We start from the raw sequence: 125181 nt of genomic DNA on the forward strand, positions 1-125181 counted from the left end.
ACAAAATTGGCACCCATAGAAGAATAGATCAGACAGACAATTGATATTGTCCCTCATACTTCTAATGATGATAATTGGGTAGGAGCATTGCTTTCTAAAAAATATGGAGAAAAATCAAAATTTTAGGTGCTTTGATTGTGGTAGACAAGGTCATCTGAAAAAGGAGTGTAGAGAAATTGCTCCTAGAAATAATGTTATAGAAATAATTCAAACAGAAGGCCCCAGTCTTTTGGAGTGTGCAGAAGATGTGGCAAAGGCTGGCATTGGACTAAAGAATGTAGATCAATAAGGGAAAGGCAAGAAAACCCTTTGCCATTGGGAAGGACCCACTGGGGCCTCTTGCAGGCCCTGATGTCGAAGGTAGTTCAAACATTCCCTGCTGACCATGGGGAAAACCCTCTACAAAATGATTAAATGATATAATGCCTCTTGTTAAAAACCATATGGCTCTGGATGCTAGAACTTTAGAAAATAAAACAAAATTTTCAAGAGAAACCATAAAGCAAATATTTTGGCAAACTTCTTTTTTTTTTTTTTTTTTTTGGTTTTTCGAGACAGGGTTTCTCTGTGGTTTTGGAGCCTGTCCTGGAACTAGCTCTTGTAGACCAGGCTGGTCTCGAACTCACAGAGATCCGCCTGCCTCTGCCTCCTGAGTGCTGGGATTAAAGGCGTGCGCCACCACCGCCCGGCTGGCAAACTTCTATAAATGCTCAAAAGCCAAAGTTAAAAATATGAATGAACAGCATAGCACTTGAAGGTTTGGTAGACACATGTGCAGATGTCATAATAATTGCACCAAAATCATGGCATCCAGGTTGGCCTCTTCAGGAAGCAAATGTTCAACTTTTAAGGATGGGCAGGTTGTCTCAAGTAAAACAAAGTGCAAGGTGGGTTGGATGTAGAGGTCCAGAAGAACAGGTAGGAAAATTAAAAGCATATGTTGCTAACATAATGATGAATTTATGGAAATGTGATTTATTACAGCAATGGAAAACACAGATTAACATTTCCCCAATCTCAGAAACAAACTGTAAATTAAGGAATGCTTATGAGCGAAATATCAAAAGATACTATCAAGAACAGGCACAGATTATTCAAGCTGTGCATAAGCAGGACACAAAAGCTGCTGTTATTTCTAAGGTACCAATAGCCCTACCTTTAAAATGCTCAACTGACGAACCTGCTTGGATGGAACAATGGCCTCTGAGAACAGTAAAATTCAGGCCTTAGAACAGCTAGTAAAGGAGCAGTTAAATACTCAACATATTGAAGAATCAACCAGTCCTTGGAATTCTCCTGTATTTGTTATTAAAAATAAATCTGGAAAATAGAAGATGGTAACAGATCAAAGAGCAGTAAGTAAGATGATTCAACTGATGGACTCTTTACAGTCTGGAATTCCCTGTCTTCTTTATTACCTAAGGGATGGCATATTATAGTGATTGATTTAAATGACTGCTTTTTTTTTATTACACCATTACAACAACAAAATAGAGAAAAATTTGCCTCCACAGTGTCTACTTACAATAATTCTCAGCCTGTTAAGAGATATCAATAAAGATTCTTCCACAAGGAATATTGAACAGCTCCACTATGTGCCAATATTTTGTATGACAGCAGCTGGAAATAATTCATGTACAGTTTCTTCAACCCATAATTTATCATTTTATGAATGATATATTGCCTAATTCAAATATAGATACATTGGAAAAATGTTTGAAGAAGTAAAGAAAATTTTGCCTTGCTGGGAATTACAAATTGCTCCTGAAAAAAAATACAAAGGAGAGATTCTGTTGATTACTTAGGATATAAAATATGTTTACAAAAAAATTCAATCTCAAACGGTACAAATCAAAAGAGATCAATTGCAAACTTTCAAAAATTGTCAGGAGACATTTTCTATCTGCAGCTCACTATTGGAGCAACAACTCAAGAACTGAGTAACTTGTTTCAAACTTTAGAAGGTAACAAGGACTTAAATAGTCCAAGAGAACTATCAGCTGAAACTGAGAGAGAATTGGCTTTGGTGGAAAAGAAATTACAGGGTGTCCATTTGTATCATTTGTATCTGGAGCTTGGTTGCATTCTGGTTTTTTACCCTCTAAGCATTCCCCTACAGGAATTTCAATGCAGAGGGAAGATATTATCTTAGAGTGTATATTTTTACCACACAAGCAAAGTAAAAAAAAAATTGCAGGCATACATGAAAAACATTTCTGAGTTGTTTCTAAAAGGAAACTTAATACTTCATCAGTTGACAGGAATGGATTCAGCAGAAACTGTAGTACCTTTTGCTAATGCTGAAATTGCTTCATTATGGACAGTAAATGAAAATTGACAAAGAGCTTGAAATAAATTTTGGGGAAAGACAAGTAACAAATATCCAAAAAAGCAAGAGATTTCAGTTTATAAAAACGACTATTGGATTTTATCTCATCTAGTAAAAGGTATTCCAATTTCTGGAACCCCTATATTCTCTACTGATGTAAATAAATCAGAAAAGGTAGGTTATAAGTCATAAAAAAATAAGTGGCTCAAAGCCCTTATGATTCAGTTCAGAAATCAGAATTATATGCTATTCTCAAGGTATTATTAATTTTTTTCAGAATTTCTTAATATAATTACTTATTCTCAATATACAGAAAGAGTTGTCTTACATATTGAAACTGCTGAACTTATTCCTGATAAGTGAGAATTAACTTCATTATTTATGCAATTACAGGAAATAGTCAGGAATAGGAATCATTCCATATATATGTATATACATAAAGGGTCTGCCAGGTCCTGTAGCACAGCTAATGATGAAATTGATCAGTTATTAATAGGAAATGTGCTGAATGCCTCAGAGTTTCATAAAAACACCATGACAATAGCAAGGGTTTATAAAAGTATTTTTCCATCACTTGACAATGAGCAAAAGAAATTATAAGAAAATTGCTCCTTGTATAACCAAACTCTACTACCTGCAGGGAGTGATCCAAGAGCTTAATCAAATAAATACAATTTGGTGAATGTCTGTGTATCATTTTTCAGGATTTGGAAAATTAAAATACGTACACCATACCATAGATACATACTCAGGATTTCAAAGGGTGACTGCTTTGAATTCTGAAAATGCTGATTCTATAATTACACATCTATTAGAAGCTATGGCCATTATAGAGATATGTGTAGAAATTAAGATTTACAATGATCCAGCATATGTATCTATTAAAATGACACAGCTTTTTGCATGTTATAAAGCATATTAAAAATATACCACACGACCCTACAGGACAAGCAGTTATAGAAAGATCTTGTCAAACTTTAAAGGAAATGCTTAATAAACAGAAGGGAGCAACAGAGACCCCCAGAGATAGACTGCATAATGATTTATTAACTTTACTTTTTCTAAATGCTAATGAGAAAGGAATGACTGCTGCACCGAGACACTGGAAAGTAGGAAAAAAACTACTGAATTAAATCAGCCCATGTACTTTAAAGATGTGTTGACCTCAGAATGGAAACCAGGATATGTACTACATTGGGGAAAGAGTTTTGCTTTTATTTCAACAGGAGAAGAAAAAGCTATGGATACCATCAACATTAATAAAGATTCAATTCAAACAGGAGAGACCTCTTGCTCAGGAGAAGTGATAGTTCATCAACTGCAACTGAGGTGGTGATTTAACATGTCAAAAAGAAAAACTCAACAAAATAGGGTAGGGGCACGGTTTTGTCTCCTGGCAATACCAACTTACTTCAGAGAAGATGATGGGCATTGAAGAAACTCCTTATGGAGTTTCTTTCATTGTGCAAGGTTAGCCACTGAGCAAAGAAATAGTTTTTGCCTTTTACTGATGACAATGTGCTGTGCAAACTGGACATGCAGGACACACAGGGGAAAAAAAACTGATGAATTTTGCCAAAAACAAGGCAGGGAAGTCTTTCAAAATTCCTGCTGTACAGAAGAGTCTGTCAGATAGTCTAAGTTCACAGAGAAAAGTGACTAATAAACTTTGGCAATACAAGGTTGGACAGTCCTTCAAATTTCCTGCTTCACTGGGAAGTCTGCTTGATACTCTAGGTCTGTAGGTTGAAGATGGATGCCCCAAGGTTGCAGAAAGACCTTTGGGTGACTGTCCAGGCAGTCAGATGTCTCTGTCATTTCTAGACTTTTGGAAGTTGTTTGCAATGCATTTTTTGTTTATTCAAATAATATTATCCTTCTGGGGTCTTTGATGGAGTTAAAGACTAGATATAATTGCAGTTTTCCTTAGTTATGATAGAGAGTAAAATAGGTATATGACTTTAGATTCAATAAGATAGGATAGATAACGGAGTATTTTCTTTTAATTTGCCAGACACAAATGAACTGGAATTCATTATATTGTGACTGCAATCTTTACTTGATAATTGTTCTTATTGTATTATGTATGTTAAACATAATAAGACTGTACACAATAAGATTTTTTTGTTTAGATGAAAAGGGGTAAATGTTTTAGAATATTATTTTAAGGTGGATTACATTTGTTTATGCTGTGGGACATTTGTTTAATGATGCAAAGATGTGTTTGATTAAATAAAATTCGCCTGTGGAATTTTATTTCGCCTGTCTCAGGAGACTGAGACAGCAAGTAGTTGACAGGCAGTGGTCGGGAGGAGCTAGGAGCAGAACTAGGGTCTTTGGAGAGATGAAAGAAGAGGTGAACTACTTGCTATTCAGTCTCTCTGGGGAGCAGAATTCCACCTCAATCCTTGAATCTTGAGTTCTTTAGAGGGACAGGATTTAGTTAAGTTCCCTTCTTAGCTTTGAAAGAATTGGTGCCCTAGGGAACAGAATTCCCCAGTCACTGCTGATAGTGGGGAGTTGCAGTTGCGGATTCGGACAGCCGTGGATTAAAGGCAGCAACAATTTTAAAAAGAGGACAACAGATTTATTGTTCCTATGTTACAGAATTATTTGACAAGAGAAATTGCAAGGTGGTTTTATGAGGTGCATTGTTAAGATAGAGGGATGAGAGGGAAGTGCTGAGAGCTAACAGTTAACAGCTACCTGGAGACCTTTGCCTGCCTCCCTTCTGATCCCAGCGACTTGATAGTTGGGTAAGCTCTGAGAGCCTTAGGGATGCAGCTGTAGAAACAGCACCTCTCATGCTGCATAGGAGGTGCGATTCATACTCCAAACAGCCGCCAGCAACGCTGCACATGCGGGTCTGAATCTTGCAACCATAACACTGTTATCCTGTTACACCATTGTTTCTTCTGGTCCCAAGGTCCTAAACACGCGCCACAACTCAGCAGAATGTGAGCTTGCTGCAATTACAGTTTCTCGAAGTCTTAGGAGACTTAGCGCCCTCTGTTCCACCGCCTTTGGTGACTGATCCTAGACGTGACTTGGCCGGGAGCGAGCGCGGCTCCTCTTACCGAATGAGTTCAGTTCCCCGGCTGTCAGTAACCCCGCCAGCTTTCCGGGCTGGCACGTTCACCGACCCCGGCCTACAGCCAAGCCCACAGTGGATGGGAAAGTGACGCGAAGCTCGTGGGGGCGCGCGACTGTGAAGCAGGGAGCAGGAGTGCCCTGAGAGCCAGGATCACAGGATAGGCTTAAGATGATCACGGTCAGGGGTGGCCACCTGCCTCTGGGGCGCTAGGACCTCGCACTAGAGCAAGGCTGCGTAAACCAGCCCCGGGCCTTTCAGCCCAACACCTCTCCGCCCCAGGGAGGGATCAAGGGAGGGCAGACGGCGGGACCCGCCCCCGGCCCTAGCTCCAACTTGGTCCCCAAGCCGCGCGCGGCCAGGGCCGCTGCTAGGGGGAGGCGAGAAGCTCCTCCCTGGAGCAGAGAAACCAGTTTGTCCGGTCCGACAGAGCGGAGGGAAAAGGGCGGCCGCCGAGGAAGGGCGCACTGACGCGGGGCGGGGGAAGGCGGGGAGCCCTTGGCGAGCCACGAGAGCCGGAGGAGTCGCGGCCAACTGGACAGGCTTCCCGGGGCCCCCGGCCAGCCCCTGTGTGCCATGCAGCACTAGCGCAGCCGCAGCGCTGGGGTCGGGCGGGAGGCGGCCAGGTGCGCACAAGCCTTGGAGCGGCGCGCACCCCGCGGATGCCCCAGCTGGGGCCCAGTGAGCACTAGGTAAGAGGGGCAAAGCGCCGGTGTTCCCCGACCTCTGGGATTCAATCAGCCCGGCAGGGTCCCCTGACTCCTTCGGTGATTCACGGGTTAGTGGATTTCACGCATCCGCGATGCGGTGGCAGCAGCTGTCCGAGCCCCCAGGCTCCCGAGCCCGGACAAGTGGTATTTGGGGGGGCTAGGGTGGTGGTACCGGAAGTTTCAGCCCCCGCCGCGGTCCACGGTTGGCAAAGGACAAGCTGAGCGACATTCCCAGTTCTTTAGGGTTTTCACCTGTTCGGGGGAGGAATCTCCCGGGAGCTGTTTGGGTATTTTGTTATACTTTTCATTGGTTTGCTACACACATGTCGGGAGTTAAGATCCCAGAGTTAAGCCAAGAAAGGATTGGGGGTCTTTGAAAAGTGTCGCTGTCTGTCATGAGAGGACCCCCGCCCTTCTGGGAATCTTCCGCTGATCGACTTTGGGGCAAAAACGATCCAGTGCGCCCGAAAATGACCTTAGGGAGGAGTGTTTCTGGCCGCGGCGCACCTGCTGGGAAGAATGAAGGGGGTGAGACTCATTGCCTCCCAAGCTCCTTCAGTGCGCATCAGTGAAAGAGTGGGGGAGTAATAGCGAAAACAAATAGTTTTCCGGGTGACTGTGGGATCGTGCCCATTAACTCCGACGCATCTCCGCCGGCTGGCTGTCCTTAATCCCCGGGTTGATGCCTGGAGCTGTCACTTCTCGGCGCCTGTTGAAGGAAAACGCGTCAGGCGGCGGGAGATGAGGCATGGAACAGGGCCGGGGCTTTAAATCATTTCTTGGCTAACTCTCTGAGCCCGAAGAGAAAGAAATGTCTGGCCAGCTCCTCCAAAAGAGTTGTAGGCGTGTACGTCTCTGCCCCGGGAGGCTTTGAATGTAGATCTCTAGACCGCGGTGGGAAAGAGCACCAGCGGCGAGGAATTGGAACAAGAAGACGAAAGGCCGGCAAGTTCCCTGGTCCCCTTGGCCTGCCCTCAGTGCTTTAGGCATTCTTCTAGCTCTTCTCTGGTGGTTATTAGCTCTGTGGAGTTCCCCATGCTCCGCGAATCGTCCACTCTGTTAGAGCGAAGGAAAGATTCTCTCCCCCACCCCTTTTAAAAAGACGTGTTGCTTTAGAAATTCTTCCCCTTAACCCCTAGAACATTAAACCAGATAACACCAGAGAAGTACGTGAAGAAACCAGGCACTCCTTGGCCACAGGGGAAGGCTAACTGCCTTGGGGAAGAAAAGCTATAAAGACTGTATATATTTATTACCCATGGATAGTAAATAGAGGTCCGTTTCCAAAGAGGAAAACCAATCACATGAGGTCAAAGCTCTGGTTTTCATCGTCTAAGCAGTACCCTTGTGTTAGGAGGTTAAAGTGCCGTTCCTTCCTCCATCTTTTGTTAAGACCTTATTAAACACGATTATAAATGCAGAGACTGTGTGAAGGATGATGAATGGTTATTAGCTGATTAATTTCTGGGGAGCAGTCACACCTGCCTCCAATTACTCCTCTGAAGATGCTAATGGTTTTCTTTATGTAGAGATTTCCTTGTTCTTTTCAGTGAGAGTCCGTAAGCGCCGTGTTCGTTTATTGTCTTCTAAGGACCGCACTTGGATAATTTTCACCGGTTCTTTGTGTTGGGCACCAAAGAGAGGCCAAAGGACCCGTGTGGCTTACTTGATACCAACCAACACATCCAGCACGCGTGCCAGCTCCACGTTGGTCACCTTCAAACTCTCCTTGTTATTTAAAGGCAATTCACACCCAAGTTTACAGGTTATCTCTTCCTAGTAGGGGACTTCAGGGGATTTTCTTTTTCTGTTTAAGATGATGATTTAAAACAGTGATTTCCGGGAGCAAGTGGTTTAGTAAAAACAAGTCTTAACTGGGAAGTAAACCAAGTTCAGGGCCAGCTCCATGTTCAGCCTCACTTTAGGTGTTGGGATCTTGGAGCTGAGGGAAAGCATCACCTGGGTTGCTGAGTGCTTCCTCTGTCCCACCCCCCATTCCCATCCTCCCATCCCCCTAACACTCCCCACCCCCCCCAACACCCACACACACACTTTAAAGCAAGGAGTAGTAGGAAATGCATAGTTTTAGAGTCCAGCAGGTATCTCACTAATAACAACGCCAGTTTGCTCGTTTATTAAGGGTGAAAAAGATAAACATTCTTTGGGGTGTGGAGGGTTGGCAAGAAGGAAGAGGGGGTGTGTGTCCTTTACAAAGGGTAGAAGGGTAGATGTTTGAATGCTGCTTTATTTTCTTTCTTGGAAGAATGTTCTTATTTTTCATTATCTATCTTGATTATCACGGTTATCTCCAGACAGGGTCTCCTCTGTTGACCTCAAGCTTGCTAAGGAGCTGACAATGACCTTGAATTCCTGGTGCTTGCCTTCCCTAGCGCTGATACTGCGACCACACCTGGCTTATTTTATTATGTAAATCCTAATTTTTGTTGCACTAAGTATAAACGAGCCACAGAGTTACCATTGAACTTTTCTCCCAGCTTTTGACATGGCTGTAAAAAGCCAGCCTGAGTATTTGGTACTTACCCATTATTACTACTTGGTACTGGAGTCTGAACATTTTAACAGGCACATTGGTATGTTAACATTTTATTATCTTACTACTAAATTCTGTGCTAGTTTTTCAGAAGCCATATTCATGGTTCACAGGCGATCTTTATAACTCTAGAGAGCTTTTAATTCTACTGTTGGCTTTGCTCTTTCGTTTTAGTTTGTAAAAGAAACCTTTGGACCTTTGGATACAGAGGAACTGACTCTTTAGGGGCAAGTACAAGTTTTGCTGGGTCCATTCCTAATACGGGCTCCTGCCAAGAGGGCCTTTAAGGTTTAAGAACTTACTTTTAGTTCTATGTCTGCTTCTAGGTTGATCTCCCAGAGGAATTTTTCTTTGCAGGGGGTGGGGTGTCTTTGGGTATATCGTGTGAGGGTTTTTTGAGGGTTTTTTTTTTTTTGCCATTTTTATGTTATTCTATCAGATCCAGCATTTGTTGATAGTTTTTTTTTTTTTTAGTGTAACAATTAACTTGCGTCCAAAGAGGCTGAATTAACACACACACACACTCACACACATGGCTCATCTTTTTCATCCTCCCGCTTGTGTTATTCCTAAATCCCATCCCAGTACCCATGCAAAAGCAATGCCAAATCTAAGAGTTTCTGTAGCTCTCCATGTCAATAAGGACCTAGTTTCATGGAGGATGGTTATAGAAAAAAATGCATATGTGAATATATGTGATTGTGGCATAATGTGTATATATGTGATTGTGGCATATATACTTTCTTTCTCACTTTTATTCTTATAAACCAGGAGACTTATCAGTTCACACGTAGGCACAGAGCAGTAAGCCTCCCGATACTTATGAGTGAATTGCCCCTTTTAAATAAAATTATCACCCAATCTGCCCACAGTGGGGCCTGTTTTGATAACTGGTCCCAGTGAACAGAGTCCAGAAGGAGTGGCAAAGCAGAGATGCTGGCTTCTACCTCCTCTGCCCCAGATTGGTGCCTACACCTGCTCCATTGTTGTCCAGCTGTATAACCTAGGGAGCGTACAGCCACCTGGCCTCTCCACCTGGAAATGGTGTGATGGAATGAGTTTTCAAATGAAGCACTTGGGAAAGGAGGGTACGCAGAGCTTACTAAAGGGTGGTCATTTGTGCGGCTGTGTTGGTGCTGGTGCTCCGTGTACAGTGCCTTTCCCCTGGGCTGTGGGGAACGTGGGATTCATCTTATATGTTAGCATTTGTTTAGCAAACACAGGTGCACATTTGCACCTGGACATGGGAAGAAAGTTTCTAAGCTTCAAATCCTTGTCATTGTTCTGAAGTGCTTCGGTGACTAGGGAGCTAATTTGACCTCTAACCTTTCAGGAGGATGAGTTCAGTCTGTCACAGCCCCAGGGACTCAGGATGCCCTCAACTGGGTGCTACCTGCCTCCTGCCCAACAGAGGCTCATGGGACACTCAACACTACAGTGCCTTCTTTAACCCCTTGTGTTTCCTCTTGTCATTCATCTCTTTCCTCCTCTTTCCTCCCAGGTTCATACTGAGTAGTATGTGAGCCTCATGGTTTGTGGAGCCTGGGTACATACCCGTGAAACTTGAAGCAACCTCATTCATTCATTCTCTTCAATTAGGCCAATAGTTGACCTCCCTGTTTTAAGGAAGGTTGTCAAGTTTATTAAGGGTCTGAGTTGGTTTTCTTCTTTGATAAGATTTCTGTCTAGGAGCTGGAGAGATGGATTGACAGCTAAGAGCACTTGCTGTACTTGCAGAGGACCCAAGTGTGGTTCACAGCATGAGCTTGGTGGTTCACAACCCTCTTTAACCTCACTCAGGTGGTCTGATGCTCTCTTCTGGCCGCCAAGGGTGCTGCATGCACACAGTGCACAAACAGGCAGACGTACACATACACAAATAAAAGCAATGAGTTCTAGGACAGCCGGCTCTGCACAACCAAGCCCTGTCTCAAAAAACAAATTAAAAACAAACAAACAAATCATAAAATGCAAAAAAAGAGTTGACCAGCTTCTCTCTCCTGCTCTGGATGATGTCTCTACATGGGGCGATCTTGGGTTTGAGGTCTGGATGGCTGAGTTGGGGACTCTTCCATCTCTGTGGGCATGGCTTATCATCAGTCTCCAAGTCTAGCCTTTCAGGTGTGAGAGATGGGGCTGGCCATGATATCAGAGGTGTCACGCTGGACAAAGGACTGGACTCCTTGGGGATGATTGCGTCGAATACCTTTCAGGGGTATTTGCTGTTTGTTCCCTCCCTACTCACAGGGTTGAGAAGTTAGCTTCTACTGTGCGTGTGTGGAGCCTGACCTTTGCCTGGTAGCCTGGCTCTCTATTTACACGGCTGTTGTTTTATGGCTTTGTTTCTTTGCTGAGTGGCTTTTGTTCCACCAGAGTTGAGGTTTGTTTGATTTAGGGTAGGCTGTGTTTGAAATCAGTTTTCTAATCTTCACCCAAACTGGGTTGAGCTAGAAAATCCCAAACAGATTCTTTGACACCAAATATTGTCCTCACACACTGCCTGGTAGTCTATCTTGTTCATAGGACATGTGCCCATGAGAGGAATACATGATTAATTTTATAAAATGTGGTGTGATATACATATATTCTTATTTTACCTGCCTGGGACACAGTGAGCTAAGGTCTCTGTGCTCCATGAGAAAGTAGATATAAAGCCTGCCCATGTGACTTGGCACAGGCAAGTGAGATGGCATGGGTGTTCTTCACTTCCGGTTAAGAAACACTGGTCTTGTCTTTGCATTGAGCGTATGAGTCTTCCAAGGCTTGAACTAGCAGCTGACAACAAACTTCTAGAACTTGTGACTCTACATGGACATTATATGTGTGGCGGGGCAGCGGGGCAGGCTGCGGAGATGTGATTATGTGAAATCCTGCCCTGCTTTGGGTAGCAGGATGACTCTGGGATGACAGTGATCTTCATAGTACAAAATCTGATTCCATAAACAATTTAGCAAATGGTTAAATGTACAAAATATCAAATCTGGCCATGTTAGTCACATTCAGAGTGTAGTTCAGTGGCATTAAATACATCTTATTATTGTGTAACAAGCATCGAAGTCGTTCAGTGTCTCACACAGCTCTTTCCATGTCTCCGTATCCCCGAGCCTGTCTCTAGTCCTCTTTCTGTCACCATGAACCCTACTACTCTATGGCATCTGATGTTGATCATAATCATACTTATTCTTTTGTCCCTGGCTTATTTTTCTCAGCATGGTGGCTCCAGGGTTCATCCTTGGCAGGGCATGTGTCTGAATTTTCTTCTTCCTTCCATTATCCATCTCTACATTTTGCTTACCCAGCTAGTCACTTGACAAAGCCATTGTATTTGGCTTGTCTCTTCCTCTAGCTTGTGAATAATGTTGCTGGGGACTGGTTAGTTTATGTTCTTATTTGTTCACGTGGGGTGTGGCGTACTTGCTTGGTAAAACTTTTTCTTCATAAGTAAGGCTGAGGACATGTAGTATCTAGTGTCACGCTTTCCACCAGGAAAGTCCTGGGGTGCCAGGAGTAATATCAAAGATGCATGATAGCAGCCATCTCCCCGAAATCTTCTGCTGCTGCTTTCTCAGTGAAGGTCATTTGCTATTGTCACCCAGCTGGCCTGCTGTGGAGATGTGGTTGATTGTACTCTATACCGTCCTGGGTGTCCAAGCTCAGGATTTGTGGCCCCATGACAATGTTGTCTCTACAGACCACAAATGCCTTTTGGAGATGACATTTTGAGTGGAGAAAAGAATCCTAGCTTTCTTCACCAATTGAAACAAATTTTTTTAAGAATCACTCATTTTTTTTTTTAAAAAAAAATCTTTTATTTGAATATTTAAGTGTCAGATTGTTTTCTACCTTTGGGTAGAATGGACAGCCTTTAATAAAACTTGTAGGGCAAAGGATCATTTATGTAGTGAAGTATGACAGGATCACCAAACTGTTATCTCCTTAAGAAGATGTTCAGATGGATCAGGCATGGTCTAGAGCACCCATTATCCCAGCACTGGAGAAGCTGAGGGAGGAGGAGAATCACAAGTTTAAGGCCAACCTGAACTATATAGCAAGAATCTTTCTTTAAAAAAAAAAAAAGGGTGGGGTGGGGTATGTGTATGTTGTTCAGTGGTAGAATGATTGCCTAGCACACACAAGACTCTGGTGGTGGCGCATGCCTTTAATCCCAGCACTCAGGAGGCAGAGGTAGGTGGATCTCTGTGACTTCAAAGCCAGCCTGGTCTACAGAGCTTGCTCCAGGACAGCTAGGGCTGAGGCAAGAGGATTACTGTGAGTTTGAGATCAGCCTGACCGTATTTAATAAGTACCAGATTAGCTAGGGTTACATAGTGAGACCCTATCTCAATGAAATAAAACAAAAGCCCCCAATCAAACAGCACTGGCAAAACCCCATAAAACTTATGTAAGTTAAGACTTAGAGTGAATAATTTAAAGAAATTAGGCTGCTCACATTGACACACATTATAGCCATATCTCTCCTGCTACTCACCTGCTCAAGGAGACAGAAGGAAGGGATTTTAACAAATGTGTTCTTGCTGTATTTGGATGTGATCTCCGAGTCCTGCTCATCCAAAACCTTCAGGCCAGTGATTGTGGCTTAACTGACATAAGGCAGCAAAATATTTGCTTATTAAAATGTCTTTAGTAGTGGATGGGAACACAGCTCAGCAGCTGGTGTAGTGTTCCTCCAGAGGACCCCGAGTTCAGTTTTTAGCACCCACATTAGTTGGCCCAGAACAGCCTGTAACTCCAGTTGCTGTGCTTTGCAAATGCCACAACTTGGCAGCATCCCCCTTTCTTTCTCTCTTTTCTAAAGTTAGCTCCTATTCAGGAAAATTGGATTCTTTGGACATCTTGGTCTGGCTTATAGATCACTTTACAAATAGTATTTGGAAATCCTTAGGTCATTCTGTAGTTCTGAACTATGAAACATTTGCAAGCAGGGGCGAAACTGGAATATTCTTTATCTTGACTGTTGCCTTCTCCTCCCCATACCGTTGAGTGTCTTACTGTCAGAAGACAAAGGACAGAGAGCTTGAAGGTCATACAGTTATCTTGGGGCCAGTCTAACTCGAATGGGATGGGGGCAAAGTGAAGCTCCGTGCTTGATTTGATTTGAGTCAATCAATTTCATAGGCTTGTCCATAGGAACGTTGGAGTGATTTGTGTAACTTATCATTGTTTTGCTGTGAATTCGGTTTAGATTGAGGTTTATCAAGGATTATTGGTATCACGTCCCCAACCTAAGCTGAGTCAGTTTGCCCTCAAGGAATACTTCAGGACATCACAACTCAGGGAATGTGACTAGACTCTATTGGTAGAGACCAGAGATCCTGAAAAACATGGCATAGTGTGTGGACTCCTCCTGCCACATCCCTAACACTGAAGTATCCTATTCAAAGTGACAGTGGTGTTGGGTTGAGAATTCTTTCTTATTCTGACCCACAGATAGAAATTCTCCTGTAGTTTTGGGGTCCCTATGGTGCAGTCCCAGACACCTCTTGCACCTGTCCCTGGCCCCTTTGAATCTGTCAAGGGGCAACTTAAAAAGGAAGGGAGCATTTTGTTCATAATTTTACCATCTTGCCAGGGAAGCTTGGCACAGTACTGTGAGGTAGCTATAACATTAGATCTCTAGTCAGGTAGCAGAGAGAGATAGAGAGATGCTGGTACTCACTTGCTTTTGTACTTGAACCCCCACCCATGAAATGGTATATCCCATATTCAGGGCAGATCTTCCTTTCACAGTGAAATCTTCTGGAAACAGCAGAACATTCATGCCATGGTCCTTCTAAACCTCATCAAGATGATGCTGATGATGAACCACCACACCCCCTGACCTTCCAAGTCTGAGCTATGGAGAATTGAACTCTGACAGTTGTTGGAAGATAATGACTCTTTAGCTGATGCTTAAGCCAGAAACCTGGGCTTGGTCTTGACTTGAATTGTTCTAAACTATCCCTAATTCCCTTTGCAGCTCAGTGGCCTCTGCAGCTTCTCTGTCCAAATGGCCTTGACGCCAGTCAGTTACCACTGTCCACTGTCACCTGCTCCATTCAAGCCAGCCTCCCCCCTCCTTGGGATTGTTGCCATAGCATCCTAACTGAAGCACACATTTCACCCCACTCCCTCCAACCCAACTACTTAGATCCCGGGACTTTCCTACACCTAGATGAAAACCTTTCAGTATTTAGGACGGGGTAGCCCCCTCCTCTCCTGGGCTTGCCCAGTCCGCTCCCATCCCTTCCCATTTCCTAGTTGCATCTTTATCCTCTGAAACTTCAGTTTTCTGAGCGTGACAGATCATTTCCTGTACCAAAACTTTCTCATTGTTGCTTTATCTCCCACCCCCCCAGCCCTCTTCCTCAGCATGGCTTCTTCTCCCAGGCTTTTGGCCCAAGTGTCATTTCCTTATATTCTTTACTGAGTCCGTCAGTGAAAGGAGCTCCCTCCCAAGCTGTGTTCTCTCCTCTTTTGCTCTGCCACTGTTCTATGTTCTTAACTATATTGTAGTATCGACCAAATCGACCAAAACTCTCCAGGTGGACGCAATCCAGTCTGAGGGATGAACACAGAGTTCCCACCTGTTGGCAAGACCAAAACTTCACATCACACCGAGGCCAAGCAAGCCAGGAACCCAGTCCTGTCCATTGTCCCTTGATGTCACCCTGGGAGCTTTTAAAATGAAATTGGGCTAGTGAGATGATTCAGTGGCTAAAAGTTCTTGCTGAAGACCTGAGTTCTGTCCCCAGGATGTACATGGTAGAAGGAAGGAACCAACTGCTTCAAGTTGTCCTCATGTGTCCATTGCCACAGGTACACCCCCCCCCCCACACACACACGGAGGGACACACATGCACACAGCAAATAAATAGACATTTTTTTTTCAATAGGTCAAATAAAATTGAAGTTGCTGGGCAAGGTCATGTCACATGTGTATATTCTGAGTACTTGGGAGGTAGAGAGAGGCAGAGGAGGACTAGGAGTTCAAAGCCAGCTTCAGTCACATAGTGAGTTTGAAGCCAGCTTGGGCTATATGAAAAATTTTGTCTCACAAAACTAAAAACAAACTAATAGGTAGGTAGATAGATGATAGGTAGATATATTATAGACAGATAGACATATAGACAGACAAGTAGATGATAGAAGTCAGCAGAAGTTCCCAGGCTCTATGTCTTCTCTTCCTGAGGTTTCTCAGGTGACTTCAAGCAGGTGGCTGTGCTCAGAGGGCCTGCCTTCTGATGCTCTTAGAGATTATTCATATCTAACCAGCTGTGATTGCATGAATAGTCTTCAGCCCTGATTTTATGACCAGTAAATAGCTGTCTGACCCCAAATCATCCTTTAGGCAGCCAGCAGCTGCCAGGCCACAGCCCTGCGGGTCAGAAACATTGCCGAGAGAAGGAAGTTGTCATCAGTATGAATCATGTAAAATCTGTGATGTGGCTGTTGAGACTGGACTCTTGGCCACTTGGAAGTCATTTCCTAGTCCCTTAGAGTGCAAAGCAGGCTGGGTAGCTGGGAAATGAAATAGAGAAAGAAATCTGGACCCACTATTTCTCTCTGTTTAGATGAATCCATCCGTAAGATAAAAATTTCTCATGTTATGTACAATATTATTTCTACTGGATAATCCCTCCTGGCTAATGACAATTAAGAGAGGCTGAGAGCTGTGGATGGTAAAGACCACGCAGTCCTATTTCTCAGAGTTGCAACAGACTCCCTCCAGCCTTGAGTAGACCTGGCCAATTCCAGAATCCCCCTTTGCCAAGTCATTGTGATTTCCCCTCCCTGCATCTTCCCAGAAGCTGCAGTCTTTCTTCTCCCACCGGCTCTGCAGCGGAAGCCAGCCCATCACGGCTTTTAATTGTTCAATTCCCGGAGCATGGATGTATGTAAACAGACGACAGGATATTCTTCACAGCTGTGCCGAGGGAGCTGGGAGCCAGCCGCACGGCCTCTTTGCCAAACCCAGCCAGTCTTATAAAAACCTTTGGCTGCGTTTGCAGTCACTGTAAAGTTGGGCATTTTCTAATGTTTTTTTAAAAGAACGTTGAAGCTATTTTAGCCTTTCCAAGGGCTTACGCTAGTGCACAATAGAATTAAAATTATCTTTGTTCTGGCCTTTCCAACTTCATTAAAAAAATTTCTCTTTGCTTATTGATATCTACCAAAACAAATTTATATTTACAAACAAACTTGTGAAATCTTTTAATTGTATTTACCTATTTGCCATGTGTGCATGGCGGATGGATGGGGTGTAAGCAAATATTCATGTGTGTGGAAGCCAAAGGACACCTAGGATTGCTTTCTCCTTTCATGTGGATCCCAGGGATGGGACTCAGGTTTACTGGGCTTCTTGGCAAGTGCCTTTAACCCACTGAACCATCTCTCCAGCCATAACTTTAAGATTTATAATGATCATTATGTTATGAGAACCATAAGCATGGGTTTTATTTAGTTGCTTTATTTGGCTTCTCTTGCCCATATTTATAATAGATTCGGCAGGAAAAGTTTAACATTGCATATAAATATTTCCTTTTGTTATACAAATTGAGGTTTATTATCAATTTGCCACAACAGGAAATAGTGACACCATGTTTAACATTGCTGAGATTTAAAAAGTCAGCACGGGGCCCTAGCTGCTGCTAACTTCAGATTTCACAATCGAGCCTAGATTTCACTTTGCCACTCAGCAATCTCACGGTCCATGAGTCTCTGCCCCTCCCTCCGGAAACCAGTTTGGGTGACGTGATTTCTCTGTGGTTTTTTTTTTTTTCTCTGCTAGACTTCTTCGAGTTGTTCCAGAAAAGCCTTCTCAGACTTCTTTTGACCATATTTGGGCCCCACTAAAGCATCTGAGAATCCTTCTGTAATTTCTCTGGGTTTTGTTTTACAACTAGACCTCTCTCAGGCTTGTTCCCTGAAGCCTCCTTGACCAAATTTAGATTCCGATGAAGAATCTTCTGGCTCATGCTTCTGTGGCTTCTTGTGTTTCTGGGTAATCTTGAAGTGAATAGAAGTTAGACCTAATGAGCCAGTCTCACGGAGAGACTCTGGCCAGTGTGGAGGGGTCACACTGTAACCCAATACAATCGATTTATAGCCGGATGAGTACAAAGTCACAATAAGCACAGCTTGGCATCAAAGAGAAGAGAAATAGCTATATCCTGGAGTAGTCAAGAGAGTACAGGGGTATTTCCAAAGCAATGCTTCCCTTAGTAGGGAAAGCAAGGAATTTTACTCAGGCACTCTACACACGTTCGTATAGGGCTTGGCCCTTTCCCCAGATGCCCAGTTAAGGGATATGGTAGAGAACACTTTCAGTTCACAGTCATGGAGCACATGTACATGTATGTTATGTATGTGTGATATGGCCACGCTCAGCTTGCACAATAGCCTTTTAGCCAAAAATAAGGAAAGGGACACTGACATAGGAGTTTGCCCCCGAGAGGTCTCTCAGGGGTCAGCCATTCCTCTGAAGCTAGGTTATAGAAAGAGAGTTATTCCCCTTTCTCGAATTCTATGGCATTCTTTGTCTGAGAGAAGCCAGTTGCCATATTGGATCTGCCAGATGGGAGAGATGACGTGGCAAAGACCTGGAGTGGCCTCTAGCCAGGTGTCCACGAGGAACTGAATCCTGCCGGCAGCCCAGAGAGCAAGCTGGTCATTGGATCCTCTCGGATTGAAACTTCACATGACTGCCACCCAGCCAGCACGTTAACTATACCCTGGGCTAGGCCCAGCCTCCTGTGTCCCTGAAACTGACATACGAATTTCTCATTTAGGGGAATCTTGTTAGGTAGCAATCAATAACTAACATCAGGTCAAAGATTGACAGTGGAACTAAAGGCTTCTTTACCTTTGGAGAGTTCGCTGTCTGGGTAGAAGGCCTTCGGATGTCCATTATCACTCTCAGCTGCCATAGAAAACTGGCTCTTGCTATTTTCTGATCAAGCGTTCCAACAAAAACAGTTTCAGACCTTCAGTTTTTAATCTTGTGTTATTTGTTTTGTTTGCATAGGTTTTATCTATGACCTGTCTGTCTGACTCTATCTATCTATCTATCTATCTATCTATCTATCTATCTATCTATCTATCTATCTATCTTCTCTTACTGTCCAGCCAGGGCTAGCCTCAATTTATTTTTCTATTTCAGCCTTCTGTGCACTAGAATTATAGGTTTGTGGCACCTCATCTAGCCTACTGTTTAGTACAAGCAATGCATTCAGTGGTCCACCCTTCGAAGGCACAAGCTCGTGGGCCGTGAAATTATGTCTTTTGATCATCCCTCCCACCCTGCCTACCCAGTTCCTTTCCCCCAAGGCTTGCAGCCTTCCCACGTCTACTGGTTAAACTTCTAAAGGCAGACTTTGCATCTATAAATGTGTCTATATGCTCCCCAAGGAAATGAGAGTGGATTATGGTGGTTGCTTGTCCTTCTCTGGAGTCTGGCAGCTACAGAACAGACTGAAATCTGGGTAGCTTCTCGTATTGGAGTCTGCTTTCAGATTACTACATGAGATGAATGGAGGGAACAGTTGAAAAACCTTCCACAGGGGGAAAAAAGCAGGCAGCACATAGCATAACAGGGCTGGAGTGGAGTCAGGAAAGCCAGCTGTTTTCCCACTGCTTTTAGCCAGAAACATCCAGGTGCCCTACTTTTGAGCAACTTCTGTTAAAGGATCAGGAGTTCAAGGCCATCCTTAGCTTTATAGAGAGTTTGAGGCCAACATAGGCTACATGAAAGACCCTACCTCAAAAAAACCAAAAGGTAGAGGGTCCTTTGTTGTGGCGCATGATGCCCGTCTGCGCTCTATGAGCCACCATACAGTTTGTGAACTGGGCAAGGGGCTGGAGATTGAAACACACAGAGACACAAAGACAGAGACACAAGTCATCCTTGATGGCAGAATGCCCCCTTTATTGTGTTCAGGGGCAGCTTATATAGGGATAGCCACGCCCCAGCCAAACCCACCAGAAACCACTCCCCTGCCATCAGAAACTCCCGAGGGTCTCGTGCTCAGAGCAGCTGCAGGCTGTCTCAGAGTAGAGGAAAACAAGTTGTTTACAAGAAATTCAGGATCTGGGGGTTCACAGCTCCCAACACTTTGTATTATGAAAAATTGCTTGTTTTTTGAGTTACAGGGATGGTGTCTCAGGGCCTTGCTCATGCAAGGCCAGTATTCTAGCCCGCCAAAACAGGAGGCAGCCTCTCTCTGACCCAGAGACACATGCCGCACGTTCTGCTTTCTCCTGGCTTGCTTTACCTTCTACAGGGGGAAGATAATTAAGGCAGATTAATAAAACAGCTCAAGAATGGCAGAGCTTCGCCCCGTGGTATGTGAGAACTAATTAAGGCCCCAGGAGAAAGTTACTGGCGAATTGAGGTGGGATCTCTATGGAAATAAACCATCACCTTATGATGATTGTAGGTGGCATGCCACACACGTCACCCTGGAGGAAAAGGGTACCTGGGTAGCCCTTGGGGGTTACAAACTGCGGTTTTGTTTCCCGATGTTCAGTATCCTCTCTCGACTGAACTGAACCTTAGCGTACCCTCGCCTGGTTTAGTATGTAGGAAAGTAAGCTCAGCCAATCCCTTTTACTTATTGTTCAGAAATCTCTAGAAGAAAGCGATGTGCAAATAATAACTGGTTTTCAGTGACTCACGCTTCCTCTGATGGCATTCCAGCACCCGTCTACTCCTTCGGTTTGGTGACAGCAACATAGGAGGGGGCAGGGCTGAAATGATTACTCAATTGCTCCGTGCCTGACAGACTCTTACTATAGACAGAACCAGATAATGGTGTGTATTTCTCTTTTGGGGACACTCAGTTATAATCCTGTTACTATACAGTAGGAATTTTTCCCTCCCTTTTTTTCTTCTTTCTCTCTTTCCTTTCTCCTTCTCTTTCTACTCCCTTCCTTCCCCTTTCCCCCACTTTCCCAATATTTGAGGACCTACCCTTTAGTCATTCCTAGTCATTCTGGATGCAGCAGCTAATGCTCAATTTCATGTGGACAGACAGCAGAATCACACTATGGGAAATATAGCTCAGGGGTAGAGCACTTGCCTAGGGTCCAATCCCAATACCAGAGGAGGTAAATTACCCAAATATTAACGATAGATGATGTGGGGGAAATAACGTAAGGGCTGGAAAAGAGGCCAGGACTGGTGACTTTACACAGGACATTAGGGGAGCCCTTAATAAGGTGACCTTCCAGCCAGTGGACAAATGTTCTGAGGTTGTTGTGTATGTAGACTGTCCTTGGCCTGGGTATGCATCTGAAGGACAGACGGAAGCAACGTCTTAACCTCCAGAAGTGTATGCTCTGCTGGGGAGCGACAGATCACCAAGGCGTTTCAAGTTTGGTAGAGGATGGGAAGTGATGGTGTGTAGTAAATTGCTTTAACCATGGGCGCCTCAGCTAGAGCCCCAGAAGCCATGGCATCGAACCCCTGTAACGCCAGTGCTATGGCGACAGAGACAGGAGGATTCCTGGGACATACTGGCCAATCAGTCTAGCTGAATCAGTGAACCCCAGGTTCAATGAGAAGCCTTGCCTCAAGAAATAAATTGGAAAAGAAGTCACTTGGGGACCTCAGGCTTCAACATCCACACACCAACTCCCCTGAAATATACACAGGGATGGGGGTGGGAAAAATAACTTCAAAAAAAAAAAAAAAGATGAGTGTATAGAGGGATAAGCAAGATAGGGTTCCTTAAAAGTGTTATTTATAGTAAGGTTACGGGACTGGGAGGGGCTGAGCCCCCTGTGATCACTGGGGAAAGTGGGTTCAGGGACTGATGCCATACAGCCCCCCAAGAAACCAGCATGCCAGAGGCTTCTCAAACCAAGCAGGACCTTGGTGGTGGCATCAGAGCAAGTAGGGGTGGAGGAGGTGAGTGGGGACGAGCTGGTAGATCTGAAGCTGTCCTCGAGAGGAGTGGAACTATGGCAGGGCTTTGGGCAGGGGCGGATCCCATCCACATTACATCCAGGAAGCATCCTGTGCCTTCCGTGTTGAAGCTGGACTGTGGATGATGAGGAGAGAGGGAAGAGAGTAAGGGGCTACCTTGATGTCATATGAGAGACACCTGCGCTTTCCCCAGAGTTAGACTTACATTCTGGAACCTTGGGAAGGCAGAGCTAGTGGGTAGAGGGGCAGGAGGAAGGAACACTCACACAACTGAGTGGGTTTTTTTATTTGTTTGTTTGTTTTGTTTTGTTTTTGGAGCATGCAGAAGGATAGTGTTGCCTTCAACTGAGTGGAGGAAGTAGTTGTAAAGTTAGCTTCCTTGGGGAATGTGGACACAGCAGGAGCCACCCTCCTAACAGAATGTCTTGTGTACATAGAACAGGGACACCAGAGGCTAACTCAGTGAGAGGATGAATCTCAGGACTCAGAGTTCAGCTGGAAAATGCTCCCTCAACTGCAGAAGCAGGGACCTCTATGCCCTACTCCTGCCCCATGGAATGATCAGGAAAAGACGTTCCTTGGTGGACTGTCTGCCTGTCGTGACTTGTTGCCCCCTAGCCATATCCTTCCTGCAGAAGGTGAGGGACTTTCCTCAGACCTGCTTTAGCCACTGCCTCTGGAGTAGCCGGTCAGGGTGATTATTTTCAATTTCCTGCCTGATGAGGACTGTGCCAATTTGGATGGCCTCAGACTCTTTGCATCGAGAATTCCTAATTGTCCCCGTGCCCTGCCTCTCTCACCTCCATGAAGGCTTTGGACATCCACATGTGACTTGCTTGTCCCAGGAAATCTTCAAAGATTCTTTCCTCATGCTTCGGGTCCTCGTTCTCCTGTTACTTCTCCATCACAGTGTAAATCAATATTTCCGTGGGGTTGGAGAGATAGATGGCTTAGTAGTTAAGGGTGTATACCACTCTCGCAGAAGATCGGAGTCCATTTTTGTTACCTAGAACCTCTATTGGAAGGCTCACAACTGCCTGTAACTCCAGTTCAGGGAGTATCCAACACCTTCTTCTGGACTCTGAGGGCACACACACACACACACACACACATACATGCAAGCACCCATGCACTCACTCATGTGAACATACACACATGCAAATACACATAATAAAAATAAACTAAATATCCTTGAGCTAGGTGCGTGTCTCCCCTCAGTCTTGAGGATATAAGACCCATAAAGGCAGGAGCCATGTTGCTCACTGGCAGCTGATTATCTCATAGGCAGAAAGCGCTTTTCCTAATCAGGGGACGCCTCTCATAGCCTCCAATTTCTTCAACCCCCAAGTTACAAGTGCTTCTAGCCTTGGCTGGCCCTCCTTCCAGTCCCTTCTCCCCACTGTCAACATCGTTTTTTACCCACAATTAATTACACCTCAGTCACTCTGAGAGCAAGCCCATGTTGCCCAGCCTGTGCCCCCAGGCTCTCTTCCGCATTCTTTCTAAGCATGGTGTGTTTTGGCTACTCTTCCCCAGGAGTATGAGGATGGGGCTCGAGGTCCACTTGTCTTTATATACTTAACTATAGAGACTTTGTAAATTATTTAATCCAGGTACTTTAAATGTATACTTTATATCTTTTATAAATTTATCTTTGCTTCAGACATGCTTTACTTTATATAATTTACCTTTCATATGTGTATCTTTATCTGCATATAATTTGTATACTACTTATAGCTTATCCTTTATAGATTTATCTTTACATAGCTAGCTCTAGACATCTTTTATAATTACATATGATTTATATACCCTATAGTCTTTATCCTTTCTATGTCTCTATAAACTTTAGGCGTGATGACTTATCACATTGATTTGGGGTAGCGGAAGAACACTGGAGGTGGGAGGCTTGCTCCTGAGAGGTCTCTTGTCGAGTACAGCTGTAAGGAGTTTGAGCTTAGGCTTGGGAAGGCTTAGTCCTTGGGCTTGTGTTCGGTTTTTCATCACTTTAGGGGAGCTTAAGCACCCAGTAGGTAGGTTCAGGTGAATCAATGTCACACTGTACACTTGCCAAATGTCCTGTGGTACCGATGGTTGGATTTTTGTTTGTTTGTCTTTTGAGACAGGGCTTCCCCATGTAGCCCAGGCTGACCTCTAACTTGTGATCCTCTTGCCTCAGTTCCTCACGTGCTGGGATAATAGGCATGCGCTACAGGGCTTGGCTTCCATTATTACTGTCATCTTGGCCTTTGCAATGAGAACCGACTCTTAGGTCAGGCTGTTTGGCTGCTGTGCTGGAATAGAACTCTCCAGTTTCCTCCTAGACGTCTCTCCTGTGGCTCTTTGCTTCAAGATGTGATGCCTGCCCTTAGGAATATGGATACTATGTATTTGTCTTCTCCTTGTTCCAAACACACGCCCATCTACTTAACTAGAGCTCTTTTATCTTGTTTGTTAGTATTCATTTGTTGTTACTGTTTTATTCATGAGACTTAGCTGTCCCAGAACTCACTATGTAGACTAGGCTAGCCTCAAATTTACAGAGATCCACCTACTTCTGCCTCCTGAGTGCTGGGATTAAAGGCGTGAGCCACCCACGTACCCTGCTATTTTTACTACTATTCTTACCCTGAAAATTAAGTGCATTCTGAGCAGTTCATCAGTTTGGAAGATCAGGGGTCCTGGTAAGATTTGGACCTGAGGCTTCACCGGGAGCACATGGCCTCCTGATGTGGACTGAATGGTCTCCTTATATGGACTGAGTGTATCTTAGCCCTGATAAACTCATCACTTATCAGAAAGGAAACGGCTATTGGCTTTTGAAGTGTGCTTGTCTAAAAACAGTTCTGCCTGATTTTTGGAAGCTTGCCTAAGGGAAATTTGGTCAGATCCTGACATTTGAGAATTAGAAAGAGGGTGAACCAAGGGATCTAGAGGCTAGTCTACGTCTACGGGCAGAAGGAGGGGACTGGGTAGTAATAATACATCGCACCGTTCCTGAAGGCCAGCCAGACAGTATGGAGCTTAATAAAGCTGCCATAACTTGTAAAGTAGGTGTCCCATCCCCACCAGAAATAGCTTTGTTCACTTATTTTTATCCGCACCAGAAACAGCTTTATTTTGCTGTGATCAAAGATTTCCCATGTTAATTCTCTTGTCAGTTGCAGCTATCACTCAGTCCCTCCCTCCTCCTGAGAAGTTGAAATCCACGTCTCTGGTAATGGCAAGATGCTAAATTACTCACGCCCCATTGTCCCTTTTGTGTTCTGCTTGCTAGTATGTAACTTGTATACAGCTGTGATGGGGGAAACTGGTAAGACGCTGGTGGTCCTGGCAGGGCAGACTCAGAGAGAGGCATTCCCGAGTGAGGAGTCCAGAAGCAGGTGGGACACAAGGCTGTGGGGAAAGGGGTTGGCATGGCCAGACACTGACCATTGATGTAGGGCAGACACTAGAATTTCTTTCTTGTTTCGCTTCCCTTTCCCTTAACCTGCCTAGTCCAGAGACTTTTGAATTAAGAAGCTGTTCCTGGCCTGCCTGTATATGCTTCCCAAAGCCACCTGCCCTTCTGCATCAGGACGGGAGCGCCCATGCTACTTCTTTCTGGGTATCTACCCACTGGATCCTTCAGGAAGAACAAAGGGCAGGCTCTCTCTATTAGGGCCCTCCCTTCCTTACGTTCCTGAGTGACTGGGGTGGTAAACCCACGTCTGAGTTGTTGTCTGTAGGAACTATCACCCACTTTTGCTTCATGGGCTTTGGGACTGGTCAGAACGATAGCTGCTATGGTAAATCCAAGGTGAAAGTTTCCTCCTGGGTGTGTGCTCCGCATAACTCATTTCCTCCTCGCATCGATAGCCACCTACGTCCTTAGCACGAGGCTGGCTCCCAGCTTGGCACGCTCCCATTTCTTACCCTTTATATATAGAACTTAGGAGTAAGGCTTAGCTGATGTAATGGCAGCCCCACATGTTAACTAGACAAATTAAAAGCACAACAGAGAAAGCCTTAAAAGCTTAGCTGATAAATGTGGCCTTTTAGAGTTTTAATCGGAGGTATATGCTTCCTCTCTCAATTCATGTGAGCAGCTGTTTTTAGGATTGGGGAATGGCTTTACAGAAAAAGTAAGATTCTAGGATTTTTTGTAGTAGCTTGAAGAAAAGTTTTTCCTTCTAAAAGATGGATGAAGACATTTGTAACGTGTGTGAGACAGACAAAGGGTGTGCGTGTAAAATGAGGAACTGGTAATTATCTAGCTTTAGATTTCTTCCTTGTAAATATAGGAGTATGTGTTGTGTTAAATGATAGCTCAATACAGTACTGAAAACAGCCTGGTACTGGCATAAAAAGAGACAGGAGGACCAATGGAACCGAATCAAAGACCCAGATATTAATCCACACACCTTTGAACACCTGATTTTTGACAAAGAAGCAAAAAATATCAAATGGAAAATAGAAAGCATGTTTAACAAATGGTGGTGGCATAACTGGAGATCAACCTGTAGAAGAATGAAAATAGATCCATATCTATCACCATGCACAAAACTCAAGTCCAAATGAATCAAAGACCTCAACATAAAGCCAGCCACACTGAACCTCATAGAAGAGAAAGTGGGAAGTACACTTGAATGCATTGACACAGGGAACCACTTCCTAAATAGAACCCCAGCAGCACAGGCACTGAGAGAAACAATTAATAAATGGGACCTCTTGAAACTGAAAAGCTTCTGTAAAACAAAGGGCACAGTCAGCAAGACAAAACGACAGCCCACAGAATGGGAAAAGATCTTCACTGACCCCACATCAGATAGAGGTCTGATCTCCAAAATACATAAAGAACTCAAGAAATTGGTCATCAAAAGAACAAATAATCCAATAAAAAAATGGAATACAGACCTAAACAGAGACTTCTCAACAGAGGAATCTAAAATGGCTTAAAAACACTTAAGGAAATGCGCAACATCCTTAGTCATCAGAGAAATGCAAATCAAAACAACTCTGAGATTCCATCTTGCACCTGTAAGAATGGCCAAGATCAAAAACACTGATGACAGCTTATGCTGGAGAGGTTATGGGGAAAAGGGAACACTTTTGCATTGCTGGTGGGAGTGCAAGCTTGTATAGCTGCTTTGAATGTCAGTGTGGCGATTTCTCAGAAAATTAGGAAAAAACCTTCCTCAAGACCCAGTAATAACACTTTCGGGTATATATCCAAAGGATGCTCAATCGTGCCACAAGGACATGTGTTCATAGCAGCTTTGTTTGTCATAGCCAGAACCTGGAAACAACCTAAATGCCCCTCAACTGAAGAATGGATAAGGAAAAAGTGGTACATTTACACAACAAAGTACTACACAGCAGAAAAACATAATGACATCTTGAATTTTGCAGGCAAATGGATGGAGCTAGAAAACATTTGGAGTGATGTAACCCAGACACGGAAAGACAATTATCACATGTACTCACTCATAAGTAGTTTTTAAACATAAAGCAAAGAAAACCAGCCCACAAATCACAATCCTAGAGAACCTAGACAAACAATGAGGACCTTAAAAGAGACTTACATAGATCTAATCTACACGAGAAGTAGAAAAAAACAAGATCTCCTGAGTAAATTGGGAACATGGGGACCTTGGGAGAGGGTTGAAGGAAAGGCAGGGAGGGGAGCAGAGAAAAATGTAGAGCTCAGTAAAAATCAATAAAAATTTTTTTAAAAAGAAATAAGAAATGGATACAGTCTAGGCACATGGTTGGAGGCTAGGCACTTGGAGCTAAACACTGGGGTATGGAAATGGAATTTTCCATCTGTGGAGAATGAAGAGAGAGGGCTTTAAAGAAATAAATTGAGTAAATACAAGCAAAAAATAAATAAAAAAAAGATAGCTCAAGCCTGTTGATTTCCCCTTTCATTCGCTAAGACCAAAATGCCCGAGGAGTCTTGGCTCCAACCCTGTAACCACTTCCTGAACCAGAGCTGTCCAGTTAGGATTTATGTGGCGAAGTGTCGTGTGTGCAGCCACTAGCCACACATGGCCGCTAAGCCTTTGAAATGTGCCAATGCAACCGAGAAACTGGCTTTTAACAGTCTCTACTAATTATGTTAACACAGCCACACGTGGTTGGTGGCTACCGTGCTAGATAATACCAAGCCTTGCCTAAAACAGCGCACAGCTCAAGCAGCAGGAGAGTTTGCTAAAACTTAGAACCAGGCAAGTTCTAGAGTTACTACCACCTTCCTAAGCCCCTCAGGTCCTGGGTTTTCCCAGGGATGGCCTAGCTCTGGTCCTTCAGTGCTCTGTCCGCATTAGATGCTGACCGAGGCTGCCTCCCCTTTGCCCTTGGGTAAAGTCTAGGCTCTTTAAGGCCCTTCGTGACCTGCTTCACCCATCTCTTATCTCATTCATAACTTTCCCATAGCCCTTAAGCTCCCGTGACTTGGAAGGTCTCCGCTCCCAGAACAAGGGCTGTGTGGTCTCATTGCTAGACCTATGCAAGCTCTGTGCCTGTCGTCCAAAATGCCGTCTCTTCCTCCACCCGGGTCCCTCCAGCATCTCGGTTCAGAGCTCAGCCTCCGTGGCACCTCCGCTGAGACTTCTAAGGCGGATGGAGTCTGTACCTCTCCCAACAAATCCTCGTCATCGCGGTTAGCTCTTGCTCATTTACCCATTTACCACCTCACAAGAACTTCTGTTTCTCCTTGTGAGCCTCGCCTTTCCCAGCTGAGCCATCCCTCCAGCCAACAGGAACTTCTCAAAGGGCTTACACAAGAACTTCCCAGACATGGGCATTCCCAGGCTCGCCCCTGAGCTTCTGAATCCAAACGACTGAGGGGCCCAGCAATTTACATGGAAAAGCCTTCCAGTGGGTTCTGAGGCACCTAAGTGTTTGAGAACTATTGACCTGCCGACCGCTAAGTCCCATGGAGGTAGGGACTTATGACTTCTGTTTGCTGTCCTATCCCTAGCCAGGCACGTGCAGCCAGGACTAGGGGAACAAATGCTCGTGAACACGTGAAGGTAGAAAATCTGTTACTTTTTAAAAGCAGCTTCTCTAGTCTGGATATTATTTTTTAATGCTGAAATCAATGTTAATCTTGTCTCCTTTCTCTATTAAAAATGCTTATATATTATTAAACACGTGTGATGACATTGGCCTGCAACCCTGGCTGAACCTGGAAATAGTAAGTTCTAGGATATCTTGGGGTCCATAGTGAGACTGTCCCAAAGACAAATGCCAGTCAGGTCCACATAGCAAGTTCCAGGCCAGCAAGGGACACATAGCAACACTCTTGTCTCTAAAGCTAAATAAATAAAATTGTACAGACACCTGCAAACAAATAACTAAAATCATAGTGTGGTAATATATGCATAGTATGAAAAATCATTATTTAAAAAATTCTTTTATGTGTAGGGTGTTTTGCGTGTACGCTTGTCTGTGCGTCACGTATGTAGAGTGCCCTAAAAGACCAGAAGCATTTGATCTCCTGCAACAGATGGTTGTGAGCTGCCATGTGGGTGCTGAGGATCAAACTCAGGTCCTCTAGAAGAGGAGTCAGTGCTCTTACTGCTCAGCCCTAATCCCTGCTTTTAGGTTCAGGGGTAAAGACCTCCAAGTGGGGCTGATAGATTGATCAGTCTATGCTTGATTTTTCTCAGGAGCTCTCATCAGTTTTCCATACAAAATGGCTACACTGTTTCATATTCCCGTCAGCAGTGAGCAGGGGCTCCAATATTTCCACATCCTCACCAGTGTGTATTTTCCATTTTTTTGACAAGTAGATACTTGGAACAGAAAGCTTAATTCAAGGATAATGTCAGAAGAAGATAAAGGTCTCCAAACCCTCTTTAAAAACATTCCTTTGCTTACTGAAAACCTATATAGTGAGTACCTATTACATAGTACACCATCGTAGTGAAAGAAACAAGCCAGTAGTATTTATTTTGTTGATTTCATTGATTCTAACAAAAATTGAAAATGTTTATAAAATGTGTATAAAAATGTGAATGTTCAGAGGTTGCTACCAGTTCTGATTTCGCTTGTAGAAGTGGAGCTCCATCTTGAGAGAGTTATTTTGGACAATGATCCCATTTTTAGAATGTAAGCCGTGGAAATAGCTAGGAAGCTGCAGACATGTACATTTAGGGAGCTTCCTCCTTCTCAGTCGGTCTCATTATATTAACTCTCGATTTTTAAACACAACCTGCGGTGCTAATTATCTCTAACTCATGAGTCGTAATCTCTGTCAACATCTGGCTTCCATCTTTTAAACTAAACTAAAGAAAAAAAAAAGTACTAGTTGAAGCTACACAGACCCAGACTGTGTGACTCATTGTGTCCTGGAAGAACTTTACATCACCAGGGAATACTTATGGGTCTGGAAGTTTAAATAGCAGAGAAAGTGTATTTGTGTTCATAGGGGAAATTGGAATAGAGGGAAAAGTATGTTTTCCTGTCTTCGGTATTTGGCCATCTCACTGCTGCTCCGTGGGAGCAGTTCTGGTTCAGGCTAACTTTAGAATCGGTTGGTATCAGTAGCCTTCTCCTCACTCCTGCCTTTCTGGACACCCCACCCCTCAGCGCACTGTGCTCCTTAGTGGAAAAATAGGGTCACTACAGGTTTGTCAAACTGCAGAATATAGAACATCACTGGCAAAACCCACCATCATCCATGGGCTTTAGTTAATAATCGACCCACCAATTGTAGTAATTGTAGTAACCTGGGCTGCCATTGATACGGAACATTAAGGGAGGGGCCACAGGCTGATAGGAGGCTGTGTCTACTTTTATGTCATCTTGACAGAAGCTAGAGTTCTCCCAGAGGAGGGAACCTCAATTGAGAAAATACTCCCATAAAATCCATCTGTAGGACATTTTCTTAATTAGTGATTGGTGGGGAGGGCCCAGTCCATTGTGGGTGTTGCTACCCGTGGGCTGGTGGTCCTGGGTTTTATAAGAAAGCAGGCTGAGCAAGCCAATGAGCAGCATCCTCCATGGCCTGTGTATCAGCTCCCGGCTCCAGGTTCCTGTCCTGACTCCTTCAGGGATGTTCTACAATGTGGAAGTGGGCGCCATAAACCCTTCCCTCCCCAACTTGCTTTTAGTTGTGGTGTTTCATCACAGCAATAGAAACCCTAATTCAGACATAGGGAAATCCTCAGTACTTCTTTCTTAAGATTTTTTTAAACATGAAACTACAAAAACACAAACAAAAACCTGGCCTATTAATTTTTAAAGGATAGAAAAAGAAAAAAAATAAGTGAGAGAGGGAAAGAGGGAGAGAAGGAAGGGAGGGAGGGAGGGAGGGAGGGTGGTTGCCTCATGGAATTGAAATTGGTTGACAGTAGGACCTTAGGCATCTTTTAGAGACACCTAGAAACAGAACTCTCTTGCCCCAGGCCATGCTCAGGGAGGCCAGGGCTCCACAGTCTACTGTGACCTTGTGTGGTCCCTCTTCAGAACCATTGATCAGGGCAAGAGCTCTCAGTGACTGTGCTAACTGGAGCACAGACAGGACTGGTCCAGGAGGCTCGCTAGGCTACTGCTGTTCCTTCAGGGATAGCCCCCATCCGTTCTTTCCTCCTTCTCCATCCCCCTCTCTTCAAGATCTCTCTGTGTGGCCCTGGTGTCCTCAAACTCCGTGTCAGTTATGCCACCACGCCCAGTTTCTAGTCCTTTTTCCCTCTTACTTTGAGAAATCCCCTTTGGAATATCACCTGGCAGTAGAGGTGCCGGCATTCCCGTGACTCTGTGTGCTCTTAGCAAAGGCGTTCAGAGATGGTGTTCCTAGGGTGTCATTTCCGTTAGTCAGAGTGGCCTTTTTAGCTGCTCTCTCTGGAGTACATTTGAATCCAAGTACAGACTTAGAAAATGTGGGGTGTTTTTTTTTTTTTCTATTTCTGTGGGGCCTATGTTCCTTTTCTAGAAACAGTTTTTGGACCTTTCGAGGTTGGAGTTTACCACAGAATACCTTGGTGAACAGAGAGGAGGGTATCGGCTGGCTGCATTTTCTTATTACACAGTTGCACAATGAGCTGTTTGGGAGCAGAGTCCAGATGGGCATTCTTCTGGGCTGGCTTTTGTGGAAGTCACTGGCTTTCCCTCAATGGAGACCAGTGTTCAGTTTAAGGAAGTCCAAAGGGAGGGTATGGGTGGTGACAGACTGTTCATGGGAGGGGTCTCCTCAGACAGTGCCGGAGCTGACAGCCCTTGTTACTAGGCAGGGACCTAGGATCAGGACTTTTCCTCTGCCTCTCCTCCAAAAGTGTGTTGGTCAGTTTTCATCGCTCGGCGAACAAAACAATTGAGGGGGGAAATATTTAAAGGATGAACAATTTCTTCTGCTCATTTGTCTCCAGTAATCCGGGCCTGAGACAAGGCCACAGATCATAGTGAAGAGTGAACAGAGGACCAAAACGGGTCATCTCTGGCAGATGATGTCATGGTGGGTGGAGGAAGGAAGAGGAAGGAATAAGAAATGGAAGGAGGGGGAGAGGAAATGAGAGAGACGGGGAGAGAGAGAGACAGAGACAGAGACAGAAGGGAGGAACAGAGAAGCAAGCCACCACCTTCGAAAAGATACCATCAAGTTAAGAATGTACCAGTCATTATGAGCCAGTCATTTCCCAGATGCCCACCAGCCGACAGCCAAGCCCTTTACCACATCCCTCAGGGGTGGTTTTAGATCCGAATCATAACCAACTGTCGCAGAGACAGCAGCCACTCTGGTCTCTGCATTACTCCAGGGTGATCACGTTTATAAAAAGACTTGGTTAATTAGGGTATCGTTATTACTTAATTCCTCATTTGGCTTTCTTCCACTTATGTATCTTGGACTGATTAAAAACACTCTGGAACCACGTGTCATCCCCGCACTCAAGGAGGCAGGAGGATGACAACTTTGAAGCTAGTGTGGACTACAAGGGAAATTCAATCTCCTTTAAATATATATATATATATATATATATATATATATATATATATATATATATACATACATCACTTGCTGGGCTGAGTGGATAAATTTTAACTGTTTTGTTTCCCTGGGAGTTCGTATATGGGAAAGATTAAGAAAAGCCTATTATCACATCATCTGCCCCCCTCTTGTTGGTGTTAAGTGGTTTGGAATGTTTGCCCCTCCCTGGTGCCTTTGAACTTGGGTGCTGGTGACAAAATGAGAGGACCTCCTGGCAGCTCTCAATGTTGGGAAGCGTGGGAGAATGGGAGCAAAGGGCCTTGAATGGTGGCCTTGAATTTGTAAGGGGAGGGTTGGGAGTCACCCACGGGCCAGTAGGCGATTCTGAGTCATTCAGGTGACTTTCCCCTGCCTGGTTCCGTTTATGAGCACTTGATAGGAGTTGCTAATTATCGCTCAGAGATAAAAGGTTCGTTGAATGAACCTTTTACTATATTCCCTGTATGTGAATATTGCATATCATATCATAGAACGCTCACCAACTTTGATAGAAATGTTCCCTGGGGAAGGGCCCTGGTTAGTAAATTCATAGTAATATTATATCAGTCCTGCTACCTTGAGCACTTAAAGGACAGCTAGACTTGAATCATATGGAAGTGTAGGTAAGGACTTCTGTCTTGGAGAACAGAGAAGGGATGGAAGCAAAATATGGTGGGATTTATAGATTTCTTTTTAAAAGTCTTTCTAAAATGGCACGGTGTGCATGCTTCCAATCTGAGCACTCTGGAGGGTGAGACAGGGTGATTGAGTGTCCCAAGCTAGCCAGAGATGCATAGCAAGACGGTGTCTCCAAAAAAAGGAACTAAGAAAATGATGCCTATAAACACTTTCTTCTTATACATAGTTCTTCAAACAGTGACATCTAGTGATTTCCAGAAGTTAACAAAGAAAAGGAAAGTATAGAGAGTGTCTAGAATCTGAATTTGTGGAGGAGACATAGGAAAAAATCCACACCTCTGCTGACGTTCGCATAGACCACAGGAAGGCCGAACAGAGCAGCCAGTCCACATGTGGAAGAGGTGGGAGGAGGAGGGCCACTTTTCTAGCCTTGTCCCTTTGCACACTTTTGGTTTCATGGAGAGTATTGTCATTCCACACGTAAAAGATGGCCTAAGTCAACGAGAATAGGAAGGGGAGACCTTAAAGCTAAAAGCAAAAGGAAATAAATGAACCTATTTGTACAGTCAGTGGCATTGTTGGGGGGAGTCTGGGACCTGTGGGGCATAGATCCTAGCTGGCTACTGGAGTCTGGTAGGGACTGGTCTTGGTGTTGGCACCTGGTCCCACTTGAACCCATGTTCTGCCTGATCCATCAAAACGTGACACGTGTGCTCGAGTATCTACTGCCGTGTGTCTGTAGTCTCTCCAGCCACCAGGTACTCCTTTCCATGATGAACTGTACTCCCTAAACCATATGCCTGAATAAGCCTCTCCCCCTGAAGTTTGTTTCTGTTGGGTGTTGTTCTAGTTAGGTTTCTATTGCTGTGATAAATGCTATGACCAAAAGCAATTCGGGAAGGAAGCAGAGAGTTTATTTCGTCTTACAGCCTATAGTCCATCATGAAGAGAAAGCAAGGTGGTTAACTCAAGCAGGAGCCTGGAGGCAGGGCCTGAAGCAGAGGTCACAGAGGAGTGCTGCTAGCTGGCTTGTTCTTCATGGCTTGCTCAGCTTACTTTCCTATACAACCCAGGTGTAGTACCACCCACAGTGATGTCCCCTACCACATCAATCATGAGTCACGAAAATGTCCCCACAGGTTTCCAACAGGTCAGTCTGTTGAGACATTTTCTCAATTGATATTCCATCTTTCCAGATGATCCTAGCTTATATGAGTTGACAAAAACAACAACAACAACAACAAAAAAAAACAACTATCCAGGATGAGTGTTTAGTCACAGTGATGAAAAAAATAGCTAATCCCAGAGATAAAGGAGAATTACAAAGAAATACTGTTTTAGTATGCTATATAGTAATATTGGTAAAGCAATTTGAAAAAAACTAATTCATTTTAGCACTGAACAAATAAGGATGGTTTGGGGTAGCCAAGGTTCTCATCGAATATAAGACATGAAGTGCGGGAGGGGTACGAGGACACTGTAGAGATCAGTTGGAATTTAGGTACAGTTGTAAATCCAAATATTCTGTGTGCATACACAGCACATCTATATATCTGCATATGATACTTAACTTTGCTCACCACATGCTAAAGAAGGACTGTGCACTGGCTGGTTTTGTGTGTCAGCTTCACACAAGCTAGAGTCATCAGAGAGGAAGGAGCCTCAGCTGAGGAAATGCTCCCATGAGATCCAACTGTAAGGTATTTTCTCAATTAGTGATCAATTGGGGATGGTCCAGCCCATGGTGGGTGGTACCATCCCTGGGCTGCTGTTCCTGGGTTCTATAAGAAAACAGGCTAAGCAAGCCACGGGAAGCAAGTCAGTAAGCAGCCCCCTTCCATGGCCTCTGCGTTAGCTCCTGCCTCCAGTTTCCTGCCCTGTTTGAGTACCTGTCCTGACTTCTCCAGTTATGAACGGCAATGTTGAAGTGTAAGCCAAAGAAACCCTTTCCTCCCCAACTTGCTTTTGGTCATGGTGTTTCATCACAGTGATAGAAACCCTAACTGGACAGACTGCCACTAGCAGTAGACACATTCCTCCCTGAGATCATCTCTTCTCTTACCACTGTCCTTTGTAAAGAGCCAGGCACATCTACAGAAAGGACAGAATAGAGGGCTGGGGGTATAACTTGAGGCTGGAATATCTCGTTAGTGTCCCAAAGTATAGAAATTCTCAAAGAACGGTGACAACTTGTTTATTATAGGGTGCACTTTGAATGAACTCCTGTCAACCGAATCTGGGTTGTTCAAACAGCAGTTGGCCATGAGAGATTATAAACCATCAGGAAAAGGAAGAACGTGCACATTCACAGTGATGGACAATAAGTGGGCAGAGGGAAGATTATGATTCCAGTGTGTGGTTCAAGCTGATAAACATGGAAGGGTGTTTGGGTTGGGAAGTCATCCTTTGTAGCCTTTATAATACAGGTTGTCTCAGGAGCAAACCACCAATGGATGCCACATATGGTGGACAATTCTGGAGGTAGAGAGATGGCTCACTTGTTAAGGGCATGTACTGCTCTTGGAGTTCAGCACCCATGTCAGGTGACTCACAACCACCTGTGATTCCAACTCCAGGGGTCCCAATCCCCCCTAGTGCCCCCTTCTGACTACTATGAATTCCTGCACATGTGGACACATATACATACATAAATAAAAATAAGACAGGTTTTATGAAAACTAAGGAAGATATGGGACCAGAAGGATGGCTCAGTGGATAAAAGTGCTTACCACCAAAACAGGTGACCTGAGCCCGATCCACGGGACCCACCTGGTGGAAGGAGAAACTTTGCAAGATTTTCTCTGACCTCCATGTACACACATATATAAAAATAAGTAAGTAGAGTTTAAAAAATTAAAAATCAAATGAAAAATGGGCTTGGGTGTGTCTCCGTGGTAGCATTATCTAGCGTAATGGGCACCCTGTGTTTGATCCCCGGTACAATGACGAGAATCAAGCTACTGAATGCAAGTGAATGAAAATTAAATATTTGTGTATGTTGTAAAACAAATTAAAGATGGAACAATGTGGCCAACTGAAAACTGCCTGATTATAGAATGGATCTTGTACTAAAGGAAAACAGCACTACAAATGGCATTATTGGGTACAGGACAAAGTAAAGGTCTTATTAATGTTATTGTTCATGTTAAATTGGCTAAAGTTGACAATTATACCATGCTTACCTGGAAGTAGTTAGGCACAGGAGGGTGGGACTTGACTTAAGTATGTGACTTACCCTCAGATGGTCCAGGGGAGAAATGTGCAAATCCGTGTGCTAGGGAGATCATTCAGGGAGGGCAGCCAGAACAGGGCCTGTGTTTCTCTCTGTGTGTGTGTGTGTGCACGCGCGCACGCACACATTTACACGTGCATATGAGCAAAACAAATAGGAAAATATTAATAGCAGGTGAATCTGGGAGAATGATCCCCTCCCCCCCCCCTCCAGGACTTCTAATGTGGAAACAGTCTGGTTACATGGTTGTCGCTGCGCTTTGTGAGAAATTGTGGCTATTACCCACGTGCTAACTTGGCATACCCTGTGTTGGCTACAGTGTTCTAGAAGGCACCTTCTCTCTTGCAGATAGACTTTGAAAATTACCCCTATATCTCTCTTGCCTTTGAGTGTGTGTGTGTGTGTGTGTTCCCTCACCCCTAGAGGACAAAAAAAACAAGTGTGGGGACCAATTTGGGGGTGAAACGGAGCTCACTTGCAATTCTAACTTTACCTACCAGCTGTATGACACCAAGACATTGTTTTAACTTTCTGGAAGCCTGTTTCTTTGTCTTTCAATTGGAAATAGTAATGGCGCTTGTCTGGGCTTCCTCAATTTAGATCTCTGACAGGACTGAAGAAAATTCAGACTGGCTGGCTGGGGATTGTGAACTGGAGAAGCCATGGTCCCTCCAGTACAGCCCTGCCTTAGCTTCCAGAGTGAGCGATACCTAAGAACATTTAATTTAAGGACATTTTGACATCTGGGTTCTTGTTTTCAAACTCAGCAGATTTTTAGGACTATAGAATGGCTACATTTCTATGGATTTCATATAATTTCTGAAATATGAATAACACATCTATATATGTACATTTCAGAAAATTGACATTACTTACTGTTTCCCATATTATTTATTTTTATAAGGCTTTTAAAATTACATCGATTGATTATGAATGTTTTTGTGTGTAGTTTGTGTGTGTGGAAATCAGAACAATCTGAGAGAGCTGATTCTCTCCTTTCACAATGTGGGTCCTGGGAATTGAACTAAGGTCTTCACACTTGGCAGCAGATACTTTTTACACTTCCAGTCATCTTGCTCCACCCCATTACATGTTTGCAGATAGCATTTTCTGTGTATGGACTTTTTGCTTGCATGCATGTCTGTACACATTTGTGTAGACCCAGAAGAGGGCATTAGACATCCTGGAAGTGGAGTTACAGGTGGTTGTGAGATACCATGTCGATGCTGGCAATCAAACCTAGGTCTTCTGGAAGAGCAGCAAGTGCTCCTAACCTCTCTACCATCTCTCCAGTCTCAGCACCCCACACCTGCGCCATGTTAACCTCTCCGCCATCTCTCCATCCTCAGCGCCCCACTTCCATGCCATGTTAACCTCTCTGCCATCTCTCCAGCCTCAGCACCCGCGCCATGTTAACCTCTCTGCCATCTCTCCAGCCTCAGCACCCCACTCCCGCACCATGTTACTTTTGAAAATTTTTTCTTCATTGACAATGTCATACTTGTCTATAATGTATTTTAATCATATTTATACAGACCTGCCTCTCTTTGATAGGATCTTTAAATAAAGTTAAAACTTAGATAAGAAACACCTTGGTGATATTACAATATGCAGCTGCAGCTTTTGTTCACCTGCTGGGTGGTGTGTGTGTGTGCATGCACATGTGCACACATGTGTGTAAGGCATAGTGTTGTGGAGACCATGCGAGGCAGAGACAGCATCTGGGCAGCTGTGAGTCCTATGTAGTTGTCTGTCTCTGGAGGTGCTTTTTGTTCCATCATAGCTGGAGATGGGTAAGATTCAAACAGCAGTGCCGTAACTCCAGAGATCCTGGGGAAATGCAGGATCCACTACTGTCTGGGAGTCGTTAGATGGCCTTTGCTTTCGGCCAGCCTTCTAAGGAGCTAGGAGTTAAACTTCCCTTTGGGAGCTGGCCTGTGTAAACAGGTGAGGTGAACACCTGACCAGGGAGGGTCCCTAGCTTGAGAGCAGCAGATAATGAATTAATCAAACATTAAACATACATGCAGATAATCAAAAACGAGCTCCATTAAGTCATGGATGTGAAGTTGCCAAATCACGGGATATGGTATGGAAGACTTTTTTTTTCTCAGCTGTATTAGAAACAAACACTGGACAGTTCAGTCCCTTTATCAAGGTCTTTTACTCCTGAAATGTGAGCTTGGTTATATCATGTCTGAATTCTAGTCTGTAAATGGAATGCTGGCCTAAAGAGAGTTCTGTAAGGTAGTCCTAACAGGACTGTGCTGCCTGAATGTATAAACACATTCAGCACCGGGCTCTCCTATTTACAGTTACACGTTGTTGATAAACAACCAGGGACTATTTTGGTCTGGCCAGTGTAGTATGTCTCAGGCTGGCGAGGCCACCCCAGTATATTGTGGCAGAGGTGTCAGATGTGAAGCCCGTTTCTAGTTCTGAAAAATAACACGTCGTCTTTCTGAAACTGAGTTTCTTATGCAAAGTTATTCTAAGCGACACTGCCAGTGTTGTGTGATAAGTTCTTAAAGTCTGGGTTTTGTGACATGCCGCGGAGACCTAACGAAGTTAGTAATGGATCCTCAGGTGGCAGCTTTGTCTTGAGCAGCTGCTCGACTGAAATATTTAATGTCTCCCTCACTACTAGGGTGACACTTTCCTGCGGCCTGAGCACGCAGGTTACCAGCGAGGCATTCCCTTGGCTATTAATGATTCAACAAGCAAAGGGCCATTTGAGCCCAGTGTGGGCAGTCGTAACTTAGCTATGCTGAAGTGTCAACTGGCAGTGGGTTTGCTTCTCCTGGTGTCAACTCCTCCCATGTACGAACAGCAAGAGCTAATATTAACTGTGCCTGCGCACTATCTCGTGAGCTTCACGTGTATCAATCATTCTGTCCTGTGTCACCCTTTCAACAGCGAGAGGAGGGTGTGTGCACTGGGTGGGATGGCGAACACACGTAATTCTAGTGCTCAGGAAGCAGAGACGGAAGCATCCAGGATTTCAGGCCAGCCTGGGCAAATTAGTGAGCCTGTCAAAAAGGAGAGAGAGAGAAAGGAAGGGAGGGAGGGAAGAAGGGGGAGAGGGAGACAAAGAGAGAGAAGGGGGAGACATTGGAGGCTAGCAATGCTAGTTCTCCTGGGACCACACAGCTTTCTTTGCTCAGGAGCTCCCATGCCGACTCTGGGGAATGAAAGAGCTTGGACTTGGTTCCAGATTCAGACTCCTGACGTGGACCAGACTGGCTGTGTGACCTTGAGAAATCCACACAGCCACTTCTCAGTCTCACCTGCTCCAGTGGTCATTTACACCTCACGTTTAGGGGTGGAGCTTAATGTGATTAAAAAAGAAAAAAAAAGGTGGGAACACTATGTGAGGGGAAGTGGGTTGTCAAAAGGAAATGAACCACGTACAAAATCGAGGCAACGCAGAAAGTTCCAGCTGGTTCAAAGAGTGAATGCACTTCCTGGGAACTGCCTGGCATGAGTCTCCCCGGCTCACAAATACTGCCGCTTCCTGTGAGGCTGACACTCTCTGAAATATTCAGCTATGGTTTACAGAGAGAGAGGAAGAGAGAGAGAGAGAGAGAGAGAGAGAGAGAGAGAGAGAGAGAGAGAGAGAGAGAGAGAGAGAGAGAACCTTTTTTTAGTTCTTTATGAAGAGCTCTATTATTTTAATACCCGACTTCTCAAGGGAAGTCTGTGACTACATAAAGCATGTGACTCTTTCTAAGCTTGTGAATCTTCATATGCCATGTATGGTGACCTAATGTACTCTGGGAATGGTGTGTTTCAGTGCGTAAATACAGGAAGACTTCAGACATGAAGAAAATTAAAAATAGCAATGGCTGCTCCCCCTTATCCACAGCCGTGGCCGCCGCTGTCCATTTATATTGTGCCTCTACCCACTTCCTCCCTGCCCCCAAAGCAAACGGAGTCAGTGCCTCTTTCTGTTTAACTTGGTTTCGAAATTCAGTGTGTTTCACCTCTTCATACCTTGATGCAACTATGAAAGATCGCTTGCTAAGCAGACTTTGAGGAAAGCAAAAATTCAACTTCAGCAATGAGGCCACTAGCTGCAACTTTCTCCCTGGTGACGCAAGAGTGTCTTTGTTTAGTCTGGCTTCACGAGGGTCTTCTGAGTGCTTTACTGGTTTGGAGCCTGGAGGTTGATTTGTCTAGGGCGTCTTAGATGAAGGCTCACACCCTGGGCTCATAGCGTGACGACAGGGTTTGGACTGAGATCTCAAGACCTGGTTGTTTGGTTTTCTCTGTATATCAAGAGCTCTAAGAACAGGACACAACACTGAATTCTGAACTCTAAAGTTTTTTATTGATGTCTTTTGCTCAGGGGAGTAATCAAATGTCAATCAAACCATTGCTTTTCTGTGACATCAACTAGGTCAAGGGTTTTGACGGGAGGGAAGTGTGATATAAAGGCTATTATTTGATTTTTCTGACCCCGTTTTTGAACACTCCAGAATATACTAAGCTTACTGTAGCTCACAATAAAGTGAGGTCTACTGGAAGAGAAAACATTATGAATGTTCTGGTATCATGCGCACTTCTTTGATTACACCCCTCACTTGATTTCTCACACAGTAGGTCTTCGAGTCCCGAGTTCTATGTATTTTCTTAATGTTCCATAGGGTCAAGATTGAGTTTCCTAAGAACCCTTCAGAGCAAGCACCATGTCTCATAAATGGGCAGCTGGAGGCTCACTGAGGACATTTTGCCCTAAGTTCTGCAGGGGATTAAGTAGACCAGCAGAGATTTTTAGCTCCTGCCTGTCTCTTCTCCTGTCCCCAAATGAAGAGTCCTTTTGTCTAGATTCTCCCCCACTTGGAAAGAATCGTGGGACAGGCATGGCTGTTAGTCTCAGGCTGTGACAGCCTCAGTACGAGGAAGCAAAGAATTGACCAGGCAGAGGGCTGTTGGCGTGTAAGCAGCAAGCCATTACGTGGGAATCTAAGGATCTGAAAACTCCATTGGAGAGAGCCTTGTTGCCCCTTGAGAGTCCTGACAGATGGTCAGAGGGCAGCAGATATTGTAGCCTGCAGTAGGCATGCCTGAGCAGATATTGTCTCTCCAAGTTTTTACGCAGATGTGGAACTATTTAGTTTCCATAATGGAACACTACAGCAATGGGCTACCTGTAGCTTTGAGACAATACCCAAATTTCACAGACTCCCACTTGACCAATGGTAGCCATTTCCTGAGAATCTTTGATTCTGACTTCAGAATTTGAGCTGGAGAGCAAAATTGAAGCCATCCTGAATGATTCTTATACTAGTCTAAGCTTGCTGGTAGCTTTCAGAACATGGAAGTCCCCACGGATACAGAGACACGTGCACATGCGCATAGTGAGCTGCATAGATCCTCACATCTGGTTCTCTAGGGTAGGGTATAGTCTATAAAGCTAAACTAGGACGTCATTATGCACAGCTCTCCAAGCTGCATCATAAAGAGTAGGGGTGGGCTCTGTGCCTGTGGTAAGGTGTCAGCCAGGAAGGTCGCACTGCACAGACCCTAGTGGAGAAGGACAATGAGGTGGCTTTCTTTGTAGCCCAAACACCATCTTCAGGTCTTGGGTAGATCAGTTGATCACTGGTGAATATACCCAGAAGGCAAGAGTAACAACTGCAGTATTTGAAGGCATGTCATTGTACATTTAGGTTATGATCTAAAGTGCTTTTAAAACATGCTTTGAAAATATTGTAATTAGCTTTATATGAAGTAAAGTCCAAACCCACAAGACATTGGAAGGCTTTTTCAGCTGTTTCCTTGAGTTACATAGTAATGCAATCACCTCGAATTTATTCCTGACTCCTGCGTCCTGCTACATGGAATACTTAAACCCTTTAAATTATTTTTGAAATTCTCTATTTATCCTTTTTTATTTTATTTTTTGAGTCATGGTCTCCTATAGCCAGTCATGTAGAATCACTTTAAACTTTCTGTATATAGCCAAGGCTGGCCTTGAGTTTTTGATCCTCCTGTGTTCATTTCCAGAGTGCTGGAGTTATAGGTGTGAGCCACGTCACCAACTCTTTTTTTCTAATCTGATACTAATCCCATTTTCTTTTTTGCTTTCCAAAAAAAGGACTCTGTGTAATAAGAAGGATTAATATATTGAAATATCAAGTTCAGACCAATTGGAGCTGCTCCTTGTTAAACATATATTCCTGGTACTGATGTTCAAAGCCTATTTTTAAAAAAAGATTTATTTATTCTGAGTATATGAATGTTCTGCTCACATGCATGTCTGTGTACTACATGCACACCTGGTTTTCTCAGTGGTCAGAAAAGGACCTCGGATTCTCTGGAATTGGAATTATGGGCAGTTGTGAGCTGCCACGTGGGTGCTGGGAATCGTGTCCTTTGCAAGAACAAATGCTCTTAATCCTTGGGTCCATCTGTGCATCTCCATGGCATTGAATTTTCTAGTGGACAAGTGGGGATTTACACATGGGAGTAAAGGTAGGCAGATGGTCCTTGTGTTGGCAGAAGAGCACAGACCTCCAGACAATCCTGCCAGACCCTGCTTCCTCCCACACCTGCTGACCATGATATGAACCATGTTTCCTAAATAAATGAAAGGCCAAGTTTCCTGACTCCGTTTAGAATTCTACTGTATGCCGTCCCCAGAATCAGATTCATGGGGAGAGGGGCAATATTTTGAATTAGTTTCACATTATACAATATTATAAAAACTTATGTAATACCATTAGTCATAGTCAGATCAATGTTCTGAATCATTTTTGGATAACAAGAGGGTTAAAGAAATGGATTTTCAGCAGAGCAATGGCAGCCTTTAATCCCAGCATGGTCTACAGAGCAAGTTCGGGAACAGTCAGGGCTGCATAGAGAAACCCTGTCTCGAACCCTGTCCCCACCCTCATGACTCTTCTTTGTTATTTTATTGACACTCAAGTTATATTCATTTTTAACCCAGCTAAGTGCTGGGTCTGTCTATGGAGACAAGGGAGAATGAAAGAATAAAATCAAAATTCAAACACATTATAAATGATTTAGAGTTTACTTCAGAGTTTAATAAACTATATATTCTCTCTATAGCTTTGGGTGGAGGGTGGGCACTGATACATCAAAGCCAAGCCCTCATCACCCCATATTATTGTCTCCCCAAAGAAGCACACAGAAATTTAAAAGGGAAGTTGATATTAATGGACAGGAAGAACTACCACAGTAGAAGAAAGTTCTAGAATAAACTTGCCTTTCTTTTTGTGAACATGTTTTTTTTTTTTTTAAGAGGTGGGATAGAAAACTGATTCAATCTGCATGTCTCTGAGATCTCCAAATATTTGGAAGCCGTTTAAACAAATATTGGCTAGTTTTATGGGTATATATTTTCTCTGAAAATGCAAGCCACAAATTTGTCATCTGGATTTGAGTAACTAGTCATTATTTGCACTAAATATTAAATTTTCTGTTATTTCCTACACATAACACTTCTGAGGGGCAAAAACATGTTTCGGAATCAGTTAATTAAAAGAGAGAGAAGAAAGCATCATCATTTAGATCTCGTTGTAGCATTAGACGAGTTGGCAGCCTTTTCTTCTGTGTCCACAGCCGTGGGGGATGTAGACTCCTAATCCACGGGTGCAGAGCGACAAACCTGTAGCTGTAACATCCTCAGCTGGGAGGAATTTAGGAGCTGTGCGTGTGTTTTCCCACCATAATAACCTCATCCCACCTCGTTGCATCTGCTAGAGCCCTAGTTCTTTCTCGTATTTCGTTTAGTTTGTGTGGCAGTGTGGTGTGTCCTCAGGCTATAGACTCTGGTGTACATTAAAAGAGAAGTTCACTTTAGCAATTTGCTCCTTTGAAGTACCTTACGCATGGTTGAAGCTACGCTGTAACTGAGCATAGCGGAGGGAATTCTCCAGGGAGGTGTGGACGTGCCTATAAAACACCTGACACCCCCTTTATATCCTTCCCCCTTCCTCGGTTCTGAAGAGGTCAGCCCTTGAAGGGAGACAGGGAGAAGTGTCAGGTCACTGGGAAGCATTTCTGCCTCTAACATAGATACAACTTTGTGTCTCTGGGTCATTTGTCTTCCCAGCTGTAAACTGGATTAATTATGCTTTATTTAGCTTACTCCAAAGTGGTATCATTAGGTACAATTAAGGCAGCAGGTGCCTTGGTTTTAAATGCATAGGGACCTGCACACCATAATCAACTCTATGTCCTTGAGCAAAGACTTGGCCCTCTTGCAATGTTAGTTTCTCATCTGTAAAATGGGGACACGAATTTTGCTCCTTTCTAAACGGAAAAAGATAATGAATGCCAAGCACTATGTAGTCTGCCCTGTGAAAATGCTCAACACCTTCATCTTCAGAGACTATCGAGATCGTGGGAAGTCCTCTCCCAGAAGCATTACCAAATCTCTCCCGTCTATCAGGTGCCCAGGACACACTTAGAAACACCCCTGTCAATTGCTCCAACCCCCCAAGCCTGGTTAGAATGGGTAGGACACTCTAACTCCTGCCAATCAAAGTCTTCCAAAGAGACAGGCAAAGAGGCAGCTCTGTGTTCACAGTGGGATCAGGCGCAGAAGTTAAGGTGTGAATTCTGCTGTCGTCGATGCGATCGTCCCCTAAGCCGAGTCAGGTGCAGCAGATGAGATGGCGATGCCCGTCAGGAATGGCCCTCATCCCTTAGACGGCCGGCATCTGGAATTTATGAAGGTGCTAACTTTAGGATGAGGAGGGAAATGAGGTTCACAGACAGGGCCCCGTGGGTGGCTCTGGGGGAGGGGGCGCTCAATTACACACATGATTGTGCTTACCGTGTTGATGACCTGTGGTCATTTAAATTCTGAGCTCTGTGGATCTGTATTTTCAGTTTTAAGCCACAGCGAGGATGTGAGTTACTAAAGAAAGTTGGGTGGGATCCCTGAGGAAAAATGGTAATTGTATGTGTGAGAGAAGAAGGCCGGCAGTGAACGATCTCAGGTGCTGTCCCTCAGGCAACATCTACTATGTAAAAATAATTTTATTACAGCTATTTATTTATTTATGTGTGTGTGTGTGTGTGCGTGTGTGTGTGTAGAGGGTATGCAAGTACCATGCTATGTGCATGAAGGCTAGAGGGCAATTTGTAGGTATCTTTCTCTCCGTCTACCATACAGGTCCTGGGAATGGGAACTCAGACTATCAGGACTATCAGGACTGGGCTAGCACCTTCATCCACTGAGCTGTCCGTCATTCCCTCATCCCAGTTTTGTGACAGGGACTCTTATTTTCCTGTCGTTATTTACCAAGACTGACTAATGAGCTGCCCCACCCCCACCTGGGGATCATTGGCCTCTGTCTCACCAGTGCTGTCAACCACACGGCCTGTTAGGCACTCAAGGTCAGTTGTCCTTAGTGACTGCGGGGCAGCCATTGAGTGGAGGTCAATGGTTTAGGATTGTTGTCCTTGTTCCGTGGACCAGCAAGGTCTCTGGGAGGAAGAGCTGGTGCAGATTGGATTGCTTGTAGCTTGTGACCCTTGGAGGAAGATCCCAATACAGAGCACAAAGTCTCTTTTCTCCCTCCCTGACTTGCAAACCAGCCGTGCTCTGAGCACAGAGGCCACCTCTGGATGCTGCTGCTGACCACTTAGACTGCTGTTTCTGCTTCAGTCTTTGTTTGAAAAGACACTGATGCTGAGAGTTTAGGGGAGCATGTAACCCTAATGCCCTGGAGTTTGGGGGAACATATTATCCCGGTGCCCTGAGAGAACTTTCCTCTGCCTATAAAAACGTTCTTATGGTTCTGTTGATCTGAAGAGACACCATGACCAGGGCAACTCTTATAAGGCAAACATATCTAACTGGGGCTGACTTGTATTTTCAGAGGTATGCTCCTTTTACATCAAAGGGGATCACAGTGTATGCTGGAGGCACTAAGAGCCCTACATCCGGGCCCACAGGCATCAGGAAGTGGTCTCAGTGTCACACTAAGTGGTTTGAGCCAGGGAGATCTCAAAGTCCACCCCCACAGTGACAACTTCCTCCATGGGTTATTCAAAAAGATACAGTCCTACAGCACAACTTTGGGCTCCCCCCAACCCGACTTAATACTACAATGTCTTTCCTGTATTTTGACTGCTGTAATTTTAAAGACTATATTGAAATAATCAGTGTCTAAACACCTATCTTTTCCCAAGGAACTGTTGATAATTAATGTCCTCAGAGAGAGAGGGTCAGCAGTATAGCCGCTGGTCAGTCACTTTGCAATGCCCCTATAAATAATCTATCACTTCTGCCCTTGTAAGCGCCCCCAGTTAAACTGATTCACACACATAAAAAGATGTGACTACTGAAGAGGGACTGACTGGGAAGAGGAAGGGGACAGCAGAGGGGAATGGGAGGTCGATAGGACCAAAATATACATACATGCATGAAAAATGTCATAATTGTCATGTGAAATTAATCTCCTAGATCTGGAGAGATGCATCAGGAGTTGGGTGTGTACTGCTGTTGCAGAAGGCCTGAGTTTTGTTCCCAGCACCTATGTTGGGCAGCTCACAGATGCCTGTAACTCCAGCTCCAGAAGGACTCAGTACCATCTCCATGGGCATCTGGACTTACACCCACGCGGCTTTCAAGTGGCTTCCGCTCCTGCTTTTCCACAAACAATACATATTTTGCCCAAGTTGAGTTTTTTTGTTGAATTGTTAGAAGTTCTGAATGACCTTCTTGGCTCAAATATCTCTTTAGGGTTCTTGATAACAGAGCATTGTATTGCTTTACATAAGGGAAACACAGATTTCAATGTGAATAGCAGAGAGGGGGATTGTCATCTTTATCTGAGCCAACATTAGACACCACTGTTAAATATGCCGCATAAAGCGGTATCTTTGGTGCGCAACAGCTTGCCTTCCTGTCCTTGCTAGTGAGAATAATCTTCTCCTTGTCTGTTTGTTATTTCTGTTTACATACCACGTCTGCCCTTTTATTGAAACAAGCTGTTCCTGTTGAACCTGGATGGGGAGCCTAAACGCTCTCTGTGCAGATGGAAAGCAGTACAGCGTCTGCTCTGGAAATCCACGCCAATGATTACATCTTCCTATTATACTCATAGCTCAGGGACTTCCAACATCACAGGTTAGAGAACTCGGTCCGTCCGTAGCTTCGTTTTCCCCTGGAAGTCTTTTCTTCCCTGTAACTACCAATTACAACCCCCCTTGGACTTTCTAGTATTGAAACAGGAATATAATTTTAGAACCTAATTTCAGTGGCAATAGTAATGCATTAAAAAAAAAAAAAAGAAAATGAAACCATTGTGCCTAGCCAGCAGGACAAAGGAAAAATGCAAAAGCAACAACACTCTTCTCGAGCTAACTTTTATCATTTATCATAAAAGCATGTCCTGGATTGAGGCTGTCTCCAAAGTAAACATTTGGAGAATTTTAACACCATTGCCTTCTGGGAAGCAGGTCCTTAGTTTTCCAGACAAAGGAATGGAGGCCCCACCCTGTCTTGATTTTAAGCACGTCATTTCTGGCTGCCCCTAGCCTAGTTTGGGCCTGGTTCCCTTGTGCTACCGAGTCAGCGTACCACACTGAATGCTTCAGCTGATCTCTGCTTCTTATTGACTGTTAACAGATGAGGAATGAGGACCAGGAGTGGTTCAGTGTCCTGCGGCTTGAACACTCACCCTGCCTGCCTGTGTCTCCCACCCTCAGCCCTAGCAGATGGGTGAGGGATGGTCACATGCCTCCCTCTGGCAGACACCACCAGTGTGGCAGGCAGTACCTGAAGTGAGGCATCTTGGAGGCCACAGGGGTTGTGGAAGGTGATTCCAGCCAACCTCTGAACCTCCTCTGGCTCTTGCCCAAGGCAGGTACTTTTCTCTGCCTCTCTGTTCTGGTTGTTCCTCATTCCTGAAAATCCCCGTGCCCACCTCCTTCTCACCCGAGTTCCTAGAACTTCTGCGACTACCATATTGTCCGGCTCAAAAATACTGAGGAAGTAGCCATCAGCGTACAGTGTGTAAATGGGAAAGCCTTTTAATTCTTATGGCTCGCTGACAGGACACGCCTGCCTGCAGGTTAGACAGTTTGAGGCATTTTTGTGTGTCCTTCATTTCTTTTGCCTAGGCCTCTCTTGCGCCTCATGATGCTCTAGGTAGGTCTATAGTTTGGCTCTTGAGTTTCTCTTGAAAGCTGGTATGTGAAAGGCTCAGTCCCCAGCCTGTGGCTGCTTTGGGAATTGTTTGAACCTTCAGGAGGTGGAACCCTGTAGAAGGAAGTAGGCCCTTGTGAACATCTCGTGAAAGGGATATTGTGACCACACTCTCTTCCGGTCTGTCTCTTTCACTTCCTGGCTGCCACGCTGTAAAGGAACCTCCTTTCCCACAGTGTTCGGTCTCACGTGGGCCACCCCCCAGATAGAAGCTAATCACAGTGGACTGCAGCAAACCTTTCTTCTTTCTCAGTTGATCATCTCAGGCATTTTGTCACAGTGACAGAAAGCTGACTAACATTTAGCCTTGGCGTTCTCGAGTGGCAGAGAAGCTCAGTACTCCCTGAACAGAGCTTGAATTGCAGTGTCTCCACTGTATCCCATAATTGCACAGCTCACTTCTGTGGGGAGAGGACTGGTGTCCAAATGACCTCACCACCAGGAGCTCAGGAACCTTTGACAAGTTACTCGGCACTGCATTTATCTCATTGGTAGAATAACAGGGCTAATGCCTAGCAACGCGCCTCGGGATATTTCCACCCCAGCTATAGGAGGCGATGTGTGTGAGATGACACTCAGCAAACCATCAAACTGCCCAAGAAGGAATCAGCAGTATAAGGGTATGAAGAGGAACCAATGACAGAGCTGGACAAAAACCCCTTCCACTTCACCCAGGGGGTGAAGACAACCTGCCTTCTGAAAGGACCGAGTGTGCAGGGTTTCCACACCCATTTTTTTCCATGGCTGTGACTCAGGGTGAGAGTAGGAAATTGAATCAGATCAGGGGTGGGTTTCTGAGCCATGAGGTGGAGCTCCAGCACAGAGAAGCCTTTTATCGGGAGCGAGGATTGTGGCTGAATTGTCTCCATAGTGGTGATGTCATGGTGCCTTTGTTTCATGTTAGTCAGCTGGTTTCTAGGTCTGTAGGCTTTAACTTGGAGAGAAAATAAATGCAGTCCTGTGTGTGCTAGGAACTGCAGTCAGATTGTTTTCTGAATAGTGCAAAGTTGGATTTTAATCTCTGTCTTGGATCTGTTTTATTGCCATTGCCTCATGTGATTCCTTGTCTAATTATAGCTGGCAACAGGCTTGTCAGATTCTACTTTCAGGAATTTTAGTCGTATTCCAGAGTATATTACGTGTCAGGGCTCCCCAGAATAGAAAGAGACTTCTACTTCCCTTTTGATGAAGGCTTGGGATGCTGTTTAATTAGTTAATTACTTATCTTTGGTTTTTCAAGACAGGGTTTCTCTGCATACCACTGACTATCCTGGAACTCTCTCTGTAGACCAGGCTAGCCTCAAACTCAGAGATCTACCTGCCTCTGTCTTTTGGGTTCTGGAATTAAAGTCGTGCACCACTGATGGTTAGGTTGAAATGCCCACTTGCCACAGCCTAGAATCACATCAGAAGAGCATCTTATTTGAATTCCCTATATCAAATCGACCTGTGGACATGTCTGTGGGGGTTGTCTTGACTGTTAATTGACGTGGGTACCAGGAGGTGGGGTCATTGGAGACCATCTTATGCTCTGCATCTTGAGATAAAACCAGTCTTCTTTAGAATAGAATACATGGCCAAGACCATGTGGCATAGTACACAAAATATAAGTGCATACTCAGATATTCTGATGACTGTTATGTTAAACATCATTATCAACAGCATTATCCTTGGTAACCAAGCAACACCAACCTGGGCTACACAGTGAGTTTCAGGCCAGCCAGCCAAGGCTAAAGAGTGACTGTCTCAATCATTCCCCATGTTTTAAAAAAAGAAAAAAAAGAGACCTTTTCTTTTTGAAAGCTTTATTAACCTATAAAAAAAGGCTAATGAGTGTAAGCAAAAATGAATGTTCTGTGTCTCCCTGTCTGAGCTTGGGTCTCCTGGGACATGAACTAACTCTATAACAAAGATGAAATTGAGTGGGGCCGTAGGTTTTGCCTGCATCTAGGTTCCCATCACTGCTATGAATGCAAACAGCCCAACTTGCCTAGCGCTGGTAAAACTTGGTTTTGGTTTGTGCCTATTCTCCCCACCCCTCCCATTTTAAATCTAGATGTCTATGACAGCATCAGAAACTCCTGTTTTTATCAAGTCAACTCCAGGGTGTTTTGTTGTGATGGCACAATGCTAACCTCTCCTGCCTAGGTTCCCTTTCCTTTCCTTCAGAGCCACCCACCTAAAGAGTAGTGACTCCGTTCATTGATTCACACTATAGGTATTGGGTAGTCAGGTGCTCAGATGCTGGGCTGTTAGAGGGGACTACAGAAATCCTGCTCTTTATCCCTCCTGTCTTCTGCGCTTTGTGACCTTAGAGCCTGGGTAATTCACAGATGTGGAAAATCTGGATAACAAGTCCTGGTAACTGGTGTAGCTTCATTGGGTCACAATGTTGACGACTCGTGTGATGTCAATGTTCATATCTCAAACAGGAAGCCAGAGAGGCTGGGTGGCCCAGACTCGGGTTTCCCAACCATTCTCTTAGGGAACTAACCTTAGTCCTTTACGAGGGTCTAGGGCTCTTTCTAGACCCAGACTCTTAATGGCCCCAGGCTCTCCCATATACGAACCCTTGGGGAAATGAAAACCCTATCTAAACTACAACATCTGGTAGGCTCACATGACGCACACTAAGGTGCCCTTCTTAGGAAGCTGTTCAGTGCTAAGAGACGCCTTTAGTGGGAGATTTAGTCTTTGTCTTGGAAGTCTTGATCCCTCAAGAACAAGGAAAAACAGGGCATGGAATTTAGCGTTCACACACCCTGGGGATTTACAAGTGTTAGTTGTCCACATTAACTCTTAATAGCCTTTGAATGACAACGTTGTTCCCTTCCCTTTTCTATGGGAAATGTGACCTTCCAAAATGTTAAATCATACACCGGAGTTACAAGCTAGTGCATATTGGAGCTGAAGTTTGAATCCAGGCCCATGCTCCTCCTTCTCTCCTTTCCTCTCTGTCTTCTTTTCTTCCTTCCTTTTTTAAAAAGGGCCGCACAGTTTAGCCCAGGTTAGCCTCAAACCTGTGTTCCTTCTGCCTTAGCCTCCCAAGTGCTAGAATTACACCGAATCTAGCCCCCATTCTGGCATGGGATGGGGAATGGGGCTGGAGTGGGAGGGCTATGGCATAAACCAGGGCCCAGGGATGTTTTCATTGTGGTGTGGTCCATAGCATCTGTCTCCATTTCCTGACACTCAGATGTTTCTTGATGGCCTATTAGAGATCCAGGACATCTCAAACTGAGCCTCGTCTTTTGGAAAGTCGACATGCCACCTACTGAAAAGTAGACATGCCACCTACTGAAAGCCGATGTGCTTCCTCTCGTGCCAACTGGGTATCCTTCATTCTGTGGTAACCAGGGCATCAGGTTTACATGTTTTACCACTGTTTTAACAATTCAGTCCCTTGAGATGGTAACCTTTTGCCACATTTCTGCCTGTCCTGCTGGTATCTGGAATGAGAATTCCAAGGACCAGGAGGAGGATGATATGGGTAGATTTGATCTTAGGTCAATCTGTATTACTGGTCAGGAAGATCAATATTGTTCCAATGTGCAGTAGTATTAGTTCTATAAATTCATAGTATTTATTACAATGCTGAAATGGAGCGACCTTCCCTTTTAAGATACACACTGTTCATTTTAGGTAATGTAGCAATGTGAACCTTACCCAATAGACTGGAAACAATTTAGTGGCTCCTTACAGTTAAGCTAAGAACAGTTTCTAAGAACAGGTGACTAGAAAATCTCTTGAATGCCACAGCTTATTGATGAGAAAAATAGCATAAATTATTTGTCTATTTGCTGTTTCCATTCTTCGTGTGTGTGTGTGTGTGTGTCTGTGTGTCTGTGTGTATTTGAGACACTGTCCCACATGGCACAGGCTGGCCCTCACTGCCCTACCTGATGCTGCCCCTGAATTATTGATCCTGTTGCCCTCTCCTCCTCGGTGCTTAGATTACAGTGTGTGCCATCGCACCCATTTACGTGGTCTTGCTTGATAGACAAATGCTCTATCTGGACATCTTTGGCCTTTTGTTTGCTTTTGAAACTGAGTTTTAGATAGTGCAGATTAGCCGCCAGCACTGGGTAGCAGCCCAAACTGTCCTTGAACTCTTTCTGTGCGCCCAAGTCCTTGTGTGTGTCAGCCAGAGTTTGATTTCCTCTGTTCTCCATCTTATTTTGTAGGACAGGGCCTCTCGGTGAACCCAGAACTAACATTTGGCTACACTGGCTAACCAGTGAGCCCCAGGCCTCTGCTTGTATCTGTCTTTCTTGCACCACCAATGCCTGGCTCCATACTCGTTTGTCCTGGGGATCTGCGTTCAAGTCCTTGCGCTTGCTTGGCAACAGTAAACCAGCTAGCTCCCTGGCCTTGAACTCTTGAGCCTTCCTTTGGCTTCTACCTCAAAAATGCTGAGATTACAGATTTGTACCATCACATCAAGCTCTTTTTCCTTTTAGTACCTGATTGCAGATACAGATTAAGGGGGAAATGCCGTCTTGAGAGCTAGCAAGATGGCTCATTGGTTAGGAGTGCTTGTCATTCAAGCTGACAGGCTGAGTTCCATCCCTAGAAGCCACATGATAAAAGAGAACTGACTTCTGGAGTTGTTCTCTACCCACTGTATATGTGCCCAGATGCATGCATATGCACACGTACACACAGTTGCATGCACACATGTACACACAAATGCTTGTTAATAAAAACAGTCTAAGATGCTGGGCTTTGTGTAAACCATGCATCCATGTAAAGAGTTCCTCTGCAAACAATTTGGACCCAATTAAAGTACACGGTAAGCAGCTGGGTAGTTGTGGTGCACACCTTTAATCCTAGAACCCGGGAGGAAGAAGCAGGCAGATCTCTGAGTTTGAGGCCAGCCTGGTCTACAGAGTGAGTTCCAGAACAGTGAGCGGTATGGAGAGGAACTCCATCTTGATAAAAACAGGAGAAGAAAAGCACATAATAAGCTATAACATAGAAGTAGAAAATAATGAGTTTTTCTTGTAAAACAAATTGGTTTTGTCACAGGTTTTTAATGTTCAGAGTCTTGGTTTTCTTCTCTGTAGAAAACAAGTATTAACACTTTCATCAAGGTGCTATGAAACTTTGGAAGGAGCGGTGTTTATGGAACCCTTAGTGTGCAGTTAACACTCATGAACGTGGGCTATTACTGCACACAATACTAAGTACACAGCAGAGCGACACATAGGGAAATGTCAAGTAACCTGAGGAGTCTGTGTCAATATTTTCCCAATATAAATATAACTCATCCTTGTGCCTGGTGTAGAGTCACTTTGTGCAATGGCATACCCACAAACAAATTCTAGGTCGGGAAGACGGATGGTGGTAGGTGGATAGGCGATCGAAGGAGGGACTGTTCCCTGAAAACTTGATCTGAGATTATATTTAAAATGTACCAACTAATGGCTCAAAGGACCCTCATTCAGGAAATAGATCTCTTGAGGCAGCAGTGTTCCAGCTCTGCCAACAGTCTAAAACAGGGAGGAAAATCCATGAATACATATTAATATAATGCAAATAAATGTGTGAATTCTTGGTACTGTGAAGTTTTTTTTTTAACCAAAAAGCACTTATTCTTGCTACATGGATCATACTTTACTACTGTTTAGCCTATTTCATTTTAACATTGAGTATGACCACACTAAATTTACCTCACTTGGGTAAAGATGTACAATTTGAAATATTACTTTAAGGTTTGTGTGGCCTTGCAGAAAGAAAGAAGGATTGAGAGAGATTGAGTCTTAATAGTTAAGTTTTTTCTTTGTGTGTATTATAGTGGGTACATATACATGTAAGGCGACCAGAAGGGACAGTGGGTGTCTGCCTTAGGTTCTCACACTCTTGTGTAACAAACTCTTACAAACCAAGCCATCTCCCTTGGCTCCTTTGTTCCCTAATTCTTAACTAGCATTTAATGGATACTATTTTTGTTCTTGTTGCCTATCAAGTTAAACTTTTAGATCATTATTTGTAGATAATTTGCATGTTGGTGAGGAGGTGCTCTGTAAAAGGGATATTATACAGGATGCAGCAAGATACAGCCCCAACACAGGAAAGTCACGATTCTCTCTGCTTTTTTTTTCTCTCTAGGTAGTTTCAGTTTGCCAGCAGAATGAACACAGAAAGAGACTCAGAAACAACGTTTGATGAGGATTCTCAGCCCAACGATGAGGTGGTTCCCTACAGTGATGATGAAACTGAAGACGAACTTGAAGATCAGGGGCCTGCACTTGAGCCAGAGCAGAATCGCATCAACAGAGAAGCAGAGAACAAGCGGGAGACATTCCGGAAAGGTGATTGGGTGAAGGGTCTGCTGATGGCGGATGTGTGTGGATGCTTTATGGGTCATGGGAGATGTACCAAAGTTGGCTGGTACATTTCGTGTGGTCTAGGAGGGTTTCTTCCTTCTTTGATGCCCCCCTAGGATGGGACTGAGTAAGACCCATCATCCCCAATGTGACAATGCATGTGACAATATCTGACAAGTTCTGTCGAGAAATTAGAAGATTTTGTTAGGGCCTATATTTAAGAAATAGTATTGTGTGTAGAAGAATCGACTGGCTACTGCATTCAGGAATCTAAAAGGTATACACGCCAATCATAATCATAAATATTTTTTTAAAAGATTTGCCTTGCTAAATTGTTAGCATAAGTTACTAATAACCAGTGAATGGATACATGTGCATACCAATTGATGTGGCTCCATTAGGAATTTATACCTGAAGCTGGGGAGGTGGCTCAGTGGGCAAAATCACTTGCTGTGCAAGCATAAAGACTTGAGTTCAAATCCACAGCACCCATGTAAAATGCAGGGTACGGCTACTCACATGCCTGTAACCCTAGTTCAGTTAGGCAGAGGAGCTGGGGGCTTGCTGGCTGCTGGTCTAGCTCCAGGCTCAGTAAGAGACTTTGTCTCAAGGAACTAAGGCAGAGAGTGATAAAGTAAGACACCTGATGTCTTCCCTGGCCTCTGCATACATGCATACGCATACCTGCATATATGGTTGATCATACACTATACACTTATGTGTCTTGTGTTGGCTCATGGTCCACAAATAGATTAACAAGAACAATATTCATGTGCAGTGTTTACATTGTGCTGAAATAAATGTGCTTTGGCGAATCTTTAGTCTGAGGATACCACTCTTCGAAATGTCTCTTTTCTCTGTTCAGTAGAGGTCAGGGGATATGATATGGATGTCCCATTTGTGGATGAGCACACTTCACTGCATTTTGACCAGGAGTAAATTTCTGCACTAACTAACATCCACTGCATAAAACTTCTCTAATGAACCGAAAGAGCTGCACTAAGCAAGGGGTAAAGAGATACAGATTTAGAAAACCCTTTCATCACTGTGTCCATTCAGGAGAATAGTAAGTTCACCCCTGTGGTCTGTAAACGTCTCAATCATTGTTTCTTGTGTTGATCTGCAGCTCCAGGCACACATTTCCATCAGTGGAATAGGGGCTTAAATCTGAGCAGAGAGTGCTTGGTTTCCAGCACAACATTCATGCCACTATTATACCCTTGGTCATATCTTGCCACTCTGGCCATTATTGCAATTCAGAGTTCACAGCTGAGTAAGACTATTGACGGCTTTCTCCACCCAGCAGCCTTCCACGCACCTTCTAGTATTAAGAGAGCTGGCCAGCGGGGGAGAAGCTTCCTGTTCAGTCCCAACTCGATTTCTCCACAATGTGTGTAGGATCATAAGGAACTTTTTAAATGGGTCTCTACTTGCCACGAAGGGCCAGTCTGCAGTGTCCTATGCCTCTTGCCTGAATCAGGCCAGCTTCAGACACAGTGATATAAACCGGGAGCTTTTCATATAATAGGGCAGACAAGAACATCTTAGGCTTTGCAGGTCACACAGTCCTGGCGCAACTGCTCTACTCTACCAACAAAGTGACGGTGGACAGCGGTAGGAAGTGACTGACTTTTGTCCTTATACTTTGCCCCATGGCTTTATTGGTTCCTGCTGCCTGCCCCACCCTGACAAGCCACTGTGGCCTTGTCTTGTGGCCTAACTGCTCCTGACAAAGTCGGATCTTTTCTCTTTGGACCCCAGGTGTGTCCACGATTTGGATTTATTTGTTTCCTTGCTGACAGTCAGATTCTAGCAAGAGGAATGGTTTTTCATGGCCGAGTATCTCCCACTCTGACTTCCGGCCTTGCAGGTGGCCTCCCCAGCTCAGCACAAGACCCTCTGCTTCCCCTGAAGTCGTGCGCATGTTTCCCTCCAGGTTTTCTACAAGCCTTTGTTTTCTCCCCTGCCACCCTCTGCCCCCTACTTTCCTTTTTTGCGGTCTGCACCCATTCAAGCTTTTGTCCCCCTCATCAACGGTTTTCACTTAGAGAAAGCGACAAGTGCCAGGGGTATCAGCACATATCTATAATCCCAGAACTCAAGATGCTGAGGTAGGAGGATTATAAATTCAAAGCCAGTCAGACCCAGATTAGTCTGGGCTACATACTGTAAATGAAGGTTTCTTTCCTGCCTGCCAGTTCCCAAAGAAACACTTGGAGGCTTATATTAATTATAAAGTGTTTGGCCTGTTGGACCAGGCTTATTATTAAGTAGCTCTTACAACTTAAATTAACCCATTTTTACCTTTCTATACTTTACCACAAGGCCTGTGGCTTGTTACCTCACATCTTGCTTCTCTGGCAGCTGCTGGTATCTCCCTTACTCTGCCTTCTTTCTCCCTGTCTCTCTGTTTGAATTTCCCACCTGGTTCTATTCTGCCTGGCTATTCACCAAATCAGCTTCTTTATTAACTAATGGTAATAAAACATATTCACAGCATACTGAGGGGTATCCCACATCAACATACCAAGATCTTGTGTCCAAGAAGATTTAAAAGGGGTGAGGGGATGAGCCTGTAATCCCTTTTCTTTAACAGTTTTTCTTTCTAACTCTAGTGAGATTGGGTCATTCTCCATTCCCTACAGTCTCAGGGGTGTATGCGTCTGTGTCTGTGTGTCTTTGTCTATCTGTCTGTCTGTGTCTGTATATATAAAGGGATTTAAAGAGACCTCACCAACCTCTGAGACCCAGGGAAGCCATCCAGTCCTATGGGTATCCGCTCTCCAGCTTTCATGTCCTAAAATGGGTTATTGGATCTTTGGGTCTTCCCTGTCATTTTACACTTAAGTACTATGGGCTTTGCTGCCCAAAGTAAAAAGCATGAAACTCAGAATCTTGATTGAAATTAAGATGAAATCACATGGACCTGAACAGGAAGGTGGCCTCTTGTTCCAACAGGTCCCAACTGGTCCTGGTGGAATGGGGACAAAGCTGAAGTAGCCAGACAAGTTCATAGAGAGTTCTAGCTGATTGCCCAGTGTGAATAACAAACACGCTTCTTCCTCATTCCTTCCCCCACTGCCTAGCCTGGTATCATAATCTCGGAATCTCTGTCATGTGTAGATATCTTGGGAGTTGGCAGGAGTCTTGTATCTGTCGGGTGAAGGGCAAACGTTTGCAGTTTGTGCCTCTGGCCACACATGCAGATAAATGGTCCAGCGAAGGAACTGGGGTTGGATGCCCACAGAAATGTTGGAAAGACACGTCGTGGGTACAAACATCTCTTCTGTGTTTTTCTAACTCGGGCTGTATTTTGTGGTGGTTAGAGCCCTTTTGCTGATCATTAGATGACAGATAATCTTTTTCATAGACTGCTTTCCTTGTTCTATGGGTATTGATGGAGCTTGGTCTTCTAAAAATATAAATTGTTTTAACACTGTGTGTGTGTGTGTGTGTGTGTGTGTGTGTGTGTGTGTGTGTGTGTGAAATGTATCTGCACACTACAGCATACATGTGGAGGTCAGAGAACAACTTCTCATAGTCAGTTCTCTTATTCTACTACGTGGGTCCAGGGGTTCGAACTCAGGTGGTCAGACTTGGTGGCAATTGCCTTTACCCACTGAGCCATCTCTCTGGTTCCCGGTGTTTGTTTGTTTTTCATAGTCTGATTTATATTCCTGGGGGGAATATATGTTTCTCATTGTTCAAAATTTCTTTCAAATGACTTTGCCTGTGAATTTTAATACCTGTCTGCCCTTCATAAGCACAAAAGGACATTCAGTAGATGCCAGACATCTTTGTGGCCATTTCACTGCTCTCCTGTACCCCTAAAGCTAGCCAGCTCCCCTTCTTCCCTTCCTCATCTCTGTTCCTCTTCCCTTTTTTTTCCAGCTTTTTCTCAGTTACATTAATGTAACTCTGGCCTTCCTTTTTTGTTATTGCTTTGTTTTTAAACTTCCATCTGTCTTCCTTAACATTGCATTTCTTACAAACAATTCAGTTCTTAAGGACACACGAGTAAACCGTGACCCACCAGGGATCCTAATAGCACCACAGAGCAGTCTGAGCCCAGAGTTTCAGCACCTCAGTGTGCATGAACCAAGGTTATTTCTTTAATGATATCCTGGTCACACAGTCTGCTTTCTTGTTTTAAATCAAGAGAATGCCCCAGCTACCTAAGCCTGCGTGTTAAACTCATGTTAAACAAGAGTTTCAAGAGACCCATTGAAAGCTCCTTTTCTTTGAAGAGCCAATCTTGTGTGCTGCAAAAATGGAGGACAAGTACCAACATGCTTCTAGAAAGTGCCAGGAGGAGAGATAAGCTCACAGCATTCACTGAGGTTTACTCTTGTTCACCTTGAGCAAGGGCAGACAACAGCCAGTGAATGATGAACCGTTTCTGGTGAACAGGTGAGAAACACCAGCTTCTGAGGGCCAGTGTCAGGACCCCAGGCTTCCCTTGCCTCTGAGGCTGGAAAGATGGGAACTCTCATTCCCTCTGGGGTTTCGGCTTCTCCATTAGCAAAAGGGGAAAACAATTTAACTTTGGGGAGCCAGAGATTCCTACCATTCCTCGGCTGTGGGATGCTGGGTTTTAGCTGACCGGTTTAATGGCCCTGATGTCCCCAGACTGACTCCTTGGGTAATAATTCTTTCACTTCTGAAAGCGCTTCAGAGACGAGATCCTCAGGAAGGACAATGTTCCAGAGAGAATGTCTGGGTTGATGCAAATCTAGGCTTTTCTGAGCCTAGGAATAGGGTGTGCACACTGCCCCCCATCTCCTTCACAGCTGACTGATCTGGAACTCCTGTCTTGCCTTTCAGTTCCCAGTATACACAGCTTCTATGCCCCAGGCCACATTCTGATCTAAACTCCCCCTTCTGCATGGGATGCTCCAGGCTCCAGTTCTCATGACCAAGCTTGTAAAAACCACTATCCGCTATCGCACCCTTCTGTACCACTGAGTTCCTCCCCTCTGTGGGCTCCCTGTCACTACAGATAATGCTTTCGTAAAGGTCACCAGGTACCCGGCCACCAAGCTCACTGAGCTTTGTCCCAACCATCATCTTCTCCCTCACTTTCCTCTGATGCCAGAGCTTTCTGACACTCCCCTCAGAAAACCCTCCTCTTCCTCCTTCTGCCTCGCCCCCTTTCCATTCTTTCCATGTTCCTGTTCACGACTGCAAACTATCCCTGACAAACTAAGCCGTTGAAGTCACATCACAGGACCAGTTCAGCAGATTCAGGTATTTGTCAAAACCCACTTGTTGGAAGGAGAAAATGGCCGCCCTCAGATGTCCTCTGACACGCTGTGGCTCATGAATACACACTTGCAAACACATACATACACACTCACACGCATGCACACACACATATAAATAAAATTCATTTTTAAAATACAAATTTAAAAAAATGCTTATGTAGTAGGCCCCAGTGCGTGTCCCAGGGAAGGCCTTTTCTAACTGCCTGGCCTTAAGGAAACAACTTTGTCTCCTTGTACTTCAGGACTCTTCTCTGTAAAATAGGCTAGATCTTAGAATCAGTTCTCTATGGTGATTGTGAGAATTAAATGAGAAATAAATGTGAAGTAGTTATGTTTTAGGCATGTGGTAAGTGTCTAATAATTATCAGCCACAGTCACCTCCTGCCCTGGAAGTTCTTTCCTAATCGCTCTTTAAATCCAAACTGCCTTCCTCTCACCCTCAGCTTCTGCCTCGGTTTTCTATGATTGGATCAGATCATCATCTTGACCCCTTCTCTTTCCTTCAGAGTGTTTGAATTCTCCTGGCCTCCCAGACTGAAACTGCAGGGTCATCCCCACCCTCCAGCCCCCACCCGCCCAAATCCATGAGCAAGGGATGGAGAGATGCTTGGATGAGTTGGATGGATTCCAGCTTTCCCAGTGATCCCTTCCTTGTGTAGGGAATGCTTGGTTATTTGGGGTCTTCTCTGCCTCTGTCACCCTAAGGCTTTTGCTTTCACATAGACTTCCACGAGAAAGCCACCAACACACACACACACACACACACACACACACACACACACACGGAGACAAGAATAACACTAAAGCTCTCAGTGAGACTGAAAGTGTCATTTATGTAGTGACTTGTCTTTTGATGGATTGTCCTGTAGGGGAGAATCTGTCCTGATGGATCCAGCAGGCTTGCTTTCTTGTGATAGCCACATATCATCTGAAAGATGAGGAGTTGGTCAGGGGAGAAGAACGCTCACATGCAGCTCACATGGAGATCACATGTAGCAGAAGGGAAGGTCATGAGGATGGCACCTGAAGGAACTGAAATCAAGCCTGTGGTGCCACAAGAAAAATATATATCCACTTCCTCTCCTTTTCAGCATCTATCCTGGGAAAATTTAAAAATTGAGATGGCTGATGGGAAATAGTCTATCTCTCTAGTCAATCAGGGGTGCTGCTGTGGCCCAAGATAATATCTTTCTAATCTAACCTAGTTCTAGACCCCCAGGCCCTATGCTGGCATATAAAAAAAGGGTATTGGTATGAGCATCAGTATGAATCAGCATAGGGATCAAACTGAGCTCTACTAGAGAAATCTCTGTGTACCAAAGGCTTACTGGAGATGAGCTCACCTGAATGAGGCAGGTGACTGGCTCCCAGCAAGCTCCAGAATGAGACAGCTGTGATTACTAACGAGTGAAGAGAGGCTCAGAGGAGCTAGGGTTCCAGGCACCAAATGGAATCCTTGGAGCCTGTGTGATGGGGACTGGGGGTCAGGCAGCCATGCTTGGCCAGTATAAATGCCACCCTTGAAGGCCCTGTGAGCTTCTCAGGCTGAAAATAATAGGGCAAGATAAGCAGTAGCCCCCTTCCATGGCTGCCTCTCTGTGGTCAAACCCCTTCTCTTCCTGCTGATCTTACCATAGAGAAGTATTGTATTGCACAGGGACTACCCACTAGCCCCTTCTCCTGTCCCTTGTATAGTTTGGTCTTCTCTTGCTCCCTGGGTAAGCAGGTTACCCACCGTTAGCAGCCTCATTCATTACATTGCTGCCAGCCTGGTCTTCTGTCATTAGTTTTGTTCCCGTCAAATGCATCCTTACTGTTTGCATGAGTGATGTAAAGTTCAACTGGACCATGTCAGTTTCTCCTCTAAAGCCCTCTGGAAGATGTCCCTGGTCTTGCCATGGGGTTCTAGGCCCCACTATCTGCAGGGTCCTAACTGGTCTGTCCTGTGAGCCACTCTGTGGTTCTGCAGTGCCCCGCTTTTTCTATGTGGGCGGAGGTCAGGATGTTCTTGCTCATAGCATCCTGTTTTCCTCAAATACCCTTGGACCCTTTTCCTCTTCCTTTACTAACATAATTGTGAGCTTCTAAGAATCAAGTAAGCCTGGGCGGTGGTTCGTGTAGCCCAGAGGCTAAAATGGAAGGATGATAAATTCAAAGTTAGCCTAGTCAACTTTAAAGATCCCACCTCAAAACACAAAAGCAAAACCAGACACCCAATAGTCAATACAAGGAATGTCTGTTCCAAAGCGTGTTCCTACCACACCATGACCGGGCTAGTTTTCCCGCACCACCAAGTGTCCAGCATTACATTTAGTCCATGGTCATCTTATTGTCTGGATGTTTAGGTATCTCTGTGTTCCCTACTCTGTCTGGACAATCATGTTTTTTTTTTGGGGGGGGGGGATTGAGGTTAAGCTTGATCCACAGATGTTTCTCATTGGATTTGTCTCACAGAATATCCCTGCTTTCTGAATTTGTGTGTTCAGAAGGTTCACATACACGGCTTGTGAGAAACGCCATGGCACTCCATCTACAGTTTCCACGGCCATGGCTCTGGGGTGGGGCTTAAGAGCCAACATTTCCAAGAGCCCATGTATGGCTGTTGGTGGTCTGGAACCGTCGCTCCCAGAATTACGGCTGTGGTCATTTCTAGCCAATCTGCTCTTTGTCTATCCATGATTTCAGAGACTGTGGTTATGGGTGGAAGTGAACTTGATTTAGGAAAATGAGAAGCCATGGTGAGGAGATAAGTTCTATACCTTCCTTGGCGAAGATGGTTCTGTGACTTGAGGGGCACCTTCTGTTTTACCCCTGTGGCCTGTTGACAGAGCAGCTGCTTTGCTAGACTCACACTGGAGCAGAAGGACCTGAGCAAGGCTGAAGCCTTCCTGCATAGAGAGGACAGGGCTATCTTTACTTCCTCCCCATCTCATCTCCCGCCCTGGGTCAGTTGTACTCTTTCCCAGGTGCACAATCAAAGTCCTTCAGAAGCATGTGGCTTGGTGGCACTGTGAAGTTGACACTTAGTTAAGTTCTATCACCTGTGCCCATTCTTCTGGCTGTCAGAGTCCAGGGCTAAATTCTTTCCGTCTTTCTTTGTCTGCCTGCCTTTCTTCCTTTTTATGTTTTGTTTTGTTTTTCTGTTTTGAGTTTTTGGTTTTGGTTTTTGTTTGTTGAGACAAAGTGTTACTATGTAGCCTTGGCTAACCTTGAACTTGCTAAATAGATAGACCAGGTCGGAATTAAACCTTTAGGCATCCCTCTGCATCTTCCTGGGGTTACAGGCAATCACATCTAGTGCACATCTGACGTTGGTGTCTTTCTTTTCATATGTTTTACAATTCTAAAAGCCACAGAGAACACAAGTCCCTGCCTAAACAATCATTCCATGAACATGTGTAACTGTCCCTATGTCAAACATGAGCATGGCTGGGAGAGCTTACATTTTATCCCTCCTTCCCAGCTCAGAGGAAAATTCCATCCTTTTCTTTAAAACTTTTATTACATTTTATGTACTTATTTGTTTGTTTAGTGTGTGTGTGTGTATATGTATGCGTGTGAGGGGGGGTATGTGTATGTATATGAGAGTATTTTGTACAACAGCCCACATGTGATGGTCAAAGGACAATCTGTAGGAGGAGTCACTTCCTGTCTTCCACCCCGTGGTCCTAGGGATCGAACTCAGGTGGTCATGCTAGGCAGCAGGCATCTTTCTCCTGTGAGCCATCTTGCTGGCCCCATCCTTATTTTCATAGCCACAAGTCCTTTTTTTCTTTTCTTTATTGTTTTGCTATCTGAATCCATGTCTCTAAATACTGTAGTTTAGTTCTGTATGCTTTCAAACTTTGTGTTTATCTATATGGGTCTATGCAATATGTATTCTTATTCAAAAACATTTTAAAGATGCATTTATGCTTATTTCCATGGCTATGCAAAATTTCCATCTTTTCTAGTGTTTTCCACCTCTCCCCACCCACCAGTGTTAGGGATCCACACGAGCTAGGTAAGCAGTCTCCCACTGAGTGATGACTCCAGCCCATATACTCCACTTTTTATTTATCTTTACCCATAACCTCTTCGCCTTTAGAATTTACATACATATATGTATATGTAATAGTAAATAGAATGGCATAATGACTATAAAAAAGAAGCAGCTTATGTATTGCTTTTACATAAATTGAAAGAATGCATTCACATGCATATTTTTAATGGTGATATGTGCAAATGAATCCACATTTGCATGGGCAGAGAGTGAAAATAAATTCCACATCCCTGGATCTATCTTAGCCATGAATTTTTGTTTTTCTGCGAAGAAACTTGTTCTTACTGGTTAGTGTCTCATGGACCCAGAGGTATACGGATATGCACACATGGACATTCATAACGCTTACATATCTATTGCTCTTTGTACCCAGGGATATGTGTGTACATATGATTATACCATGTATTGCTTCTGTGTATCTCAAAACTAAAGGCCTAGGATAATAGATGCCCTCTACCATCATCAGTGGGCGATGTGATGTGGACAATTTCCCTATTGTCCATATCAAGACAGCTCATTTGTTTTATTTTGCTTTTCCTATCATCTTAGACTTTCATTATGCGAATGTTTAACCAACTGTTCGTAGTTGGCGTTTTGCTTAGTCCTAATCCTTGGAAAATTTTGGCTATATTCAGAAGCCCTGCACTGTACCATCTCTCCCCTGCAAAGTAGTCCATACATGGAGAGTAACTTCTAGAAGTTGGGGTACACTACAGTGTACTGGGTGTCAAATTTTGAGACATGGTCAAACCGCTCTCCACAGAGGCTATCCACAGGACCCAATTCTATTTACTCTTTTTAACTCAGTGCCATTAGATTCTTTATTCTTTGCCAGAATTTCAGTTTTATAAGATAAAAATGGTACCTCTGTGGATGCTGAATGGCTCTTTGATGATCTTCAGGGTCTTTCCTCCTGTGAAAGAACTGCCTGTCTTTTTTTTCTGTGTGGCATACCTGCCCGTGTCCTGTACCCATGCTTCTCTGGGATGGTGCTCCTCTTAATACTATGATTCTAAGCTTTTGATTTTTCTAGTCTCCTGTGTCTGTTGCACTTTACACCAACTAATCCAGGCTTTCGGTTGTTGGTGGCTTTGTAACTGAGGATGGGGACAAGGCCATGCTCACTTCCTTTGCCAGATGGCACTGATCAAAGCCCTTGGCGTCTGCGGGAACACTCCAGACGTCACGTAGCTCTGCTTAGATGTATCAGCGACACAAGCATTTAGCAGAGCGTGGAGTGACACCGAGCCACATGTGGCTGATGTTACAAGCATCCCAGACATACGCCTGGTTGGTTTGTTGCTGCAATTCTGGTTGATTTTCTGTCTAGCATCCAACCACAGGGCCATATGGTAAAGATGTATTTTCTGAAAATTTTTATAATTTCTTCTCTTTGTCAATATTTTTGTTCTAGAAAATGGGACAAGATGATTTGTTTGACTAAAAATTGTGGTATAAGTATATGGTAAAATATATCCTAAAAGCAAGTGCTTCTCAGTGTTGCTTTGCTGGCCTTCCTAAAGACATTAACACAGCATTTCAAACCATACTAATAAGTGTTCTCTGCTTTTTTAAATTTTATATGTTTGAGCATTTGAACTTGCATGTATATATTGTACCATGTTTGCACAATGCCTACAAAGACAGAAGAGGTCATCAGATCTCCTAGAACTGCAGTTAGAGATCACTGTGAGTCACCTATGGGTGCTGTGGATGAATCTGGGTCCTCTGCAAGAACAAGAAGTGCTCTTAATCTCTGAGCATTTCTGATTCATGGTCACATTAATTTTGCCAAAACTAACAAATAATTTTTATTTGCTAAGGGTGTTGGAAAAGGGGTATTTCAAGTGTCTTCTTTGAGTAGAGTTGACCATAAACTACCATCCTCAGATTTTTTTTATGGTCTTTACTTGTAAACTTCCCAAGTCTCCAATGATGAAGAGACACCAAGATGCTTGTCCACGCAGGTCAACCAAGAGCCTTGACTCTAGGCGGTTTCTGAAGTAGAGGTGAGGAGCTCTTGTGGCTAACCCTCAGATGCAAACCCACATGGCACTTTCTCTAGGTCTCTCAATGTATTATATTAGCACACCTATAAAACACAGAGACTAAGGTCATCTCTGGTCATCCTCACTGCTTCTACTGGGAGTTAGCTATTGCCCTTTCTTTAGGGCTTACAAATGAAAACAGGCTGGGGGAGGGTGTAAGTGATGAGTCTAAGTTCTGTAACTACCTGCTAAGGCCTTCGTTATAGAAGGGAATTTAGGAAGCCGGTGGGCTTGCGATGGGGCTGGACCCAACACACCAGGGGAAGGTGGGAAAACTCACTATGTTCAGCTCATTCACAGAATGGCTTGTTCTTTCCTCCTAGGCTCTTTTGCTGGTTTGGTTGTTTGGTTGGTTGGTTTGCTCATATTTTTCTTTTAAAACAGGGTATCACAGTATAGTCCAGACTGGCCTGTAACTCTTTTCTTTTTAACTTTTAAAGATTTATTTATTGTATATGTATGGGTGTTCCGCTTGCATGTGTGTGTGTGCATCACACGTGTACCTGGTGCCCACAGAAATCAGAAGGTGGCGTTGAATTCCCTGGAATTAGAGTTATGGGTGGTTGTGAACCATTATCTTAGTGCAGGGAACTAAACTTCAGTCCTCTGTAAGAGCAGCCAGTGTTCTTAACTGCGGAGCCATCTCTCCACTTTTGGTCTTCCTGCCCCTGCATCCTGGGATTGCTAGAATTGCTGGTGTGTACCACCCTCGCATGCCCCTCCTGGGTGTTTCTAAGACTGAGTCCCAGGCTTCCCACTGACCTTTTCTTCTTGGGGAACTCTGTCAGCTTCTCTTCCCTTACTGAATACCAGTGCCTAGAATGTGTCAGACCATCAACGAGCTCAAGTCAAACCTTAAAAGTGTGTGTCATTGGATGTGACACACACCACTGCAATTCAGCACTTGGGAGGCTGAGGCAGGATGATAACGAACTCCTGACCAGCTTGGGCTATGTCATAAGACTCTAATAATAGGGACTGGAGAGTTGGCTCAGCAGTTAAGAGCACTCTCTGCTCTTTCAGAGGATCCAGGTTGAATCTCCAGCATTCACATGGCAGTTTACAACTGTAACCCCAATTCCAGGGAGCCCAGTGGCCCCTTCTAACCTTTGTGGGTCCCAGGCATGCATGCAGTCCATATAGATACATGCAGGCAAACACTAATACACATATAATAAAAACTAACAAATCCTGTAAAAAATCAAAAAACCCAGATACATCTGCAAACTGCTACAAGGGGAATGGATTCAAGAAAACACCTTTTTTTAAAAGCTACTTTCCTTTGGAGCTCTCCTTTGAGTGGGAGGGACGCGTTCTGATTGCAGGTCTCATCGCGGTGCTCATGGGTTGTTTTGCGCTTCCGCTTCCATTTTCCCTTTTGATGAAATTGCTCTTGAGCTGAGAAGATGCCAGGAGTGTCTCTACTTGTCATAACACAGCACTTATGATTACGTGGTGAGAGGCAGCCAAACCACGCGAGGAAATGCTCAGTAATGGGATTGTGATTTCAGAAATGTAATCAGGTTCGTTATTCGTATTCTCTGACAGTCTGCGCTTGATCTCTTATACTAGTATCTGTGTTTCCTAAGGAGCCGGACAATGAAAAGTGAGTCGCTTGAAAAGATGACGTATTTTCATAAGTACCACTTTGATTTTTACAGTTGCTGCACGGTTGATTGCATTATGATCTCTTACTCCTAAATTTTCTTTGCTCCCTTTCCTCTTCCAAAAATGGCATGTCATACTCACTGTTAATTTCATCTAAACTTGACCCACCCACTCGTGTCACTCAAAGGAAGTCATCTCCCTGCAGGTTGATGAAGAATTCAATGCCGAGGGATGCTGCCTTTGGCCTAACTCCTAACTAATGACATCCGTATTTTGAGCTTTCTTGGCAGCAACACGTTTGCACCTTTGTATTAGGAGATCAAGCACGGCTGTATGCTGTGGTAATAAAGGTGGTCCTGGTCTCATAAATGATCTTCCCAAGTTGCTCTTGCTGGCCGAGTGATACAAAGATTGTGTTCCAAAAGAAGGGCCTAGCCAGCAAAGCAAGGTGGGGGTGGGGGCAGCTTACACTGGAGGCTCAGAGAGACCAGTCAGATTCTGAGTCTTATCCCCCTAGTCTACACTTGCTCATCCTGCCAAGCTATAAAATAAAGAAGTTAACCACTAAACACCATGCCTGACACATACAGAGAATGAACATGTTATCTATAAAGCTGACATCATATAGGGCCGTAGAAGCCCAGTGTGGAAGAACCAGACAGAACACAAAAGATGCAACCTCTTTGCCAACAGACATCACCTCTGTGTTGGAAGGTCCTTTGAGCCTAGATTTTCACTGAGTGAAGGGTTTCAACAACAGGACACCAATTGATATAGACATGGAGCAAACTAAACTATGAATTTAGCATTTCCAATTCAGTCTGAAGATACTTTTGGTGCTAATGCATTTAGAACATATGGAGGACCTGTGAGGAATTCAAGGATAACCTTGGCATGTTCCAGGCCTTCCTGGGAACCAGTCTGGGCATGGAGGAAGACACAGCACCAGGGTGAGGTGTAGATAGATCAGCAGTGGTCATTGTTGTCCCTCTTATGACTTGACTACAACGTAGGGTAGGTGTGGAGGAGGGAGGTCTAGCTTCTGTCTGTCCTTGTGAGAACATGTTCATTCTGCTCTGGGTCAGGGTCAGCTCCATCCCTTGAAGACCCAAGGGGCACAGACAGAAGACAGAACAAACTGTGTAGTTTGGGAGTAGCTCTGATAAAGGACATGCCACCAAGGGTTTGAAAGGCTAAACTCTGCCCTGGAAATGGGGATTAGATTGGGACAACTATGCCTGGAACGTGATGGCTAGTTACACTATACCTTCTACCTAAGGATTGTGATTTTCCATATTCAAAGTCAGAGCAGCTGAATGACAGCTGCCAATAAGCAGTACACTAGCGTGTTGAACATGTCCAGAGTGGACACTCTCCCAGGGGGACGGCGATAGTCGTGCAGCCTTCGGTGTCGGAGCAACGCAATCTATACTGGGCAAGAGTAGACATGGCCACAAGGTCCTCAAGTATGCTGCTGGGAGTCATGATGTTGGCCCATTCAGCCCTTGGTTATGCTGAGCCTGACTAAGTCACTGGGGGAGGCAGCCACAAGTCTCCCGCAACTTCAGAGTAACCCACACTCCTTGTCTTGAAGCTTATAAAAGACCTATGGCCATGACTATGAAAAATATCAACTATCTAAGAAACTTTCCATTGGCTAGCTTCCTGTGAAGCTGCCTACCCCTCTAGGCAGGTGGAGAGATACCATGGGCTACAGGGGAAAATGCATGTATCTCGTTAGGCTACCGTGAAGAACCTCATCAGAATTTAGGCCATTCCAGCTGTGGTCACCCACAGACATGCCTGTGTTTGCAGCAAAGGTGTGGAGTCCTACAGCTATAGGGCTCTGGGGAGGTTGGGATGTGTTTGGCACAAAGAGCCTCTGCCCCTCACAATAAGCAGACTTGTGAGTGACAACAGCTACAGGGTTGGAAGGACGATGTCCTGGTTTCATTTCCATTACCGTGATCAAAATACCCTGACACACAACTTGCTTTTTTCTGTTTCCCTTTTAAAGGCTTCACATGGCAAATCAAAGCAAATGACTGCAGGTCCCACAACCAATCTCAGTTTATCAACATAAAGTTATTTTGTATGAAGGAGAGCAAATATGTGATTTGATGTTTGCTCACAATTCCAGGTTACAATCCATCATAGCAGGGAACTCAAGGGGACAGGAAGGTAAAACAGCTGGTCAGATCTCATCCACAACCAAAAGCACAGAGACATGGGCACACGTGTGCTTATTATTATTACTCAGATACCTTTCTACCTTCTTATGGAGTCCAGGACTCAGATCCCTGCTGCCTACAGTGGACAGGGTGGTCCCACATCAATTAATCTAATAAAGACAACCCTCATAAACACACCCACAGACCCAACTGATCTATCAATTCCTCATTGACACTCTCTAAACAGGTGACTTCAGAGTATGTCAAGTTGGCAATTAAAATGAACCACTTCCGTTAGAGATAAGATTAGTGCACATATATATGAAATATAATATAGAATATATATATATGTTTAATATATATGTTTCAGTGGAGTTGGAAACTATGGTGTCCCTCTGCTGGTGACCTCAGGTATCCACCCTAGGGAGACTCAAGTTAGCAGTTCAGTATAGTGGACATAAGTAGATGTTTAAGGAGACACGTGTTGGAAAGGAAATGTTCTATTCAGCATCAGGGGTCCTATTGATCTTCTAAAGTTTCCTGGAATTCAGACAGAACAAGGACATGGAAGGAACTTGAGCAGATGACAGGCATTGGTCACCAGGGAAATGCATGCACAACACCAATCCAAGATCATGGCTCAGAAGGGTTAGTTGGTGATTCTCGTCTTCAAGATTTATTCATTCACTAAACATTTTAAAAATGTAAGTATTAGAAACCAAGTCAATGAAATTGAAAATTTAATATAGCTGGGAACTTCTAGATCTTTAACGATTTTACTTCGGTCATGTTTAGGGGTAGATTGCTCTTTTAGAGCAGTGATGTTCCATGAGCATCTGGTCAAAATGCAGCGTGCTAGGACTACACATGGTAATTTAAACACCTGACATGTATCCTCATGGGTCCTTAGTCTCAAAGACTGAGATGACGCTGTTGGTAGGTTTTATTCTTTCCCAGGATTTTGAGATTGGGATCTCCCTTACTTACTTTCTCTGCTGTGATAAAATGCCTAAACAAAGGAAACGTAATGGAAAGGGGCCTCTTTTGGACCACAATTCAAGGGCACAGTTGATCATGACAGAGAAGTTCTGGCTCTAGGAGGTTGGGGCAGCCATTCACATTGCAGCCATACTCATTCAGGAAGCAGTGGAGACAAACACCTGTCTTTGACTCCCTTTCTCCTCCTTATTCAGGTTAGGACCTGAGCCCATCTGTTGTGCTCACAGGTCTCCTACTTCAGTTAATATAATCAAGATAATTACACAGAGGCTTACCAAGAGGTCTGTCTGCCATGTGATTCTGTACCTCATTGTCAACCCAAATTGACAATTAAGATTGACCATCCCAGTTCCGTCCCAGGCTCTATGACTGTAGATTTTCATCTTCCACGAATGACGTCACACCTTCTCTCTCCTTGCTGGTATCCCAGTGGCCCCTTCATAGAGGCCATGACATACATAGTGGATTAGGGCCCATTTTACAGACCTCACTTTAAGTCGATCCCTTCCCCAGTGACCCTCATTTCTACTTACAATTTTTTTCTCTTTATCTTTTAAAGATTGCACGTGGCAAGTCAAAGCAAATGATCGCAAGTTCCATGAACAACCTCATTTTATGAACACCAAATTCTTTTGTATTAAGGAGAGCAAATATGCGGTAAGTTAATGGCAGAATTGTTTTTATACTAGCCCAGGTTTGTCAAGTCAATGTCATGCTTGGTCTCAAACAGCACCTTCCATTTAGATGGCTATTAGCCTGGGGCTATTGATAACCCTCTCCCATTCTGCAGACTGTCATTTTTACTAAAGTTTAACTAAGGTTGGTAGGTGTGACGTGAAACAAAATAGAATTATATCAGTGTAAACATCCCTTGTGTAGTGGTTTATGAAAACTATAAAATATTATCACTGAAGCCTTTTTCTGAAAGTAACAAAGGTGACTCTGCCTCAGATGGATTTAGAGATATCAAAGGTATTTTCACCTAAAAATGCTTGTTTTCTTTAAAATATGATAAAGCTTATAGCTGAGTAGAGCTGGAGAGATGGTTCTGTGATTAAGAGCCCTTGCTGCTCTTGCAGAGGACCCAGGTTCAGTTTCCAGCACCCACACGGCAACTCACAACAATCTATAACTCCAGTTCTTAGGAATATGGCTCCCTCTTCCTGCCTCTGCAAGAGCCAGGCATGTATGTGGTACACATACATACATACAGTCAAAACATATAAATAAAAGTCAATAACCCTATAGGAAAGAATACAGACACGTGTTAGTTAAAAGCAGAGAAATGAATTTATTTAGTGTGGCCATGTTGAGAAGAGTAACAACTAAAGCAATCTGGTGATTTTGCAAGTCCATCTTCCAGATCTTTCTGTGAAGTTAAGGATAACTATAGCATAAGAGATATGCATAGTTAGGCAATTCCAGTCAACATATTGTCCACCCATCACTGATCCATCACTGGGATGTCTAGTCGGATCTCCAGGGTGATCCTACAGGTTGCCACAACTGTGTGAAATCTCTTTCCAGGAGAGAAATTCCTCCTCTGGCTGGCACCAGGTTTCAGCCTTTTCCTTCTCCCAGCATGCGAGTGTTGGGACAATTCAAATTCCTTGGGGACCATTGTTTCAATAGTTTAATAGCCAAACAGAAGGGCGTAAGTGCTTATTCTTAGACTGTCTTTTCTCCTGTGGTCCATTAGAGTACCACAACTGTGTGACTTAGGAAGCAGAACATTATTTTCTAATAGTTTCGGGAGTTGGAAGTCCAGAGTCAAGAGGTTGGCAAGATAGGTTTCTTATGGAGACTCTCGGGACCAGATCCATGCCTGCCCCAACATCTGGTACTTGCCCACAATTCTTACCATTCTTTGGCTTCTAAATGTATCACTCCAATCTCTGCTTCTGTCTTTTCCCTGTGTGTTAACCAATTTCCCCCACCTTCCTATAAGGGCACTAGTCATTAGTTTAGACCTCTCCCTGATCTGCTGTGAAGTCATCTTGATCTCACCTGGACCCCATAGACAAGCGATATCTTGTTAACAGGCATTAGAATTAAGGGTTAGTATACCTTTTGGAGGGCACAATCGACCTGCAAGAATGGTTTTTGCTCTTTCGGACACAGTGGTCTTCATCTTCTCTTAATAAAAGGTACTTTCTTGCTCTGTTTGTGTTGGCATCCAACTTTGCCCCAAGTTCTAGGACGTCCTGTGGTTCAAGAAATGTGGCAGCAGGATCCCTAAGGTGACAGTCTGGTGTCTGTGTCTTGTAATCTAGACTCAAAGTCATCCCAAGCCTGGCTAGAATGAAATACTTTAATAAAATCTCAGCGTTCTTCTGACTGGAGAATTATGGCTCTGGTTTTTGGGCTGTGGGAAACAGTCATTTGTGCAAATGGGTGTACTTGTTGTCTGGTACCATTTAGAATAATTCTTTATTTTTCCCCCAACAGAATAATGCCATTAAAACATACAAGTACAACGGATTTTCCTTTCTACCCCTGAATTTATTTGAACAATTTAAGCGAGCAGCCAATTTCTATTTCCTGATTCTTCTTATCTTGCAGGTAATGCCCTTTGATGCCTTGAATCTGTTGTCAGTGATGTGCATTGTAGACGTATAGCAAGTACAAGTCTCAAATGTGTTTTCTATTTATATCAGGGATTTTTACATAAGGGATCTGTGCCTTGTGCACAGAACCAACTCAGTGAGTGTTTAAAGAGAAATAATGAGACAAATATTATTCTGATTCTATTTTGCATTTTTGTTTCAAATGGGGGGATTGAACTTTGAACTCTTACATATTATACCCCTGGGCTACATCTTCAGCCTTCTTTTTTGCTTTTTAAATTTGAGGCAGAATCTCACCCACATGCTCAGGCAGGCCTTGAACTTGTAGTCTTCCTGCTTAGGCATCCTAAGTATCTAGGATAACAGACCTAAACCAACAGACATGGTTTAATTCTGTTTTCAGAAAACTGGTGTGAATGATAAAATTATATCCCTAAAGTAAATAAAACTAAAATATTTATAAAATTATTTGTACCTTAAAATTAACAAAGTTTTTGTTTGTTTTATATTTGCCTTTTTTTTTACGTAGTCATCTGTTTTTCCATAAGGATACTGTTGACTTTTTATTGAAAATTTGTTCATAAAGCTTCTAAGTAAGTTTCTAAATTAATTTTGTGAATTGGTTTTACATTAGAAACAAAACACTTCTTTTTTTTGAAGCCAAGAAATCCTTATCCGGAGTATTAGACTTTTATCTGTATAGAAACGGTTGCTGTAATCAAGGGTTTCTACACATTTTAGCTAGTGCTCAGAATCGACCTTTAGTACCTGATATGTGGGTTATAAAGATAACATAGTCAGTTGGCTTTATCAGATTCTTTATCACAAGGGTTGGATTGGAAATCACAACTGGGATATACCAATGATGTTTTAAATATAGTAGATGTATGTCTGAGAAGGATGTAGGGTATGTGGAGCAGAAAGCATAGAAGAGAGAAAAGACACTAGGAAGAAGTGACTACTTAATGGATGTTGGGGAACAAAAAGATTTGATAACTTAATTGGAAAAGGTGTGTCGCCGGGTGAGTGTAGCGGTGTACACTTCAAGTCATACTAGGTCTCTCTGTGGCCAGTGGGCTCCTTTTCCCTTCATCTACTTATAGAAGGAAGAGGGCAGACAGTTCGCAATATAGCTGCAGCCCATTGGCTTTCTGTTAAGGTACAGCAATCCGCGTTAGGGTGACAGCAACAGACAGGCTGTTTGCCTGCTTACTTGCTCTCTATGAGGTAAACCCCAGCACATGCTCCATCTTGCAGAGAAGAGCGGAGGCTTAGTGTGGTAAAGTAACTTGCCCAAAGTCTGAAAGCCTAGATGTGTAGAACAGAACAGTGCTGAGTGGGAGATTAACTTCAAAGAACCGGATGTGGTCCAAATATCAACATTATTAAAGATATATCCATCCACCAACGTAGGAGCTTGCTTTGTTGCCTGAGCCATTGGCAACGACCATGATGGGGATTTGCCTACTCAGTGGCCTTCAGAAGCAGCCATCTTCTGTCACACTGCAAGACCCACAGTAGCCACTGGCTGGACACAGTGCTGCTCAGAGCTAAGGGCTGCTTCCTCCCGACCCCACATACTCTGTTTTTGTTTTTTTTTTTTTTCAGACAGGGTTTCTCTGTGTAACAATCCTGACTGTTCTGGAATTCGCTTGGTAAACCAATCAGTCCTCAAACTCACAGAGATCCTCCTGCCTCTGCCTCTGCCTCCTAGTGCTGAAATGAAAGGTGTGTGCCACCACCGCCGCCCAGCCCTACTTTGAATTTTTACAAAATAGCTTAGTTATGATGCAAACTCTGTTTGATGTCTAGTTAAAGCCATGGTGAGATAATCTTTGGGGCCACTATCTGCCAGACTGTTTCGTGTGCCAGAAGTCAGAGAGAGCCAGAAGAATGACTCAATGTCCTTTCCTCAATGTGCTCTAGGACATAGACTTGTTCAATGACAGACATTAGGATTAGCAAACCTAAAATCAAGCATCCGCTACTTGTGAGTCATGTTTTCATGTGTATTAAGTTTTTCCTTTTCTTTTAGGCCATCCCTCAAATCTCCACCCTGGCATGGTATACCACACTTGTACCCCTACTTCTGGTGCTGGGCATCACAGCAATCAAAGACCTAGTAGATGATGTGGTAAGGATTTCTCAAGCCGCCTTCTTCTTATCATTCTGACCTTGCTGATATTTGTCATTGATGCGTTAGATATTGAGATGATTCAAATAATACCTTTTTATCTTCCTTCCAAAGGCTCGCCATAAAATGGACAAGGAAATCAACAATAGGACATGCGAGGTCATTAAGGATGGCAGGTACCTCTTTGTAACTTAGCTACAAAGATTTCATGTATTAACATGTCTAAAAGCATATTGAAAAACAAGTAGCAGAGCCTAGAAGTCTAGGGCACATTGGCATTGTGTGTATGTCTTTGTGGACATGAGTGTGTGTGTGTCAATGTTGGGTGTCTTCCCACAGACACTACCGCCTTTGTTTTTGAAATCATGTCTCTCGAGGTTCTGGTTCTCACTGGTTCAGTTAGACTGACCAGCAAACAAGCCCAGCATCTGCCTATCTCCCCCTCCCTACCACCAGGATTACAAGCATAGACTGCCATTCCTGGCTTTTCCACACGGACTCTGGGAATCAGACTCAGGTCCTCAAGTCTGCAATACAAGCGCTTTACTGATTGAGCCATCTTCTCGGCCCAAGTACATTCGTATTTCAATAGTGAGTCATTTCTGATAAAGAGAGATGTTACCTTACCTTCAGGGTTGTGTGTCGGTGGAGTTTCCTGCCTAAACTGCCTATCAACACTGTCCTGGCAACCGTTCCCCAAATAACCACACAGAGATTTGTTATTAACTATAAATGTTCGGCCAATAGCATAGACTTGTTTGTAGTCATATCTTATAATTTAAATTGACCCATTTCTATTCATTTATGTGCTGCCCCGAGGCTTGTTTACCTCATCTCTGTTCTTACCTTGCTGCTTTTTCCTTGCATCTGACTGGTGGCTTCCCTGACCCCCACCCTCTTCTTTCCAACATTCTCTCTGCCCCAAAAAATCATGCCTAGCCATTGGCCAGTCAGCTCTTTAGTAACAATGAGAATGACCACGTCTTCCCAGTGGACAGAAGGACTATTCCACAGCAGCTGGGCAGCTGGACCCAAAATGGATTCAATGTAGTTGCTGATTGAGCTTATGCTCCCAGCATATCGAACACTTCTACAAGCCTGCTGCTTCTGTCCCCACCAGTCCCAAATGTGTCCCTTTCAGAGATGTCCCCATACCTTTCCTCATTTGCCACCTAAAGTGATTTCTCCCTCCTCACCACTTTCAGAACATTTAGTGTTCGTCTCTTTTGTGATGTGAATTGTGTTAGAATTATGTGTGTAGATGTCTCAACTCCTGGCCCAGACTATGCCTTGGCTTCTAATACGCAGAAAGTGCTCAATAAACTCTTGTTCGAGAAACACAGAATGCAGTCAACTCTGGCCAAGTCAGCCAACTGAGGGCTCAGTAATGAGTTGTTTGACAAACAAGATCCTCAAAGAACGAGTCCAAAGTCTACTAAAAATAGGAATGAAGAGCTAACTCAAAAGACGGTTTAATGTGTCCACAATTCAGAATATAACCCAATTTACAGTCACACATCCGCTGCACTTGGTTCAAACTAGGTGCCAGCAAGTTGTAAATGTTGACACAGGATTTTTTTTCTCCTCGTAAATAAATGGATTCTGGGTTGGAAGTTACCTCTGGAATCACCTAGTGTAGTATTGTGAAGGTGTAAGATTCTTTGCCACCCCACCTCACTGTTCAGTGTGCTTCAATGACAGTGGTTATGAGTAGCCCTGAGGCTAGGGAGGGAGCCCAGAGCAGAGCATCCATGGTCGTATGACCTCAGATAGAATAGTAACCCTGGGGTTTACCAAACTGTGAGAGAATACACCTTTTGTATATGTGAAAATTTTTGGGCCAGAGTATTATAGTTTGAAACTTTGTAAACATGGTTCATCAGAAAGGGAGAGATTCTGTGGATTTAAAGAGTGAGAGGAGCCCAGCTTTGAGGCCATTGGGGACTCTTGGTGGCCTATGGTGAGTCATGCATGCCTGTCCTTGTACTAGCACTAAACAAGTGACGAGTGACAGAGGAGAAGAAACAAACAAACAAACCAGGGGGCCATAGCAAGCCCTGAGCACAAAGACCAAGGTGCCCGCTGTCCTCACTAAGTTGAAGTGCCCTCTAGTGGGTTCTTCCTTACATGGGGTAGGGTGGAAAGAACACAGCAAAGTCCCTTTGCCAGTGCTTCCCAAGCAGGGTAAGGTAACTCTTGTGACATCATTGAAAGGCAGAACTTGTAGCAAACACTTCCCTGTAATTTGCACATTTTCCAGAATCTTTGACCCCCAGAAAGAATGATCATTTTTTGGCCTCACACTTTTTTAAAAGCCCGAATTGTTGTTATTTTTTATTTTTAGGTTCAAAATCATCAAGTGGAAAGACATCCAAGTTGGAGACGTCATTCGTCTGAAAAAGAACGATTTCATTCCTGTAAGTGAGCAGCTTCCCGTTCTCTCATTTTCCTCATGAGTACCCACCCCACCGGCGGGGATGTGCCTTCCACCCTGGGGACCCCATGTGACAGGTGTCTTTTGTTTTGGACAGGCTGACATTCTGCTGCTGTCCAGTTCAGAGCCCAACAGCCTCTGCTATGTGGAAACGGCTGAGCTTGATGGGTGAGTGCGTCTCAGGTGGACCTGTTTCAGAGGGGGCCTGGAAGGGAACATGCATTGCATATTCTGGGTAGGAAACCTGAGACGTGACCTTTGCCTCAGCTACCTGCTGTCAATCTGACAGTGTCCATAGTGGACGGACTCCTTTTATCTATAAAATGGAGCTTCTACTCTAAGATGGGACTGTTCCCCCACCTTCGGTCAAGATCACATACCTAAGCCCCTTATAAACTGCTGAGCAGTGATCAGACTCACAGATGACCATGGTTGCTGTTATATCCTCAGAAACGCGATTAGGTTCTTTGTCAATAGGCAATTTTGAACTCGCTTATCTCTTTTAGAATAAAGTGCTGTTTTTCAAGCAATTTTCGGGAGATTTATTGAGTACTCAATTGCATGTAGATACTTCTAAGTATTAGCCCATTCAGTCTTTTCAACAGCTATGTAATTGTTACCACACGAGGAAGCTGAGGCTCAGAGAGGTGAAGTAGCCTGGCTGAGGTCACAGAGTAAGGGCCAGCCAAGGCTCTGTTCTCTGGGGCCCCTTTTCCTCATATCCCAGATGTAGATCCACTGCTCTCTGGCAGTCTAGACGCAGGAGTGGAAATCTGGCTTCCCTTGCTCTGTACATCAGCTAGCTAGTTGATTGTCCCGTGTTTGCAGTGACACAGTTCTTATTCTAAAGTTTTCCAGAGACAGGAAGTCCCATCATGCCTTTTCGTAACTGAATGGTGGAGCTGGGATCACCAGTCAGCTTCCGAATGAGTGGAGACTCTTGTGTGACTGGCTGCTGTCCTGAGAGGATGTGCCTGCCTGCCTCACCGAGCGCTAACACTTGCTTTGCTTTGTGCTATGGTTGGAGCAGCCTGTATATTCCTGCCACCTCCTTTCCTAGATAAGAGTCTTGTAGAAACCCCTCTACTGCCTGCTCTAGAAAGGAGATTGGCGAAAGGTGCTAAGCAGGGTGTCCTGAGTCTGTTATGGGTACCATTGTAGTGGGGGCCCCTGCTCTAGACCTCATTGGGGGTAAGAGGTCACTTGAAAAGAAGGCTGTGGTTACTCTGTCTTCACTGGCACACAGCAAAAGGAAGGGACACATTTTAGGTTTGTAATCTTGCTCTAGAATCAGATTGCCCCACCTAAACTTTCAATTTGAGATTGAAAACAGAACAAGCCAATGGTTAAGTTTTTCTCACTCTCAGGTAGGCCCCAGGTTTCTTTGTGGAATTTTCTTTCTATTCTTTTGAACTCCAAATTTTGCTCCTATAACTCTACCTGCCTCCCCTTCCCTGTAGGGAAACCAATTTGAAGTTCAAAATGGCCCTTGAAATCACAGACCAGTATCTCCAAACAGAAGATAACTTGGCAACGTTTGATGGTTTGTACAGAACGACCTTACTTCATTTTAAATTCAAGTTGTTTTATTTGGGGTCCATTGGTTAAGCCTGGGTCTTTCATATTTGGCTGATTATATGGCTCTTACCTTTTGAAAAAGGCTTCATTGAATGTGAAGAACCAAACAACCGGCTAGACAAGTTCACGGGCACCCTGTTTTGGAGGAAACGGAGCTTCCCTTTGGATGCTGACAAAATCCTGTTACGTGGCTGTGTGATTAGGAACACCGATGTCTGCCATGGCTTGGTCATTTTTGCAGGTACTTCCTGAATGTTCTTCGAGTTCTTAAGATTTCAAGAAAGCTGAGCCTAGTGGTCCAGGCTCCACATGCCAGCACTCAGGAGGCCGAGTAGGAGGACTGATATTCCAGTTAACTGGAACTGGATAGCTAGACTACAGCTTCGGAGTGTCTATCCAAAGTCACAGAAAGGATAATTTTATTGACATGCTTATTAGTTGAATTTTCCAACTATTAATCATAATAAATTTTCCATTTTTAGGTGCTGACACTAAGATAATGAAGAATAGTGGGAAAACCAGATTTAAAAGAACCAAAATTGACTACTTGATGAACTACATGGTGTACACGGTATTTATTTTTCATTCTGGTAGATGAGAGACTAGACCAGATGGCTGTCTTTATCAGTAATTTTGATGTATGTTTTTCTAATGCAAGGTGATCTTGATTCCTGGGGAAATTCCAATTACTTGGGACCCTTGTCTCAAAAGACTGGTAGACAAAGGGGGTGGGGCACACATATTTCCTTCTAAATATCTCCCCTCTTGCCAGGAGCGTTAAAATTCTGGGAATTGTAAGGTAGATTTTACAGCCATTAGTTTCCCATTTCTATAGGGGAGTTATCATAAATGCAAGTGTGTGTGTGTCTGTGTGTGTACTGTCATGTGTGTATGCACTTCGTGCGTGCCTCCCCACCTAAGGCAAGGCTAAAAATAAGGTTTGTTGAGGGTGTTCAAAGCTGCACTCAGGCTCAAGATTGGGAGGAGCCACAGGGTTTGGCATAGACAGGTGCTCACACCTGTGTCTTACTACAGCCCACGGTTACAAAACAGGACAAGCGGAAGGCTCACCAGATGAAATCTCAAGGGACTTGGTTTAAATCCCACATGCAGCAACACCAGATAGTCACTCAGTTCCCTCAACAACAGTTTTTGACTGTGTGTGCGCCCTGTTGTCTCCAGTGACTCTTTTAGCTGGGGGCTAGGCGTGTAGGCTCCATGTGCCCAACCATCCTCCAAATTCCAGGCTTCTGTAAAAATTCTGGTGGTCAGCCTCAATGGTGTTGTTGGCCCAAGCAAGCATGGTGAGCTGTTTCTATATAGAACAGTGAGTTTCACCCTATGGGTTAAGACCCCTTGGTGGGGGTGAGAGTGGGGGTGTCAGACTACCCTTTCACATACCAGATATTTGCTTTATGACTCATAACAGTCACAAAGTTACAGTTATGAAGTAGCAAAGAGAATAATTTGATGGTTGGGCGGTCACCACAACATGAGGAATTGTAATAAAGGGTCACAGCATAGGGAAGGCTGATAACCACTGTTTTAGAAGAATCAGAAATAAGAAGCTGGGAAGTCCTCTCCAAACCTAAGTCTCCATACACCAGCCTATCTTGAAAGCCACCTTCAGAGGAGAGTGGGCTTAGGCCTGCAGTGCGAACTCTTCTGCACACACTGAGAATTGCTTTTCCAATATTTAAAGTTCAACCTGAATGAATAAACTCTTCAGAATGCAGTAACTGTTTGTTCAGGTGTATACATACTTACAGCCACAAAAAATAATAAAGCTGTCTGAAGACCAACCCCCCCACACCCCCAATTTTATGACCTGGAATATTTATATCTAGTGTTATTGTAACCATTCCAATGCAAGCACGCATAGATCATTGTCTCTCCTCTGGGCCCACTCATCTCAAGAAGATACTTTGAGAGCCTGTGTTCAGAACACTACATTTTCCCTGGAAATTTTATTACTACTGTGAAAATATAAATATAGCTAGGAAAATTGAAAAAAGAAATTGAGACAGGGTTTTACTATGTAGCCCAGGCTGGCTTGAATTTTTTGTTCCCAAAACATAGGCTTCTCAACTCCCTAACATAACATCTATTGCACCTTAGATAATCTTGTCTACTGTATTAGCTGCTACCTTTCTGCTGCTATGATAAATACCATGACCCAAAGCAGCTTGAAGGGAAAAGGGACTTTATTGGTTCATGGCTTCCAGTAAATAAAGTCTGTCACATGGGAAGGCATCACCTAGCCAAAGAAGCATAAGGTGGGCCCGAGACAGGGAACAGGAAGTTGAACCAAGCTTCTTCCATCAAGGCTCCACCCCTTAAAGATTTCACAACCTTCTTAATCAATTGGGGACCAAATGATCAAATGCATGAGCCTATTGGAGATATTTTATCATTTTGAATTTTTTATAAATTTTATATAAATATTTGCATTTATAACTCCTATAGCATTAAACGTGTATGAATACCCAAATATGGGAGATATTTCCCCACCTTTTGTTTTGTTTTGTTTTGTTTTTTGAGACGGTTTTTCTGTAGCTTTGGAGCCTGTCCTGAAACTAGCTCTTGGCCTCAAACTCATAGAGATCCACCTGCCTCTGCCTCCCAAGTGCTGGGATTAAAGATGTGTGCTACCACTGCCTGATTTACCCACCTTTCTTAAAAGCAAGCAAACAAACAAACAAAAAACAAAATAACTGGATATGGTGGCCATCCCTATATTCACAGCATTTGGCAGCTGAGGCAGGACTGAGAGGTCAGAGCCTGCCTGGGTTACACAGCAAGACCTGTCTTGGGAAAAAAAAAAAAAAAAACAGCAATATAGCTCAACTGGTAGAGAATTTGCCTAGCATTAATGAAGCCCTGGGTTGGATCCTCACCATCTCATAAACAGAGGGTAGTGACACATGTCTTTATTCCCAGCACCCAGAAGTGGGGGCAGGTAGAGCAAAAAGGCTATAGTCACCCTTGAGTATATAGGAAGGTCAAGGCATGCATGGGCTATATGAGACCCTTTCTCAAAAAATCAAAACAACTTCCATTCACTATTACCTATGACCCTCTCAAGTCAGTGTTATTTTAAGTTTTTTCATGCAAGGGTGAAGTATCTTCCCAAACAATATATCTCTGTTTGAAGTAATAATAGCCATGAGGCTACCCTGTCATATGAAGGACTTTAAGGATTGAACATAAGACATCAGCTCCTCTTTTGAAAGATGATTTGGGGAAGAAAACCTAGCCTTATAAATGTAAAGAAATCAGCCGTAACCTGATAGACTTTCAAAGCCACCTTATAGTCCTGCTTTCTTCTAAGCATACTGTTTGTACACACCAGTAAAAGGTCATATGTATGTAAAGTGCTAGACAACGTGAGAATCTTTGAAAGGTGTGGAGTTAGAAGTCCTGTTTTGCAATACATGTCTTCTAGATCTTTATTGTACTCATTCTGGTTTCTGCCGGCCTCGCCATTGGCCACGCTTATTGGGAAGCACAAGTTGGCAATTATTCCTGGTACCTCTATGATGGAGAAAATGCCACGCCCTCCTACCGGGGCTTCCTGAATTTCTGGGGCTACATCATTGTGCTGAACACCATGGTGCCCATCTCTCTCTACGTCAGGTAAGCCTGGTCTCCCCTTCCTCTTACTTTCAGAGCAATGTAGTGCTTTTTCCCCACCTTCATGTTTAGCAATAATCGTTTCAAAGGTCAAAAGGAAGAAGAAAATAAGCTTCTTTTGGAACTGAGAGCGAGGTAGGAGAAGGCCGTGAACTTTGTGTATCTCTCCTGTGCTAAGCACTTTCTATCTTGTCCTCTGTGTAGATAAGGCTAGTGACATTCCACTGGCAAAGGTGACAGTCATTTGCTTAGCAACTCCTCCTCAGTGGGTTCCAAAGCACAGAGTTCAAAAAGAGTCCAGGAGAAAGTGGAGATTTAGAGCGCCAGGGGAAATTCTTCCTTTTCAAAGCCTCGGTTCTCTTACCAGAACCTTCTTTATTACAGTTCTTCCAGCTTTGCTTGCCTGTCAGGCCCCTGCGTCTTGCTGCTACCTCGTGGTAGGAAAGGTGTTTCTGTCTTACTTCAGCCTCTCTAAACGCTGTTTCTCTGTTCAGTGCCAATCCGCATCCCAACAAAAGGTCAAGGTCATAGCTCCCTGCTTTATAACCATCCCTCCTCCTCCTCTTTCTTCTTCCTCTCGCATCAAAGTTCACAATTACTGACTAGTTGGATTTGGGGCCTTTGAAGGAGAAACTGTCTTGTAGTACATAGAGTAACCAGTTAGTCCCTTGCCAAACCTGGAGCTCACCATCTTAGCAAGACGTGTTGGGCAGTGAGCACCAAGACTCTGCCCGCCTCCACCCTACTACTACTTCCCTTCCTGAAGCACTTGGTGACAGGCACACACCAGCATGTCCAGCTTCTATGTGGGTGCTGGGGATCTGAACTCATCTTCTTGCTCGTGCAAGAAGCGCTTTACCCACTGAGTCATCCGTCTCCTTAGCCCGGCCATCTTGGTTTGGCATCTTGGTTTCCATTAAAGTGTACGCTGAACAGAAGGCAGCTCTAGGGATTTACCTCCCACTCAGAAAATACCAGTAGCTACAAGTAATAAAATCAAAATAAAAACAAACACACATGTCATAAAATTTAAATTAATTAAAGCTTCTAATGACATGAGTATATGAGATCCCAGGTGCCTCTGGGCTGTTGTTCACTAAGGTAATGACTGACTGGTTATTCTGTATTTACAAGGCTCAGTCTCGGCTTCAAAGGTCCCAAATCCAACTGGTGCATAATTGTATTACCTTATCCTCCTGGTCTCTCCCTCACCTGATCTAAATGGTTACTTCCCCTTCCTATTGGTCTCTATCTGCTGCTCTCTGCTTCAATTTTCTACCTAGAATGTACCTCAAGAGTTTACATTTGCTGGATTGTTTTGTTTGTCTGCATATGGGCAGGGACTTCATTTGTTTTGCCTGCAGTATTCAACACCAAGCAGGACCGCCATTTGTAAGGGACTTATTCCCACCTATAGGACTTCTGCAGCCATGCATTGCCCACGTAGCAGTTGTGGGTGTGCAAACAGCCTCCTTACTGTTTTTAAATTTGAATTTAAATTTTAAATTTCAATTTTAAAGCTGAGTTTTAAAATCAACATGATCCTCTTAGGATATCTCCTTTTGGACATTCTGTAAAGTCTGAGAATTTAGAAAGTGAATGTATTTTTTCCCAGTGTGGTAAGCAACTAAGGCGCTAATTGCCAAAAGACTTGACTCGTTTGAGACATGATGGTATGCCATCTAGTGAATCCTGATTCTCTTTGTACAGGTGAACTTGACTGTCCTAGTTGTTCCTAGGTGTGAGGGAGAATGAGAGAAAAGAGTGGGGTGATTGTATCTGTGGTTCTGGCTGCAGTATCGCTGTTACTGTTCCCACTGTGTGTTTTAAGTGCAGAGTTCCTTAGCTGTGGCTGATGCGCTGAGGTGTGAGGAGGAAATCACTCTGATGAGGTGCCATGAGGGAGCATTACTGACCCTGAGGCCGGAGAGTGATAGGTTTGGTCAAGGGAGCACAGTCTGGCTTATAAGAACTTTAATTTTCATAGTTCAGAAGGCTGAGGAGTCAACAATCAAGGGCAGAATTCTTGCTAAGTGGTGAGAGCCCATACTTTTGCCATAGGTGGCCCCTTCTTGCATTATCTCATGACAAAAAGGGGGCAAAGGAGATCCCACAAGCTTCTTTAATACAGATACTAATGCCCTTTGTGAGTTCTTTGTCTTAGACCCTAACCATCACAAAAAAGCACCTACTTCAGTACTGTTACACTGAAGATTAGGTTTCACTATAGGGGAGGAGGGGCGGGGTAATAACAGGTACTCTTCTCATTGGTTTAACAGTATTTCTGATCAAAGAAGCTTAAAGAAGGAAGGGTTTATTTGGGTTCTTGCTTGAGGGTACAGTCTATGATGCTGGAGAAAGCATGGCAGCAGGAGTACGAGGCAGTTGGTCACATTGTATGCACTCAGGAAACAGAAAGGGACACTGATATCCTGTCACTTTCTCCTTTTCATTCAGTCTGGAGACCCCAGCCCATCATAGGGGGGCTTTCCCCCTCAGGTAAACTGGTCTTGGGAACACACTCAAGCACACAATTAGAGGTGTGCCCCCTAGGGAACGTTAAAATTCGGTCAAATGAACCGTCAGGACTAACCATGGGGCTGGAGAGATGGCGCAGCAGTCAAGAGAACATAATGCTCTCAGTTTGATTCCTAGCACCTGAGTTGGGTGACTCACAGTCTCCTATAACTTCAGTTCCAGGAAGACTCGACACCTGCTCTTGAGAGCTCTTGCTTAATAAACCTGTTTTTAAAGAACGATTAACCGTTATACGAATGGACATTAGTTTTACAAACCAGAGCAGTAGAAAAGCAGCTCACTCCCATGTGCCCAGGGAGAGCAGAATCCTTTCTTGGCCAGTCCGCTCTCCACTCCCCACTGAAGCCTTCTTCTGTCCTCCCAGTGTGGAAGTTATCCGTTTGGGACAAAGCCACTTCATCAACTGGGACCTGCAGATGTACTATGCCGAGAAGGACACGCCTGCGAAGGCAAGGACCACCACGCTGAATGAACAGCTAGGACAGATTCATTACATCTTCTCCGACAAGACAGGGACACTCACGCAAAATATCATGACCTTCAAAAAGTGCTGCATTAACGGACAAATCTACGGTGAGTGTGAGGCTTGCGAAGTTGGGGGGATCAGGGCACCCCCTTTTGTCATGAGCGCACTTGAAGCTTAGAAGCTATACTCACCCAGACTCAATTTGTTTTGTCCTGTTTATTTCTTAGGAGACCATCGGGATGCTTCTCAACACAGCCATAGCAAAATAGAGGTGAGTGGTTTAGGCAAAGCTCTGCTTGCTGTGGATTCGCTTCGGTGGGTACCAGATGAGCGACCTGGGACTGGGGTATAAAGTAGCAGAGCTGATCTCCCCCCACTTCTGGAGACTAGAATTCTTACGTTGGTTCCTCCAAGAGTTCTAGGGAGAAGATGCATGGCTTCTCCATAGCCTCTTGTAGATTCCAGTGACCCTGGCTTGTAGAGTTCTAGGGAGAAGATGCATGGCTTCTCCATAGCCTCTTGTAGATTCCAGTGACCCTGGCTTGTAGGCTCCAGGCTGCAATCTCTGTTTCTCTTGTCACGTGGGGTTTATTTTCCTCGTGTGTTTGGTTCTATCTGTATTTGTCTCTTACAAGGACATCTGTTTTTCCATCCTAATCCACATGACCCCATCTTAACCTGATCACGGCTCCAGACCTCATTTCCAAATTAAAGAAACTGACAGGCACCATAGGTTGGGGCGCCGACATGCCTGTGAGAGACACAATTCAACTCACTATAGTGTGCCTTTTTATTTTAAGAAAAACTTCCACTAATTAGGACAAGAAAGTGGATGGTTTCACAGTTCAGAGGAATTACTATTCTTTTCAGAGGGCCGAGGTTCAGTTCCAGCACACACAACGCACAACTGTGGGTAACTCCAGTTCCAAAGGATGCCCTCATACCCTCTTCTGGCCTCTGTGGGCACCAGGCATGCCCATGGTCCACATACACATAGGCAAAACACTCAGACATAGAAAATAAAAACAAAAAGGAATGTGCTAAAATCCATTAAGAACTTAGCTACAAAGAAAAAGCAGTATCAGTTAGGGATACAGATTTTAAACTGGTGTGTGTGTGTGTATGTGTATGCAAGTGTGCATGTGTTCTGCCACAATGCACTTGTAGAGGTTAGAGAACCGCTTGGAGGAATTGGTTCTCTCCTCTCCTCTGTGGATCCCAGGTATCAGGATCAAACCCAAGTTGTCAGGCCTGGTAGCAAGCACTTTTACTCCATGAACAATCTTGCTGGCCCTAATATATATATATTTCTCATTAATTGCATTTTCTTTCTCTCCGTTTCTTTCAGTTAGTGGATTTTAGCTGGAATACATTTGCTGATGGAAAGCTTGCATTTTATGACCATTACCTGATTGAGCAAATCCAGTCAGGGAAAGAGCCGGAAATCCGACAGTTCTTCTTCTTGCTTTCCATTTGCCATACAGTCATGGTGGACAGAATTGATGGTGAGTGTTCCTTTGGTGTCTCGGACACTGGAGGCCAGTTTGGGAGTTGGCAGGGGACTCATGACTCAAGTGTAACAAACTCTAAGTCTGTCGCGCACTCAAGCGATGGCCGTTTGCGAACCCCGACACTGGCTGCGTATGACGTAACAAAGCATGAAGCACCTTATTATTGATTTTTTAATTACTTTATTTCATTTCATTTTGGGGTAGGACTGGGCTTGAAAAGGGCTTGTGTGCTAGACAAATGTTTCTTGAGTCTCCCCAAAAATGTGCTTCTCTCAAAGCTGATGTCTGATGTAATTATAGCTCAGAATAGGTTATCCCTTGTAAATGAAATTAGGTTAAAAGATATGGTTGGTGACCTGGTGAGATGGCTCATCAGATGAAGGCACTTGCTGCCAAGCCTGGTGACATGGGTTTGATCTGCAAGACCCACATGGTAGGAGAGAAGTAACTCTCACAAGTTTTTCTCTGACCTCCAAATGTGTGCTGTATCGTACACAACACACATACAAACACACATAATACACACACACACACACACACACATATATATATAATTTATTGGATGGTTGGCTATTGAATAAAATAGCCTAAATTTTTTTTTTCTACAATTGCTCATTGGAAATATATAATCAGGCCTTATTTGTATCATGAATGGGCGTTAAACTTAAGCATTATTTTCTACAAATTTCTTTCAGATGTCCGCTTTTGTTCTCTAGATTAAAATATTTGGAATTGGAATTAGATCAGCTAAAGCCTAGGCCTCCTTACAGTGCTTTTCTCATTTGATGGAATAAGATTAATGAGAATTCGTGAGTGAGCAGCAAGGAGTGTAGGTTCTTGTGGAATTCTTAAGTTCAGTCTGCACCTTCTGGGTCAGAGGAAATCTGTCCAGTGTCAACGAAAAATAGTTATTTTTATCATGCATAGACAGAAATTCTCGAATCCTCTTGCTAGACAAATGTGTTGTGGAGAGAACGAAAAGAATGCTTTGGGTGTGGCTCGAATGCAGGGCTCTGCCCACACGTCACTCATCCACCTCACCTGGTTCTCTGTATTACTGCAGTTCCCACAGAGCTGGAAAGCGCCTCCTGATGGAGTCCCAACATGGCTGTTTCGTATGTAGTGATATCAAACCCTCCTGAGGAGGCATATGTGTAAAAATATCACTCAGCAGGTTTCAAAGAAATCCATTCTCCTAGAATACAATGGATAGTTCAGTCAAGCAAAATAGCACAGTTCAGACGGGAGGGGCTGTGTGTGGCAGAGCGAGGGGCAACAGAATGGGGTTCAGAGTCTAATTACCCAAGCAAATCTGACTTGTTGTAACAAGACTAAAGTAGGATCTTTTTAAGCACTCTTGTTCTCTTGGGTCTTGATTTATTGGTAGGATTCTTCTTTGAATGTATGATGGAGACATTTTGGGAGTTAACTGCGCTCTTAGACAAATGTACATTAATTGTACAGTCCATTATTTTTGTCCTCGCTGGACTGAGAGGCAAGGCCTTGGAGTGTGTGCCAGAGATGAGGCAGGCCTGGTTTAGTCCCTGTCCAGCCAACATTTTCCTCAACAGTGCTGTGGGAAGCATGGTTGTTCAAAGTTCCCTCCAGCGTAATCCTGTAGCTGTTTGCTCCACTGCCAGCTGAGTCGCAGGGTTGAACATACCAAGTAATAGTCTTTGCCCAGCAAATGACAAATAAAAAGCCCCTGAGAACCAAGGCAAGTTGTATCTTCATGTGCAGGATCTTCTTATAGAAGAAATGGGACTTTGATCCAGTAGAGAATCATGAGAGAGTTCTTTGGAAGGGATTTTCTGATAAACAGATTCAGATGCCGAAAGCTCTAGGGGCTTTCCTGAGACCATCCAGCAGGGGTCAGTTCGGTGTCCTCCTTCACCATATGGCTGTTTCTTTGGCTGCCTTCTGGTGTCTCTCTTTTAGGAGGGTAATGGTGAGCAGTAATATAACCCAGAGGAGAACACTTGCCTGGCATGTGTAAGGCCCTGGGTTTGCTTCCTAGCACCACAGAAAAATGGGGATTGACTTTTTAAAAATTATTGTTGTATGAAGAGGAAGAATTCTTCTTATATACATGGCCCTGGACATTTGACTTCCTCAGAAGACGTTTTGGGTGGTGATACTTCCAGGAGTTTCCTGCTCCTTTGTGATCAGTTACTACAGCTAGGCAGCTTGAAACATCTGTCTCTGATCGCATCATTCATGAGGTCAGACATTTTGTGTCACTTGGCCGACCTCTCTGCTCAGCGTCTCACTAGGATCCCAAGGTGGCCATGTTCTCACATGGTGCTCAGTGTCTTCTTCCAAGCTCAGGTGGTTGGGCCAAGGTTCAGTTTCTTGTCGTTGTAGGGCTGAGGTCCCCATTTCTCGGTGAGCCTACAGCTAGGGTTGCTCTTTGCCCTCAGTCCTTATGAGACTGAGTCATGTTGGGGAGCCCTCCCTAAGTGAAACTCCAGGCTCCGACTCTTTTCCCAAACTAACTAGATGTCCTTCCTAGTCATATAGTTAGCTGCAGAGTGCCTGGTTATTCGGTCTGTTTGTTTGGTTTTGACTGGGGCGGGGATTTTTTTTTCCTTCTTTGTCTGCACAAAGGATCAAGCCTAGCATATATTAAGCAAGTACTCTACCACCGAGCTACATCCATGGTAATAATCTCTTTCTTAAAGTCGGCTGATAAGGACCTACTGTGAAATCTAAAACAACCCTTCAAAGTAACGCCTAGGTTAGTGCTTAACAAATGACTGGAAGAGAATGAATGATGCCACTGGGATGGGAACCTTGAGGCCATGGAGACTCTTCCCACAGAGGCTGCATGAGGGCAGAGTCTAAAAATGCCACGGAGCCTGTCTTGCCTGGCGCTCTTTAATCTAGTGCTCATAGAGTTTTCATAGGAGACCTTAGCATCCCCGGATCTGATATGATAGGAACTCTGGGGTGTTGTATCATTGCGAGATGCTCACAAAGAATGAGAAAGTCATGAATGTACGAGGCATTCTGTTTACAAATTTGAGAGGTCGAAGAACGGAAGGCATTTCTGAGGCTGGAGACTAGAAGGTCTGTGGTATTGTTGTTAGTCGGAAGCAGTTAGAAAAGGAAGCAGTGAGAGGTGACGATGGCATTTGTGAGTGTGTGTAATTTTTAATTAAGAGAGGTAGGGAAGGGAAGGAGAGAGAGACATGAATGGATGGATGGATGGATGGATGGATGGATGGATGGATGGATGGATGGGTAGATAGAAGATAGATGGATAGATAGATAGATAGATAGATAGATAGATAGATAGATAATATAAATATAGTGCCCACAGAGGAGGGCATTGAATCCTCCAGAGCTGATGTTAAGATAGTTGTGAGTTACCTGATGTGGGTGCTGGGATCTGAACTCAGGTCCTCTGTAAGCACAAGAAGAGCAACTGGACCCAACTGTCCAGCCCCACGCTTTTGTTTTTATTGTGATACTATCCTGGTCCGCAGATGAGTCTGTTAAGAAAAGGTTTGGGTTGCCCCTAGGAGGGCAGTTAAAGTAAGTTTTCTTCTGAGGCGTGTTTGTTCCTCCACACTTCTCCTGCGGATATAAAACCCAGTGTTAGATCAGGCCTCCGATGTTCTTCCCTTCTGTTTGTTGCCAAGTCTGTGATTTCGCCTCTGGAACACTTCCTTTGGTAATCCAAACATCAAGGTTTGGGCTGCAGTTAGAATTGTCCAAACCATGGACAATTTGCCCTTTCACTATTGTGTTTCCTTTCTCTGTCAATATTATGGAAGATATTTATGTTCCGGCCAAGTTAAAATATTGAAGGGAGGTGCCGTGTTCTCACTGCTGCTTGCCCAGCACTGGGTCAACAGTCAGTTGGCGTCTGTGCCTTCGTAGAGGGCTTGGGTGTAGCAAGCACTCGCATGACTTCTAGTGTGGCTTTCTGGGTGAACAAATAGAAAAACAGCCTATAATGCCTTCTTTACTAACTAATTGGGAGGTGCTCAGTATTAGCATAAGTGGGAATAGTGGTGTCCGTAGTTCCTGTTCTGGAGGCTGAGGAGGGAAGAAGGCATGAACTAAAGACCAGCTTGAGGAACACAGTGATCCCCCCCCCACACACAGACACATCCCAAGAGTAAAAGAAACAAAACAGAACTAAGATGCTGATGGGATTGGAATTTAGTCTCTGAACTAACATGGAAAGAAGGGGTTCCATCTATGGCTGTCTGCTCTTTTAGGTAGACTGAAGGAAGAGGCGTTGCTAACACATCTGTGCCCTGGTTTCTGATTGGAAAACTAAATGCCCTTTTCTGTAAATCTTCATCTGACTGGGGAAATGCTTTTAAGTTTAACTTATGACAGACATATATACATTGTACAGCACAGTAAATGAGTCCTTATAATGAACGCCCAGGTTTATAAAACATACACATGTGTATGTGTACATACACACACACTCAATGATTATAGCGATTTTATTTTTATGGGCCAGAAAGTTTAGAAATAAACCAAATGCCCATGAGAGAAGAGAATAACAGTTTTATACTTCGTAAAATAATATTTATGAAGACTCTTTAAAGATATGCCAACAGACTCAAAATCTGACACTAAAAAAGAAATCGGGTTGTAAATAGCCACGCGGTGTGTTAGGATTTCACTCATGCTGCAGAGGCCTGAGGAGACAGTAAAATGTTAGGATTGTTCTCTTCTAGACGGTGGAATTCCGAGACTCCTCTCCCCACACTCCCATTTTAAGACAGTTTTATTTGCAATCGCTATTATCACTTTTAATTTTGAAGGAAATGTAGTGTTTACAGCATTGTGATTTTTGTGTAAGCTTTCAGAACCTCTGACTTTTTCTCTATACGATGTTCAGAACCGTGCAGGGTTTTCTCAGTACAGCACTCAGGCATGGCTTCCGACCTTCGTCCACAGCTCTTCTGGCATTTCTCTCTTGCTTCCCTCCCCAGGGCAGCTCAACTACCAGGCAGCCTCTCCTGATGAAGGTGCCCTGGTGAACGCCGCCAGGAACTTCGGCTTTGCCTTCCTCGCCAGGACACAGAACACTATCACGGTCAGTGAGCTGGGCACAGAAAGGACCTACAATGTGCTCGCCATTCTGGACTTCAACAGTGACCGGAAGCGGATGTCTATCATCGGTGGGTCTCTTCCCCAGGCTCTCTCTGACTCCTTCAACTCCGTGTGCCTCTTCTCCATTTTATTCAGTGATGCTTGGACAAATGAGGACATGGATGGACGGCTGTCTTCTGAAAGGTGTCCAGGTTGACAGAAAATGGCTTTTCTCTGTTCTTCACTCTGCTGCCACTACTCCCTGTGACCTACTTGAATCCCGCAAAGACTTTTGACATTCTCTACCCATCAGGCCTTGAGTTGCTGAGTCTGTAGCGGCAGGAGAAGTACACCCAACAGTGCTGCCCCAGACCTGTTCTCCTTTATGTCGGGTCCCCTCCCAACACTTCTCTGCCCAAGGCCAGGAAAGGGAGGCCTCAGCAGGAAAGGCTGTGTCCATAAGTCCCAACCTCATTGATACAGCATTATCACCCTACTGTGCTGACCTGCAGACATTTGTGGGTCTTACCAGGAACCCTCTCGTGGTCCGGTCCCCTCCTCTTTGTCTTCATCTTCCTCTTTCCATTTGTATGAGTTTCGGTCTCAGAGATCAAACACTGAATTAGAAAATCATGATTCTGAATTAAAAAAAAAAAAACAATTCTTCATCCTGTTTTGGATCTTTCATATATTGACATTTTCAAAAAACAAAGGTCAGTTTTGTTGTAGAATGTCCCTGTCTTGGGTTTGTCTACTTAATGCTTATATCCTGGTCACACATTGTTGGCAAAAAAAAAAAAAAATGTAGTGGTGCTGTGTCCTTCTCAGAGGGTCACCCTGCAAAGGCACCTGATGTTTTATCTCACAGATGGTGATGCTAACTATTGCTTCGCTGAGTTCATATACTTTCCCACTGTGATGCTCAAGTATTAGCGAGTGTAGTAATATTTTACTCAGGGCTTCCTGGGTGCCCAACTGAAGGACTGGCAATCATCCCTGGTACCGACCTCACAGAACTTAAAGTGTAGTTAGCAATGGAGTGTAGTCTGTGATGATAGATTGAACGCTATAAGAAAGTGGTCGCAGGAGCCTTGTTAGAGGCAGTAAATGGTGTGAGCTCGAAGACAGGTAAGGAAGATTCCTATCAATGTGGACAAGGAAAATTCTGTGAAAGACATTGCACATAGTATGGAGCCTATAAATACTTGTTAAAACGGCGTAGAAAACTGAACTGACCTTAAATGAATGGTTTCGTATTTCACTGCTGCCTTCAATGTTGGTTGCAGCTTGCCAACTTTGCTGAGGGCAGCAGTTCAATTCATGTAATAAATGTATATATACATTATACACACACACACACACACACACACACACACACACACACACACATATATATATATATATATATATATAGAGAGAGAGAGAGAGAGAGAGAGAGAGAGAGAAACCAACCTAACTTTCTTGTTGCTTTTCCTTCCCTTGCTACCAGTGCGGACCCCAGAAGGTAGTATTCGACTATACTGTAAAGGCGCTGACACTGTAATTTATGAGCGGCTCCATCCGATGAATCCTACGAAGCAAGAAACACAGGATGCCCTGGATGTAAGTCTCACTTTGCCCCATCTGCTAGGGTGTCCAATCTTGCCTTCTGGGCTGTCTCTCCAGTGAAATAAAAACTTTGCTCGCAGCCGGGCAGTGGTGGCGCATGCCTTTAATCCCAGCACTTGGGAGGGAGAGGCAGGCAGATCTCTGTGAGTTCGAGACAAGCCTGGTCTACAAGAGCTAGTTCCAGGACAGGCTCCAAAACCACAGAGAAACCCTGTCTCAAAAAATAAATAAATAAATAAATAAAAATAAAAAAAAAACTTTGCTCACTCTTAGCTAACACTCCCCTTGCTTTGGTGTCATGGGCTGGGAACGCCAAAGTAGGGCATGATGGGTGGTGGTTTTGCTCTTGTTGCAGTATCCTCGGTGGTGAAGCTCTTTCTCAGCATCCAGGTCTTCAGGGCTGGTACAAGGGAATACTGGCACATCGCTCTTCCAGGGACCTTGAGCAAGGAGCTAGCTTCCTTGAGGTGTAGGCTTAACATCTCTGTGGTCGCCAAATTCTAGGTATGGAGTGGAGGAAAGAAAGCATTTCCAGATGTCAGGGTAATGAAGCAAAATATGGGACCCTGAGCTCTGATGCCTTTGCTGTGACCCATAGAGTTCGTAGCTCTGATGCCTTTGCTGTGACCCATAGAGTCCGTAGCTGCCACACATGCACAGTATACATGTAAGTGTAAGTGTAATTTTAAAAATGAATTTTTGGAGAAGTAACTCTTGTTTGCATGGGTGGATTTTGTCTTGTAAATCAAACAGGTCTTTGCTAGTGAGACACTCCGAACCCTGTGCCTGTGCTACAGGGAAATTGAAGAGAAGGAGTTTGCAGAATGGAACAAAACGTTTATGGCCGCCAGCGTGGCCACAACCAACCGGGATGAAGCTTTGGATAAAGTGTACGAAGAGATTGAGAAGGACCTGATTGTGAGTTCAATCTTGCTCTTTGACCTTCTGAACTGTTAAATTTGTGTTTTATTGTGTCATTGGTAGCATGGTTTAGGGATAATTCTTTGATGGGCACAGTTGGTACAAAGAGCTATATCATTTGAATTTTTCTTTTTCGGCAAACAATAAAATTTTGTATCATGGAACAAAAACCAAAATAGAAAACATCTATCTTTCTTTCTTTCTTTCTTTCTTTCTTTCTTTCTTTCTTTCTTTCTTTCTTTCTTTCTGTTTTGCTATACTGGCTTGACTGGCCTAGCACTCGCTTTGTGGTTCAGCTTGGTCTTGAATTCGTAGCAGTAAAGAAGTTTCATTTCCTATTAAAATGGCAAAAAGAAAACAAGCATTTAGTGATTTCGTTGGGAGAATTACTAAAGCAATTTAATTAAAGTTGTAGTAAAGCTTTTTTCAAAATAATTAAAATGTTTTGAAAGTCAAACATGGTTGTTTTTGAATTTATATTAATGGGAAATAATCAACCCAAGAGTAGTACTGCCGTTAGCTTGGGAAACAGGTATACGTTCCCACAGCCCTAAACACAATGAAAGTGAATCTTTAACAGCTTTTTGTGCTTGTATTTTTCTGTTTGGTGGGGGGGAACTCACCATGTAGCCCAGGCTAGCCTCTAATTTGTAGGTGAGCCCTCTACCTCTGCCTCTTTAGTGCTAGATTTTTCAGGGTGAGACCCCACACCCTGTGTCTATCTTGCCCTTTCTGCCTTGGTAAATTAAACTTTAGAGAAGCAGTTTTGAAGGTTTTGGTTTGAGGCAAGCGTGCAATGTCCCAGCTTTGGATGGTGGTACCGTCAATGCCATCAGAGCTCTAGCTGGCGTTGTATGATTGCTCTCCTTTTTCAGAAACAGGCAAACTGCATTTAAAGACACTTCTTATATGCTGTTTTTAAAAATCTGTCTTCCAGCTCTTGGGGGCTACTGCTATTGAAGACAAGCTACAGGACGGAGTTCCAGAAACCATTTCAAAACTTGCTAAAGCTGACATTAAGATCTGGGTACTAACAGGAGACAAAAAGGGTAATCCATCTCGTGGGGGAGGGGTGTGTGAGCTAAGTCACAATATTTATAGCTGCTATTCCTTTGCCTATGATGACCTTCATAGGCTTCCTAGCCTGTGGGAATGGAGGTACTCCCTCTTCTTAAAACCCCTCCTCCTGGTCCAGCCTACGCTGCCCACATCCTTCCCTGAACTCCCTCAGCAGCAGAGCTTGCTCTTTAGAATTTAAGCCTCATTCTGTCTTATCTCTCCAGCCAGAGGTGAGCTCCTACCCGGGAAAGGCCATGCCCCTGTCCCCGTTTTGTCTCCGGCTCTCTGCAACTGTTGAACATAGACTAAAACAATACAAATGCTGCTACAACAGCTTTGGTTTTCCTGCCTGTTGTGTCTTGAAAATTACGACAAACCTTTTATGTGCTAGGAAACTGGCATTTACACCTACAACTGAACGAGTCACCGTTCAGCGTTGATGCCTGATCCTCCAGGCCGTCCCTGAGAAATCATTGTCTCTCACTCCGACACTCTCCCAAGCACAAACACCAAATAGATGTTAGGGGAAAGAAGCAAGTGGGGTCTTTGGTAGCAGCCCCATGTGAGGGTTCATGGAATCAGCCATCTTTGCCTACCCCTTAACCACATGATTAAGCCACAGGATCTGAATGCTTAGTATTTTAATGAACATTGATATCATACAACCAACTTCTGGGCTTGATGACACAGTGCACTTGATTATTAAGACTATATAAAACTAGACTTTGATTCTGACTTATTACAGAGAAAAATTTTTCTCTTTTTTATGTGGTTTCTATACATTACTACAGAAAAAAACAGCGTATTTAGTTGAACGTGGTGAAAATCATGAGTTGAAAACGTCATCAAGGAATCCCTCAAATGCTTAAAATCTAAAACTCTTTGAGCCCTGATATGATGTCACCTGACCTCATGATACACAGGGCAGGGTCAAAACACATGTGATGTGTATAAAGTTGTCTAACTGATCCGTGTAAAATTGCCCTCTGGCGGCGTGGGTACGGTTCATCTGGAATACAAGTGACTTTCTGTTCAGACTTACATTCCATCCTCCAGATATCATGTGTGTGTGCGCACTCCAAAGCCACAAATCGCAAACACTTCTGGTCCCAAGCATTTCAGATAAGGGATACTCAACATGGTTTAGATAAGCAGAAATAACAGTTGGCTTAATTTTAATCTGTCGTAGAAACTGCGGAAAACATAGGTTTTGCCTGTGAACTTCTGACAGAAGACACTACTATTTGCTACGGGGAGGACATAAAGTAAGTACCCACTGTGGGCAGACATAAGGTACCTGTTATGGGAGGACATTGTAAGTACATGTATGGGAGGAGACAGATAAGTACTAGGCCTGCAGGATGAGAGGATATAGCTTGAGTTTTTCTGTTGGGTTGATTTTTTTTTTTTTTAAACAAAGTCAACACTAGATGCAGAAGGCAGAAAACAATGGAGAAGTTAGAGCTAGATCATGTACTTGGGTCTCTTTTTCATGTCCAAATGAAATAAATATCTCCAGATTACCATGGTTCATTTTGAACAGATTTCAGTCTTGGGGGGACCCAAGAGTTTTAAGGACCCATTTTTCTCTATTCCTTAGAAAATCTCCTATTTAAATATTGGAAAACTGGGAGCCAGCCCTAGGAATACAGGGGCATGCAGCCATACCCAGCCTACTGCAGGGATACTGGGCCTTCAAACTCAGGTCTTCACACCTTTCTGTCAGTACTGCTCCCTGACCCACGTGCCCAGCCCCATTGCTAGCAAGTTAATATAAATTACGTTTATGTCCATTTTCTAGGGACTTCATCTTTTGAAACAGACATGAGAGAAAATAAAAGTCGTCCCAGCATGAAAGTGTTAGTGAGTTATATCATGTAGATAGGCCATTTATTGGTGGGCTCTAAAGAGAGCACACCTGTTATTTCAAGCCTTGGCTTCTACTGGGCCATTCATCAGCCCCTAATCAGTTGTGGCAAACCCGGAAACGTGTAATATAAAGGCACAGTCTTGTTACAAGCCGCAAGCTTCCTGTGATGCGTTTACTGCTGGCTTAGTCATTCCATTTATTCCTCAAGCTTTTTTTTTTCAATCATAGTCTTATCTAATGGCACAAAGTCAAATTAAGCTGTTACTACACATCTGTTGTGTGTCCTAACGCAGGATGGGGTTGATGGGATTTTCTCATGCAGACAGCCAGCTCTGTGAGCCACTCCAGCACAGTAGGCAATTTGCTGAGTTAGGTGAAGTTGGTAGCTATATGATATAAATCACTTCTGCTTGAATAAAAGCACATAAACCATGCCTCTTTGAATTGGCAAGTTTTTAAAAATACCAATAAGCATGTTTACTTAAGTAGTTTTTAATTACAAGCAATTTGGTTAAGTACCATATGGTTTTATTTACATTTTATATGTGGGGGGGGGTAAATAATTTTCCAATCTCTCTTCTGAGAGTGTTAGATTGGGCCTAAGCCAAGCTAAACGACAAGTTTATCCAAACAATCAAATTTTATGAACATTCTCTCTGCCAGCTTTCCATTTATAGGGAGAAGAGTCATCTTCCTAGATAGCTCTTTGAAATGATGGTTCCTGTCAAATAGTTTGAACAGGCAACCTCACAATCTGCGCCAGTCTCTTAATGACCTATTCCCATTCATTTCTGAACTTGGAAGTGAGAATTAAATTGGTGTGGAAGGAAGTTAATAAATACCCAGTCTGGAACAGCGCTTCTAAGTTTTCTGTTTTGTTTTGTTTATTTGTTTATTATTGTGTATGCACATGCCATGGCACCTCTGTGGAGGGCAGGGGCCATCCTTGAAGAGTCAGTTCTCTCCTTCCGCTGTCCCATGGGCTCTGGGAGAACAATCTCAGGCTCAGACAGCAGACTTCTTGGCTCACGGAGCCACCTCGCCGGCCCAGGAGCAATGGTTCTAATTGGGATTGACTTGCCTTCCAGGCATCATCGGCAGTGTTTGAAAATCTCTTTGGTGGGTGGACCAGAGGGAGAAGGTCCTCTAGGGCTCTAGTGGGCAGAAGCTAAGAGGATGTTAAACTTTATAGAAAGGTCCTATGTTCTGGAATAGCTTGCCGCATAGGATGGAGAATTATCTGGCTCCAGATCCCAAGGTTGAGAAACCTGCTTCTGAAAATGAAGAATGATGGTGGTGTGTGTTGAATGGGGAAAGGCTCAGGCTGAGGGCAGAGACCTGAGTCCTTTTGCTAGATTTCCCATCAGCTCCCTGCAAGTAAAATCATGTCACTTCTTTCTGCCTTCTTTTTCTAATTTGCCACACAAGGAGATTGGCCTCTTCTACTCTAAAGCTCCATGACTCACTTCTCCATAATATGGAAGCACTATAATAATTTTTAAAGCAGTCAGAAGGCTGGAGAGGTGGCTCAGCAATTAAGAGCGCAGACTGCTCTTGCAGAGGACCCAAGTTCAGCTCCCAGCACCCATGTCAGGCAGCTCAGCACCCACACATGTGACGAACAGACACACACCTATACATAACTAAATATAAAAGATAAATCTTTAAAAAAAATAAAGCACTGACAATTTTGAAAAGCAGATAGAGTTTTGAGTGTGTGGAAATAAGCTTTTTTTTAACCCCTGTCATACAGTAGAATGGTGAAATTCTCATCAAGACCACCTCCTTTCTCTTGCTTATGTTACCTGCATCATGATTTGGGTCTTTCCCAAGTGGTAAAATACCAAGGACATGGTGCCCCACAGTAAAGGTGCCAACACTTAGACATGTCTTCACAGCAGAGGCACTGTGACCAACGGGCATATGTTAATGCTCATGAATTCTTAGGAATATGCCAATCAAAATCACGGAATATGTGGATGACCAGAAAATAAAGAAAAAACACACTAATCAGTGCTTGTGAGGCTAAAAGAACCAACACTCTGGTGTGCATCTGTGGAATGAAGCCTTGTGTGGCTGCTAGGTTCCAGTGAGGCTGCGAGGGATTGGAACGCTGGTATGCGTTGGTGGGGTGAAAAGCACATGGCCACAGTATGAGCCTTCCTTGAGAGCTTTAAAAATGGAATTTTCACATTGTTCAGTCATCCTACCCTGGGTGCCTACTCAGAAGAACTGAAAACAGGATTTTGAAAAGGTATATGCCCAACCACACGTATATAGCACTGCTCACAATAGCCAAGAGGTGGAAGCAATCCACACGTCTGTTAAGTATGAGCTGGATAAGCAAACATTGGCATCTCCACACAAAGGAATATCTCTCACCCTTCAAAAGGAAAGAAAGAATGACATGTTGCATATATAGTACTGATGAACTTGAAGACCAGTGATGTGAGCCAGTCACAAAACAAGTGAGCCTCACAAGACAGACTGGCTCCACGTGTGGACAGAGTCCACACTGCTGAACTACATACTCAGCAATGTGATAAATGTCAGGCTGGGGACTTCACAGCATAATTTTTTAAAGTGATGTCAAAATTAAAGTCTAGAGCCCGGCATGGTAGTGAACGTCTTTAATCCCAGAATTTGGGAGGCAGAATTTGGTGAGTTCAAGGCCAGCTGGTTTAAATAATGAGCTCCAGGCCTATCAGGGGTACATAGTGAGACTCTGTCTCAAAATAAAATAAATAAAATCTAAAGTCTTTTATAATCATATGTTTTAAATATTTACTTATTTTCCCATAGTTCTCTTCTTCACACGAGGATGGAGAATCAGAGAAACAGAGGTGGAGTCTCATCGAAGTTTGTACCCCCTGTATATGAACCCTTTTTTCCACCTGGAGAAAACCGCGCCTTAATCATCACTGGCTCGTGGTTGGTGTGTATCAGTAGTGAGTCTTCACCTGGCACTCAAACAAGTCCCCTGGGGCCATTCTTGATGGCTTTGCATATTAATTGCTTGTCAATCTAAAAATCTCTTAGCCTATAAAAGCAGTGTGACCTTTTAAAGTTTGAGTCTTCACATTAGAGGATAGCTAAAAGAAATTAAAGCAAAATGGTGAAACTGGTTATCCAGACATTTCAACAAGTGGGTAATGTCAACTTTTCCTTTAAAGATATGCAGATTTCCTATATGCTTATTGTAAGTCTTTTTTTATTAAAGCTAAACGTTAAAGCTCATGAACTTTGCTTCCCACGACTCAAGCCTTGGGAGTGGTACTCTTGGTGTAAACACTAAAGTGGTCAGTGGTGTTTTCTCCCTCTGATGTCACAGAACGAAATCCTTCTAGAGAAGAAGACCAAGAGAAGTAAGATCCTGAAGTTGAAGTTCCCAAGGACGGAGGAAGAGAGACGGATGCGGACACAGAGTAAGAGACGACTGGAAGAGAAGAAAGAACAGAGGCAGAAGAACTTTGTGGACCTGGCCTGTGAGTGTAGCGCCGTCATCTGCTGTCGCGTCACCCCCAAGCAGAAGGCCATGGTGGTAGACCTGGTGAAGAGGTACAAGAAGGCCATCACGCTAGCCATTGGAGACGGGGCCAATGACGTGAACATGATCAAAAGTGAGTTGTGTGTGTGTGTGGCCTATGACACCCCCCTTGCTGGACGGAAGTGGTAGGAACATGGGGGGTTGTTGCTTCAGTTCCCCTGGTTGAGGCATTGTAAGGCAGGTATCATTGAAAGCATTTATCCATGCCCTGCCTTGACCTACCCTTGGGAAGCCTACAGTATGCCCAGCAGTCATGGGACTCACTGAACGTCAAGTAAGAGACAAGCTGTAGGTGGGAAAATCATAGTTTTCTTTATGTGCAGTGTGGTCTCCTTTTCCCCCCAGGATGGCTCATTTCTTATAGTTTTAAGGACTTTATTAAAAAGCTTAATATTTTTAACTGTTGTTTCTATCCTGATTTAAAAATTCAGGGGCACTGCAAATAAGGTTGATTTTTTTTTCTTAATGTACTAAAACCCTTGATATATAATAAATTCTGCAAGAGATTTTGCTGTACTCAGAATGAGCTGTTAACTCTCTTTGGTATTCATTTTTGAGGATATGCTTTCTTATCTAAGAACTGAAGGAAACATTCTACCACAGTCTCATGGTGTTGCTCTCCCGTTGGAGGAGACCAACTACTCCTCACCACTGAAAGGCTGTCTTGCAAAGACATGGCTGCACCGATGTTAGAGGATGCAGATCAGACCTCTGGTCCTAACCCGTGTGCCCCATCCTGGTCTTTTTTTTTTTTTTTTTTTTTTTTTTGCCTATAGTACTGTAAGGTAACTCGGGTGGATTATCTTCTAGCCAAAGTGTTTCAGATTTTGGAGATTTTCCATTTTGAAAAAAAAATTGCATGGATTTCACTTTTTGCATGCTGCTCAGCTATTTTCACGCATTGGAGCATTTTAGATTTTAAATGAGGGGTTTTCAACTTCTGAAAGGTTATGAAAACCCCCAAGCTGCCTTGACCCGAGTATCACTTCTCTTCCTACTACCAAACCCCTGCGTCCGCTGGAGGAGGTGGTTCAGCTCAGGCCCATTTTCTCATCTGGAACCAGGGAAGTGTCTTTTCCACCCTCTCACTCTGTGTTGTCACCTCATTGCTGCTAAGGTGAATTAGTATGTGATTGTACACACTCAGGCGTGACCTGTTGTGCTGGGGAACTTACGCGTATCACATACAACCAGGTCTTAATTCAGTCTATTTTATGACTCACAAATCCATCTCTTTCTTTCCTCAGATTCTTCTCCTCCTTTCCTCCTTGGTATGTGCTAAGAGTCTCCCAACCCTGCCTCCTTCAGCAGGAGCCGTCTGTATGACGTATGTCTTCTTGCTTTTTACCAATGAACGTATCTGTCGCCACTGCCAGTATCATCCCCCTCTGCTCTCTGCTCTGTGCACACAGATGCCACTGCCTGCTCTGAGTCAGTCCCTCCTTCCTCTGTGACACTGTAGATCTCTAGAGGTCATGGAAGGGAGGGGGCCTTACAGACTTGTCATTTTATTCATGATGGAGCCTTCAAAAGTTTCCTTCCTGGGTTTACCATCTGCCTTTGAGAGGGCAAAGCAAGGGAACAGAGATGAGCCTCATGTGAGCCCTTTTTTTCTGAAGTTATTTACACTTTTATTTTAAAATTTTCATTTACTTATTTAACGTGTGTGTGCATGCATGTGTGCAAGTATATGTATTGGCGTGTGTGTGTGCATGTGTGCATGTGTGCATGTGGGGGTGGGGCAACAGCATGCATGTGGAGCAGGAGTCAGTTCTCTCCTTTTACCATTGGGTCCTAGGGATTGAACTCAGGTCAGCAGGCTTGACCCTAATCACCCTTAAACCAGTGATTCATCTTGCTGGCCCAAGCTGTTTTAACTTTTTTATTAACATTATTATACGCCTAGTGTGTGTAACTTAAGGAACATCCATTTGAGATAGAAATGTAGAAAACTGGGATCTACTAAGAAGTTATCCAAATGGTATCTGTGCCTGTTTTTAATCTGTAAAAGTTTTCTGCTATATTAAGAAAGTTTACACAGAAAGATAAAAATCCCATGTTCTCTCATATGCAGATTCTAGCTTATAATGTTTATATGCATGCATGTAACGGGGCCTACATGTAGGTTAGGTTACAGCACTAGAAAGGAGATCATAGAAGGGCTGGGGAGGAGATGTTGAGGAAGGTGAAGGGGGAGAATGGGACAAATGAGATCTGTAACTAGAAAGGAGGTGAGGAGAGAGGCAAGGAGGGCAGGATACCGGGGTAGCAGTCAAGGAATAGGAAAGACAAGGGGCTGGCAGAGAGCCAACAGAAATGCATTCTGTTTGAAAATGACATAACAAAATCTAATGTTGTGTATGCTAATTAAAACAATATCTAAACAGAGTAATATATGTTGGTCCAGCAAAATGACTCAGCATATAAGGGTGCTTACTGCCAAGCCTAACGCCCTGAATTCAGTCTCTAGAACCTATAGTGAAATGAGAACCAATTCCTGAAAGTCCTCTGACCCCCACACGTGTGTCTGCCCACACACGTGCGAAATCACAAACACTCAAATGCATATACACTTACATACAGATGCACACATACATATGCACTCACACATGCACTCACACACATGCACTCTCACATGTGCACACACACACTCACACTTACGTACAAACACTTGGGGGGACGATAATAACTTGTTAAAGGAACAATATGTGGAGAGGGTAGATTGAAATTGAGGTATTGAAAGTAAACCGGCCATTGGCTAATATGTTTCCTGCACTCTCATAGAAATGAAGAAAATTCCACCATGCTATTTTGCCCCTAGCAAAAATTCCACTCTTTCTCAGGCTGCCCTTTCCCTGCCTTGTGCCCGAGGATGTTTCACACGAGCTGAATGAGGGCTGCCTCTTCTTGGCCTTAGACCCCGAGAATACTCACACATAAGTTGTGAGAGATGAAATAAAGGCAGAAAGCCTTAGGAGGTAATCAGTTTGGAGGAATTATGAAGGTGTGTTTACTAGTGAGGGTTAGACCACATTTGGGATTTCATGAAAACTTAGGTCCAGTGACCTACCAGAAGCCACACCCCTAAAGAAAACTTACTCCCCCAACTCCCATCAGCCATCAGCCAGCTGGCAATAGCTCCATGAATTGGGGGGAGACCTCTCCAGCCCCTCCCCGACCAGTACTGAATTTGCTGACTGCCCTCATCTTGTACAGGTCTTATGCAGGTGACCCCAGCCCCTGTGAGGCCATGAATGTAACAGCAATGTTGTATCTTGAAGGCAGAATGCCACAGAACTCCTGCCCATCCCCCGGCTCTTACATTCTTCCTGCCTTGTCTTTCCACAGTGTTTCCTATGGGTGTCAATATAGATGTTCCGTTTAGAGCAGAGTACTCAACAATCACCGATTCTCAGCACTTTGACCAGTTATGAGTCTCTGCACAGACAGCTGCCTGCCCACTGCAAAACCAAACCAAATATGCCTCTAACCAAGGCTGTTGAGCACAGTACCAGTCTGTGGAATGAACATAATTGTTTAGAAGGCAATTTGACAACATGATCTTTTAGCAAAACAACAGTACTAGGTTCTGTGTTTAGATTTTAGGGGGAAGCAGTGTTGCCTTAGGAGTCACTGTCCTCAGCTACCCTGTGAGCTGTGCCAATGTTGGTTTTCACACACTGCTCCATGGAAAAGTTGGAGACCAAGGTAGAGGACAGAGTGCCTCTTCCCCGGGTCTTAGCAGCCCACTGGGAATCTCAACATTTCTCTCTGTAGCCTGGGCACAGACAGGGGAGGCCATGGTTTGCTAGGAAGGCAGTTTGGCAACCCCAACTGTTTGTAAGCACTGATTCTGTGTTTTCAAAAGGGTTGTAAATCACTAAATGAGAGTAATTATTCTTAGTTTTCTCCCCTCCTATGCTCTCCCATGCCCTTCCCTCCTTTCTGTTAGAGATACAAAGTATGATTGAAAACATAGACCTGAATAATTTTTTTTTAATTTATTTATTTGTTATGCATACAATATTCTGTCTGTGTGTATGTCTGCAGGCCAGAAGAGGGCACCAGACCTCATTATAGATGGTTGTGAGGCACCATGTGGTTGCTGGGAATTGAACTCAGGACCTTTGGAAGAGCAGGCAATGCTCTTAACCGCTGAGCCATCTCTCCAGCCCCTGAATAATTTTTTATAGTTAGGTTTTAAATTTTCATACTTTGGGCTCAATATTGGGGATGGATTTTCAAAGCTTCTTTCTCTTTGGAAACTGTAGATTGTGAAGTCACTTCTAGAGGTTGGAGTGATGGTTTGTGTTCTCCGACACATTTTCTCTAAAAGACTCCACTGTCGTTGTTTATGTTCATTTTAGACCTGAACATTACTGATAAATGTACTTAATGGCTATTAGATGGAGTAACAAAGTTCTGGAAACTTTTTCCTCTGCAGTGTGTATGTGCTTGTGTGTGTGTGTGTGTGTGTGTGTGTCTTAAAGCCACAGTAGGCCTTTGAACATTGAAGAAAGCATCAATTAAAATTATGTTGATTAGGAACGTTAGAAGACAAAGCTGACTTAAGAAAAGAATTCATTAAAAACTATATAAAGGGGTTGAAAATGTAGTCAGTCTGTAGAATCCTTGCCTGTCATACACAAAGCCCTGTGACATCCACAACAGCACATAAACCAGACATGGTAGAACAGAGCTCCACCAAGAGGTAGAGGCAGGTAGATTGGGAGTTCAAAGCCATCGTTAGCTACAAAGTGAGTTAGAGACAAGCATATGAGCTATATGGTGCAAAATCTCAAAATAAAGTCAATTAAAACAAACAAGCAAACAAAACCATGTATAGATATTTCACCCTGGATAAGAAGCCAGGCTTCAGAAAGACACTGGAATCAGTACCTAAAATTGCATGGGGAGCCCAATGCCTGTCAGTCTGACTGCTTGCCTATATGTCTGTCTTACTCTCTCAGAGACCTTCAGAAAAAAATAAATCCATTCCACACTAATATAATTTACATGGTAAAATTCTAGACACCAGTGCAGCTCAGTGTTAATTCCAGGATCTCAATGAGAGAGCTAGATTGGTCCAAATCTCAGTTTTCTATCAGCTAAGGTTCAGTACAGAAAATAGAACCTGTTAATACGGGCTTAGAGGTGCCTTCAAAAGCTTTTAATGTACTGAAGAAGTTTCTAGACTGAGTCTCTAGCCTCTGGACCACGCACTAGAGGAGCTTCTAGCTTTTAGATCTCTCTGAAGAGCTTCTCAATTGAGAAGCCTTTGCCTATCAATATCTCGGAGCTGAAAAATGGACATGAACTCTGCTGTAGAAATATCAGAAAGGGAAGGAAATCTAGGCTCCAGGTCACCTCAGTTTCCATGTTGTGGCCGGATCTGGACAGAGGGCTGCAATCCCAATGAGACCAACTGCAGCCATTGGGGGAAGCATGTCAAGTGGCTTTCCTGCCTTCTCTACTTACAACAAAAGGAGAATGGGGTTGACAGGGCTTGTTCTGCAGTATCTACATAAGTGACGTACAGTTGGCTCCTCTGTGGCCCATAAGGGTGCCTGGGGCTCACCCTGTGGGTGGAAGAGATGCCTGATGCATTGGGCAGATAATCCAAATGGAATTCACCACCCACCTGAGATCCTATCACAAGCATTTATGAAGTCCCATCTGTGTTTGGTCTAACATACTCCTCCCTCTGACTTTGGATTGGAATCAGGAGCTGGAGGTGGGGAATGGTGTGCAAGGGCTATTGTTTTTGTTTTGCTCTGGAATGTCTTTAAATTGCTCAATGCCTTGGCTTAAAAGCAGAGTCTAACCCACCGTTTCTTTTCCCTCTGCCCCACAGCTGCCCACATTGGTGTTGGAATAAGTGGACAAGAAGGAATGCAAGCTGTCATGTCCAGTGACTATTCTTTTGCTCAGTTCAGATACCTGCAGAGGTTGCTGCTGGTCCATGGCCGGTGGTCTTACATAAGGATGTGCAAGTTCCTACGCTACTTCTTTTACAAGAACTTTGCGTTTACTTTAGTTCATTTCTGGTACTCCTTCTTCAACGGCTACTCGGCACAGGTAATGGAGCATTATTCCTTTAAGGCTCTTTGCTCGGTAGAACTTTTGCATTGACAAAATGCTAGTTCTTTTGAACATTTTATTCACTGATTGCTTCTCTGTGTGTATAGGTGCACATGTGCCACAGTGCACGTGTAGAGGTCAGAAAAACAACTGTAGAGTCAGTTCTCTTTTTGCATCTTTACTTGGGTTCTGGGGATCAAATTCAGGTTACCAGGCTTTTGTGGCAAGGGGCCTTCTCCTGCTGAGCCGCCTTGCCAGCCCTCCTAAACTAGTTTGGTTTTGGTATTCTTTGCTAAGTATTAAAAAGTTTTAAATATTCCAGTGGAGTTTCAGCATTCTGGTTGACTAACCAGGGAGTACAAAACTGATAAACATGGCTGGAGAGATGGCTCAAGGTTAAGAGTAGAAACTATTCATGCAGAGGACCAGAATTTGGTTCCCAATCCCATGTCAGGTGGCTCACACTACCTGTAACTCCCATCCCAGAGGAGCCGAAGCCCTCTTCTGGCATTTGTGGGCACCTCCACACATGTGCTCATACCCGTAAATATATGCACATATGTAGCACATAATTTAAAACATAAAATATTTTTTAAATGAACACTGCTTTTTCAAGTATTATCTGTCAGAATAGAGTCTTCTAGCAAGACCTCCTTGTAGTGTTCCCATGCGCACATTGAAGGAGAGGAGAGGAGGGCATTGTTGCTATGGAAAGGTCTGCCATGCTACCCACTGCATAGACAAACTGGTACAGGGGTAGCTGAGGGGTGCTTTCTCTTCAAGATAGGGTTCCAACTTGGCAAGGGGCAACCCTGCATGGAAAGGCAGACCTGAAGTCTGTCTTTGTGCATGGCACACAGCCTCTATCTTCCCTTTGCAGACGGCGTACGAGGACTGGTTTATCACCCTGTACAATGTGCTCTACTCCAGCTTACCTGTACTCCTCATGGGGCTGCTTGACCAGGTAGGAACCAGGGACTGGGCTGCTCTGGACAGACCCTGTCTGCTGCCAGGGAGAGGACAGCACACACATTAATGCATTCTTCTGACTTTACTCACCCTGAGTCAACCCTAGTTCACCTAGCAAGCAGCAATGACTGCTTTATGTTCTGTTAAGAAAAGAATTTCTGTAATTCATTGTGAGCAAGAGTGCTTATATGTTCCTCTCAGACATCTGGCTGTTCAGGTGCCTGAGAATCCAGCATGCTTTTTTATCGATAACTTATTGATTTAAACAGTAAAGTTTTAACACTTTCCAAAGTTGATGTATTTAATTCTTAAATCATGTTTTATCTGACAGGCAGTTCTTAGGAAATGGATAATTAATGATAAATAAATAGGAATAATTTAGGGTTATTTTATCAGTTTCTATGTGAATATTCCTTCTCTAGATTTTTAATAATACAAATACATTATCTCAGGGGGTTAAAGAATACTCTCCACATATTTCTTGACATTACTAATTGATTGTCTTTGCTAGAACTGTGATAATGCCCCATAGCTACTCTCTGTAAACATCAAATACTGGTGAGTTAAAGCTGCCTGATTGACCTCTGCACACAGAAATACTGTTCTGGCTTCCTGCTTGCCTTCCTAAAGCACAAGGGCAAGTGGCAGTTCTTTGTGAGATGCAAGATACAAATTGCGACACACCAACATCTTTGACCCAATAGACGACACATCATTCTAATTTTGTTTTCTCTTTAAGGATGTGAGTGACAAACTGAGCCTCCAGTTTCCTGGGTTGTATGTGGTGGGACAGAGGGACACACTATTCAACTACAGGAAGTTCTTCGTCAGTTTGCTGCATGGGGTCTTAACATCCTTGGTCCTCTTCTTCATACCCCTTGGCGCTTACCTACAAACGGTGGGACAGGATGGAGAGGCACCTTCAGACTACCAGTCCTTCGCCGTCACAGTGGCCTCAGCTCTAGTAATAACGGTCAATTTCCAGGTGTGTGCCTTCCCTTGACCATATCCTATATCTGTTGTTACCTGTACTTAACCTCTGTCACTTTAAAATAAAAAAATAAGAATGTTCCTTCCATCTCTCGTCTTTGCATTGTTCCTCTTTCTTGCTTAAACCAAGTATGGTTTGGTTTCGGGTTGTTGACTATTCAAACCAAATCATACCCAAGTTGCCAAATTCCGTTTTCAGAATTCTTAGATCCTCTCCCCACCCCACCCCCCGGCCACATTCCCCAAATGAGTGCTCTGTTTTTCTTTGCTTTCCTGACAGATTGGCTTGGATACTTCTTACTGGACCTTCGTGAACGCGTTTTCAATTTTTGGAAGCATCGCACTGTACTTCGGCATCATGTTTGATTTCCATAGCGCCGGGATACACGTTCTCTTCCCATCTGCGTTTCAGTTCACAGGTTGGTATCTCAGATTCCAAAAGCAAGCATAGACTGACATCATTAGGTTACATTCTGATATAATGACTGGGTAAGTACAAAAGTACATAAAGCATGCACTTTTGCTCTAACAGGAATTCAACAGAAGCGGCTGTTTGGAAGGGCCCTAAGCAGGTTAAAGTCATATTAAGACATAACTGCGCATCTGTTAAATTAGATAGCTTTAAGGTTAAAAAGCACAACGAATTATAAAACTCTGCATTTTGACCAGATATTTCTACTTTAAGGTTCTTTATACAAAAACTACATTGCTATGACAGTTTTAATTATTTTTTAAAAGGGTGGGTAGAAATAAGTCAAAGATGTAAGAATATTAAATTAGCAAATCAAATGACAAAATAGTAATACCATGGAAACCTAGAACTCAAAAGCTGGGTCCATCTTTGGAAATATGATCAACAGTTCAGTGAACGATAAACAAATGCTATAGGACCAAGGATTATACCTATATAAAACATATGGTTTAAGCTCCAGAGGTTGGGGCTGGAGAGATAGCTCAGCAGTTAAGAACACTGGTTGCTCTTCCAGATGACCCGGGTTTGACTCCCAGTACCCACATGGTGGCTCACAACCATCTGTAATTCTAGCTCCAGGGAATCTGATGCCCTCTTCTGGCTTCCAACGCTACCAGACATGCACATAGTGCACAGGCAGGCAAGATACCCATATGTGTAAGATTTAAAAATAAATAGAATTTTTTTTTTTTTTAAAAAAGGGTCCAGAGGTCAGGGAGGAACACGGTGTCTTCTGGATCTAATGGGACCTGCTGTGCTCATGAGAACTCACAGAGCTCTGGTTCCTGCCCAAGGTCAAGCCAGTGGGTGTTTCAGCCCAGAGTGGGAAAGGGTTCAGTAGCTCTCTGTCTTTGACAGGTAACAGGTGATAGTCGGTGGCGCCTGAGGGAAAGAGAGTCATTCTTCTTAACAATGTCACTTCTGGTAGATCTGCCATGCTGTAGTAAATGACCCACTGTTGTGCATATGGGTAACACTAAACAGACTCAGTGGATTATTAAGAAAAAAAGAGAAAAGGAAAGAATAAGAAGGGAAATTGATCTGGGAATAGGAGTGGAGTTTGAATATAATCAAAATACATTGCATAAAATTCTCAGCGTATTAATGAAACTTAAATTTTTAAAACATGGGAAATTAGCAAATGATAGACTCCCCACTGATGTAAATTTCACAAACATAAAAATAAACATGAGCTGGAGTTTGTGAGATTCTCAAATAGTTTGGATTTATGATGAACAAAAGATCCCCATAACTCGTTTCTAAATAGAAGATTGGGATTTTATGGCCAGTTGTTGGGTCATAAAGGATTTTTGCTATGGTAACCTTTTCATTTCTGGGTGGAGTTTTCATGATTTTTTTTGTTTTGTTTTTCAAGGCAGGGTTTCGCTGTGTAACAGTCCTGGCTGTCCTGGAATTCACTCTGTAGACCAGGCTGGTCTTGAACTCACAGAGATCCACCTGCCTCTGCCTCCCAGTGCTAGGATTAAAGGCATGTGCCACCACCACCAGGCTAGTTTTCATGATTTTTTTTTCTTACTCTTTTGATGCTTACTTAGAATATTCCTATATTAAGTATTTTATATCTAATTTATATTTAGTATTTTAAAAACAATGATCAGGGCCAGGATTTATTGAACTGGCATCTAGGAGCACATTCTTTTTGGAGGGATACCTTGCTCAGCCTAGATACATGGGGGAGGGCCTTGATCCTGCCTGGAAGTGAAGTGTCAGATTCTGTTGACTCCCCTTGGGAAGCCTTACCCTTTCTGAGGAGCGGATGGGGGATGGGAAGAAGGGTGGAGCATGAGGAGAGGAGGGAGTGGGAACAGAGATAGCTAGGTAAAATGAAAAAAGATTGTCTTTTTAAAATTCTTAATAAAATTAAAATAAAATAAAAACAATAATTGTGTGTACATATGCATAAATATGAATAAGACTTTAAAAACTAGAAAGGAGAATAAGAGAGGCTGTAAAATAGATGACAAAGAAGGGTGGAGGATGGACAAAAGGATACATTGTAATGAGTGAGCAAAAGATGGGGGGAGGTTTTTGTGGAAAATTAATAATAATAATGGGGTGGTAAGGAAAGGGAGACTACTAAAACACACTTTGTTTCAAAAATGCCATAGTGATATTTTGTGTGCTGATTTTAAAAAGTAAGAGTTCAAATTTGAAAAATTAGTTTTATAAACTCATGTGAATACAGAAAGCATTGTGATAAATTTGGCTCTAGATATTTGCTGTTGGGGAAGTATACATACTATAAAATCAGATTGCTACGTCTGATGTAGAAGCCTAGACAGCAAGTCACCAGTTCCTGTGGATAAAGCCTGATAAAGCCTGACTCCGGTCGTACAGCGGGTTTCGGTCTTGGGGCTGCAGTGAGTAGTTGTGTTTTCCTGGCAGATTTGCTAAGTTCTCAACTCAGTTTCCTGATGTGGTTCAGATGGCTATTCCCACTGCTCAGAGGAGATTGACGGCATGGCCTATATAAAACACTGTGGAGTGCCAATATTTGGGACAAATATTGGAATTTCCGGCAAAAGCTAGAAGCTAGAAACCGCTTTAACTTTTTTTTTTTTTTTTAAATCTCTACTGCCAAATGACCCCAGAGCCTGGACCTGCTCAGCGCATGCTCTACCTGTGAGTTAGATCCCAGCTCTAACTTCCCATTGTTTATTAGTGCAGCGTTAACAAAAACATCTTCCCCATTTTGTTCCTGTTTATCTACTTGTACTAAACAACTGACTCTTTTTACTTGGCTTTGCTATGTATTCATGTTTGGGTGTGGTGGATCACACCTGCAATCTTGGCACGCTGAAGGCTCCAGGGGAAGACCCTGTCTCAAAAACAAAAACAGAAAACAGAAAAATGTCCGTTTCTGGAGCAGTTTGTGGAGCTGCTTTATCTGGTTATAAAATGCTGCCCTAGACAGCCTGCTGCATGGAAGGCAAACTATGTCCTCAGGATAAAGTGCCCCTGTGAGTCATTGTCATGTTCTTTCCAGGCACTGCGTCCAATGCCCTGAGACAGCCGTATATTTGGCTGACCATCATTCTGACCGTCGCAGTGTGCTTACTGCCTGTTGTCGCCATCCGCTTCTTATCAATGACCATCTGGCCATCAGAAAGTGATAAGGTATATAAAGATACAGACCTGGTCTCCTCCTACGTGATAGCCCCTTCCAGGAACTAAAGCATTTCCCAATCCTACCTTTCCTGCAGGTTTCTCAGTTCGTGGAAAGTCTGATCAGACTTTTATTGTTTTACTATATCTCTTTAATTCCATCTTGAAGGAGAGTGAACCTTCATGCATTTGTCCATACATCGTAGCGTGTTTCGCCCCTTCCGTTTTACAATTATCTTAACATCTTGCCGTGCAAATGAGTTGGGTTCCCCCACCCCCATTACTTAAAGCAAAATATCATCTCCTATGATACAATTGATGTCTCAAAAAGAACATGTCCCCTCCCCTTGCATAACAACCAGCAGACTTCAGGCGCAGTTGGTTGAGCTATTTAATGCTGCTCTCCCATAACTCTCCTGGGGGGAATGTCTTCAGTATCAGTTTTATCTTGTGCTAGAAGATGACCTTGGCACTTCCTGGCATCACATGTGACCCATCAATAGACAGAGGAATAGAGGAGACTTCCATCCTTCCCATCAGGACCCTGCGAACTCCTAACACACACTTTTCTCAGATCTCATTGGTCAGAATTAGGTTGCATGTTTCATTGAACTAACCCAGCAAGGAAGAAAGCTCCTTGTCTTATGAAGGATGCTACCATAGGGGGAGGAGTACTCAGCTGCATAAATCAGCGACCTGTAGAAAGGGAAGACGTGGGTGTTGGGTAAGCCTCCTTCAATGCCCAGAACGGACAATCCACAGTGTCCAGCAAACAAGAGAGGAGCCTGGGACTGGGTAGGCAACGTGCTTGCAGGGCGAGCATGAGGATTTGAGTCTGGATTGCAGCACACACACAAACAACCTCGCCTGGCGCCCTGCACCTGTAATGCTGGAGCTGGGGAAGTGGAGACAGGAGGATTCCTGGGACTTACTGATCAGCCAATGTAGCCAAACCTGTGAGCTCCAGAATTGGTTCCATGAGAAATCAAAAATGAAGGTGGAAGCGATTGAGGAAGACATCAGACATCCCTCTCTAGCCTCCATAGCCATGTGTATGTACACACACATGCAGGTGCACACGCACACACGTACACATACACACACGGTATGTAGTGACATGCAGAGAAAACCTGTAGAGATTTGTCTTCAATACATACCAGTCTGCCTTGGGACTCCAAAGACTGTTGTTCTATTGTTTTCTATTGCTCTGATAAACATGATGACCAAAAGCAACTTGGGGAGGGGAGGACAGGTTTATTTCAGCTTACAGCTCCTACCTAGGTTACTGTCTATCCCCTGGGGAAGTCAGGACATAAGCTCAAGCAGGAACCTGGAGCTAGAAACTAAAGCAGACCCTGGGGAGGAGTGCTGCTCATTGGTGGCTTCTTCAGGGCTTGCTCAGCCTGCTTCCTGACACTACCCAGGATCATTTCTCACAGTGGGCTGGGCCCTCCCATATCAACAATTAATCAAGAAAACGCCCCTGTAGATTTGCTTACAGGTCAATCTGATGGAGGCATTTTCCTAATTATCATTTCTTCTCAGATGACTCTAGATTGTGTCAAATTGACAGAAACTAACCACTAACTTAGGAAAAGTGAGGGACTTGGTTTTCCTGGAACTTGCGATGTAGACCAGGCTGACCTCCTTTTGAATACAGGGATTAAATTCATGGGCTCCCAAGCCTGGCTGTAGTTTTCCAGTTTCTACCTGCAAGATGATAGAAGCAGTCCCCAACCTCCCGCGTTCTTCCATGTCTAGTTATTCTACAGAGCAGGGACGTTTGTTTGTGCAGCCTCTTGACTGGGCTAGCCTCTGTCCATTTCCTATTGGCCAGGAGTCCTCGTTTCTCAGACCTTTCTTTTCATGGTTTCCTTTATCCAGATCCAGAAACATCGGAAGCGATTGAAGGCTGAAGAGCAGTGGAAACGGCCACAGAACGTGTTCCGGAGGGGAGCATCTTCCAGGCGCTCGGCCTATGCCTTCTCTCACCAGAGAGGCTACGCGGACCTCATCTCCTCAGGCCGCAGCATCCGCAAGAAGCGCTCGCCCCTGGATGCCATTATCGCAGAAGGCACCGCTGAGTACAGGCGCACAGTGGAGAGCTGAGCACTGGTGAAATGTCCTTTTTTTTTTTTTTTTTAATTCAAGACTCAGGACCTTTTTAAAGAACTAACAGACAAACTGAGTTTGTCACAGAGCTACCAAGGACAATGACCTTTATAATAAACGTCTAGGGCTGAGCTGTTAAGCAATAGCAAAGCCAAGAGATCACCTGTTGTTCAGCCAATTATGTCTGCTGAGATTCAAAGGGAACGTCTGAATCCAGGCTCAATCGAGGACAATTTCTACTCAAAAGATGCTACTGCACTATAAAATTACAATGACACTGTGGCCTCGAGCATGATGTCTCTGGTGCACTTCCTGCTGCTCGTCACTTTGTTTAAAACAAAAATTGTTTTTAATTTATGAGTGCAGTAACAAAAGATTCGTAACGTGTATCCCCTGACACGAAGTGGTTTAGTGACTTTTTCAGAGCTGGTGATTGGCTTCCTGTTGCTTTACACCCAGTTATAAAATTGGAAACGAGTTTCCTTAATTGAATGTTCAAATGCAAAGTTTCATTCTGGCTTCGATTCACCACCAGGCTAAATAACACATTCCATATTTTTACTATTTCATGTTTTAGCATTTCCCTGCAGTACCAAGTGGTTTGACTCCATACATTAATTTTTCCAAAATTGATTTTTAAAAGCTGAAGACATTATCAACTAATATTAAGTAAGTTCCATTTGGATAAGAGAAATAAATTGTGACGTTTGTTGTGCAGTAAAGGATTATGGGTAATGATAATGGAACATATGTTCCTGAAATGCTAGATAACAGGGATTTGAATGTTTCCATTCAAACAAGTAATACTGTTTGAAGAAATGGAAAAACCCTGGTGTCAACATTGTACAATATACACATGCCCCATGGCAGGCTACCTTGTGGCTTGTTGGTAAATCCAGGGTCTTAAGTCCTATCTCAGTACCAAAAAAAAGAAGAAAAAAAAGAAAAATATCACATGGTGTCCCACACATATGCACAATTATGAACCAATTAAAGTTAACTATTTGGAAAAGAATAGGAAGGTGCCCACTGAAAAATTAGCTGTAGGTTTCCTTTGGAAGACAATACCGCTTTAGCTCTTAGGAGCCACTGGATACATTAGAGGGCAGACACACTTTGTCATCAGGTCTTGAAGTTCCTACTACTACATACCACAGGTGAGAGCGACATACGTACCCAGTCTATAAAGTGTCTTCAAACGGCTGCCTGTGGCTGCATCCAGCCAAGGATAACTATGGATGCAGCCAGCCCAACACAAAAACTATAAATTTATTTAAAACATTATGAGACTGTATGTACGCATTTACATGAATGATTCCATTGCTTGGTTCTCTAGTGTGAGCTCTGTACATTGTCTATCCCCAGGTCTGGAGCTTGGATGTACCTGGTGGGGAGGCTAGGGAACTCTCCCCTGTGTTTCTTGGAAGTGAAAGAGAGGTCTCCTGTTCAAAACAGATAATGTTTAAACAAACAAACCAAAAGCCCAGAAGGCATTGACAATATATTTGGGGACACACACCGCCGCCCCGCAGATGGGGGTTTCTCTGTTTAACAGTCCTAGCTGTCCTAGAACTAGCTCTTGTAGACCAGGCTGGCCTCGAACTCAAAGAGATCTGCCTGCCTGTGTCTCCAGAGTGCTGGGATTGAAGGCGTGCGCCGCCACCACCCAGTGGGACTATTTTATAGAATTCTCCATTAAAAAGAAAATGTTTGTGTACCCCCTTCCTACAAAATATTGTATGCCAGTCTTTTAGAATCCTCACGCTGGCATCTGTCTTATGTCTAAGACAAAAGAACAGTATTTTTTTTATTTTGAAAAACCCTTAGGTAAATAAGGAAAATGCCCTTGAAAAGGGAACTTATTTTTTTTTCCAGAGACGACTTCTCATTTTGTACTTTTCACAAAGCAGTTCCCCTGCTCTAGGGAAGATGTAGATGGGTTGCAGGAGGCGATTTTTGCCCCTTGCTAATGTCCATATCGGCCTGTGAATTCCCAAGAGGAAAACATGTGTGTAGTTCATCTTCTGTACACAGGACAGGGAAATTTGATTGTAATTTTATAATGCTTTATCTAGGTATGATGAAAGAATGTATGCCTATCCTATGGAGGTAAATTTTTGAAAGTTTACAACTTTACCTTGTAAATAAGAAGAATTGTATGTTTTTTTCTCTTTTTTACAGAAAATTTAGCTTGTGTAATTTTGTCACTTTCAGCTTTTTCGAATGGTGGGAAAGGTTGACAATGCATATGTGTCAAAGACTTACACTGTTGGGTGCAATATTAATAATTTTGAAATGCAAATCATAAATTATTTCTATATGCTGTAAATCTGAGATTTAATGTATATTTTTGTTTAAAAAAATAAATGCTTTAGTAAAATATTTGTAAAGTATAGATAGCTTTATGTCCATGCAGTTTTGTGTATATTTTGTGTTTGTTTATTTGTAGTGCTGGGGTTTAAATCCAGGGCTAGGCAAACGCTCACCATTGAGCTGCGCTTTCCAGCTGTACAATGGTTTTCTAAGTTGGGTTGTTGTTGTTGGTGGTGGTGGTGGCTTCGGTGTTGGTGGTGGCGGCAGTGGTGGTGGTTTGTATATGCCATGTATGTAATGGTGTCTGCAGTGGTCAGAAAAAGGTGTCAGATCCTCCCTGGAACTAGAGCTCTAGATGTTGTGAGCTGCTTGCTGTGGGTGCTGGAAACTTGACATGGGTCCTCTGGAAGAACAGCAAGTGATCTTAATGGCTATCTCATTAGCCCCCTAAGTTGTGTGTTTTACTGCCTTTGTAAGACAGCCCTCATAGATCCCAGGCTTTTGTACACTGAGGAAGCACTCTGCTGAATTACATCCCTAACTCCTATTGTTTGGTTTTGTTTGCTTTGCTTTTGTGTGTGGAGTACATGACAGAAAATTCTAGTCCTGTGATGATGGTTCTTGAAAGAATTTAGGGCTCCACTGGCAGTGTGGAGTAATGTTAGAGACAGTGCAAAATGCTAGAAAGGATGTGGCTGAGGAGGATAATTAGACTTTCAAGGAAGAGGGAGTGGCTTTCACAGGGAGACAAAGTCTGCTCCAGACCGCTTTCTCTCAACTCCTTGGAAGGAGAATAAGAGAATGGAGAAATGGAGCGGCTATTCTGGAAGTACATGCCAGAGAGCTGGAAGAAACCTGGATGAACAGGAAGGAGTGAGGAGGCTAAGGGGGGGCCGGGGCGGGGGGAGAGCAGGAGTCCCTGTGCGAGCTGAGGTGAGGATGAAGTGCCGTGACCTGGGTATAGGGCAGCAAGGACGACCTGAAAAGAAGAGATGATGTGTCTTAACCAGCAATGTACGGTTATGCCAGCAAGGAGGAAATTCTCCGGATGAGGACTTCTTTGGGAGGCATGATTAGCCGCGGGTGATGAGAGGGCGGCAGGCTGTGGGGGTGTGGGGGGTTGGTGAGAGGAGAGAGGCCTCCTCGGTAGAAGGATATTTCTCGGTGGAAGGATATTTCTGAGCAGCCTGCAAAACTGAAGGCTAGCAAAACGACGATGAAGTTGGTTGGGATATTTTCAACCCAACAGTGCCATCTACAGGTACCTAGTCATGTCCTATAGCAGATGCTGCTCCCGAATGACATCTGCTGGAGTGGAAACATCCCTGACAGCTGGCAATGTGGTAACAAAATGTACCCTAATGGAATCTAAATATGTTTTAAGAGGCGCCGCCTTCCTGTAATGGGAAAGAAGATTAGGAAAACCGCAAAAACGGTTTCTAAAGCTCCTTTCAGAATCTGCTAGCTAGTTACAGTTGCAATAAAATTTTTGATGTGATTTAAAATTAAAAGGCCTGTCAAGACATTGAAGGTAATTTCTAGAGAAGGTGGAAGTTGGGATTCCTAAAACAAAGCTCAGAGGAATAATTTTCTAAGGAGCTTGAGATATTGCTCAGTGGTTAAGAGTTCTGACTGCTCTTCCAGGGACCCTGTTTTGATTCCCAGCACTCACAGCCATCAGTAACTCCAGCTCCAGAGGATCCGAATCCTCTTCTGGCTTCCACAGACAGCATGCATACTAGTGGTACATAGACATACTTTCAGGAAAAACACCCATACAGATAAATATATATTTCTTAAAGAAAAGGGAAAGTATTTCCTAGACCAGTTACTTCTCCAAGGATCTGTGTAGATGGTTGATGAGCAAAAGAAAAGACATTCAAGGTCCAGCCATTCAGAAAGTGAAAACTGAAACAAGGGCAGGCATGAGCGGAAGGACCATTCTCAGCATGGTGAATTTAAGGCCAATATGAATTAGGTCGATCCTACCTCAAATAGACAAGTTATCAAAATGAAATTCCTCTTCACACTCAATAGCATAGTCATGATACTAAGAGAAAAATGGAGAAATCTCCATCCTTTTGGGGACATTGGAAGTAGTATACTCACTGAGGAAGACAGTTTACTCAGTCAAAGCGACTTTGACTCCACTTTGAGACACTTAACTTGACAGTATCAGAAACAGGCACTCAAGCAAACACAAACCGGTGTTCATAGCAGCCCAAAGGTAGAAGCAACATCAGCATCATCAGATGCCGCATCAGCCAGGGAATCAACAGATATGGTATGTATATGATGGGGTGCAATTTGGTCACAAAAGGAATGATATAATGATCCATGCTATAACATGAGTGAACCTTGATACACCTTAAATGGAGGAAGTCGCTGTCAGGCAGGGGTGGAAGGTGAAAAACGGAAAACACATGTGTATGTGGGGGGGTCAACAGTTTTTTATAAATAATATTTTTGTTCTTTGAAAAAAACATACATGTATACAACATATTTTGACCATATCCATCCATCACTACTGCCCTCCATCACCCTCTAGTGCCCCCAACTTCCTGTCTTTTTTATTATTGTTGTTATCGATGGCTCCCTAAGTCTAATTAGCACTACCAACATACCACATAGTGCGTGGGGATGTAGCCATCCACTGGGAGATGAGCAACCTGCCAGCAGTCAAATCCCCAAAGGAGGGTGACCATCCCCCCTGCAGCAGCCAGCAACTGCCAATAGCTCTTCCAATAGGGATAGGGTCTTGGGGGCCTTCCACCATACGTGCCGATTTTGACTGGCTGAATCTTGTACAGTTAACCACAGCTGCGGTTAGTTGTTGTGTACAATAGCCACATCCTAGAAAGCAACACATTTTTTAAAGAATTAGCTTATGTAATAGTGGTGACCTATCAATGCTTAGTGCCAGCAGGATGCCTGCTGAAATGTTGGCAGGAGACTGACAAGGCAATCCTGAATCTGAAAGCTGCAAGCAGAATTCTTTACTCTTGGTGGACCTCCATAGAAAGAGCTAAATATCTGTATGCACCTTCGAAGCAATGTCTAGACTTGTTAGACCAGGGGGCACCACAGTCTAGCAAAGATGAACTACAATTAACCACCAAAATGGCTACAGGGGGTTCTTTGGGGGTAATGAAATAGTTTGGAATTAAAATTTACTTGTAATAAATTTAAATGAAAATAGGGTCTAGGATTATAGCTCAGTTGGTAGAATGTTTGCCTAGCTTGTATGAAGCCCTGAGCTCCATCCCTAGCCATAGAATAAAAGCCCTGGTATGGTGGGACACACCTTTAATTCCAGCAGAGGCAAGTAGATCTCTGTGAGTTAGAACCCGGCCTGATCTACATAGCAAATTCTAGGCAAGTCATACATAGTCATACATGTATGAGACCTTGCCTCAAAAACGTAACAGTGAAAACCAACAACAACCGAACAAAATGCCTGTAATGTTAGCACTCAGGTGATGACACAAGAGAACTAAAACTTCAAGGTTATCTTTAGCTACATAGTAAGGTCCAGGTCACAGGAGCCCCTGTCTAGATAAATAGATAGATAGGTGAATGGATGGATGTATGGATGGACGGACGGACGGACAGACGGACAGACAGATAGGCAGGCAGACAGACAGATAGAAGGATAGATAGATAGATAGATAGATAGATAGATAGATAGATAGATAGATAGATAGATAGATAGATAGAGGTGCTTTACCTTAACAAAAGAGAAACTAGCAAGGTTTGGTAATCCTACTGTTGAGGCTGTGTGTAAAACAAGCCTGTTTCATTACTGACAGAAGTATAAAGCGATAAAACTTTGATATGTGCACTTTAGTAATATCCATTGAAACTTGACCTAGTCATCACATTTCTCATCTTCATGGTGCAGATATTTCTGCTCACAGGGGAAATTGCATGTATGACTACAGCATTACCTCAGTGTTTATAATGACAAAAAAAAAAAACATAGAAAGCAATAAAAGAGGACTGGTTAAATGAAGTTAGTTGTCTTCTGATGACATTAGAATGGAAACCAAGGGAGACCATGAAAGATCTACTGCTGTGGACTATTTTAAGATGTGTTACATTTGTTTTTGCTGTGAAAGATTTGTTTAATGATGCAAAGATGTGTAATTTTGTTGTTGTTTTTCGAGACAGGTTTTCTGTGTAACAGAACTAGCTGTCCTGGAACTAGCTCTTGTAGACCAGGCTGACCTTGAACTCACAGAGATTCACCTGCTTCTGCCTCCTGAGTGCTGGGATTAAAGGCGAGCGCCACCACCTGGTGTGTTGCATTTTTTTTAAAGACTTTATTTGTTTATTATATATACAGTTTTCTGCCTGCAGGCCAGAAGAGAGCACTAGATCGCGTTATAGATGGTTGTGAGCCATCATGTGGTTGCTGGGAATTTTCTGTTGCATTTGTTTAACTCTGTGAAGCTGTGTTACTTGCATGTCTAAAACACCTGATTGTTCTAATAAAGAACTGAATGGCCAATAATAAGGCAGAAGAAAGGATAGGCAGTGCTGGCAGGCAGACAGAATAACAAGAAGTGAGAGAGATCGGGGAACAGAAAAAGAAGAGGCCAGTCACAGTGTAAGAGTAAAAGTGAGATATTCAGAAGCAAGAAAAGGAAAAAGTCCTGAAGCAAAAGGTAGACAGATTTAAGAATTTAAGAAAAACTGGGCACTTGTAAGTAATAATAAGTCTCTGTATGTATTTATTTGAGAGCTGGGTAGTGGGTCCCCAAAAGACCAGGAAGTAAAAAACAAAAGAGAGAAAAAAACCTACTACAATCTACATGACTCACTGTGAAGACAGAAGGACAAAGCATAGAACTGTGTCTGTTGGCTTCCTTTCACGTGGAAGGAGGTAGCCAGGCGGTGGTGGCGCACGCCTTTAATCCCAGCACTCAGGAGGCAGAGGCAGGCGGATCTTTGTGAGTTCGAGGCCAGCCTGGTCTACAAGAGCTAGTTCCAGGACAGGCTCCAAAGCTACAGAGAAACTCTGTCTCAAAAAAAAAAGCTTGCAGCAGGACTGGAGATATGGCTCAGGAGTAGGATTTAGGCCCCACCCTCGTTTCCCCTCTAGTGCTGCAAAGAAACACACACTCATGTGGAAGGAAGTGAGGTGAGGTTGATGGACAGAAGCTATGTAATCCCAACCCAAGCCAATTCTAAACCTCATCTGGAAATGGAACGACTTGCAAGAAACGAAAACAAAGTTTGTTACAGGTGGGATCTGAAATGCCTCTAAATCCCATGTATTAAAGACTTGGTCCCCAGCCTGTGGTGCTCTTGTGAGATGGTGCCATCTTCAGGAGGTGGGAACCAGTGGGAGGAAGTTAGGTCATTAAGGAAATGGCCTTGAGGGGGATATGGGGACCCCTAATTCCTCTCAGTTTTTCTTCCCAGTCACTATAAACAGGCTCTGTTCCATCACGTATTCCTATCACGATTGTGCCACCACCGGCCCAAAGAGCCAGGGCTAAGTGACTATGTCCTGAAACTATGAGCCAAAGGAAATCCCTCCTCCTTACAGATCAGCTTCTGGGGTAAACTGGGTACAGCCGCACAAGCCTGTATCCTAAAAGGCAGTCAGGATGCTAAGGCAGGAGGACCATGAGTTCAAACCCATTGGACAGCTGGGACTGCTTGACTTAGGCTTATAACTGTATAAACGGTTGGTCCTGAAGCTGCAGAGGGCCCTATGTTTATCCCAGTGAGAAACACACTGGCCCAAAGCGTCTATCCAACTCCAGTATTCATCTTCTGGTCCACTAACCAAGGATGGGTCTTGAAGTGGCTGATCTGGTGACTTAAGTTATTAGGATTGGAAGAGGGCAAAGACCATTTTCTTTCCTGATCACCAACACCAAAATATAATTTCTTTTTTGGTACCTCTATTGCCCTCTGGGACAGCTGAGCACAGGGTATCTTGATTTGTTTATCTTGCTTCCATGAAAGCATTTTTCTCTGCAAGCCAAACAAAACACCCTAAAAAAGAGCCCAGTCTTGGAAAAATCTGGTGAATTTTCAAGAGTCCTTCTTGGTGCATGTTTGTTTAAAATGTTTGTAGTACTCAAATTTTGTTGTGTATTCTCAAGAAATGAAAACCAATGGTCTACTTTTAGGAAAAGTTCTTTGTGTGCCAGGTGGTGGTGGCGCACGCCTTTAATCTCAGCACTAGGGAGGCAGAGGCAGAGGCAGGAGGATCTCTAAGTTCAGGCCAGCCTGGTGTATGGAACAAGTTCCAGGACAGCCAGGTCTATACAGGGAAATCCTCTGTTGAAAAACCAAAATAAATAGATAAACAAACAACAAACAAATGAAAATAGTTCTTTATGTTATTAAAAGTATCCACTGAGCACAGAGTGTTTATATTGGTCAAACAAAACTAAAACAAAGAAGCTGAAAAGAAGTGGGTGTCCCCAGCTACCCCCATCCTATATTCATGGACTGGTTTATCACTAAGCGGTTTGGCTGAGCAGCCCGTTTTGTCTGAAATTGCAAGATGCCTCTCAATGGGCAAAGTGACCTCTATACTAGAGGTTGGTTTTTAGCCCCTGAGAGAATCAATTCCTAATGAGAAATGTTAGACAATGGACTCCTCTCAGTTTAGCTCCACAAGAATGCGGTCTCCTCTCATGAAGAAGAAACAAGCAAACCCTGCAGGGTTTGGAGCAACTTTCAATAACGATTCCTATTATTTGAAAGTATCAGGAGCCTGAGCAAGATTAATAACCTTTCCAACAGGAGTCCACATGGCGGTTCTGCTGGTGTAAGTAGCCCACCTACCTTAAAGTTCTGCACAGTGGCCCTGCGTTGTTTTATTTGAAGATTTAATCATTTTTATTTGTATAAGTGTTTTGCCTGCATCCTCAGTCATTTAAAATCTTTACTTTTTGAGAGATGTGTACCTATCATTTTGCAAAGTATCCAGGACTCAAGAGGTTATGGTTCAGATCAAGGTCATGGAGCCAGCTGTGTCATTTTCAAGTATATTTGGCTTCAGAGCCCTAATTGCTCAAAGTCGTCTTCTTTAATGAGATATTAATTTTTAAACGATTTTATTTAAACTCCTGGATGCTTACAAACAAGCA

The 125181-nt window shown here is 43.7% G+C and overlaps 1 protein-coding gene across 1 annotated transcript; it reads left to right on the top strand.

The window, feature by feature from the left end:
• Window positions 1-6051: 6051 nt before the first annotated feature.
• On the top strand, window positions 6052-118080 carry Atp8b1 (ATPase phospholipid transporting 8B1). Its single transcript, XM_057789239.1, has 28 exons — window positions 6052-6112; window positions 54727-54929; window positions 71636-71733; window positions 73525-73638; window positions 75679-75777; window positions 75892-75953; window positions 78122-78194; window positions 78309-78379; window positions 79672-79754; window positions 79872-80030; window positions 80272-80360; window positions 83235-83425; window positions 86325-86533; window positions 86654-86697; window positions 87775-87931; window positions 92899-93087; window positions 94488-94600; window positions 95360-95524; window positions 96465-96576; window positions 97776-97851; window positions 101259-101391; window positions 101788-102076; window positions 107858-108081; window positions 108965-109048; window positions 109793-110038; window positions 110324-110462; window positions 113523-113653; window positions 115526-118080. Exons 2-28 carry the CDS (start codon window positions 54749-54751, stop codon window positions 115748-115750), a joined length of 3756 nt encoding a protein of 1251 aa, XP_057645222.1. The 5' UTR covers window positions 6052-6112; window positions 54727-54748; the 3' UTR covers window positions 115751-118080.
• The last annotated feature ends 7101 nt before the right edge of the window (window positions 118081-125181 follow it).

The sequence above is a fragment of the Chionomys nivalis genome, chromosome 14 (assembly GCF_950005125.1).
Source record: "Chionomys nivalis chromosome 14, mChiNiv1.1, whole genome shotgun sequence".
Taxonomy (NCBI): Eukaryota; Metazoa; Chordata; class Mammalia; order Rodentia; family Cricetidae; genus Chionomys; species Chionomys nivalis.

Excerpts from the sequence above, each read along its gene's own strand:
- Atp8b1 (XM_057789239.1), top strand. The coding sequence starts at position 54,749 with ATGAACACAGAAAGAGACTCAGAAACAACGTTTGATGAGGATTCTCAG. Across the intron at positions 73,639-75,678 it reads TGATTCTTCTTATCTTGCAG|GCCATCCCTCAAATCTCCAC; the intron begins GTAATGCCCTTT and ends CTTTTCTTTTAG. Across the intron at positions 86,534-86,653 it reads CATTAACGGACAAATCTACG|GAGACCATCGGGATGCTTCT; the intron begins GTGAGTGTGAGG and ends TTTATTTCTTAG.